The following is a 131,552-nucleotide window of genomic DNA, read 5'->3' as shown; positions in this document are numbered from 1 at the left end:
ATTTTATAGGGTTCAGGGAAAAAGTCTTCTTTTCCTGTTTGACAAATCAGGTCAAAATGCTACATTTTCAGCTCTCTATTTTAAATTGTTTGCCTGCAGCGCCATCTGCTGGACTGGTTAAAGAGTTATTCCAGTTACATATTCCAGTATATATATATATATATATATATATATATATATATATATATATATATATATATATATACACACACACACACACACACACACACACACAAATTGGAATACAAGATTTCTAAAAAGAACCTGGAGTTTGACTCTCTGGTGGGCTAAACTAACTACATTTTAGTGATTTACAATAAACATATATATATATATATATATATATATATATATATATATATATATATATGATAATTATTATATTTAATAATATATAACATATTATATATTGTGTATATTAATGTATATATTATGTATATATAATGTATATATTATATAACTAATATGACCAATACACCTGTTTTTGATAATGGTTAGTTAGAGTATAAACCTACACTAACATTTTACTCAGTTCCAGTTAGTCCTCTCACTTTAGAGGGGTTGCATTTTAGTTTAGACCAATAAAAGGTTTCGACTAAAATGCCCCAAAAGAAATGCGCTACTACACTTCTACACAGTTCTGACAGATGTATTTCACACAAGCATTAAACATATTATTTCAGGTTCAGGCTACTGTACCCACCTCTACAAACTACGCATCACCAGGCCTTGGTCAGAAGTCAGTGGGATCCACCTATCCATCTTCAGGACTCAGGAAAGAAGTCATTTGCTGTTTGTTTGTTTTTTACTGTGCACTGGCGCCCTCAGTTGGTGGACAAAGAGACATGCATTTTCCCCTTTAATCATCTCTCAGCAGTTTTTAATTAGACTTCTATTATAAAAAGCTTTGTGCTTGTACAACATCAGTGTGTCAGGCAGGACATTTTTTTTTTGCTGTTGACTTCACAAATAGTGAGAAGAAGACATGGAAGCACTAAACGACACAGCTTAGATCTTAGGAGGATAAAAGAGGAATCCGGTGCAGCATCCTGTGGTAATCCATGGTACCCATCTAGACTCACAAAACAATTCGCATTGGAATGCTGTCCAAATTCCTGTAATGCTACAGAATTGGCATATGGGTGGTGTTAGGAGTCCTGGTAAGAGCATCGTCACAGTTAACGGCTTTTAAAAGGTAGGCCTTTTCCAGCAGTGTGATTTAACAGGGAGCAGGTGTAAACTGGAAAAGACTAGGCCATTGCTCAGACTTTCATTTCCTGGTAAACCCACAGGCTGCCTCAAATGACTTAAAGGATAAACTGTCCTACAGGGTTGAACTAAGCTTCTTGACTTCTTGAGTTTTTAGTTGCACAGAAAAAAACCATGCAAATTTAGTGCCTGGTAGCAGTTTAGCAGGAAGAAATTCCTGGTCATCCAAGCTTTTATTTATTCTGAGTACCTGTGTCTGCAATGTGTTGGTCAACATTATGTTTGGAAGTGAGGTGACCCAGAGACTGTAAATATAGGGAGAGAAGTAAGGGCCCTAAAATTCATTTCAAAAAAGTCATTTCTCCATGTTACAGTTCAGTCAACAATTAGTTATTAGTTACTGATCTGTCAGTTAGCAGAACACAGGTTAGGTTGCTTATCTCTCTGTGAATTCCTGACACTATATTGATGTCTCCAGCTCCACCAGCAGCTTCCCTGATTTACTACAATGAAGGACTGATCAGATAAACTAGATGTTAGGTGGGAACTAGAATGCTCGACTTGTTCAAGGATTGATTATAATGATCCTGTGCGAATTCAATCCACATCCTGTGGAGAAAGAGTTTTTAGTTGTTTTACTCAACTAAGGAGGCACTCGAGGAGGCATTTACAGTGCCTTGCAAAAGTATTATAAACTTTTCGACTTTTTGCCACATTTCAGGCTTCAAACATAAAGATATGAAATTGTATTTTTTCAACAACAAGTAGGACACAATCGTGAAGTGGAACGAAATGTATTGGATATTTTAAACTTTTTTTTAGAAACATGCAATATTATTCAGCCCCTTTACTTTCAGTGCAGCAAACTCACTCCAGAAGTTCAGTGAGGATCTCTGAATGATCCAATGTTGACCTAAATTTTTGATGATAAATATAATCCACCTGTGTGTAATCAAGTCTCCGTATAAATGCACCTGCTCTGTGATAGTCTCAGAGTTCTGTTTAAAGCGCAGAGAGCATCATGAAGACCAAGGAACACACCAGGCAGGTCCGAGATACTGTTGTGGAGAAGTTTAAAGCCGGGTTTGGATACAAAAAGATTTCCCAAGCTTTAAACATCTAAAGAAGCACTGTGCAAGCAATCATATTGAAATGGAAGGAGTATCAGACCACTGCAAATCTACCAAGACCTGGCCGTCCCTCTAAACTTTCAGCTCAAACAAGGAGAAGACTGATCAGAGATGCAGCCAAGAGGCCCATGATCACTCTGGATGAACTACAGCAGAGATCTACAGCATGGCACAGATACCTTGGGTCGTTCAAGTCAGTGGCAAACCTCACTTTCAAATCCAGAAGACCAACCAAAGGAATCCTTAGAGGCGTGATGCTTCTGGCAGCTTTAGGCATGTCAGCCTACATACACGTTATGAACATGTAGCTGCACAGTTTACACTATTATTACTGCGTCAGAAGACTGTGACAGCAGTGCTAAATGAAGTAGCCACTCTTATCTCAGTCTTTAATGCTTTTTAGCATGAGTTTTAATCCCGTTAAATTTGGTGATACATTTTACGTCCTCTAGACCAATGACATTACTCCACCTCAACATTTAAAATGAATCCCATGCTAATAAGGCTGTAGTAAGGACTACTATGTATGAATTGTATTATTTTTAACATACAATAATCCAGGGTTGGAGTAATTTTAAGCACTGAGAATTTTTTAAGGCCTCATAGTCGACCTTTACTGTCAAGTTCTTTACTGTCAATCATCCACATATACAGGTCCACAGATAACAACAGAAAAGGTTGATGCACCAAAATCTTCATTTTCCAATCTCTTATAAATAAAAATGTTTACTGCACTGTGCCACTGTGCCTGTTCTGATTGGCAGCTAAAACGTTATGCATTGATTCTCATTCAAAAAGCAGTCCAGGCTTAAACATTCATTTTAGATACAGTGTGTAGGGACAGGTTAAACATCTGCAGGTGGAATAAGAGAATAAATGAGTTCATTATTCTGACTTAATATATATAAATGAGTTGGATATGTGACATCACAACTTACCACATCATATTCCTAAATAAAAAAAAACATGGTGTCCCCTCATACAGGGCATTTAACACATTTTCCATAGTGTCCATAGTGTAGAACTGGTCACAGTCTTGCCTGTACTGTGGAGCTGTGGGAAGTTGCTCATTCAACCTTAACAGAGACCTTTCTTTCACTTTTTCATATCTAACGTTCAGCTGCTCCACCTGCATGGCAAAATGGGCATGTACTTGTCATTGCTGCCCTCCCCTTTTGTTGCCACACCCTTGAGAGGTTTAGGAAATGTTCAAGATGCCAAGCATTCATTTACAGACAGGCTGATAGTCAGTATACAGCGCTTTTTAGCAGGGTCTCGGAACCAAAATGAGGAGCAAAATGAACAAGGATCACGAAACGGTACCAACAGCCCCTCCTCCAGATGAGACCCCAGACATGGATCTGCCTCCACCATACCAAGACTGCACCGCTGGTAACCATCTACCTCCACATATTCCTCCACCCAACCAACCTGGCTACACACTGGTCCAACCTTATGGAGCACAGTACATGCATTGTCCGTCACCTGAGGGACAGTTTCAGCCACAGGTTATCACCATGCAGCCTACAGGCTATGTGACCGTTATTAAACGCGAGCCTGATTACCTGTGGTGTTCTGTCTTCACCATGCTGTGCTGCTGCTGCCCACTGGGCTTATGTGCCCTTGTCTACTCTATTAAGGTAAGTAGGAGCACTACAGGCTCTGTGGATTGCTATGTGAATTTGCAATTGCCTTTAGATGTTCCATCTACAAGGGTTTAAAGAGGTACAGTGTTCTCAATGGCTTTCCCTAATCTTATTTACGCCTAATCTAGACTGGCCCATAGCAAGCCTGCATGTTTTATTGTGGTCCAGTCAGGAGAAAGTCAAATTTCTCAACATGATGAGCTTTCTATGTATGTAAACACTGTTGATGGTCATACCCCTCACAGTGTTCTTGACCTGGTCACCCTGATGCAAATGTCTTGGTACTTCAGTATAGTAGGACATGTGAAGCCTGAACTCTCTGAGAAAAGGTATGAAATTGTAGTCCTTCAGGACCTTTAGTTATCGATGTGCACCATAATCATTTGTAGTTGTTTTTTAAAGCTTGCATAGCATCCATACATTCTTTCATCTGGGCTTTTAAGCTTTCAATTTAACTACAGTTCATTTTTGAAAATGCTACATACATGCACCTTCAATCCAGGGAAAGTGAAAGTAGTGCACATGTAAGGTACACGTATGCAGTTGGGCCCTAAGGATCATGTTGTACCTTTGAGGATACGTTTACATTGTTTGTACCTTGGGGGGAAATGTTCTTGTACAGTACTTTTCTATCTGAAAGTGTCTATCTGAAAAAAAAAAAAAACTATGGACCGCCAGTGGGCTGAAAGTACTATTACAAACTTCTTTTACCAAAGAATCGCCCCACCAGTTTGTACGGACATCCCTGTAGTGACTGAATAATCACCTTAGCGTGTGATAAGTCTTTCTGTGTTAAGGGGTAAACAGGACGTTTCATATTTTGTTCTGAATTTCTGCTCAATTCAACCATTCAGATTTAAATAAACTTATTCAGAGGACTTAGATGTGAAAAGTGTCCTTTCAGGAAGTCAGTGGTGGTGAATGGAACCATACCATAGAGTTTAATGTCCCTAAAAGTTACATCCCAAAAACCAACTGCATAAAATGGTTATCTAATATCTGAGACATCTGACATCTGAGAGGTGCATGGAAGGCAGTGTAGGGCCAAAAAAACACCCAAATAAAAAATATTTATAATTTATATATAAGACTTCCATTATTTTACCATCATTTACTGAAATTGACTATTGGACAATTAATTAATTATTGTTATATCTAATAGTTCAAAGTTTTATTGGAATTACTAGAAGAATATCTAACATGACAATAGTAGAATATTTCAAATAAGATAAGGAAAGATGCAGCTTAATTAAATCAAGTGATTTAAAAATTATTTATTTACACAAATTTTATGGCAAAAACAAAAAAAGCAGGTCAGGGAGCTCAGTCCGAATGATGCGCTCAGCTGAACACACCACCCTCTGGAGAGCACGTCCGTTCTGCTCGGTGCTGTTTCCAGGCTGTGATATTCCCTGTCAGGATGCTTCAGATGAAGGTGAAGAAGTTCTGTTGAACCATGAAGGGCAGTCTGAAGTACCTAAGGCGTCTGAGGTGGTAGAGTGAGTTTGGAGTGGACGGTAGTATTAAATGCTAAGCTCAACAAACTGCATTTTCACATAATCACCCTTCCTAACGTCCAGGCGAGTCAGTGTTGTGTGGAGCAGATGTGTGAGAGGTTCTGGACAGTATGCAAACTGTAGTCGGTCCATAGAATTTTACAGTGAAGAGGTGATAAAGTCTCTGACCAGTCATCACAACTGATGTGAGGGCTACTGGGCGATAGTCATTGAGGCAGGCTGGCTGGGGTTTCTTTGGGATGATGACAGACTGTTTAAAGCACACACACACACACACACACACACACACACACACACACACACGTATGTTTATATATATATATATATATATATATATATATATATATATACAGTCATGCCCGAAAGTATTCATACCCCTGGCAAAGTTTGACTTAAATTTACTTTTATTTAACCAGAAATTATATTTTTGCCTGGAAATGACACAGGCATCTCCCAGGAGATAACACGATGATGTACAAGAGGCATCATTGTGGGAAAAAATATTTCTCAGCTTTTATACACATTTGAACAAAAAGTGGCATGTCCAAAATTATTCATACCCTTCTCAATAATTAATAGAAAAGCCTTTATTGGCTATTACAGCAATCAAACGCTTCCTGTAATTGCTGACCAGCTTTTTGCATGTCTCCACTGGTATTTTTGCCCATTCATCTTTAGTGATGAGCTCCAACTCTTTGAGGTTCGAGGGTCTCCTTGCCATCACCCTGATCTTTAGCTCCCTCCACAGATTCTCAATTGGATTCAAGTCAGGACTCTGGCTGGGCCACTGCAAAACATTAATGTTTTTGTCTGCTAACCATTTCTTCACCACTTTGGCTGTGTGTTTTGGGTCGTTGTCGTGCTGAAATGTCCACCGGTTCCCAAGGCCAAGTTTCTCTGCAGACTGCCTGATGTTGTTGTTGAGAATCTTGATGTATTGCTCTTTTTTCATGGTGCCATTTACTGCGATCAAGTTCCCTGGTCCATTGGCTGAAAAACACCCCCAAAACATTAGGTTCCCACCACCATGTTTGACAGTGGGGATGGTGTTCTTAGGGTTGAAGGCTTCTCCTTTTTTACGCCAAATGGTGCACACATCATTGTGGCCAAACAATTAAATTTTTGTTTCATCTGACCATAAAACAGAACACCAGAAGTCTTCTTCTTTGTCCAGATGAGCATTTGCAAAGGTCAAGCGGGCTTTTGTGTGCCTTTTCTGGAGAAGTGGTGTCCTCCTTGGCCTGCGTCCGTGGAACCCAGCAGTGTGCAGTGTCCGCACACTGAGATGTCGCCACCAGCAGAGTCCAGATTCACCAGGATGGCCTTGGTGGTGATCCTTGGATTTTTCTTCACCTCTCTCACTATTCTCCTGGCCAGCACAGGTGTCACTTTTGGCTTCCGACCACATCTTCTGAGATTTTCCACAGTGCGGAACTTCTTGTATTTTTTAATAATACTTTGCACTGTAGCCACTGGAACTTGAAAACATTTTGATATGGCTTTATAGCCCTTTCCTGACTTGTGAGCGGCCACAATGCACAGCCGCAGGTCCTTAGTGAGCTCCTTTGTCTTAGCCATGACTGTCCACAAACCAACTGCAGAGAGCTGCTGTTTTTCTCCTGTTGAGTTGATTAAAACAGCTGTTCCCAATGAATCAGGGTAATTAGGATGCTTTAAAACAGCTTGGACTATTTGGAATGGTATAGAACTTTGGATTTTCCCATATACTGTGACAGTTTTCAAAGGGTATGAATAATTTTGGACATGCCACTTTTTGTTCAAATGTGTATAAAAGCTGAGAAATACTTTTTCCCACAATGATGCCTCTTGTACATCATCGTGTTATCTCCTGGGAGATGCCTGTGTCGTTTCAAGGCAAAAATATAACTTCTGGTTAAATAAAAGTAAATTTAAGTCAAACTTTGCCAGGGGTATGAATACTTTCGGGCATGACTGTATATATATATATAATATTTATATATATTTATATATAAATAAAACAGTTGTTGTTTGTGCTTTAATAAAGGCTTTATAATGGCATCATTACAAAGAATTATAGAGCTTAGTAAGAAGTGTATTTTTGAAGTTTTAAGATTCAGTAGTTTGTTTTCTCCTTTTTTTTTCATTTGTCTCATTGTGAAAAAACAAACCCACATTCAAAAACATCCCAGAATTCCCTATGTCACATTTTCATATCATTGTTACCATCTGTCCACCTGTTACCACAGGTAGAGTACAAAATACTGGTACCTTGCTTCATAACAAGAACAGAACTATGGTATATGGCATATTTAGTCAATCTGCCTATCTGTTGTTGCACAATTCCAGGAGCACAATTTAGAAAAGTTGTGAAATATTTGGGTGGTTGCCTTGTGATCAATTCTGGGTCATTTATTTTCATTTCAGTTTGTAGGGTCATTTTACTAATGTCAGAAAGGGCTAAACTGAACCTAAACAGCATAAAAGGGGTTAACAGATGACAGTTGATCCACTGGTTCTGAGTTATGAGTGGTATGTAAAAATATGATGATTGCCCATTGAGTGCATTATTTATCTTTCTCCCTTCTAAAATAAACAGAAAGTGATTAAGGTTGGAGAGACTGTATTGCCTCATGTGAAATTCAGTTATTATGGGACCTGAAGAAAGTTACTGTAGCACCAAAGCCTTTAAGGGGGTAATTTGGTTAAATAAACTGAACACTGTGTAGGAAGTTGGCAGAATGGAGTGAAACCTGGTCTGGTTGTATGTTTGTATGTCATGGTTGTCTGCCAGTTTTTCAGGGTCATCCAGTATTTCAGCTTCGGTTACTGTAAATAATCAACCTTACAAAAACTTGATGAACACGAACAAGCATAACCTTAGTCTGACTAATTGTGTAGTCTGCCTTTAGGCCATGATGTCTTCTCATTCTCTTTAAAAGGGTGCTGTACAAAGCCCCTGAATAGACAGGGGTAGCAAAAGGGGGCCATCCTTCAAAAAAAAAATGATAGGATCATTATCTCAAGATATTTTTCTGGACAAAACTACACTTGAGTTTCAAGTCCAACTCAACATGGTTATGTAACAGCAATAAGCCATTCAGTCAGCAGAACATGCGTGTTCAATAGTGCTAGATTCCATCCATGACTGGAGGTATTTTGATGGAAACCTTACAGTATATAAACTTTAAGGATAAAAAGGTAAAGGTGCATGTATTTGTCACTGTACAGCGAAATGTGTCCTCCGCATTTAACCCATCTGTGGTAGTAAACACACACAGGTGGGCAGCCAACTCCAGCGCCTGGGGAGCAAAGAGGGTAAAGGGCCTTGCTGAAGGGCCCAACAGTGGCAGCTTGCCAAGCCCAGGAATCGAACCCACAACCCTGTTATCGATAGCCCAGAGTGCTAACCGCTGAGCCACCACTGTCCCAACCACTACCACTTTATATTAAACTCCTCAGAAAAGCGCCTCGACATACTATTCCTGAGAAAAGAACAAAACTCAAAATAATGATCTCAGGAAAGTTCATAAAGATGATCACACCAAAACTAGTATTGAGCTCCACAATAATTGCTACGCTTAACCCCCAAAATGTACCCACATTCACCAATTTGGGACTCTGAACTAGGGTCTATCCACTAGCCAGCTAACCTAAGACCAAAATCAGGACCATACTAGGAATGTCCGTCTTAAACAGGCTTGACATAGATCTTAAATTATATGTCTGTTAAACTCTGCTTCGTGAAAAGCCTCACAGATGTTAGCACAGCTCCAACCCGCTGGATTTTGCTCATCACTGGTCAAGTGTTTAATGAGTTGGATCAGATGTCGGTGCAATGACTGCATAAAACACCTGGAATTGTGTTTAAGTGCCATTATTGTATTCATGAAACACTGTTTGTAACACTTCTGACCAGTTCTTCAGAATCTACTAAAAAGTAGCATGTTGTCGTGGAATGTCAATTATAAAACTCAATATTGAAATATTGTAGTATGGTCTGCCAAAGCCAAGATGTGCTAATTTTGGGAGAGTTATGTTATGTTAACTTGAGTGATCCTGTCCTAACTGGTCTTGATTGCTTTATTCCACAGGTAGGTTAGTAGTTTGCTGTGTTGGTAGTTAACCTAACGTGTAAGGCCTTCAAACCACAGAAAACAAAATCCAGATTGGACATTTTCCATTGGGCATTTGAAGGTTTGAATGTTTCCAATCAAAAATGACAAGCAACACAATAAGAGTATCAAATAACACTGAAATGATAAATGCAGCTGAATCAACACAGTGACATGCAACGAGACAGCTCACAGGCTTATTGTGACATACTGCTACTTACCTCTACCTCTTAAGACATTTCACATCACATTCCGATGCATGTGAAAGTGAAGGTGTTTTGCAGGTGGTATCTGAAGCTCTTCTCTGAGATCAGGCTTTCCTCTGATTTCCTAATAACCCATCACAAGTATTATGACGAACCTGCTCCACCATGTAGGATCATGTTTGACATTTTGCTTTTCTCTGTTCTCTCAGGCTCGAGATGCCAACCATGCTGATGACCAACATCGCGCCAAAAAACACTCTAAGTGTGCAGGCTGGCTGAATAGTGCTGCAGTGGCCATTGGGATTATCATTTACCTTTTGAATGTATTAACAGTTGTACTGTACAGGAGATTTTAAATTGTAAATATTGTTTGTAAAATTTGTTCTTATGGGTCAAAATTACTGAAAGGTTTCCTTTGTTCTCCTGTGTTCTTTCTAAAATGAACCAAATTTGATTGAAAGTAAATGAACGCCATGTAAAAAAATACACAATACATGTAAATATACAGCACATGGCTAACAATATATTGTTTTTGAAATATATAAAATATATTTTTTGAATAAAGCTTTTCTATGGACAAGTCAAAATGGTAAATATGGGGGTGTTCTACGTTTTTCCTCACTAGAAATCTGAACTTCTATTAATTAGTTAAACTTTACAAATGTATCACTATGTCTCACAATACTGTTTACATGAAAATCAAATCTCCACATTTTCAAATATGTTAAATAAAACAAAAGTTTTCATGGGGTCCGAAACAGATGCCTTTTCTTTCACTTTCCCATATGCAGCATTCAGCTGCTCCAGCTCCATGGTAAAATGGGGGAGTACTTGTCATTGCTGCCGCTCCCCTTTTGAGGCCACACCCTTAAGGTTCAGGAAACTTATAGTGGCAGGGAAAACGCCAAGCATTTATTTACAGACAAGCTAATAGTCAGTATACAGTGCTTTAGGAGGGTGACGAGAAAAACTAACAAGGGCTCCGAAATGGTACCAACTGCCCCTCGTCCAGATGAGAACCCAGACATGGATCAGCGGCCTCCACCATACCAAAACTACACTGCTGACAGTCTACCTCCACATATACCTCCACCCAACCAATCTGGCTACCCTCAGGTCCAGTGTTATGGAGCACAATACATGCATGGTCTGCCATCTGAAGGACAGTTTCGGCCTTTATATGCCAACCCACATTTTGTCACCATGCAGCCCACATTCTATGTGACCGTTACTAAATGCGAGCCTGATTACCTGTGGTGTTCTGTCTGCACCATGCTGTGCTGCTGCTTCCCACTGGGCTTCTGTGGTCTTATCTTCTCTATTAAGGTAAGTAGCACTATACTCCTTACTGACTTGTGTTTAGCAGAGTCTAAACTTAGAGTCATCTTTGAATTTTTGGTCTTTTCAAACTAGCTGAGGTTTTTCATGGGTAAATAGCAAAGCACTTTTGTAGATTGCTCTGGATAAGAGTGTCTGCTAAATGCCGTAAATGTAAATGTAAATGAAACTGTTGATAGTGTTCTTGACCTGGTCCACCTGATAATGTGCAAAGCTTTGTCTTTAAATGAAAGCTATATATGCACATTGAACCTTTAATATCCACAATAATATAAACCATATAATATACACAATGAAATGGTTCAGATGTAAATAAAGTAATTCCAAAAAAAAAAAAAACAGTGGTGATGAGTGGAGCCAGACATCTGACAAGTTTAAAGCCCATAAAAACCTTTTTTTTAAGAATAGTACTGGTCTTAAACTGGTCTATTGTTCAGTTTAATGTACAGTAGCAAGGTGCTTGCAATGCACTGTAAGGCCAAAACACACTTTCCGCTTGTTTTATCTTCAATAAAAGATATTTACATCTTCAATGTCTTTCCCAAGGACTCTTATGTAGCACAGCATAGTCACCCAGACCGGGAATCAAACCCCAGTCTCCCATGTGGTGTGGTAGCTCACTGGCTGGTAGTGGTGTCACCTCTTTAACCTGAAATTGAGACAATAATGAGACCATTAATTAATGGAACTTTTTGGAGACTACCTTTTGGAAGAGATTTTAGTTTAGGGAGGGGTTTGCCTTTTATCAGTTGTGGGTTCTGCCTTTAAATATCAGAATGGGTCAAATTTAAACCAGACAGATGTTCCACTGGTTCTGAATTGTGAATTGTATTTGACATTACAGTGATTGTCCATTAAGTGTATTAATTCATTTCAGGAGAGACTGTATTGCCTCAGGAGAGGATCTGACATGTTCAGTTATCAACCCCTCAAAAGGCCTATGGCCCCCCCGGTGGGCCAAAAGTGTTATTACAAACTTCTATTATTAGAGAATAGCCCCACCAGGTTGTACAGAAGTCCCTGTAGTTACTGGATAATACCCCTAAGTGTATTAAGAGTTAAGGGGCCTGAAGGAGGTTGTTGTAGCAGTAAAGCCTTTAAGGAGGTGATTTGGTTAAATAAACTCAATTATGTAGGAAAAATGAAGTGAAATGAAGTGAAAACTGATTCTTTTGTACGGTGTATCACAAAAGTTAGCACACCCCTCACATTTCTGCAGATATTTAAGTATATCTTTTTATGGGACAACATGACACTTTGACACAATGAAAAGTAGTCTGTGTGCAGCTAATATAACAGTGTACATTTATTCTTCCCTCAAAATAACTCAATATACAGCCAATAAAAAATAAATTCACACTGTTATATAAGCTGCACACGGACTACTTTTCATTGTGTCAAAATTCTGTCATTTTGTCAGTGTTGTCCCATGAAAAGATATACTTAAATATCTGCAGAAATGTGAGGGGTGTGCTCACTTTTGTGATACACTGTATGTTTGTATGTCATATTTGTCTGACAGTTTTTTCCAGGATAATTATTAACCCTTTTGTTTACAATTTAACATGACAAACAATGCAATAGGAGCATTAAATAAGATGACGATTTTTTACTTCCCAGAAATCATTCAGTCTTCTCTGAAATGTGTGTCATGGGACTGTGATGAGATCATAGCAGTAATGACATACCGAACACATGCTAGCTAGGCAGAACCTTTTGCTTCTCTGACAAAGAAATGTCACGCGTCTCATTCTGACACATGTGAAAGTGAAGGTGTTTTGCAGGTGGCATCTGAGGCTCTTCTCTGAAATCAGGCCTTCCTCTGATTTCCTCACAACCCATCAAGTATTGTGACAAACCTGCTGCTTTTCTCTGTTCTCTCAGGCTCGATTGCCAACCATGATGATGACCAACCTCTTGCTAAGAAACACTCTCAGAGGGCATGCGTGCTGAGCAGCATTGCTGTTGTCATTGGGGTCATCATTACCCTTATGAATCTAATAATATATGTAATGCACAGGAGATCATGACATTTGTTCTTATGGGTAAAAATGTACTATAACAATATATTGTGTTTGAAATATACAAATGTATATTTGGAATAAAGCTTTTTGATTCACGTGTAACTGTCATTATGTGCTATTTTATACCATAAATCTGCAACAGAATAACCAGAGTACTATAATACTTTCTGACTGTCTGACTTTATGACTATACTGTGGTGAAACAGAAGAGTCAGTAACTTTCCTTTGAAAAAAAGATGCAATCTACAAACCAGAGAGCACAGACTAACCCCTTTGTATTAAACCCCAGATCTTATCCGGTTTGTGTGTCTAGGCCACAGTGACCATGAACCTACTCACACAGTCACTGTCCTGTGGCACATGGACCCACTAAATATTTTTAGGGGCAGTGGTGGCTCAGCGGTTACAGCTCTGGGCTATCGATTACAGGGTTATGAGTTTGAGACTTGGGCTCGGCAAGCTGCCACTGTTGGGCCCTGGGCCCAACAGTGCTCCCTGGGTGCTGGAGTTGGCTGCCCACTGCTCTGTGTGTGTTCACTAGCATATAGTACAGTGACAAAAACATGCACCTTTTTATAACACAACCACTATGTCTGTTTTACACTAACCCCAAAGACCCACAGTTAACCATTTTACACAAGGAGTGTACTGCATTTACACCACTGCTCATGAGAGCTGCAAACTGACCTTATACACACACCCCTTTTCAGTCAAGCCTGGGCCACATCGCCACAATACAATTATTGCAATAATTTTGGATGATCTGTAAGCTATATTCAGTGTTGTGCTGTCCGTAATGTGTTATATTTCGTCACATATTTCAACACTTTTTTCATCAGTAGCCATTAGCACCTCTAAACATCTGTGCAGCAGAAAATTAAAAACATCTATGCCCTAAAGCAGGAAAAGGAAGTTTTTTTTAGTTTGTAATGTTATTCAGAAATTGCAGTTAACAGGAAAGGTCAAGAGCGTGGATGAACATAAATACGTAAAATAATAATAATAAAAAACAACAATGACACTAATAAGTAAAAGGGAAAAACTGCAGTAAGTAATAGTACTAGACAAATGGCATAAGCAGCATTGATGCCTTCTCTAAACAGTCCAGCTCTGCAGAGTTCTGAGCAGACTAAACCCATCTACCTGAATACCAAGTCCTTCATAAGATGATTGACATGACAGCAACAGCATAGCTGAGACCCAACACAGCACTGATGTTGATGACTTCACTGAAAAAGTGAAAGTTACAGTTTTGCCCTTAGCGTAGATGCAGCCACTGAGCCTAAACACATGTGTCCCAATACTTTTGAGATGAGTTTGGGAGTTTGGGATGAGGTGTGGTGGTGAGCTAAAGCTCATGGTATTGAATGCTATCACATCCTCACAGCAGTGCTCAAAAATCTAGACAGTTATTCCAACAAAAGAATACCCTTTTTAATACCCTTGATTTCACAAGAAAAAATAAATGAGCAGGTGTCTCAATACTTTACAGGCATTAGCCCTGTAGTGCCAAACATGCCATTGAGAGACAAGAGAAAGTGAGTTCTCAGTGAAGCATTCTTTTAATATATGCTGATTTAAAAGAACTACACTGTTTTCCAACTATTTCAATGGTGCAACGCGTGGGTGTACGCACGTTGGACACGCGTCGGTGTTGACAATTCACTGCCAAGATAGCAATGACAGTTTACCTGAAATTTACCTGAACACACCTCATTTCGAGACCATCACATCTTTCAGCTTAGAAATATGTGCAAGCACCGTTTCTATTTTAATGACGCAGACGGCAGGCTTGAAAACAGACTGTTGGCGGAGTGTAAGATAGCAATTAGCATCGCGACGCTGGGTGTAAAATAGGACCCCTGGTCTTTGTCTTTATTTTTGTCCTGATGGCTTTCCCCATTTGAGATGGCCAGTTACACAACCTCCCCTATTTCATGCAATGCACCCAACACTGGGAGGACGAAGACTGACACATGCCTCCTCCGACAAAAACGGCAATGCAACATCACAGGGCAACCAACACACCTGGTAGACACCAGTGTAGCCTTGCATTGCACTAAAGGGATGTGGGGAGAGACAGAGAGAACCATCCACCCACCCTGGAGAGAGCAAGTGCAGCATGACTGGGACCAACGACCCTCTGCTCACTGTGGCAGTACCTTACTCTGCTGGACCAATCACTTTTCCTTGGCTTTTGACATCAAGGATTTCCTCCCTACTTACTTACAAGATAGGGTTCTTCTCCCCACCAGTTTCTACAGTGTAATCACTAAGTGCTCTACAAATGCCCTAATTTGGGGTTGTTTAACTGCTCTTATCCCAACTCAACAACACAAATCCTTGTTAACCCTATCTAACCATATCTATATATTACTTTAACTTCAAAATCGTATTGGGGCTTTTCCAGTTTTAAAGCTGAGAGGTTTTATGACAGCATACTGATGATGTTTATTCCAATTTTGTTTTAAACGTGATGCTCACTTATCCACTGGCCACACCCACAAGGAGGGTACTTAACGTATATTATAAAGAAAGGGCACGTATTAGGAAGTAAAACGGTTACACGTGGCCACCGACAAGGAACCAGTGTATGAAACCAAACAGAAAAGCAGAATTTAAATGGACCCCAGCAAGCCAGCAACTGCTCCTTATGCTGACTGGAATCCGGGTGAGAAGTCAGTCATGGACCCACAGCCTCCAAGGTACCAGGACTACAATGCTACTTACAACCCACCTCCAGGAGGCTACCCCAACTGGTCTGGCTTTCCTCAAGGCCAGCCTTATGGAGCTCTGTATGGCCAGCCATACCAGGGTTCTTATCAGTGTGGGCCCGCTGTCACCGTTCAGCCTGCAGTCTATGTGACCTCCAATCCCCAGTCAGAACCCTTGCCTGATTACTTGGGCTACTCCATCTTCACCATGCTGTGCTGCTGCTTCCCACTGGGCGTTGCTGCTCTCATCTACTCTATAAAGGTAAGTATGAATCATGCTGGCTCTCTGGAATGCCCATTCAAAGGTTCTCCCAGGTCAACTTGGCACAATTTGGGCAGCCCTACTCTAGAGTCATAGCAAGTGTTTGTTTTTTTATATGTACAGTTAGGTCCCTAAGTATTTTGACAGTGATGCAATTTTTGTAATGCTGCCTTTGCACACCACCTCAATGGGTTTCAAGTTTAGACCTTTAGCTTTAATTCAGGGGGGTTGACACATATTTATTGCATTAACCCTTTAGGAACAGTTCCAAACATAACTGGACAAACTAACACTATTATAAACATCAATTTTTTTTCAAAAACTTGGAGGCAAATGTCTGACTTTCAATGGCTGACTGAAGTCTGGAAGATTTGGACAGCAACACATGCTGAATTTTAGCCCTTGAGTCACTTTACCAGGCCTTTACTGCAGCCAGCTTCAGTTGCTGCTTGTTTGTGGGTCTTTCTGTTGTTAGTTTTGTCTTCAGTAAGTAAAAGAAGCTTCATCCCAGGCTAGCAGACAGTGACTAAACCACATCCCTTCTGTGTTACCTGTCACTGTCACTTTTGAGCTGGCATGCGAGATATGGATTTTTTAGTGGAAAAGGTCGACCATTTACCTTGTGATCTTTGTCCCTGATGTGCATTAGCTTGATGATGCATGTTCAAAACTAGGTTTTAGTGTAAATTCAGGCATCAGCATGTTCTATGTGCCAACTTCCGAGTCATTAAGCTCTCTCATTGCCTAGTTCCCTTCACTGTGAGTGACTTTTTTCACATCCCGATGAATTATGCAAAAAAAAACTAGTTTCAAACACTACTTCTCTACTTCCACTTCTTTACCAGCTTCCTATTGCCACTAAATTACAAGAGTGTTTCAACGTCTGCAGCTGCACAGTGCACAACATTCATGTTACCTGTTCCTTAAAACCTGAACCAAACAGGACCTGAAACAAACCTTCGGTGAATGAATCGTTTGGTGGTTCTTCTAAATAGCTTTTTTCAACTCTCTGGGAAGCTGTGAAATGTGAATGTGCACCACCAAGGTGGAGGATGGTGACACAGTGGCAGGGGACCAAATTTGTGACCCACAGAGAAACCTTCAGGGGAGTCCACAGTGCCGAGTGCCCCAACAAGCCACCAGGGCCATTCTGTGCCCTGGAAGCTAGCAAGGGAGTCCACGCTAAGTCTACGGCCAAGCCAAAACAGAAAATGGGAGTGGGTTCTCTCCCTAGACTCTCCACCAGACCAAACACTGGACACTGTATATAGTTAGTATGAACTAGTATGGATTTATTGTTCATCGTGGTGGAAAAACTGCGTCAGGGCTGAGCATACACCAAAAAACAAAAAAAAACAAAACATAACTAACAGCTGTTTTGAACAGTGGGTAACCAAGGGTCTAGAAGGATACATCATTACAGGACACATCACATTCTGCTCCGAATGTAGGCTGCATTTCTAGTCTGTATACAAAGGTTCCTAAACTTTGGAACAGCTTTCCATGCTGTAGTGGTCGAGAAACGCAGCCCACCTGGGCTTTGAAACGCATCTATTGGATGCTAGGTCAGTCTGAACAGGACGTTCTTCCAGGTCAACAAAGAGGAGGAGCCCTCAACATCTCTCTCCTGGGTCACACTTCCTGAGACTCCTTTATGATGGAGCATGCCCCCTGGTGGCCAACAAGATTACACACTCCGACATAAAGCACCAGGAACTTAAACAGAACATTACACCTCCTGGAGGTTGTAATACCGACACCCATAAGAACAAATGTCCAACGTTTACGGTGCAAGAAATTGTTAAGGAGAAATATCTGGGATATTTTACTGCTGCCAGTTTTATGTCTCTTTCTTTATCTCCTCAGACTCAAGACGCCAACAGGGCCGGTCACAGAGCTGAAGCTGAGAAATTCTCTGCACTGGCGCACAACTTGAACTACATAGGTCTAAGGATTGGAGTTGTTGTCATTGGCTTCTCTATCTTTTTAACCATGTATTTTACCTTATCTGTCAGGTCTTAAAACTGCCTTGCATAACAATCTTCTTAAATAAAGCATCCAGAATTCAAATGTTGTTCAAATGACTAGCCAAATGACAAAATCCCACTACAGGAACCACAGATACAGATATGATATTGGACCACACCCATCCCTATAATTCTCTATCCACCTTGGCGTATCTATAGCATATTTCTTAGCATAGTTCTTTATTGTCATTACAATACCTATGGCTTCATCTTTAATTGAATCCCCTCCCTATTGTCCCTCTGAACGATACACTCATAATGTTCCACAGACAGCAGGGCAGAGCAATCACATTCTCTTGATCTAGTCAGATGACTTAGCTCACCCTGAACTAACTCAGGTAGTGGCCAGTTCAGTAAGCTACACTGTATATAGAGGTACAAAAAGCAATGTAATGCCAAGCTAAATACATTTTTAATAACCTGAATATATTCCCACAAGATTATTGCTCCTATGAAACTCCCCCAAATCAAGCATCTGTCATTCCATTAGCACCTCCTTCCAACATTTGGTCCAAATCAGCACCATTGGCTTCACTCTCTTAAAAAAAAAGGTACCAAAAAAGTTTGTTGTGATGATGCCATTACAGAACCACTTTTAGTGTCCTGAAGACGCTTTCAGCTCATTTACATATTTGTAAGTGAGATGTGCGAGTGTAAGGTTCCACATCTGTATACGGTCTTCCTTTGAAATGTACATCCAAGCCAATAACCATTTCTTTAATTCTAACAGTATAGGTACAGGAGGTGCCATTCCTAAAACACTAATATAACCCAATCAGCCAAAGTTGTACCACCTATAATCGCAGTGTCGCATCAGCTGCAATACACAAAACGTGGAGTTATAACACATAACTGAATTTTGGGAGAAGGACCACACCCCCAATTTCCTCCTCTTGACCCTCAAGCCCCTTATATAACCTCTATCCTGTCTCCTTCCTTTCTTCCATCATTCACCACACCAGCTGTGGTCCGGCTTCTCACACAGACCAAAGGAAAGTCAACCAGGACTCCAAGCGGTTCTATCTTGGCGCGTTGTCCTAACTAGCAAATACACACTTTTCTCACTTTCTAAATCATTTGAATCTTTCAGCTCTGGCCAGTAGGGGGTGTCTTACAACTCCTGTTGGACCAGCAAACTTTGCCAGTGCAAGCAAGGACACAGAAAGGGTTAAGTGTGTGGAGAGCGATCAGAGTTCAGAGTGCTGAATAAACAAGTGCATGAAAAGTAAATGGAGTGGGGAAATGACTAAAGCTTGGAAGGAGAACTGGGCCTCCTACACTCCTACACTCATGCAGAGTTCCTCCTGTCTTTTGCTGTCTCACACAGCAACCATACACTTTAAGGGAAAATGGTTTTGTGTGCCACTGAAAAAGACTTGGGTCAAAAGTATAACCTCACCTCTAGGTGCTGTATAATGAACGGCTAAAAGGTTTGAAAACTGGGTGGCATGAATGTGCAGCAGGTACTGTGTGTGCTACACAGCTCCTAAAGCTTCTGTGAAACACGCCTGTGGTTGTGGGTTTGATCCTTGCTTTGGTCATTGTCTCTGAGGAGTTACATGACAAATGATGGAGATAAAAGATTTGGGTTTGATTCCAAGTGTTGAATTTGGATTTGGTAGCCATTCATCTGGACTTTCAATATGCAGGCCAAAGAAGTGTTGATGGGTGGGTGGATAAGTGAATGAGGCCCCAATAAGGCTAAAAACACACACAAAACAACCCTATCAAAAAGAGAGCAGAAACCTTGGCCAAATCAGCAATTTGGTTCATTCTGATTAAGGGGAAATACACTGATAAGCTCATCAGCACCAACAATACTGGAAGACGGAGTAAGCTATAGAATATTTTCTTTGGTAAAGAAACTCCTGTTTACAACATCAAGTCAGGTCAAGAACACTCCCGAGGAGCTAGGCATATCACTGTGAAAGTCTACAGTCAAGGGTTGCCTTCATGAATTTTAGGTTTATTCAGGATGCTGTTAACTTGAGCATGGAGGGGAAAAAAGAAGGGTTCATGACCTGAGGCATGCCACAGCTTCATTTACATTTAAGGCATTTAGCAGACGCTCTTATCCAGAGCGACTTACAAAAGTTCTTTGCTATTTACCCAAGAAAAAAAACTCTGAATAGACTAATAATTCAAAGATACCTTAAGTTCAGACACTAAACACAAGTCAGTAAGGTTAACACTCTATTATTCGCCCAAGTCCTCTCGGAAGAGGTGGGTCTTCAGTCTGGGTTTGAAGACAGCGAGCGACTCTGCCGTTCGGACACCCAGGGGAAGCTCGTTCCACCACTTTGGTGCCAGGACAGAAAAGCCGAGTCGTACTTGAAGCTGGAAGAGCTCTTGGTGCGTATCGGTTTTTGACCATTGCCATCAAGTACGGAGGGGCTGCATCATATGCTGCAAAACCGTTGGATGGAACTTCCCTGTACAGGTGGATAATAGCCCACAACATACCGCAAAAGCAACCCAAGAGCTTCTTAGGACAAAAAAAAGTCAGTCACCTGACCTCAAACCAACTGAGCATCGGCTGCAGTAAAAGCCCAGCAAAGCATCTTAAGGGAGAAAAATTCAGCGTGTGATGATGCCCATGGGCTCTAGATTTAAGGCAATCATTGACTGCAAAGGATTTGCATCCAGGTATTAAAATAATCCATATATTTAAAGTTATATTAGTTTGTTCAATTACTTTTAAGCAGTGGAAATTTAGGAAATATCCTTAAATTTCTAAACAGTGCATTTCTTAAACTCTCTGAATTAAGCTGAAAGCCTGAGCTTCACTCTTCACTGTCTGAGAAGATGCCAGCAGTGCGCCCATGGTCCTGTGAAGTACCAGATAGGTCCAGAATGGGGAGCCATTGGACTAACACACACAGAACTAAGAATATATATATTCAATAACACTTTATCTGGACATTCAGGACAAATAGATCAAAATCCTTCACCAAAGAGAAAGAGTTCAAGCCAGGGTGGTCTTCTAATGTCAATTGGAGAGAGTCCTAAGTATATAAACAAACTTGAAAATACCAAAACATGACATTTTTTTCTAATTCAAATGACCACTTGCTTCTTACCCTAAATAAGATTAACTAAAATAGATAAGATGCCCCTTCTCAGGTAAGACCATTGATGCGACATGGATCTCCTGGTATTTACAATCAGGCCCAGAAATCGCAAAGACTGAGGGCTCAGAACCTCTTTGTTATCTTAATGAATGCACTCCTGTTAAATAACCAAACTTTATACACCTAAAACATACAATTAAACACATAACAACAAATAGTCTTTACTTTTATCATTGTTGCAATGTTGTATTTAGTAATACGGCCTGTTACAGCTGTGAGCGGGCATCATCTTAACCATCTCTGAAGACCCCAAATCACTGAATTTGCCTTTTGACCTTCCACAGCCAGAACTGACCTACAATTCAGCCACTTTTTATCACTAGATTTAAGGTGCATCCCAATTGAGTAAAGAGTTAGGATTACTAATTGGTATGCAGTTGGTTTGCACACCTAGCAAAATTCAAAGTGTGGGCCAAACATAAATACCAGATGTGTCTAGCGTTAGAAGCAGGAGGGGGTTTTAAGATTGAGCTATACCACAATTTTGCACATTGCACCTTATGCTCTCTCTTAACCACATCCTCAGCATCTTCTTCTATTTTATATGTATTTTTATCCTTATTTCAATGTTTCTAATGTTTTATATATTATATATTTTATTTAATAATTTCCAATCTCCAAAAGTTCATAATCATAATATATTATAACTTCATTTTAATTTTTTATGTATTTTGTCTATATATCATTGTACCTTATCTCTCATCCTTATATCTTTTGAATCTTTTTTTTTTGTGATCAGACAGCAATCAAAGTGTTTCACTGCTAGTTGTACAGTGTATGACTGTGTATGTAACAAATTTGATTAGATTTGGAACTAACATTGTCTGCTGATCCAGTTTATCTTCAATACTCTGTAAAGATTAATTAAATAAATGTGTTGGCTCAAAAAAGCAGTTAATTGAACCTAAAATAGGCAATATAACACATAATAAGTTCTCACTTATTGCCTCTTATATGCCTACATTTTTATTTTCTATATATTGTATATGTACACATTTGTATCTCTACACATGTTATTTGACCTTCTTTATATATATATATATATATATATATATATATATATATATATATATATATATATATATATATATATGGCTGTAACAATCATCTGCCTATACAGTTTATCTCAAATATACTGTACACAATCTGTACAGTATACTGTACAAAACTGTACAAAAACAAATAAACAAATAAATAGTTGTTTTTAAAAGTTAAAAAGGTAGTTAGTGTATTGTATTAAACAAATAGGCGTCTTAAAATAGATAAATAAAAATAATGTAAAATATTAAGATCAATTACCTATTATATATCTCTATATATACACACTTTATTTACATGTATATATATATATACACTGTACAAAATAAATAAACAGCAAAATAAATAAATATATAGGTGCTTTCGTTTTAAAATGTAGTTCATTGATTGTATTAATGCAATAACTTGACCAAATGCACCATTTGACTCTCTGTAGGTTTTACGCATCAGCTTAGCTTTACGGTAAACAGACGCTGGTTTCCTCCCCTTCCCCTCAATGGAATCACGTTGGATGAGCACGTGTCTACAAACGCTTGGATAGGTCTACACAGTGTCCCAGACGCACGTGATGAAATGCCTGTTTTTTACTGTTAAAAGGGCCATTCATGGGGGCTGATGCTCACATTCCTCTATCCTCCCACCTCTTTCTTCAGTGTGCGCGCTCAGTGCTGTGCAAAGGTGCCAAAAACAGGCTGGCTGGTGTTGCGTAACTGCGCGTATCCAGCTGGGCAGCTCTAATACATCCTCTCAGGACAGTGTTTATTCCTGAACCGTAGTATAGAGTGAACTCTAGACTAGACAGCGTTGGGGGTGAGCTTTGCATTACTTGTTTTACCCGCTGGAGAAAAGTCTCCACTTGTTGTTTATGGGCACACCAATGACATTTCTATCACAATGTGTGAAATGTGAGACCAACTGGCTGCTCCTGGCCCTCCTATCCACTGGCCACGCCCTCGAGGAGGGAATGTGGCACATAATATAAAGGGGAGGGGGGTGGCACGTATGAGATAGTCTGAGAAACAGTGAGGGACCACCGTTTGAATCAAAGGAGACAGGCAGAAATGGACCCCAACAAGCCACCAACTGCTCCTCCTGACTGGAATTCAGGTGAGAAGTCAGGCATGGGTTCACAGCCTCCGCCATACCAGGACTACGCAGCTGGGTATAACCCTCCTCCAGGAGGCTACCCCAATCAGTCTGGCTATCCTCAGCCTCAGCCCCAGCCTTATGGAGCTCCGTATGGCCAGCCATACCCGGGACAGTTCCAGGCTCCTTATGGTGATCACCCCACTGTCGTCGTTCAGCCTGCGGTCTACGTTACGCAGGCTCCCCTGGCTCAACCCTTGCCTGATTACTTGGGCTACTCCATCTTCACCATGCTGTGCTGCTGCTTACCACTGGGCATTGCTGCTCTCATCTACTCTGTGAACGTAAGTGTGAATCGCTGTGGTTCTCTGCATCCCTTTTCTTTAGAGAGAGAGAGAAGGTAGAAAAACATATTAATATAGGAAAATAAAATAAAAACACATACAGTGTATATAATACATTGTATGTATGTATGTATGTATATATGTGTATATGTGTGTGTGTGTGTGTGTGTGGAGATATGGTAGTAAAAAAACATAATATATGATAAATATAAGATAAATATAAGAAAATAAAATGAAAACAGAAATGCATGTATACACAATATATACAAATTTTAATATGTGTATATATATATATATATATATATATATATATATAATATGAATATCTAATATATATACATAGTTTATTAAAAATAAAAATTTAATATAAGAGATACGAGATAAGAGATTATGTCAAAGTTTCTTTAGTTTCTTTTGTGGAAAGGTTCTATGTGGTACAATGACTAATAGGTTAAGTTTATACTACTAAGAATGAAATCATTTTTTTTAGAAAAAGGAAATACGTCAACTACCTTTTTTCGAATGTCTAGCCTGTGAGTATCTAACTTCCACTAGAATCATGTCATAAATAATATCCTTTGTCTGCAGTGACTCCATTTCCGAGTAATACACCAGTAAAATGAATGCTGAATGACAGTAAGGGTGATCAGACAAATAATTAAAAAAAGAACATTAGCATTTATGACATCTATTTTTAATCACATTTGATAAATCAGGGATGTATCACTAACTGCATTTTTAAAAAACATCTTTTTTTTAAATATATATTTTTTAAATATATATTATTTATATATTTTTTAGATATATATTCTTTTGTGTTCAACCCTTTATACTATTGAGTTTCTTTTAAAAGTTTACTTAAGTAATTTCACATTTAGAAACCTGTGTATTTTTATTGCGCATACAGTGCACAGATAATCCATCTGATTTTATATTCTAATTTATATAATATATTCATATAATATATATTAATTCATTATCTATTATTAATAATATTTAAGAAGTCCTTATATAATTATCGCATTTATGTTGCAGAGGTCTCAAACTCAAAATATTTATTCAATTGTCTTTGAAGGTTTAAACACATCGTATCTAAATATTATTGAATTATATTATCGTGTTCATACTGAAGATTAGAGCTGAATAGATCTACATACAGAACACAGGATACATTGTATGTAAATGTAATGTAGAGTATACTAAAACAAACATTGAGACAGGTGGGTTTTGGCATCAAAGAATTGGGAACAGCTGCCTTAAGGTTAGCGCCTTGCTGTGCTAAGTTTAGCTCAAGCTAATTGATGTCTGAAATGAGAATAAACGATAAAGAACATAGATCTAGTCTCATGCATTTGGTTGAATTCGTTACTTTTTTCCCCCACTGCACCAAACCGCAAGGTCCAGTGTGAACAGAACCGTAACGTCTGAGTACCGTTACAGCCCTACTAATAAGCAGTACAAAAGTACAATCATCCAGCTACCGTCCACCCCTGGTAGTTGACAGTGATGAGAATGTGCACATATTTTTCCATTGCTGCAGTTCTCTGGGCAAGTGCATGTTTTCTGCTCAACTGTCTCACCGTCTTTTGCTAAACCACATCCCGTGTGGGTTACAGATACTTTGAGACTGGCAGGTCAGACGTGGAACTTTCAGTGGCCAAGATAGGCCGCTGATTGATGTTGTAACCTTTCTACTACAATTCACATTTCAGAGACTGGCAAGCGGTCTCTGGTGTGTATTTGAAGACTAGCTTGAGGAGTAAGGAGAGTTTTATTTGCATATTCAAAATTAGGTTTCAGTGTTATTTGAGTCCCTGTTACATGACACTGACATAGTTAACGATATTCTAAACATTGTGACAGACATGCCATGACAGATGTCCAGTAAAATACTGGTATCATGTTACCATAACTAGTGTTGTAGTGAAGACTGCTATGGCTGAGTCTGAGTCAAGACCAAGACGTTGAACCTGGCGTTTATCGGCACTGTTACAGCGACGCATTTGTGTGTAGCGTAGGATTGCCTTGTTTCGTATCTGCTGTGCTGTGCTATGTAATGCTAAATGACATTGTTCTTTAATGAAGACTGTAGAGAGTTGTTCAGCAGTTCAGCACATTGATTTGTCAACCCTTAAACGTGACTATTATTCAATAATGATAGAAAGAAGTTCAGCATTTTTGAATGAAATCGTGTCATTTCTAGTTGTTTTCTAAAGAATATATAGGACTGATATTATGAACAGTGTATTCTTCCATTAGAAGAACTAAAAACATGCACTATATTAGGACAGAAGTACTATGTTAGGAAGTCCTTTATTGATCGTGAAGGAAATTGCAGAACAGTTTGCTTGATCACCCAAACAGGGGCTTGGACTTTGGACTCTCTAACCTTTGTTAGTCCGATGCTCTACTAACTGACCTATCCAGGCCCTAAAACCCCACACCAGGGCTCGCTTTGCTCTCAAAACAGCCTCAGTGGCATGGATTCCACAGGAAGTTGGAAAATGTCTTTGAAGGTCTGCCTCATGCAGTTCTTTCAAGTGTTTCAGGAGCAACTTCCATGGTTCTTTATGGAGCTAGAAGTGACTTCACTCAAAGATTTATCTTGCATTAAATAGGAGTAGAGCAAAAATGTGGACTGTCAAGCATCTTCATGTGCTTTTATGGAAATGATAGTTGTCTTTCTGTCTCTCTGTCTGTCTATCTGCACTCTAAGCTCTAGTTCTACACTCACGCACTGCGGTTCTAAATAATACTGCTAAGGTTTTTGACCTTTTGGTGCTTTATTAAACCAGTTTAAAAGGTTTTGGGTCTATGTAGAAACCACTTCTCCATAAACTCTTTGTTGCTCTATACACCAGTCTCTAACATAGACTTCCTGAAACCCTGTAGTTTCCAACACAAAGTTGGACAGCTCAGAGTGCGAAAAGGCCAGTAAATCCCAACCGCATTGTTCTGCTGGAGAGCCACTTCATAGCTCGTCCCCTATTCCTGCCACAGCTGTGAGTAATTACAGAGGGGCAGCAGCACGGCACAGAACCCATCATAATCTTCCCAGTGATTCATGTACGCTTTCAAGATCCCCTGAACTCTTTCAGAATGACTTGCTTTCGAAATTGTTGATGACCAAAAAGTGGTAAAAATGTAATTCCGAAGATGACTTAATCAGTGAGTACAGTGCAGTTGTTATTCAGTTGTAAGTGGGAGGACTGGAAGTGTGGATCCTTGTGGATCCTTGAGTGTAGCCACATGATGCCTACACTCTTACATAGTCTTAAAAATACAGGTGCTACGAAGGGTTCTTTAAGTGATGCCACAGAACCACCATACACAAAACCATAATACACATTTTTCTCCCAATAATGCCAGTTAACCCACCCGTTTGTAACTCCCCACAATGCTCATGACAGTTGGAGGGTATGCCTTAACACGTCTCCTCTGATGCATTCGACGCCAGCCACCGCCACCTTTTGAACATCGCCAGGTAGCGGTCATCCTCAGACAAAAACGGAGCAAAAAACAGAGCCTCAGACAGACAGAGCACCATCTACCCAACTGAAGAGAGCACGGCCAGTTGTGCTCTCTTGGGCTCCGGCTGCTGATGGCAAAGCAGCATGGCTTGGGATTTGAACTTGCGAGGAAACGGTTAGCAAACAAGTGTATCAGATTGAATTTGAGATAGAGTTTTTTTTCTCCTGTATATCCCTACTCCGAAAGCCTGTCACAACCACTGTTATCGGCACCAGTGAAGGTTAATGTGTGAATCTAATTATTGATTTAATCTGACTATAAAAATTCAACTATGAGTTATGCCCAAATATTATCAATATTATTAATTAATATTATTGAAACATTATTAATATAGTATTATGCTCTTAATTACAGCTTAGAATAATAAACTGTGCATAAATAATAAAACTCTGGCTTCTGTTTTATAAAGTTTTGGGAACCTTTGGGAACAGTATTCCTTTATTCAGGCTGAATTTGGGAGGTTTAGGAGTCTTTTGCAGCAATGGAAGATACTTGAGTAATCGTACTTGGTTACTATGGTCATGATAATATTATTTTGGTGAGAAGGTTTGTTATTTACTTAAGTGTTGATGATTTAGCATTAACATTTAGACCATGAAAGTACTACAAATATCAAAGACCAGGACATTTTCTTTGTGTTTTTCCTGCTAATCTAGCCCCTCATAATGTAAAATGAAACTGCACCTTCATCATTGCATCAGGGACCAGTATTGCCAGTCTGGTGTGTTTTGTCATTTAACTAAGAGTACTTTCACAAGACCAGGTCATTGCACTCATGATCAAAATCAACAGGTACAGATTGTTGATCTTATGGGAAGGGGTGGGCTATTCTCAAAATTTGGAATAACCTGTTATACTCTGAGCTTTACAAGCGTTTATTTATTTACTGACTACATTTAGTAACTGAATACACACACACACACACACACACATACACATACACATACATATATATAGTCCCAAAGCATAGTGCGCAGCTGCCTATAGCAGCACTGACCAAATTCCAATTGTCGTAGGCAGCTTACCATGGATAGGATCTCCATGTATGAATGGGTGGAGCATCTGAGGCTAAAAGTAAGGTTACAGATTAAGAGTAAATTGCAGTCAGTTTGCACCCAGGGTTGAGCATGTCCTGACTCTTTCTAAACTCTTACTTTATCATTTTACATACTTTTTGCACTTCATACAAGTATACCCATTTTTAGCAGAGGCGGTTTTTGATCAAGTACCAATACTTTCGCTTAAAAGAGAATTCCACCAGTTTTAACATTTCTGCGTAAATCAGATGTTGAGATACAAACCACACTCATGAGCCTGAAAACATGTTCATTCAGAGTGATTTGGTGTGAAGTGGTTAACTGTAGAGGAACTTACCAGCTCTAATTTCTTTAAAAACAAATTATTTACTATCCAGATCCACCAGTAAACCACTGTATGTTTTCTTTAAGATAAAAAGATAAAATATTTACAAAAATAAAAACACATTTACAAGCTGTGAAACATTTTACCAGCCCAGAACACTTTAGCAAACTGACAAAACACTTTTACGAACGGCGAATCAGATGGTAAGGGTAGGTACAATACACAGGAAGTGCTGCTGACAAGTCAGTCAAACTGCTTCACAGTGGAGCGAATGGAGTTGGGAGGGTAATTTGAAACACATGAAAAAGAAAAGTGTGCCAACTGGAATTACCCTCATAACTCCATTTACTTCTTCCCTGCAAAGCAGTTAGACTGACACATCAGCAGGCCCTCCTCCTCCCCCATCAATCAGCATGGGTCTAGCCAGGTTGCAGGGCTGGGAATTAGAATTGACGTAATTGTGGAGAAAATAAGGGCAAAAACAGGGCAGTGGTTTTGCCACAATTCCAACAGTGGTGGGCCAAAATTTATTAGTCCTATAAAAACAGTGGCACACAGTGTCATTGATGCAAAGCACCAAAAGCTATTATACTAACAGCGCCCTTCCCACACTTGTGGAGAATCTTCAGCCTGCTTATGAGTGAGTGAGTGAGTGAGTGAGTTAGTTAGTTAAAAGCCAGGTATTTTAGGTGCTTCACATAAAAAAGGCTAAAGTATGCTGTTGAAACTATGACTGAATTCACTATTGTGTATGGCATGTTGACTGGGTTAGGCTCAGATTTAGCTTTTTGCCACCAAACCACAAGGGAATGTTTCAGCCTTTGCAGTTGCACTATGCACTATATATATATATATATAATCATGCAGGTGCTTAACTCAGACAGTTTTGAGGTGTGGCCTTTTGCACATACATATATATTTATACATAATACAGGTTCATATGGAAACTGTATTATTATGGCCACGTTTCTGTGCTCTATTGCAGCCACTAAGAAAGAGATTCAAATACCATGGGAGTACACAATTCAATTTTTAGTGACTCTTCAGAAATATATATCTGAATATGTTCAAAGTTTACTTATGACATTGCTGGAAGATTTTCAAAATGATCTCCTGTTCAAACTATTGTATTTAACTACGTGAAGGAATGTCTCTTACATCATTACCATGTTGGTTCATTTCCCACTCTCATTTCCTAGCAATGTGTTCTGCAGTTCGCTGGATGAAGTATTGTCTAATGTTTTGCATCCTGTTTCTTATCTCTTCAGACTCGAGATGCCAACAGGACTGGTCACAGACCGCTAGCTGAGAGATACTCCCGACTGGCACGCACCTTGAACAACACGGCCCTAGGGATCGGAATTGCCGTCATTGTATTGTACATCATCCTTATTGGCTTGCAGGTCGCTGCTAGGCATTAAACCCGCCATCTTTTTCAGAAATGAAGCCTGAAGATGCTAAATATCCTTACTTTTTACTCTCTTTTTTTGTCAGCATATGCATTTATTTTTCCACAAAACGCATGTAATTGCCTTAATTGTCACATTATTGTTTAACATGTAATTCAGATTCTTTATTTTTGCTAAAGGTTTCTATAGACATTTGTTTTTAAGCATGTAACATGTAAGTTGTGGGTCCTAAGCCATTCTGAGTTATCTATCTCCACAAATGGCAAGATGGCTCACATATTGACTGTGCATGTTCTGTCTGAGAGAGTTTGTGACTGTAATCCGATCGTTTGTCATAAGGGCTTATATTTGTTCTTTTGAATGAAATGATGTGTGAAGCATACGACTGTTCATGTGTTTAATGTTCCACTGCAGCATTTCAGAACATAAACACAATACAATTGCTGGTTTCTTTGCTTTTTTAAGATCATTTCACTGCAATAATTAGAACATATTAAAGCAGCATTATACAAGATTTGGTGTTTTTACTACTGGGATCACCCTGCAGTTAAAGAGCAAAAATCACGCTTTTAGCCCTCATGTAAAGCTGTACACATGCATTTGTTGACAAGCTTAAAGATACTTAATCAGCATCAGAAGTGAAGTGAGCATGTGGACTGAGGTGGTGGAGTAATACTACAGGAATTTACACAGTTCTGGCTGCAGTAGCAGCGTTCTGACCCGGAGTGGCAATGACCGAGAGACACCATGCTGAAGCAGCTACACAAAAAGAAATGCTTGTTTTCTTTGATCTTCAATATTACCTAAGTGAAACATTATTCACATGCCCTTTTCGTTCATATATGATCTTTCTATAGTGGATATAACCAAATATTAATATATTATTTGTAATGAACAGATACTACTTCCTTAACAGACACAAATGTGAAAAAAGCCACCGTTCGTTACTTTTCTCTGTACAGTTTTGAAATGATAGAAAACTGCTTGTAACTTACTTACTGTTTAAGTTGAACTCCTCCAGATTGACCAAAAACACACTCGAGTGCACCCATGGCTTTTTTGATCCTTCCTTTCCTGTCGGCTTTCCTTGATTATGCCTAATCTGGATATCCTGGCAGAGCTGACTACATAATGAATCCAGTACCAGATCAGACAGAATCTAAAAGAGGACTTTTCAGTAAAGAATTTGAACGTCAGTGGTCTGACCCAAACACTGTCTTACTGGGCTCCAAAATTAAAACAAATTTATATAAACTGACCCCAACCTGACACAAAAGAATTCAGATATTTACTGACCAAACTATGGTTTTAGTTTAACATTTACAATATTACAATAAATAATTGAATAAAATCTATTAACAAATAAATGCTTTTATCTATCTCTCTATCTCTGGCTATCAGCTGCATATTTACAGACGGTGGAAAACAACAATGAAAACAAAATCTATTTTTTTTTTATCAGAAAAAGTTCTTTGTCTATGTAAAGAACTTTTAAAAGGGTTGAATGCTTTTGCATCTGTGTGTGTGTATGCATGTATGTGTGTATATATAAATGTAATGGCCCGTATACCATGCTACTATACTATGTTAAATAAAGACTTTTTGTAACACATTAATTGTGATGTATTATGTCATAAAGCTTATGTAACTAACAGTGTTGTCTGCAGAGTCTGGCAAAATACTGTAGAAATCGATAGAGGTAATGTCTGATTACTTAATGCTAAATAACTTTTAAGTTCTCTTACATAGTTTCAAGTTACATAGGACCCATAATTTGCTGCCAATTTAGAAAATATTTAGAATACATCTAGAAAGTGTACTCTGCTTCAGCCACTGCTGCTCCCACAGACTAACTGAATGTCAATCATAGAGTTAGCTGACCTCTTTCTTTCCACAAGCATCATTGAAGGGCATTTTTGACAATAAATCAAGTTATGTGTTAACATGTCCACGAATTAGCCATAACATGATTTGGCCATTGTCTTCTACCTCTATTTTAAATTTACAGCACATAATAGCACATCACTGCTCTCACCTAAAAACCTTGTTTTCCACTTGTTGACATAATGTGAATCTGGCAGATGTTCTTTACAATGTATTAGAGTTGTATAATGAATGGACCAATAGAAATGCTACCCAATCTTTTTACACTGACTGTCCATTGAAAGTTAAGAAGATTTTTTCCTTCTCTTGTAAAGCTGCTGATTTGGAGATACATAGATATTTTGTCTGACAATATTTTTATGAATTATTAAAGTGATTAGAGTGATTAGATGGACCTTAAATTAGTTTTTTTTTAGAAGATAAACAATATAAACAACGATTTGAAATATCTGAAGGGTCAAAATGATGAAATATGAGTATCTTTCAGTATGGGGTGTTAATGCATTTTGTATTACCCATAAAATTAAATCAAAAAGTAATGTAAAGAGGCTTAACCTGTGCAGCAACAGTGATATCAGTGGGGTTTGGCATTATTAAGAAGAATCAGCAGTGCTTTCAAGTGTGCTTAGATCAGGGAGGCAGTTTCTGACCAACTAATAGCCAGTGTTAATAATAAGCTTTGGGTATGTTTTTAGCCTTAGTTGCAAACTGAGACAACATGCCACAGTGACTATGCAGCACTATGTTAAGAAATAAGCTAACACTGTACTTGAACTCTGCTATGCTAACATGAGTCATGAGCATGTTATGGTGGTTTAATCCGTACAGTGTACAGTGTCATTGGTTACCTATAGTTTACCTCGCATAATGTCTGTATGTATGTTTGAATCTGAGGGAGACTTTTAGGACTTTCAGGACTTTTCTTGAGAACAAATGTAAGACATTTAAGAAGAAACTGGTGTATGAGGCCCAATGTGATGGAGCATCTCTGTAATGTACAGGATAAACAAGTCCAATCCATGGAGGCCCCGCATTGCAATTTACAAGATTCACCATAGTCCATGCCTTGATGGATTAGAGCTGTTTTGGTGGCAATAGGAGGACCTACACAACGTTAGGCAGGTGCTTCAATATCACAGATGATCCTTTTCTACTTTTGCATGTTAGGATCATCACCCCACTGCCCCCGAACCGCTAGTTAGACATGTTTGTTTTGTTTTCTTCGCTACACCTTAGTGTACCATGATGCTCTTATTTCTGATATAACTGTGGAGGACAAAAGTATTGGGACATCAGCTCATTCATTGTTTCTTCTAAAATCAAGTATATTAAAAAGGTTTACCCTGCTTCTGTTGGAGTAGCTGTCTCTACTGTCCAGGGAGGAAGGTGTTCTACTAGATTTCTACCTGCTATGAGGATTTGATTGCATTAGGCGACAAGAGTGTTAGTATGGTTAGGATGTTGGATGAGCACTAGGCCACCTCATAACTCCACAGCTCCCCAACTCATCCCACACAGTATCGGATGGAGCACCAACCGTCATTCCAGAGAGTGCTCCACAGCTCAATGCGAGGCCTGTTAGGTTTGTCTTCTTCCAGTAGATAGGAGATGGATTTTACAATCAGAAATGTAAAGTCTAGACACAAAAGGGCTGGTTTTCTATGCAGGGATTAAGCACAGCATTCTGCTCAGTTCTCTTGTGAGCATTCTAGCTTCTGCTTTTTGAATGAGCCGCAGCTGTCTATTGGTGTTTTGGGGAAGGACATGGAGCAGGCCGATGGCTAAATGACAATATAGGTTTATATCAGTGATATATTTGCTTTTGTTAATGAGATATAAGAGATGAGAGAAGAGATCAATTAGAAATGCAAAGTTTAGAAACAAAGGGCTGGTTTCCTATACAGGGATTAAGCCGAGTGCAGGACTGCACAGCATTCTGAGTGGAGATTTTCCGTTAAAAGTAAAATATAGTCCAGCACTTGGCCTAATCTCTGTCTGGGAAACCAGTCCAAAGTGTTTAAGTGTCAAGGACTTATAAATTAAAATAGTACCTTTACTCTGGAATTAAAACTGACCAAATTTGAGGGCATCTCTGAGATCATTTGATGGCTGATTTCAGTTTTGGGCTAGCAAATAAATTAAATGTAGGCTCACTATGCTTGGTCTTAATTCTAGGCACCACTAACTGACCAGTCTACGGAGATCTGAGGCCCGTTAGGTTTGTCTTCGTCTAGCAGGTAAGAGATGTATTTTGGTCATTTAGTTATTCATAGACCATCAGAAAAGGTTTAGAATCACGGGTATTCAGTTTGGGGATGCTGGGGAAATATGCTTAGTTCCCTTGTGAGCGTTCTAGCTTCTGCTTTTTGAATAAGCTGCAGCTGTCTGATGGTGTTTTGGGGAAGAACATGGAGCAGGCTGTTGCTGTGGTCCAACCTGTTGGTCTGCTATATGCCTATACAGGGTTATATCTAAAGGACTGAGGTCCTTTGGAGTGCAGGGAGCACTCCTGAGGACTTTCTTTGACACAGTGGTGGCATCTGCCATCTTTTATGGAGTGGTCTGCTGGGGCAGTAGCATCTCGACGGCAGATAAGAAGAGACTGAATACGTTCATAAAGAGGGCCGGCTCTGTCCTGGGGTGCTTCTTAGACCCAGTGCAGGTGGTGGGAGACAGGAGGATGACAGCCAAGCTGGCATCCATGCTGGAGAACAGCTCCCACCCCATGCTTGAGACTCTGGCAGCAGTGGGCAGCTCCTTTAGTCACAGGCTGCTTCACCCCAAGTGTGTGAAGGAGCGATATCGCAGGTCCTTCCTTCCTGCTGCCGTCAGACTGCACAACCAACACTGCTCCCAACGGACCACATACACACACACTTAACTACTATAGTACCTTCTATGAGGATTTGATTGCATTAGGCGACAAGAGTGTTAGTATGGTTAGGATGTTGGATGAGCACTAGGCCACCTCATAACTCCACAGCTCCCCAACTCATCCCACACAGTATCGGATGGAGCACCAACCGTCATTCCAGAGAGTGCTCCACAGCTCAATGCGAGGCCTGTTAGGTTTGTCTTCTTCCAGTAGATAGGAGATGGATTTTACAATCAGAAATGTAAAGTCTAGACACAAAAGGGCTGGTTTTCTATGCAGGGATTAAGCACAGCATTCTGCTCAGTTCTCTTGTGAGCATTCTAGCTTCTGCTTTTTGAATGAGCCGCAGCTGTCTATTGGTGTTTTGGGGAAGGACTTGGAGCTGGCCGATGGCTAAATGACAATATAGGTTTATATCAGTGATATATTTGCTTTTGTTTATGAGATATAAGAGACGAGAGAAGAGATCAATTAGAAATGCAAAGCCGAGTGCAGGACTGCACAGCATTCTGAGTGGAGATTTTCCGTTAAAAGTAAAATATAGTCCAGCACTTGGCCTAATCTGTAAATAAATGACAGCCAAGCTGGCATCCATGCTGGAGAACAGCTCCCACCCCATGCATGAGACTCTGGCAGCAGTGGGCAGCTCCTTTAGTCACAGGCTGCTTCACCCCAAGTGTGTGAAGGAGCGATATCGCAGGTCCTTCCTTCCTGCTGCCGTCAGACTGCACAACCAACACTGCTATCAACGGACCACATACACATTAACTACACACACATGTTCATGTTCAGAGAACAGAGATCCCTCAATGCAAAAATACTATGTGCAATACCCCCCCCCCATGTGCAATTAAGAGTCATTTGCTGTAAATAATATTGTTATTGCTTTTTAAATTCTTATTTTTACTGTGTATATAGTGTAAATTATTTATCTACATTTTTGTAACTGAGTGTCTTGCTAGCCCTTTTTGCTGTGACACTGAGAATTTCCCCACTGCGGGACTAATAAAGGATCATCTTATCTTATCTTATATCATTAAAATGTTAACATTAATAATAATATGATAATAATATGAGCATGTATAACATCACATAAGTAATGTGTCCATGTGTGAAATTGACTAAATGAAGTAAATAAAATTTTATGTCATCACATAATAAATACATACATACATATTATGTGAGACGTGTCCCTAATTGTGGTTAGTTTTAAGGCGGTGTCACATACGGTCGCCTTAAAACTAACCATAATTAGGGACACGTCTCACATAATATGTATGTATGTATTTATTAGGTATGAATCTGAAGTAGACTTTTAAGACGGGTAGGACTTTTCTCGAGAACAAATTTAAGACAATTAGGACGATATGGGCATGAGGCCCAATGTAAAGGAGCATCTCTGGAATGTGCTGGGCAAACAAGTCTGGAGGCCCCACATCGCAATTTACACAATTTACCACAGCTTTGACACAGAAGTCCATGCCTTGGTGGAACAGAGCAGTTTTGGTGGCATGAGGGGCATGTCTGAGATCATCTGATAGCTGATTCCAGTTCTGGACTAGCAAAAGAGCTAAAGCCTCACTATGCTTGGTTCCAATGCTCCAGTGATCTGAGGCCTGTTAGGTTTGTCTTCTTCCAGCAGATAAGAGCTGTATTTTGGTAATCTAATTATTCATAGACATACAGAAAAGGTTTAGAATCACTAACTGGTGTTCAGTTTGGGGATGTTGAGGAAATATGCTTAGTTCCCTTGTGAGCGTTCAAGCTTCTGCTTTTCTGCTGTCCACTGATGTTTTGGGGAAGAACATGGAGCAGGCCTTCACTGTAGTTCAACCTGTTGGTCAGCTATATGCCTATACAGGTTTATATCAGTTATCATTAAAATGTTAACATTTGATCCTGTCAATAATATACGTATGATATGTATGACATCATGTAATGTGATCATTTGTGACATAATGTAAAATCTGTGACCGTGTGTGACATGTATTTTACATATTTGTTCATGCTACATTGAAGAAGTATATGTTAGATGTGGTTGTTCGGATTAGACACAATGCTTTTCTACACAATAATAATAATAATAATAATAATAATAGTATATTATTATTACTATAATATTATATTACTATAATAATAGGTCCAGACAACTCTGGCATTTACAACAACAACAAAAAAACTAAGAAAGTCATGCAGAATACATAATTAATATCTAATAACAAATGTTGCATTCTTTATTTTAATTAATTTAAATGTTCTAATTAACTAACTGTCCTTTGTATCTTCAGTCTCATAATGGTATGTCAGTCTGGTCTGTACTTTATTGCATGGAAGTAATAATTATATAATATAATATTATTATATTATATTATTTTAATATATTATATTATATAATAATAATATTTTTTTTTAATCCTAAAAATCTCCTGAAACCATCTGGTCTATCCACAGCTTGCATGTTTTCTCTCCAGGACTTTACTCCTCCTCCTCCTGCAACAGCCAGCAAAGGAAGAAGTCAAGGGTGACACCTGCAGGCGAGGTACAGATGCTTGCACCACCTGAGTCCTTCTCATACAAGGCTTCATTTCAGAGAAAAGACGTTATGCTAGAAGAGACGATATAACTCAGTTTTAAGGTGGAACCATTTAAGGTGGAACTAAAGCTTCAAATAAAGCCCTGACAGCACCAAGAAGCCCCCTTCGACCTGGTGGCCATATGCCGTTTATCTGCTTATTAGAAGAAAGTCTTCATTGAGAACAACGAACAACACAAAAAGAGTCATTTTGCAGCCACAAGAGTCGACTCTTTTGAGCCAATGGATCTGACTCACTGAAAAGAGACGAACAGCATACCAGTGATCTCCACCAGAGGTCGACCCTTTTCCTTTGCATGCTGTGACCACGCCCACGTGGTGGGGGCGTGCCGATGACGTGACAGGGCACATTTTTCACCTATTTACAAGCAGAGCCCCAACCAGAGTCACAGCAGAGAGCAAAGAGGGTGAAAGGGAAATAATAGAGTCTATTTAAAACCAAAAAGCAGAATTAAAATGGATCCCAGCAAGCCAGCAACTGCCCCTCCTGCTGGCTGGAATCCAGGCGAGAAGACCTCAGGCATAGGTCCACAGCCTCCAGCTTACCAGGACTACAATGCTGCTTACAACCCACCTCCAGGAGGCTACCCCAACCAGTCTTATGGAGCTCCGTATGGCCAGCCATACCAGGGTCCTTACCAGGGTGGGCCTGCTGTCACAGTTCAGCCTGCGGTCTACGTTACGCAGGCTCCCCTGGCTCAACCCTTGCCTGATTACTTGGGCTACTCCATCTTCACCATGCTGTGCTGCTGCTTACCACTGGGCATTGCTGCTCTCATCTTCTCTATAAATGTAAGTATGACTTGCAGAGCTTGTAGAGCTGGCACAGACCATTAGACACTGTACGGATTCAAAGTGGCCTGGGACGGTCCTGTTTCCACACTGACAAAACATTGATTCTTTTGTTCATATTATGTTATATTATATATATATTATTTATTTAAACTGATTATAGAAATGACAGGCTGAGTGGTGAGTTGCTTTGCAACCTAGAGACCTACAGGAAGTCAAAGCTGATAACAGAACTTCTCCCTTTTTAATGCTGAGTTTCATCTGGATGAGGGTTATAAGTTCAAAATGCAGAGCAATGATTTGTTCCAGCAGGTCAGGTCATAACAGGTCATAACAACATGGCCCACCTCTTGTTACATTGTCTGGTGTCTGAGTATGATGACCCGTCTCTTGCAAACCAAATTTACATGGGGGTACAAATAAAGCACCCTAGCCTAAAGTGGTCTTTTCAGAAATTACAAAACTTTTAAAGAGTAAAAAGGACTAAATTTGCAAGGAAACAAATATTTGTACCATTTTAGCAGCTTGTAATAACACAACCTCCAACCACTAGAGGGCCATTGTGTAAAAAAGCTAATCAGCTAGCTTACTTGTGTAGCGCTACTCTACTTAAGTAGCCCTTTCAAGTATTTGAGTATTTCGAGTATTGGTGAGCATCACTTAATACTTATTACTTCAACTCCCCACACTCCCCACTTTTTACTCACTACCTTTTCAAAACAGGCTCGCAATTTTAAATATTTAATGTAACTGTTTTTAATCGCACATTTTCTGATCGGACCCTCAATCGAGCGCCTTACTGTTAGTGAATCTGAATCTGTGAACGATTCGAATCGTGTAAAGGAGCAGAGAACAGATTCGGATCTGTGAGCTGTCTCCAATCTAATTCTTATGAAAGTATTGACCTATTTAATGTAATAAACCGTTCTGACAGAAAACCAACACCAACGTCACAGTGGTCTTAGGCAGGAGATGTTCCAGTTTAAAGACTAGGAAACCACCTTCTGATCTTCTGAATGCTGAAAGTGGGATGACCTGTGGTCAAAAAATACAACTGCTTTGGGGGTGTGGTGGGATTATAGTGGTGAAATTTAAGAACCCCTTAACGCAGAAAGACTTATTACACTAAGGTGTATTACTCAGTAACTACAGGGACTTCTGTAGGCTATTCTCTGGTAATAGAAGTGTGTAATAACATTTTCACACTCGCTGGTGGGACATAGGCTTTTTGAGGGGTTAGGCCTCTACATGGTTGGCTGTAGTATTTTCTCCCAATTTCCAGTGGCTGTTTGTAGAATCTGCACAAATTCATGCTTGGTATTGTAGCAAGTAAGCATTGAAACAATGTAAAAATATGAATTCCAGAATAAAGACTAGGCTCAAGTATGTGAATGCTGTGCTAGAGTACTGCTTAAAAAACGAATAACACGTTAGCCGCTAGTTGTAGGCCAGACTGCCCCTTTAACACTGCTGCTTTGTTGCTGTGTGTTTGTAAAGGTAAGGTGACTAATGCCTCATTATATTGGGCATGGGGGTGCAAGCTTATGGCCACAGGGGGCTAATTCTGGTCACATTGCCCCCCCCCCCCAGAATCGCCCCTGTCTACATAAAAGCAAGTGGCTAACTGTGTAGTACTGTATGTATACATGTGGGAGTAGATGGGGTACACTGTACACTGTAAATGATCAATTTTCTGTTGCCCTTAATTTAAGTAGTTGTTCTACATATAATTTCAAGTCACGGCTTAATTTCAAAATCAGCTGGAAAATGCTAGAGTCTGCTAGGCCATGCTATTTGCATCAATAAAATCGATTGGCTGGAATGATATTTAATGCTTAACAGATCGATATTTCTGAGAATGTTTGCGCACGCAGATCCCCTGTCAGTGCTAATGCTTGTGGCCGCGGTGCATCAAGGCATTCCATTGTTCAGGGATTAGCTCAGGGAGGGGCTCCTCGCTGCCATGAATGGTAGATTGTGCTTGCTTGACGGGTCAGTTTACATCATGTTGGATCATCATTCTGTGCCTGTCACATGATTTTTTTTTACATAAAGCTGACTCAGTCTCTGCTCAGGCCACTTTATAGATTTATAGATATGTTCATAAAAAACACCTCAGTCTAGGTTGGTGTGGTTGGTGTGTCGCAACCTGCCACTGAGCTGCCACACCATGTGGGAGACTAGGGTTTGATTCCCGGTCTGGGTGACTATGCTGTGCTACACCAATAAGAGTCCTTGGGCAAGACTCCTAACACTACACTGACCCACCTCTGTAATATGAGTAACCCTGGAAGTCACTCTGGATAAGAGCTTCAGCTAAATGCTGTAAAAGTAAAGTAAAGAAGACTCCTATCCACTGTGCCTTGTTCAAGGTTCACACACATCAGAATAGAACAAGATATCCTACTTCATTTAAATTCAGATTAATTTAGTAAACAGGGCCTGACAAACACTCTCTAGACAACACTTCTTATAAATATAAAGAAAACTAGAGAAAGCACACATTTCTCAAAGTTATACATATGTGCAAGTTATTTTTTCCTTTAAGGCAGGAGTAGCTGCTATATCCTGAAGTTAACAAGTCATGAAAATCTGGTTAACTACTTGCTCAGCCTTGTCAGTGAGACATTACATGTTAAATTATATATTTTTTTTTACATGAAATTCCCAGATAGACTCAGAAGGATACAGTAAATCATATAGACCTATTTATGTCTGAAATGTAATTTAGCATTTATGCCAGGATCTTAAATTTTGTAACAGTGGTCATATGAGGGATATACCAGTTTTAAAGGTCAACCTCCATAAATCTGCATAATTCAGTGTTTTGATATTTAATGCACCATTTTAGGGAAGCTTTCCAATTTCGATTTCTTTACTATTGTGATAATAGGAACCAGATATCTCATAATCGGCCACACAAATGTATGTTATTTATTATTTAAATCAACCTAAGAGCCTTCAAGTGTCTTCTGAGTTGTATATGTAATGCTGATGATGGTAAAATATTGGTAAATTTGACTAAATACTTTTTTATTTGGGATATAATGACTTTGGGTTTCAACGCCCTGTGTTGCATCATGAATGGATTTCAGAAAGTACGTTTAAGGCAAAACCTCTCAAAACATCATAACACAATGCCTATTTGAAGGCATTTAATGTCATTTAATGAGCTTTTAAAACAATGAACTCTTTAGATGTCTGATTCCCTTCATCACCACTGTAAACAATTGACTGACTTGGTAGGTTTCTCTGGGATATGGGCTCTTAAAAGTTTAATAGATGCCACTCAGAGATAGTTAATGTACTGATGCAGCACTGTGAATTTTTTATTGCTAAATGATCTCCTTAGTTCTGTCAGCTCGGGCCAGACGGGTGGGTACATATGAACTTTCGATTTGTGAACAGTTAGAGTGTTTTATAGTTGAAAGGAAAGCCTGGGAGTGGAGATCGTTTCTGATCGTTTCTCTGGCCATGACTTTACTTGACTCATCTTGTCTTACGATTCTCACATAATTGTCAAATGCTATTTAATATCATTTATGTATCATGCCTAAACGGCAGTGCTCCATTATAGAACAAGTTTTGCAGATGGATTCTTGGTTGCTTTCATTGGGACACTGGATTTCACCTATTTCCTGTCCCAGATACACACCTAATAAAGCTCAAGAAAGGCCAGTATTTCCTAACCCTGGTCATTAAACGCCCCTGTTTTGCACTTCTAAATATTTTTGCTTGCTTAAATCCAGTAACCCATGTTTCCGGACATGGTGGGGAGGGGGGTTTAGGATTGAGAATTGTTGATCTAAGCATTGGTATATATGTTTAGTCAATGTATCTTTAGTGAAACTTTAGTGAAATGAGGGACGTTTATGGCTGTTTTAGTTCCTGATAGGTACAATTAGGATCAAAGTACATGACAAGGATGTTGGAAATTACATTAACTCGCGACTGAGGGAGGACCCAATTCCAGGCCCTTTAAGGACATTAGGTGAACATAAAGTGAAAACAGAATACATTTTAAGAAGTGTTGCATTCCTTTTTTATGAAATAGACTCAAAAATAATAAAGGTTTTCAGACTTTTATTTCATGAAGGGGTCTGTACAGGGATCCATTCTGGTTACGCATACTATATCAGCTACCCTTTAAAGGCTAAAGTGGTAAATGACTCATCATACAGCACTCCGTTGTGATTACACCACTAAAGCTAACTCATTCAGAGGATACACATCCTAGTTAAACAGATGGAACATCGAGTAGGAAGTTGGAAAATCAGTGAACAGTGTCAAGTGCTTGTCAGCAAAAAGATTTTCCAGTTTTTCTGCCCTGCTCATAGGCCACACATGCCTGTATGCTAATGTTCTCCTAATCCCTTCAAAGAGATACTAGTATTATGTTAGCATACTAACAGCAATGCACTATATATATATATATATATATATATATATATATATATATATATGTATATATATATATATATATATATATATATATATATATATATATATATATATGTATATATATATATATATGGCTTATATATGACTTATAAGCGGCATCCCATGTTTTTTGTCTTATAGAGATAAATATTAGCTCATCTTTTACATTGTATGTAGTTTTGCCTCAACAGTTTTGCTTTAAGTAAACAGCCCTGGCACTGTTCTGCTACAATGTTTTCCAAAAACCGACTAAATCCTGGTTAGACTACCAGGACTACCATATTTATAGCCAGTGGTGTATCTGTGACATCCAGAAGGTAATTTTTCAAGCTGACCACATTACACAGCATTCACGTGTGATTCCACCACTAAAACCAAGTAATTTAAAGGACACACATCTTAGTAGAACCTCGAGGAGGAAGTGTGCAAATTTAGAAAACGGTGTCATGTGATTGCCCGTCAATGGACTTTCCTGTTTCTCAGCCCCAGTCACCCTAAAGGTTTATCATCCTTGTTGACAAAATATTAATTATCATTGCAGCTTTGTGTCAGGGATCTTTTTTGTATGTTTATCTTACCTTTATCGTAACAACAGTGCATTACGCACTGGCCAGGTACCCAACCTCAACCCACCCATCCATTCAGTCTATTTACATTAAAACAGCAGAGTAAATAGACTTTTGTTTGGTTTAAACTAAAGCATCATAACTGAAGCGAAGAAACGGCGTGAGGAACACGTAGACGATTTTCGTGGTCAAACATCATTCAGCAAATATTTGAACGCCAGTAAGTTCCTTATTAGTTGATTTTAGACATTAGCTTGTTGTACACTGTTAAAAGTATAAGATCCTTGAGGAACCTTAGTTTGAAACTGTGGAACCTCGTATGGTGCTTCGAGGAACCATCAAGGAACCTTTTTCTTACCTTAAGAGGTTCCTTGACAGTTTTAAGGACTCCACAAATGTACTTCTAAAGGTTCCTCAAGGATCTTATACTTTTAACAATGTACTTTTTCATCATTAGCCAAATTACCAAATATTTAGGAGAATGAAGCATGATGCCAAAGTTACACATTCTACTAAGGGATGTATAATTTCTTGAATGTAGGTGGTAATTTTATTAAACTTATTTTTTTCCCTGGGGCTGACTTCTGCAAATCATGTTTGTGTGGTTTTCTGTACCAAACCCGATCCTAATTCATTTCTACGTGACCTTTTTATATACCTTAGTAACAAAAACAGCCTATGCTTTTAACCCTTCAAAAAGCCTGTGAACCGCCTTTGGGCCAATGTATGTAAATTACCTCTATTCGGATTGGCTGTTCTGTTTTGTACCTTATTGTAAAAGGCAGGCCTTGCTGGAATACTCCTGAAACCTTCAGCTCAACATAATTGAGGCTTAGTTGCTTTGTGCAGCATAGGTAGATAAACAGTATGAAAATTGTCATGATAAAAGCATTAAATTCAAAGTGGACTGTTTTTACAGAAGCATTTCCGCAACTATAGACTGAATTATATTGTTCAGAATAATGTTTGCATATGTCTTAAAGCTCTTTTACGATAGAAAATGTGCTTTCCGTTCTATTGGCCCTTTAATATTAGACTTAAGGCTTGATTTTTATGAGTCAAGATTAGGAATTTCAGATGTGAAGATGGGCAGCACGATCAAGTCAGATTTTCACTCTCAGAATTTTACTGTATGCACATATGTTGAATGACCCATGCCATGGGGAGACTTTTGACTTCATCATATGTCATGTGCACTGCTTAATCTACATTTCAGTTCCTGACTTGGGCCTAACAAACCTACTTCCTTTTTACCCTTGTCTAAGCCGGGGGTTCTGAAACTCACAAGTCGGGGGACCCCTTCCTGTGTGAAAGAAGTCAACGCTTTAGAAATTGGACCAATGAAACATAAAAAATAAAAGAAGACTAGAACTGTGATATTATAGAGTTTAAAAACGTCTTGGTTATACTGAAAAATAGCCTTAACCTTTTTAAATTCCCAGAAATAACCATTCTCTAAAAGTCTAGAAGACAGTGAGAGTCCCCACTGACCTTTTCCATTTTTAAATCCCATAAAAACACAAAATGTTGACACATTCTTTGTCCCACCATTTAGCCATAGAAAGTATTGTTTGTGTCTTTATTAATGCTATTTATGTCTGCTGAAGCACTTCGGTTCAATTTGAAAGATATGTAAACAGATTTAAATCAGCCTCCCCAGCCATGAGAATGGCGACACAGTGTTTGAGCTCCTGCATTCTTTGTTTATAGTGTGGTCAGTTCATGAAGAGGATGTTTAAACTGGGAAATTAAGGATGATGTACTTTGTCTATCGTATAGAGCAGAATGCAAAGGGCAACATGCTTGTCACACATATCCTTTTACTTGACAGAAACTGTAACAAGTATAGTTGCAGGTGGCAATTCAAGGGGTCCAAGCACTAATCAGCACAGCAAAGCTCTGTGTTCCAGCCTGTTTCAGTCAGTAACATTTAGCTCTTTATTTGGGTTTAAATGAATGTATGTTGTGTTGGAAACTAAACTGCTTTGTGATAGGTCCAAAAAAAAAGTTGCAATGGAAAGCTCAAATTGAAAAATAAACCCCCACCCAAATACTGAAAAAGGGTCGAGGTGGAAAAGCTAGAATATTGCTAAAGCCAAAAATGCAAGTGAGAAAAGTGCTGGAATAGACTTTTTTCCAAAAAACAATGGCGTATCAATGTGTAAATCACGCGATCCTCTTATTAGTTGTCACGGCTGGTCCTACGGGTGGTCCAATCAGGACGCAAAGCTTTTCAAAAGTTGCTTTCAACATTCTGAAAAGCCAAATCCAAAGTTCGTCTAAAAAATGGCTTTGCACTGTGCTCTTCCAGAACAGTCTGGTGCATGTGTGCCTTCCCAGTTGTATGGTGGACATTATTGAAGTGGCACAGAGATTTCCACCCTTGTTAGGTGAGCCACTGCTCGTCCTGCCTGGCATCTCTGAACTGAAAAATGACTGTAAAAAGAACTGTAAAAAAGACTGTAAAAAGAACTGTAAAAAGTACTGTAAAAAGACTCATGGCTGTAAAGATGATTCTTCTAAAAGCAAAGTTCTTCTTGTTCTGATGCCGCTCCTAATCACAGCAGTCTACATCGTCTTACGTTTCTTCGCAATATCTGCAGTGGAAAATGTTGTAATTGCGCAAAACATTTGTGAAACGTTTGGAAGTAAACCTGGATTATGTTGAAAAAGATGCTGGATGTACTAAAAAGTTTCTCTGCAGCTCTACATTTTGCACTCCACCCCTTTAAAGTAGGTACTCCCAGCTGTGTTTTTGGAAAGATACTTTTACTCCTACTTAAGCCATTATTTCACCAAAGTAGCAACAGCAGTTTAGACTGCTCTACCCACGTGTGATGATAATACCACCCTACAAATATCCAGTCGCTAGATAGTGAAGGTGTCAGCTGCCTTATCCTGCCACTGATCCTCTGCCCATTCAGCAAGAGTCAGGGGTCATTATGGGGATATGCTGAACTGGCAAGGCAGTGACCCGAAGCCTGGTGCCTTGGTGCTGCATCAATTTACTACTGCAAATACCATGTGACAGCCACTTTAGCAGCTGGAATACCCAGTCCACAGTTGGGGACGGGACAGTTTAAAAACAATACAATAACAATAATGAACTAACATGTTAGCTGTGGGTTAGTGTGTAACTTTGTGGTAAGCTTGAGCTTAGTGTTGGATCAGCTTAAGAAAAGTTCAGCTTTTCTTTCAGATGTTGTGCTTCCATAATTCTGAATGCTTTGATAAACAGAACTAGAAATATTAACATATTATGGCACATTTTTAGTCACTGCTTATTTGTACTGGGTCAAAAAGTAGTGTTTGCAAAAAGTCCTAACAAAAAAGACAATGATGGATCCCATTGTGCTTATAAACATAACAAATACCAAATCAGAAAACACTGGTGAATGTCAGAATCTTCAAGAAATGTACTCTTAAGAAAGATGGGTGACTAAGGCCCATTGTTCTTGGGGATTCAGTAAGTGGAGTAATAGATCTACATTCCTTCTTGACCCTATTGTGAAACTGTAAGGTCACCTGAGTCCTAAAATAATTGAGAAGGCGAGGTTTTATGGTAAGGCAGGCGATACTTCCTGAAGCTGAAGGCAAACAATGGTGGGAAAAGGAATGACTTTTTATTGGCAGGAATCTAAAGTGATGTACTGAACTAACTATCTAATTGCACAAGTCATGAGATGTCGCAACAATGGATGCTTTTACACATCATCCCCAAATGCTCTTATGTTGTAAATGGAATTGTTAAATGGGCTGATCACAGTGTGTGTCATGCTGTATAAATTGGGTGCACTGCTGTAATAATGGATGTTCTAGGTCTCCTCAGCTCCTTACATCAGCTTATTGACTATGAAATCATCTCAGTGCCAGTGTTACTTGCTGTTACCCTGAAGGTTAGAGTACATCGATAGGACAAACACACACAAACCTGTCACAGGCGTCAACAGGGCCTCTAGATTGTCTTTGTCATTTCCTTGTCACCATATCAGTGATTTTTCTTACTAACTGGAGCTCTGTCTATAGTGGAAGCTGAAATTCAATATTACATAATATTCAGGAACAAAGGGAAACGCACATGTACCCACCTTTTGCTTACATTGGTGGCTGGGCTCCCGTCCCACTGCTAATGAGGTGCCTCCCTGTTAGGGGCCTCTGGCAGGTAGCTGGACACCCTCAAACTAATGTTTTGTTCAAGTTGTTTTTTAGCTGCTTTTATCCATATAAAGATTTGTTAATGAGGTCTATCTAAAACAACTGCAACTATCTGTCTCTCTATCTATCTAACTAACTGTCTATTTGTCTGTCTCTTCATCTGTTTATCTGTCGGTCTATCCCTTTATTGATCGCAGATAGGTAGGTGAAGAGAAAGACAGACAGACAGACAGATATTATAGGATCTATCTTCAAGTAGCCATAAAACCATTACTAGTTAGGCCTTCAGATACATATTTAAACCTAGTTAAAAAACAAGGCTTGCCACCCACTTCAAATCCAAACAGGACTGGTTGATTTAGCTGTTTCTCTCAAACTATGCTGGTGGCCCTCAGTCCAGCTTTTCAAGACTTTACCAATGAGACAGATTGTATAGCTGTGTCTGACTAGATACCACAGAGAAAAATAATAAAGTTACTTAACAATTAGGTATTTCTAGCATTGAAGGTGCCTCTGCTAAACCCAAACATCATGAACTATAATAATAAATACATTAATAAATACATAGAAAAAAATACAATGTAAAATAAAAAATATATAAAATAATAAAAATACATAGAAAATACACTCTCATATGTCAAAATGAGTGTCATTCTATAACAATGAGAGTTCTAGTTCTGCATACATTACATCTAAATCCAGTATTACTTGTATTTAATGCCTTATCTCTTCCCCAGTCATTAATGAACAGAAATGAGACCTCAGTATCATGCAGGATCAAATTCAGAATTTCCGCTTTACCCCTGAGTACTGGTCAGAGACATTAAAGAAATATTAAAGAATTGTAGTTTAAGGATTTTCATGTTTTTGTGATATAACTTGTGGTTTATTGTGTATATTAATACATTCACTATAATTAATATGTACACACTTCTTTATAGCTGCCATTCTGGCCATACTAGCTATAGTTAGGGAGGAAAATGTAACGTAGTGCTTGTATAAAAATTCAAGCCAAGCCAGTTAAAGATTACATTGGTTACTTATCAGGTCTGTTTAGAAGATGGACATTAGCACAGCTGTCGGAAAATATTGCACCATCATATGACAGGTATATTAATGTTTGTAAAAGCAGGTTTTCCCCGACTTTCCCATACAAAAAAAAAACATTACCAAATCCAAAGCCAAGTTCTTTTTGCAATATATTATATATATTTCCAGTATGCTAGATAGCTTTGGCCTGTGTGACACAGACTTCCAAAGAGATGTTTAAGCCAGACAGGGAATCCCGAAGTGGGAAATGATTGATGAACAGAACTTAAGGCGTGACTCTGAATTGCACCTGTTATCTCTCAGCAGAGCTTACATAATTACTATAATAAAGATAATAGTCATATTTATATATATCTGTTCATGATCTTCAACTATGTTTTTCTTCAATTATGTTCTTGCAAAACACGTACAAGTTCTTAAAAATAAGTTTAAACCTGTGAGTTTGTGGGGAGGTGGTTACTATATGCATTGCTGTAGGCTACTAAAACCCTTGAATGGCGAACAAGCCCATTCAGTCCAAAGCCCATTCCCAATCTCGTGTTTCTCAGTGGGAACACTTTCCAGGCAGTAGCCTGCCTAGCTCCAACCAGAATCACGGCGCCCATTCAGATGTTTAAGAAGTTTAATTGACCCACATGATGGCATGATGATATCAGTTGCGTGATGTGCAAATATCGCCATTCCAAATGATTTCATGTGGGCACTTGATGCCACTCTAGTTGGCTGCCCATTGTACCCCGTTTACAATGTTTTGGTATTTCTGTGCAAATTTGACCTTAAATATGATCAGACCTTCATGCAATCCCAACATCTAGATAAAGATAATCTGCTGGAACAAATTACACAGAACATTAAAATTTTTGCATTTATTTATTGAGCAAATTTATCCAACATTAAATATCCAACATTAATTAAAGTATGTGACCCTCCAGCAGTATGGGTTCATTTAAAGAGTATGGGTTCATTTAAAGTGAGTTTAACAAGCCTTCTCATGTCTCAAGAACATAAACCTGGGTAATAACTGTATAGTTCTAGTTTTCATTACTCATGCTTATAAAAGTGTACAATGGATTAAACAAAGGAACAAGGGCCTCAGAAAAAGAGCTCAAAGCTCTCCAGGCAGGAAAAAAGATAAAATCATTTCTAAAGAGTTTGGCCTCCACCAGTCTACTGTAAGATGATAAACAAATGGAGGAAATTAAGCAGCACGCTGTTCCTTGGGGTGGTCGTCCTTCAAAGGTTTAGTGAATAATATTATGTGAAGTCACAGTGAACTGAGAACATCTGAGAAAATGATATGTAAAGCTATTCATCTGGGCAGTTAGCATTTATTTGTTAAACTAATACTAATCTTTGCCTTGAAGCTAACACACTTACACCCACAGCGAAATGTGTCCTCCGCATTTGGGTTATCTGGTGTGTTCACTACCAGATGGGTTAAATGCGGAGGACACATTTCGCTGTACATTGTACACTGTACAGTGACAAATACGTGCACCTTTACCTTTACCTTTACCCAACAAATCACAATGTATTGATTATTTGTCTTTTTTGTGTGTTGGAGTATTACTCTAACCATTTCCAAACCTTACCTCCAGGTTTACAGTTACCACTCAATGTCTGATATGTAATTGAAGTACAAAATGAAGTCAGTAAAGTTGTAATGCCATGGAAAATGGCTAAAATGTAAGCTTTTCTTACGTATAGTAATCTGTGACTTTAGTTTCAAAGTCCCATTGAATGTAGTGTAGCATGTGTCTCAATATTTTTGTCCATATAGCGTATCTTAAGGATTACATAAGCCTAAATATTCTCAAACCTGCATATAACAGGATGCAGAATCAGGCAGAATAAATATTTCTATAAGATTAATAAGTATAAGAATAAGTATTGCCTCAAATCAGTAGCCATTCAGGACTCCCTTGCGATAAGACCATTATCTCTTTATTTTCCATGATTTGATCATCTGGAATGATTTTATTGTTTACTGAAGAGTTAAAGTGCATTTGGCATGAAAATATATATAATGACGTTTGAACTAGGCGGATCATGCTCCACTTTATGGTGGCTAAAGTTGTTCTGCTATCCTGATGATAAATCACATTGTGCATGAAAAACTGCAATGACTTCCCTGTTTTGTTTTTTTTTAAACAATAAGTCTGATGCTTGTTTGTGAGTTTAAATTGTAAAAAGGATTAAATATAGTGGGTTTTACAGAAAGTTGTGTGTTTACTGTCAAACAAATTAAAAAACAGGAAACTCATTTCGAAGGACTGCTTAAATGCATATGTCAACAGAGGAATGCTTATAGTTACTGAAATATACTAATATTTCTGGAAAAGTTGACAAAATATCATTTTGTGGCTTTCTGTACCACAATAAGACTGTATCAGCAGTGTCGGTTATGAAACACTAAGGTATTTAAAAAATCTACTTTTAAAAAATGACAGTACTGCAATTAGTGTTTGCCTCTTAAAATACATGCTATTAATGATGTTCAGCCACTTTTTGGGATATAATCTGTCTGTGTTCTAATGTGTACAGACAGGATTTTCAATTGCTTCAAATGTCCAGGTTTTTTGTATTGATTTTAGGTCTTTACATATTCTGTATACAGTTTTTTACAGCGTTAAACACGTCTCTCACTGCCACACCTGGTCTGTATGTACCTGCAGCTACATGCAGACATTGGTCAAACTATATACAGCCATTGGTGAAAAAAGAGAGAGTGAGAGAGAGAGAGAGAGAGAGAGAGAGAGAGATAAGATTTTAATAAAAGGGTTTCGTTTTGGTTGAAACAAGTACACTAAATATTCTGAAAGGTCCAAAAGCAGTAAGTTTCAAATTAATAATCAAATCAATCACACACACACACACAGTTATAGCCTGTTGGAAACACCAGGAGGACTAAACATTGTCCAATGAAATAGTGGTAAGATTTTTTTATTTATGTATTTTTTCTAGATTTTTTTAATATTCATAAAAAAATGATGTAAAAAGTGATAAAAGTAAAACTCTGCTTTTAAAATTTATTTTATTTGTATGACACGTGTTGATATTAAAATCATTATTTGTTTGTTCAGCTATTACACTGTTGTGTTGATAATGAGTAAATGTATTTGTATTAATGTTCATTAACATAGCTGCATGGTTTTGGAGTTATTTAACTCCATCACACACATACAGCAGGCATAAAGCAGGCCTACACACACACACCCGGCCACAACATCATAACCCCTGTCATCTTTTTTCAAAAGTAGAATATGATTAAATATTTACATGCACTGAACTGACGTCTCACGCTCCTGCCTTCATTCTGTAATCAGTTGTTCAGTGGATCTGTCTCAGTCATCAAATAACACAGTGTCAGTTACTACAGCTACTCATTGGAGCCTGCCATATGCTAGGCAAGAACAAGCAACAACAAAAGCCTAGTGGTGGTACTCGTGTTTGCTCATGGCTGAGCTGACAAAGCATCCAGTTTCAGCCTGCTTTGCGTCAGTTATTCCCAGTGGTCAACATTTACAGTACAGATACAGTATCCAGAACCACCAGTGGACTTGTATGTTCTTCTGAGGTTTTTAGATTTAAAGTTAATAATTGTAAATTAGTGGTAAATCAAGCACTTGGGTGCTATTTTGCCTCACAGCCACCTACATGTATACTAAATGTCCAAATGTTTGTGGACATCCCTTCTAATGAATACATTCAGCTACCTTAGGTTGTACCAATTCTTGACCCAGATGTGCAAATGAACACGCATACGCAGCATGTCTAGTCCCTGTAGAGAAGTACTGCCAGCAGAATAGGACTCTATGGAGCAGATAAACATTAACCTATTGACACCATGCCTTATGTCACGCGTGGGCCAGAGGTGTATAAAGCCTCTCAGCATTGAGCTGTGGAGCATTGGAGCTGTGTTCTCTGGAATCATGATGCTCCATTAAATACTTACATCCAGTCCAATCAAATTTCACAGCAGTGCTCCTCAAAGATATAGTAGAAAGCCTTCCCTGGACAGTAGAGACAGTTACTTCACCAAAAGCAGGATAAACTCTCTTTTAATACCCTTGATTTCAGAAGAAACGATGAATGAGCAGGGGTCCCAATACTTTGTCCGTATTGCGTATCTTAAGGATGAAATAGTACAGTTTAAGGCTAAATATTCTCAAACCTACATATAACAGGAGGTACAATCAGGCCTATGAGATTACAGAAATGCTCATCAGGTATCTGGGTTTCTATTGCCACCACTGTGAAAAGTTCAGTGGTGGGTTTCTCTAGAATGGAGCGTTTCACAACACAGATTGTTATTCTGGAAATTGGACATGAGACACGATCTCAGACCTAACAAAGAGCTTGTAGGTTCTTCTAAGAGCTTATAATGGAATGTTTGGAGCTTTTGACGGGAGTTAGCAGGAACGCCTTAACCAAACACTTACAGACACCATATCATAACTCCTGAATGCCATTCAGGAATGACTCTGCTTTCCATTTGTTTAAACATGGGGATGGCTGCGTTCCTGTACTGTAGGTGTGGATTTGGCTGATGGGAAATGTATATATCCAAAGCTTAATGATAGGAACATTGAGACTGTGAGCTCAGAATAGCAGTGGTCTGTGATGCTGATGCCATTTTGCTCAAAACAGTACTAGGCTTTTCTACTAGGGTTTACTGCAGTTCTTAACCTCTGACACATCAGACATGCTGGTGTGTGTAGGCTTCTCAGTGCTTATGGAAATGCTTTAAAGGTGTTGTTTGGCTCGTGGCTCTGAGGTCAGAACTTCCTTTGGTTTTAAGCAGTGTGAAGAAGCTTTTCATGTGTTATTTTTGACATTTTGAATCACCATATTCTTTCAGACCCGAGATGCCAACACAACCGGCAACAGAGAACAGGCAGAGAAAAGCTCTCGACTGGCGCGCATCCTGAACAACACAGCTCTGGGGATTGGAATTGTCTTCATCATTGTGTACATCGTGCTTGTTGTCATTTCAGTGAGCAGCGCTCATTAAGTCACCAAGCAGAATCATCTTCACCTATATCAAATCCAGTTAGAGATGAGGAGTCTCTGAAGACCATATGGGTTGTTTATTCTGATAAGCATTCTGCATGTCGCTGCTGTCCAATGAAAAACCTGTATCTCCATTTTTGTCTGTTTATAGTTCTCTTCATGGTGTGAACCCTGTAGTTGCTCTGTACCCTCTGTGAATCTCTATGTCCATGAACCCTCAGATCTGCACTGTTTATCTAATGGGAAAACTAATTACCAAAGATTTAACTAAACTGAGTTTGCTCTTGCTCTGTACCCTGTGTGAGTAATTCTGCATGAATGGACCAATAGAAATGCTCCAAAATGACTTTTTACACTGACTTCCATTAAAAGTCAATGAATGGGCTGCTGTCTCCTGTAAAGTCGCCCTTTTGGAGATTTTTCCACATTTTCCAATGGACAGCGACAATATAAACAGATGAAATTAATACATACATACATATTTTAGTAATAATCCGTCTTTTAAAATTATTCCTCATCACTGACTTCCTTTTTATGTTTTTTAAAAGATTTTTATATGTTCATTATCATTTATTCAGACCAGATATTTGAACTGAATAATACATGAAAATTAAATGCTTGTTTACTTTGTTCTTGTGTGCAATTTTTTAAATGAACCATGTTTAAAGAGAAAGCAATGAGTATTTCTTTAACATTAAAACCAATGGAAACCTCTGTAGTGAATTAACAGGCTTTGCTTTTTTTTCTTGTGCAATACAGAACATAAATGTTGAACAAAGGATTTTTGTAACAAATTATTATTATTTTTAAACTACATTAAACCAGACATTTGTGTCACTCCATTTGGCTTTCTGTATGGTGAAATCAAGTTTATTTACAGTGGGTGTTGTTACAAAGCAGTTGTACAGAGATCCGGGTCTGAGCCTTTAGTGAGCAAGCTAGAGGCAACAGTGGCAGGAAAAAAAAAGTCCTTCAGATCAAGAGGAAGTATCATTAAGTATCGAAAGCAGAACAAATTCTCCTGTGGATGACCCCAAATAGCAAACAACAAAATCATAAAATGGTGACATAACTGAAGGACACACAGTAATGAAAAATTAATGAAGTGAGTCTAATTCCACACAGCGCTCAGGTTTCACCACTCAGAGATTTTAACGCCCCTTACAGAGTCAATGTTGATCGTACACCATCTTAAAACCAGACAGGATGACGGTTTAGCTGAATAGAAAGAAAAACACATACATTAGATTGTGTTTAAGGTGACTGGACACAATATGTCAGGTACAATAGAGACAATGACTCCAGCTGGCTTTCGGCAGCTATAACAGCCTAGCTAAAAAGAAAGAGCCAGGCGGAAGCACAGACATGAGTCATCATGTGAGACATCAACACCCCTCTGCCCTACAATCAACAAGCCTAAATGACCATGTGAGAGAAGAAGGACGGCAGCATGTCCATGTCTCTATGTCCATGAACCCTCAGATCTGCATCTAATAGGGAAACTAATTATCAAAGACTTAACTAAACTTACTTAACTAAACTAAACTAACTTGCTCTTGCTGAGCTTCTTAAAGCTGCATTTTAAGACCATTGACGAGCATTATAACATGTCAATATCAAGGTTACAATAACAGGGATGAGCACATTTCAGCAGTGACCAACTGTTTGCTGGGTATATGTCGTTTGGTTGCCAGCTGTTATTAACTGCTATCAGCAGTACACTCCTAAGATAAATTTTTTTTTCACGCCCTCATGATGAAAACAGTGCAGTTTTTCTAGTTGCTGAAGTTTTTTTTTTTATCCTAAGCCTTTAATACAGAAAGGGTTGTTCCACACTAAGGTGTATTATTCAGTAACTACAAGGACTTCTGTAGAAACTGGTGGGGCTATTTTCTGGTAGTAGACATTTGTAATAGCACTTTTGTCACGCTGCCGGGTCATAGGCTGTTTAAGGGGTTAAAACCTTTACATTTACTGGTCAAATCAAATCAAATCAAATCAAATTTTATTTGTCACATACACAGTCATACACAGTATAACTTGCAGTGAAATGCTTTTATGACAGTCTGCCCACATCAAAGCTATACAATAAAGATCTACATTTAAACTTAACTAAACCTTAACTTAATGAAGTAAAGTGCAAAAGTGCAAAAGAAAAATAAAATAAAAAAAATAAAAATAGAATAAGTTACATTTAAGTTAAAAAATAAAATATAAAAATTTGAAAATATAGAAATATTAGCAAAAAAAAGAAAAATACAAATATATATATACACAGATGAAATAGTGCGTGTCTGTGTATGTGTGTGTGTATATATATATATATATATATATATATATATATGTATACATATGTACATATGTACTGGTGTTCAACTCTTACTGCTACAGTGTCATTATCTCTACTGTTTTCACATTGTTTTAGCAGCTTCTCCACCATGTTTTTGTAAGCTTGGGGCTAGGATTGCATGGGCATTGTCCCTTTCCTCAGTTTAGTTTTAGAATAGTGTCAGCAACCCAATGCCTTTTGGGAGTTGGTGCCTTTGTACAACCATGTAGGTCACTTCAACTTCAGTGTAGGTGATCTCAGCTAATAAAATGTAATGGAAAAAAATTAATATATAATAATTAATATATGGTAATATATTCAAATAAAAGCAAAAGGAGGGTAACCTTATTACATTAGAATATAGAAAAATATATTAAAAGATGATGAACATGTAAGAGGCAATATGAGATGATAAGCAGGTCATTTGCCTATGAGGAATGAGGTCAAAGCATTCAGTGTAATCTGGTTTCCACACAATGTTCTACTGTTTGTCTTTTAATCACTGGCAAAAGTTCATTTGCCTCCGTATCGCCCAAAGGTGCATGTGGTAGGAAGATTTATTGGCTAATTTAGAAATGTGTTCATCAAGTTGAAACCACGAAAGCAGGTAAATTATTAACCCACATCCTGCGGGTAGGGTGCCATCCTTTTTAGTTCCATGCGGAGTCAATTTTTATCACTGTAGCCAGGCCAGAAAGAGGTGTGGATGTCCCAGTTTTTCTATTTCTACTGTAAATGATGTCAGAGCAGTATACTATGTTCCGTTTAGAGGTACACTGTACACAAAAAAAATAATGCTGTGAATTCATTTGGTTCAGATGAGTCTAACTGTTTCCCTTTTGTACTTACCTAAAACACAGCAACGTAATTCATTAATCAATGCAAGTCAAGATTAATCAAAACACATTTGCACGTCACATTACACAGGTTTAAAGGTGAGTGAAAAATGTAGGTGCATCGTCCCTCAGAGTAGTAAAAAAGAACATATTTACAAAACAGAAATACTGAGTATTTACACATGACCGTAAAGCTACTATACATATACTGTACTATACACACGTTATACATACAATATACACACTCTCTATTTACAATATTTTATTAAATTATTGAATTAATGTTTACATAATTTACAATAGACACCAGATAGTTTAAGATGTGTGTGCTAGATTAAGCATTGTGTATAGGGGCAGTGGTGGCTCAGCGGTTAGAGCGCCGGGATATCGATAACAGGGTTGTGGATTCGATTCCCGGGCTCGGCAAGCTGCCACTGTTGGGCCCTTGAGCAAGGCCCTTTACCCTCTCTGCTCCCCGGGCGCTGGAGTTGGCTGCCCACCGCTCTGGGTGTGTGTGTGTACTCACTGCCCCTAACACATGTGTGTGTGTGAGTGTGTGTTCACTACCAGATGGGTTAAATGCGGAGGACACATTTCGCTGTACAGTCCACGCTGTACAGTGACGAATACGTGCACCTTTATCCTTTAGATTAAGCTCTGTGTTCTAGTTTAAGATGTGTGTGCTAGATTAAGCATTGTGTACTAGATTAAGCTTTGTGTTCTAGTTTAAGATGTGTGTGCTAGATTAAGCTTTGTGTACTAGATTAAGCTTTGTGTTCTAGTTTAAGATGTGTGTGCTAGATTAAGCACTGTGTACTAGTTTAAGATGTGTGTGCTAGATTAAGCTCTGTGTACTAGATTAAGCTTTGTGTTCTAGTTTAAGATGTGTGTGCTAGATTAAGCTTTGTGTTCTAGTTTAAGATGTGTGTGCTAGATTAAGCTTTGTGTTCTAGTTTAAGATGTGTGTGCTAGAGTAAGCTCTGTGTACTAGATTAAGCTTTGTGTTGTAGTTTAAGATGTGTGTGCTAGATTACGCTCTGTGTACTAGATTAAGCTTTGTGTTCTAGTTTAAGATGTGTGTGCTAGATTAAGCACTGTGTGCTAGTTTAAAATGTGTGTGCTAGATTAAGCTCTGTGTACTAGATTAAGCTTTGTGTTCTAGTTTAAGATGTGTGTGCTAGATTAAGCGTTGTGTTCTAGTTTAAGATGTGTGTGCTAGATTAAGCTCTGTGTACTAGATATAAGCACTGTGTGCTAGTTTAAGATGTGTGTGCTAGATTAAGCGTTGTGCTCTAGTTTAAGATGTGTGTGCTAGATTAAGCATTGTGTTCTAGTTTAAGACCTGTGTACTAGATTAAGCGTTGTGTTCTAGTTTCAGAGCGACTTACAAGGTTACCTGTATTACAGAGGTGGGTCAGTGCAGTGTTAGGAGTCTTGCCCAAGGACTCTTATTGGTGTAGCCCAGCATAGTCACCCAGACCGGGAATCGAACCCCAGTCTCCCACATGGTGTGGCAGCTCAGTGGCAGGTAGTGGTGTTATCTGTTGCGCCACACCAACCACATGTACTAGATTAAGCTTTGTGTGCTATATTAAGCTTTTGTTCTAGATTAAGCTTTGTGTACTAGATTAAGCTTTATGTACTAGTTTAAGATGTGTGCTAGTTTTAGCTGTGTGTGCTAGAAAGCTAGGTTTGTTAGCTAGCTAGCTAGTGAAATCAGCTTGTTAGAACAAGGCTGGTATTCGTCTAGGAGCATTACTGTGTCTTTACAGGTCATCTAGTTTGCTAGCATTAACTTGTTCAGTAGAAATGTTAGCTGTATCCATTATTATCAACAGTAGATCAACAGCTCCAACCACTGAGCCACCACCACCCCGCTACTAGCTACATGGTTTCTTTCTAAACCTAAAATGATGTATTTAACGGGTTAAGGTTAACGTAGTTATAAAGCCAAACAAACAGCTCATATGACAAAATGTAATAAAACTTTATTTTCGCTAGTTGGTAAAGGTGGGAGACTCCACTTGCTCCTTGTCTCCTTATCCGATTCCTGAGTCAAGACTATCTAGAATTCAGCTCGGTTCTGCTTAATTAAGAAAAATCATCAGACCAAAATGTTGTCAGAAACAACATGTTGTAACAGCAACTTTAGGTGCACTGTATTTTGTCCAGTGTATGTAAAGTTAGTATCTCAGATTATCTCTGTACAAGTGTTCAGCAGGTTACCGTAAGTCCTCTGATTTATGACTAGGTTGTTGTAAAAATGTCCTGCTGAAAGGCAGAATTTACAAGATAATAAATCAAAGGTCAAAGCATGTGTCCTAAAGGGCCTGCCAGGTTACTCAGAAGCCTATCCATATATATAAATAAACTTCACTATGAAAAAACATCAGTTTAAAAAATACTGCCATATAAATTCAGATATGGGCGTAGAGATCATGATGTGAGAGTGCATGTGTATGGGAGTGAACGTGTCTGTAAGGGGCGTTAAAAGGGTTGTAAATCTTATTTAGCGTGTGACACTGGCAAGATGAGTCCACGCATTTACCACAATTGCAAATGAAACTTAGCATTTTCTTTAACCCTTTAAGAACAAGGCATAGCAGTGGCTGCCTGGGCACTTCCTTACCTGTAAAATAGTGATATAATACACTATCTGCTAAGTGTTTTAGGATAGTGATTTAGGATAGCCCAGTTTTTAGTGCTATAGGACACATACTTGATAGTTATTAAGCTGTAAAGCCAAATGTATGTAAAGGCAAAAAACAACAAAATGAAATAAGCCGAAAAATGAACTAATGATCCAAACAGTGATTTTTTTAAAACTTTATTTTAAGGTTTATTTTAAGGTTATTTTAAGTCTATGTCTTATGTGTTTTAACAATGTTTTCCCAGCACTTTCAGTAGACATTTTCATTTTATCCTCTTACTGGGTATATGTATATGTATGTGTATTTTGAATTCTATGTTTTTATATTTCAGGGCATAATAAAAAATCTGGTCCCTTGCAGGTCTTAAAATTAGGTAAATACAATAACACAAGTTTTATTTGTCACATTCATAGTTATACACAGTACAACTAGCAGTGAAATGCTATCCACTCCATCATGTCATTATTTATTTAACAAAAATACAGAAGTAGTGTGTGATAAATTAAGGACACCCATACTGCTTCCACAGAAAATGAATGCCCTTGATTAATTGATTTAAAAAAGCAGATGTAGTTCGCTGGTCTGGAGCATCCGGGTGTGTGTTCGAACAAAGATATCAGCAATGATCTAAGAGAAGAAATTGTTGCCATTTCCAAAAAAAAAAAGACATCTACAGTGAGAAAGATTATTCACATGGAAAACATTCAGTACAACTGCCAGTCTTCCTAGGAGTGGATGTTCCAGCAAATACTTCCCAAGGTCAAAATGTGCATGCTCAGAAAAACTGAAAACCAAACAGCATACCAGCACAAACACCTCATACCAGCTGTCTGGCGATGGAGGGATGATGATTTGAGCATTGTAGCCACAGGTCCGGGGCACCTTGCAGTCATTAAGTCAGATCCTGAACTCCTCTGTATACCACAGTATTTTAGCCTACAGCTAAAGCTTGACTGAAATTGGGTCATGCAACAGGACAATGATCCCAAACACCAGCAAATCTGTATACAAATAGATGTATATAAACAAATGGCCACAAACCTCAATGAACTGGGGCAAAGTTGTAAAGAAGAGTGATGGGACTGATAGTCATATAGAAAACAATTGATTCATGGGGTGTACTTCACACATCGCTTTTTGGTTTTATTTTTGTTAAATAAAGTCATGGTTAAATCTGCTGTTTTGTTCATCTAAGGTTCTATTTACATAATATTATCTGCTAAAAGAGATTTTTTATTATGTCCTGATATGTTGCCTCCAAATCTTTGAGCTTGATTTCACACAGACTGTAAAAAAGTTATTCGTATGGACATATTCTGCTGTCACTGACTAACATCTTTAAAAAAAATCACACCCTTCAACAACATATACTGTACGTCAGTAGTCTGGGTGAGAGCATGCAGGCCTCTGTCTGTGACTGCAGCTTCTCCTCATGTCTGTTTTGTGTGCTTCTAGACTTTACTCGGCTGCTGTGCTGCCGTGGCTTTCATTTTCCAACTCCGCTGAGTCCAGCTGTTAGCATTGTGGCTAGCCTGCTCCAACCCTGATGAGCCCGGCTTCTCTGTCTCTTAGTATCATGGCTCCAATGCTGCTGAGCCTGACTCTTAGCATTGTGGCTAGCCTGCTCCAACCCTGCTGAGCCCGACTGTGTCTGTTAGCATCGCAGCTCCGACCATGCTGAGCCCAGTTATTATTACTCTTACAATCAAACAGTATCTCCAATGGAGTCAAATATGGTCAAAATAGTTAAACTGACATTTTAAAATTAAATAACATCATCTCTGGATTTAGCCCGATCTACTTTTCTTGTCTTGTGTTTTTTTTTTGTTTGTTTTTTTTTTTGTTTTGGAATTGAAGAAAAAATACATTTGACTAAAATATATGTTGTAGCAGTAGTTGAACAGTCGCTTCCCATAGCCGTTGTGTTTGATGGAGGAGAAAGTTAACCACTGTAACAAGGACCAAATCAGTATGACCAATGGCCCTCTTGACACACTCTGCCAAGTTCATAAAACTCCATTAATTTTTGTCCCCGTATTAAATATACGTCCCATTGCAAAGGTTCAGTAGTTCAGTGGCATTTTTAGCCCTGCTGTATTTTCACTAGCAGCATCAATCTATTAAAAAGTTTAATAACATTAATCACAACAATATTCTGTGATTAATTATTCTGATTAATCACAAGTTAAAATGCTAGCTAGAACATTCTTGAATTTATGGGTGGGAGAACAAATAAATGTTTATAACAATAAATATTTAAATAAACTGTCTAAAGGAGTTATTATTCAGTTTTTATTTTATTTTCTAAAAATATCCCAGTGTAGTTTTGAGAACTTTAGCCTCGAACACAAAGAAGCTTGGACACAGCTTCAAGAACTTTTTAAGAGATAAATGGATGACCAGTCACTGGGCTGGATTAAGCTAAGAGCTAAGAGAAGAGCAGCTGTGAATCCTGTTTTCACTTTGGGTTTAACACAATGCACATTTAGCAGCCAAAAGAGGAATGATGCCACCTCCTGGCATCTAGCAAAGCTATTACTCTTTATACCAAACTCTCTCTCCCCATCTCATGGTTTGACCGATAACACAGACCATGGGGTAAGAACTGTTTCCCATGTAAAGCTCTTGGCTAGCGTTTGCTTACAGTGTCCGGTGTGTGCTTCAGCAAATGACAGTGGAAAGTAACCGCAGTCTTCACCATGACTTTTTAAAGGGGAATTCTACTTTTGTCACGTCTGAAGACAGCTCATATGTTTGAGTAATGTGGTTTAAAATAATTGGTTTAATTTTCCAGGAAAGTAACAACTTTTCTAACACAGGCACTACACTCTTAAAATTGGCAACAAAAAAAAAATTATGAAAAGAACTGTAATGTATAACCCCATGCACTCCCATTGCAAACAAAGCTAACTTCATCCGCTGGTTGAGGTAGCTGTCTTTCACCAGAACAAACTTACACTTCCCAAAAACAGACAAAAGAGGTGAGGGTGAGAGCAGGGAGCAGTACGACCCTTCCTCAGAGTTTTGTGTCTTTATTGTTTCAAATGTTGATTAATATCAAGACAAGAACTATGATATAATCATACTAATACAGTCAACATTGTGCAATACCAATATATCTTGACACTGATGTGCAGATCTACTCAGTCATTGGAGTCTCATGATATAGCACTCTCTCTCATGTATACTATGTATTACTATGTATCTTGTGTCCCTTGTCACAAAAAAATCAGATTGACAAACCTGCAAAGCTTTACATGAGAAAGAAAACATCTCAGTCTTTACTGGAAGACCATGTAAAAAGATTGTATTCATTTTAGAGCATTTCTGTTGGTCCGTTCATTATGATGTTCAGACACAGTGCTTTAAAAACTGCCAAAATTCAAAATCATTGCATGTTATAAACTATGTAGCTTTCCAGTTTCAGCAGAAACTATGCTACAGATATCATGACAGGTATGTGTATATGTGTTTGTGTTATGTAGCATTACTGTTCCACAGTGCTACTCAGTATTCCTGGATCAGGTTCAAGACATGTACCATATGCTGTCAAGAATAACAACCAGAATTTGCATGGAATGCAGTAGTTTATGCTTTACATATATAAATATTTGCATGACCTGCATTTACAGTCTTTGTAAACACATATAAAAGCATCAAGCACAACGCTGACCTTTGGCCAAGCTGTGGTCACTTACAAAAGACTGCATCAAAACCTGACATTCTGAATACAACAGTGTGCACTATTAGGCCTAGTCTAATAAGTGGTCACTGGATTCTGGCCTTGTAATGATTGTAGCTGTATATAATCTGTGTAAACAGTAGCAAATCTGTAGGAATGTCTGAACTGTGTTAGCAGGGACTGATGACGTGGGTGTGATGTCAGCTTGTACTTGGCCAACTCCATCCAGCAGCCAAATAAACACTGAATGTGAGACATTTTGTGGCACTATTTCTTAAAGTCAGCAAAGAATGATAAAAAAACGCATTAAGTTAGTGGACATTTACTACATTTGTGGATGTAGCTATAGCTGTATGTGCAACAACAACAAGATTTAAATTTACACATAGCAGTGGTGGTTCAGTGATTAGAACACTGGGTTCCTGACCATATGGTTGTGGGTTCAATACCCCTATCTCCTAAGATGCCACCGTTGGGCCCTTAAGCAAGGTCTTTAACCCTCTCCACTGCTCCATGAGTGCAGTAGCATGGGTTACCCTGCGCTCTGATTGATACAAAGAGAAAACTTTCACTGTACTGTATACGCTGATCAGCCCTAACATTAGCACCACTGAGAGGTGAAGTGAAAAACATTGATCATTTTCATCTACAGTGGCATCCGTCAAGGGGTGGATATATTAGGCAGCAAATGAACAGTCTCCAAAACACCAGACAGAACTTTTTTCTGGTATGCAGTGGTCAGGACATACCATAAGTGTCCAAGAAAGGACGACTGGTGAACCAGTGACAGGGTCATGGGCACCTAAGGCTCACTGATGCTATCCATAGAGATCCCACCTCACAACTTACAGGACTTACAGGATCTGTTGCTAACGTCCTGGTGGAGTCCATACCTCGAATGAGCAGAGTTGTTAGTGGCGTGAGGGGGACCTACTGATAGAGATGTATAATTATAATAATGCTACCTAATGTACCTGTATGATTTTCAATGTACAATCTACAAAAGATGAAGAAGAATGAATCATTTTAACATTAACACTAATTTTATAGTCTTAAAACTGAAGATGGCAGGCAAAGCCAAAAATGTACCTTCCAATAACCTATTTTGGTTCCATAAAAAGATTATTTTTGGACCAAGAACTTGGTCCAGACTCGCTGTCTTCAAACCCAGACTGAAGACCCACCTCTTCTGAGAATACTTGGGCAAAGAGTAGAGTACTATGGCCTCCTTATTTACTTGTGTTTAGTAGTGTCTAAGCTTAGAGGTATCTTTGAATTTTTAGTCTATATAAACTAGTGGAGGTTATTCTTGAAAAAACAGTGAAGCACTTTGGTAAGTCACTCTGGATAAGAGTGTCTGCTAAATGGCGTAAATGTAAATGTACATAGGATGTATAAAGGATTTTGAATAGTTTTTTTGTTGTCTCCTTAAAAGTTTATTTGTTTTCTCATTCTTACTGGCTGATATAATGGATTATTTTAATGAAACCTAAATAACCAGAATTTTGTAAATATGAATAACCGTTGGTTTCAAGAACTTTCACATCATTTAAAGGTTCTGTACTTACCTAGAACATTTACATAATGTGGAGGCACACATCTTATTTACACACTCTTTGGGTTCCACTTTGTTTTGTTTGTTTGTTTTGTAGAACCTCACTCACAAGACTCTGTAAGGATCCCAGACTGATCCCAAAGAGGTTCTTTGCTAAGAGAGACAGAGGGTGGGGTACGTAACATAGTGCATGATTTATTTCAGTCTACAAAAGGTTGACATAAATGTTATAGTAATAGTAATAGTGTTAGTAATAGTAAATTAAACATTAAACACATTAAAACCTATTTTATTTGCTCAAAGATGGCAAGGGGAACCAACAAGGGATCATGCTAAGAAACAAAGAATTCCAATAAATAACTATTTTTAGTTCCCTAAAGAACTTTAAAGAACCGTCTTTGGACGGTGCCTTAAAGAACCGTTTTTCTTCCATGAAGAACTCTTAATGTTTTTAGAAAATGGTTCTTTTGCAGCAGAGGTACTTCGCAGAACCTGGAGAAGAAAGAGAGAGATTATTGGATAATAGGTCTATATCCCAGATTTGTTTAGGTGTAATAGAGATGTATGGGTATGAAGACTCTTCTCAAGGACTAAAGCACCTCCTGTCTACCGCGAGATGCTAATATGTATGGTTTTAAACTTACAGTCCAGTACAGTCCAGTCCTTACAAACCAGTATTCAGGGACCCCAGACATAATTTAAAGGTTCTATACCAATCAAAAGTTTTAAAGAACTTGCCAAGAACCTTTTAGTGGCACCATTGAACAGTTTCCAGTGACCTTCTCATGACGTCAGTTGAAAGTTAAAAGCGTGCTTACACTTCAGGCAACGTGTTCTTAAACAAAAGAGAAATCTTTCAGTATCAAAAGTGTCAACAGTGATAAAAGAGAGACAAGCAGCATGTACTTACGTTTGGAGGGGTGACATTGGAAACGCAGGCCGTGTTTCAACCTTATGCTTGTTCGTTGGGAAAGGGCATTACAGCGGTGGTATATAAACCTGCCTCATATGATAAGCCCACTCCTGTGCGGCCTGAGTTCCCTGAGGGGTAAGGATTAGCTGTCTCTGCAAGGATACCACAACGATTTCAAGATTTCAGGGGAAAAGAACCTAGGCGTTTGGACTTCCATTGACTTGGGCAGCGAGGCAGGATCCAGGACAGGCATCATGAGTAAATCAGTAAGTTGTCAAATGAAAGTCTTATTTAAAGACATTATAAACTGAGATCTTTTAGTGTCTCTTGAAGAACATGCATGCTTCTTCTTCTTTACAGGATTCCTACGAGATGTTTGTGGAGATGGACAATGTGGATGGGGATGTGAAGATCAAGAAGAAGAAAAAGATAAAGAAAAAGGAGAAATTGGAAAGCATGAAGAAGGAGATGGACATTGTGAGTGGCATGATTAGCTTGTAAAGATGACAACAGGTCAAATGCAATGCATCTGTAACCTGATTACAGCCTTTCCCTTCTAACTGTAATATAATACTGTATTCCATTACTGCCTGGTAACTCTGATTACTGTCATTCTTATGTATGTTTGTCCATCCATTTGAACAGGATGACCATGAGATAACACTCGAGGAACTGGAGATGAGATACTCAACGAATATTACTAAAGTAAGATTCACTTCTATTTTCAACGAAAATAGCAGAGTCCAATACAAATAGAGCAATGATGCATGTAGACAGCTGAACAGCAGTCGAAGAAATTTCATTTACAAATACAAATAGCTCTTGGCATGGACATATGGTTCTGGACATGTACAGTCTGATTAATTGGTGTAGAATCTATACATCATTTCTCTTCTTTTAACCACTGGTCCTTATGGACCTCCAGAATGTCAAGATTTTGCTCCAACCCAACCTGTAACTTGTATAACTACAATAATTGGGCAGGAGTTGGGCAGAAATGTGGGCCATCTGGGGTCCCTGGGGACAGATTTGAGAAGGACCACTGCTTTAAAGGACTATGAGTTGAAACCATTCATGTGCTCTTCAGGTTACCAAATGTGATTTGAATTATTTTAGGGTAGTAGTCACCAACCCTGCTCCTGGAGGTCTACCTTTCTTTTAAAACTTTAGCTCCAACCCTAATTGACACAACTTCATCTAGTGCTTGATTATGTGAATGTGGTGTGTTAGATGTTGTTTGGAGGTGAACTCTGCAGGGAGGTGGATCTTTTGGAGGGGGTTGGTGACCACTGTTAATTGGGAATCTTTACATGGCAGCTATGAAGAATGCTCTCAACATGAACATATGCTTTACTGTAGTCAGTCTGTCTTGTTAGATTGGACAAAATGCGGCAGTGTGGCCATTTAATAGTCTGATGTAGAGATGTAATCCAGTCCAGAACCTTAATAATGATCATATATCTTCTTAAAATTTTCTAGTTTTCTAGTCCATAGTCATTCAGTCTATTGATTCTGCGGTAAATGCCTCACAGATGAGAGCAGTGGCCCTTTTCTCCATTCCGTCCTCTTTTTGTCTTCTTACTACTTAGACCTTTTCTACTCAGCTCCATTTGTGTTCTTTTGTGCCCAGATGGACTTAGATAACATCTGTAATTATAGCGCTGGGGCTCAATTGTTTTGTGTTGCAAATCTAAGGATTCATAGAATATAGGAAGGATGTATTCCCAGTCATTTTGGAGAGTGGGTACTGGTCCATTCTTTAAGGGGAACTAATATAAATGTTGCCTGATAATTGTGCTAATCTTCTTAGTCTTCAACAAAAATGTCCAAATGTCATTGATTCAGGTCCAAACTCTTCTTCTTTTTTACCTGTTTTATTCAGGGTATGAGCTCAACCTTCGCTCAGGAGGTACTGGAGCGCGATGGCCCCAACGAGCTCAAGCCGCCCAAGGGCACACCTGAGTATGTGAAGTTCGCCAGGCAGCTGGCTGGTGGGCTGCAGTGTCTGATGTGGGTGGCAGCCGTCATCTGCTTCATCGCCTTCGGCATCGAGATTGCAAAGGGAGAAATCTCCGGCTACGATGATGTGAGTATGGGGGGGCAGGAAAGAGTCAACTTTATAATTAATTATTAATTATCTACTATTGTATTAATGTTGTTATAAATCTTGATCAATTCGAACATTTCAAAATAGATTTATTTATATGTAACAATAATACTTAGTTAATATATATGTAACAATATTATATAGGTAACAATAATAATTAGGTTTTTCCACACCCATATTGTTGTCCACAGTTTTTCCACACCCATATTGTTGTCTTGGACATTATAATATCTTCCCCGCATTTGAGTCAAATAAGTTACAGCTTCACCAGAAAGCTGTAAGACTGTAACATACAGCAGCTCTGGTTTCACAGGCTCTCATTATGCTAGTCACACTCTGATCTCAGGCTTTATTTGATGTTAGTACAGCTGTTTTAGCGTGTCATTGTTTTAGGCACCTTCACAGCTCTTGGTAAAGGTTGCACCTCTGTCCTTTCACACTTACTGTGCTATCTAGAATACCAAGGGCACCCAGGGATTTACCTTCAGATCACCTTCAGATAAAAAAAATATCATGCGTTGACTTGAGTTTGTTCTCTGATCTAGCACACAAGATATTAACATTTTTGAAAATGAGAAAGTCTTGTATTTATGATTATTTGCATCTTTTTCCAGTAACATATGGTGTAAATAAATGACCATGACTGTAAATAAATTACATGACTGTAATTACCATGATATTAATATTTGCATTAACAGTCAAATTGCACTACTTTGCATTCAATATCAGTTTTCCTTTAAAGAGTGGACCACTTTATACTGTCCAAAATGTCTGGTAATTGGTAACTGTATGCTAAAGTTACAAAAACTTTTAATGTACTTCTAGCAAAAATATCTTTGTAGGATTTGAAGAACTATGTAATGATATATTAATTAATGTAACATTTAATACAGATCTAGCTGAGAAGGTATGGAAATGTTTAGTTTTAGCTTTAGCTCAGACACTGGTTGCAATGTTAGTTTCATGATAAACTCTTTTTGTGTCTTGTGCAGCTCTATCTGGCCATTACCCTTATTGCAGTGGTCGTAGTGACAGGCTGTTTTGGCTACTACCAAGAATTCAAGAGCACCAACATTATTGCCAGTTTCAAAAATCTGGTTCCACAGGTGAGACTGCATGCTATAAAACTAGCAAATGCAGAATAATAATCAAGATGTAACCAAATGTCATGCTAATATAATCGTCTTTACCATGCTTTTGTATTGAAGGAGTCTTTAACAGTTAGGAAATCTGCACTTACAGTGTCTAACACTGTAGCCATCCCAGTCTTGAGTTTAAAAACTTTACCAAGCACTAAATGACAGAATGATAAAAAAAATTCAACGTTGTGTTTTCTTGCCTGTAGCAAGCCATGGTCATCAGGGATGGCCGAAAGGACCAAATCAATGCCAACTTGCTGGTGGTGGGAGACCTTGTAGAAATTAAAGGAGGTGACCGAGTTCCTGCCGACATCCGTATCATCACCTCACAGGGCTGCAAGGTGCGTAACACTCAGGATGAACTCCAGCCTCTAGAATTATGTTGCACTGTAACAGTACCGTACTCCATACAAAAAAACATCCAGCAAAAACACAGTGAAGGGATATGTTTACTTTTATCAGTATCAGTGTGCTCTTAGCTTCACTTTTTATGTAAAAGGATCTAGTTCAGTTCAAGGAGATTAAACTAAACTAATCCTAGACACTAATTCTAGTTAGTTTAGCAGTTTGACTAAGTGGTGCTACAGAAATGTAGATTATAGGGAAAATATGGAAATATAAAACATATATATATATATATATATATATATATATATATATATATATATATATATATATACATTTTTTAGCTGGTTTGTAACACTGTACACTTTTGAGGATGCTTGATATTACATTACACTACATAACATATAATACACTGTATATGTACAATAAATAAATCTATGTTAATAATTAATGTATTTTTTAATTATAATATATTTCACACAATTAACATTACATTTCTGAGCCAAGATGAACTATTTTCCCAAAAAGATTGGAAATGAATCAAGGCATGGATCTATAAAACATGGAGCTAATCTGATCTGGTCTTATTTGCTGCTTTGCAGGTAGATAATTCCTCTCTAACTGGTGAGTCAGAGCCTCAGACCAGGAGCCCAGAGTGCACCCATGAGAATCCACTGGAGACCCGTAACATCGCATTCTTCTCCACCACCTGCTTAGAGGGTAGGATAACACAAGCATATCCATAGCTGCTTACATTTGGTGTAAGAGGAAAATGTGTAAATATGACTTTTCATTTTTTACAGTAAGCATTTCAGAAGGCTATATCAGCTACTAGTAAAACAAAGCTAAATGCTAATATCCTCAGAAGGCTTCTCTATGGTATAATCCTACAGTAAGTCTTATCCCTGCTTATTGTTGTCTCCTGTATCCTGAAAAGGTGTAGCCACAGGGATAATCATCAACACAGGTGACCGCACCATCATCGGCCGCATTGCCAGCCTCGCCTCTGGAGTGGGCAATGAGAAGACCCCCATCGCCATCGAGATTGAGCACTTTGTGGACATCATCGCCGGCCTGGCCATTTTCTTTGGCTTCACCTTCTTTGTGGTTGCCATGTTCATTGGTTACGCCTTTCTGGAGGCCATGATCTTCTTCATGGCTATCGTGGTGGCCTACGTGCCTGAAGGACTTTTGGCTACTGTCACTGTGAGTATTTTAATTTTTATTTTAATTTTAATTTAAAAGGAATTTGTTTATCTGCAGAAAATGATTCAGTGTATTGACATTGATATGTTTTATAAGAGTAATACAACACTGGATTGGAATGGATAAGCTATTTCACACGACAGAAAACATATATAAACATGTTGGTGTATAATAAAGGGTAACAACACCATCTTCCCTGTGGCAGACTATAGGGTTTGATTCTACAGCTAGGGAAGTGCACCACCCTACACCATTAAGAGTTGCATTCTTCTTTGATGTCAGATGCAATAAAAGCATCAGCCAAATGATGTTAAATGTAAATGTATAAACGAGTCTATATACTTACATAACCACATAATCATTTGATCTTGATCTCAAGTATGTACAGTGTCCATAAAATGTATTTGTACTTCGATGTTTTCCTCGTTTATCTCTTTTATACATTTTGACAAGAATTCACAAAACAAACTCTTTAAAGTCAAAGTGAAAACAAATTAATGTCAATTAAATAAATCACTCTGTGTGGAGAAGTCTCAGTCAGGCTTGCATATCTGGACACTGCAGTTTTACTCCATTAATCTTTGCAAAACTGCTAAAGCTCTGTCAGGTTGCACAGTGACTGGACATGAACAGTCTTTTTCAAGTCCAGCCACACATTCTGAATTGGACTGACCTTTAAGGCATTTCAGAGTTTAAAAAATGTTTTTGTGCCTCATGACAGACAATAGAAAAAAGGCTTTCAGCACTTTTTTTTTAATGTAAAGGTCAAAAATATAAAAACATGACAAAATAAATGGTCATTTTGGTGGGTTATTTCACTGTCATGCAAAAATATTTCATATCTCCAAAAGGAGATAAAATTTTGCAGGAGAAAGAAAATACCTTAACTTTCAATAGAAAGTAAAAATGATGTAAAGAATAAAAGTATAGAATAAAAAGTTTCACTCTACATTACAAAACGTTTTACACATCGGGCATGCATGGAATTGTGCAGACACTGTATACGGTCTGTACTGTGTATACACTATTTTGATACACTGAAAATGAATTCATATAAAGCAGGGGTGGAAACACTTGATTGAACTCATCTGTTAATTGTGAGATTTAGTGGGTGTGTTAAAGCAGGGAAATCAGCAAACTGTGCTGAACTTTGAACCCTTAATTCCCCACCCTGACATAAAAGGAATGTATTGTGTGTCTGAGAGTGTATTTCATGTTTCCTTGCAGTAAGTACACAAAGAAACTCTACAAACTGTATATTTTGACCCCCCGCAGGTATGTCTGTCCCTAACGGCCAAACGTTTGGCCCGAAAGAACTGTGTAGTGAAGAATCTAGAGGCTGTGGAGACGCTTGGTTCCACCTCAGTCATTTGTTCGGATAAGACCGGAACCCTGACGCAGAACCGCATGACTGTCGCTCACTTGTGGTTTGACAATATGATCCATGCTGCTGATACAACAGAAGACCAGTCAGGTGTGAAACTCCATTTCAGCCGATCAACTTCTTCATTTCTAATTCCAGATAATACACATCTGAGATTCGACATTCAGTTATGTATTATATATCATATATATATATATATATATGATATATAAATCTAATTCTGAGGAATTCTACCCTAATTCTCACAAGATGACCTTATCATGCCAGAAATTCAGTTTTATGCAGGTGTTTATTTCATTGGAACTGAAGGGAGAAAATAGCTTCAGCTATTACAGTACTTGTGGCATGAAAGGTCACAAAGCTATGATGAATTTCACTAATCTGTGATGAAGTTCACTTATCAAAGAGCTCTACAGTACAATACTGAGAGGGATGATGAAGAAACTGGTATGCTTACAATGGCTGCCAACATGCACATCTTTTTACACAATTTCTAAGCCATAATAATTATGCTGCAATAATAATTAGGAGAAGAATTGCAGCCTCTCGAAATTATGTCTGCCTGCTGTCAGATACAAATTCTAAATTATAAATGTTTACATAGCATAAACCCCATCCATCTCACTGCCCACTTCACCTCTTAAAATGTAGTGTGATGTATGTCTGCTTTCCAAACAACACATATGCTTACTTTTGGCTAGTTATCATTTTCAGTTATTGTTATCATTCACTTAGCAACGTTAGCCAGTCATGGTGGACGATTATCATTTGTAGCAAGAAATTCACCATCAGCAAAAAGGTGATGTAGCAGCATTTTCTCCTGGAAGATCTCATCAACACACCAAGCAGATGACAGCTAAGAAAGCCAAGACAGTTAGCTGATGTGTGAGACAGGCAAGATGCTTCCATTTCACCCTCGGCATCCACATCCTCATCTGTCCTAGTTGTGCAGGTAGGCAGTGGTCTTCACCGTCTCTCTCAAACACTCACATGTTGGTCAACTCAGTGACCTATTCATTAAATGAGCACAAGTAAAGCCCCTTAGATGTCATCCTCTTGGTGTTTCAATGAGACAGTGCTTGGTGTTGGTGGACTGAGAGTGAGAACTCATGGTGGAGAACTTGACTGACGATGAGCAAAGAGGTACAGCTGAACAAAACTCTGTTAAGCTGACTGGCTAACATCGCTAAGTGGAAAAAAACAACAACTGAACAAAAAACTGAAACAGTATAAAAACAACAGCAAACATCATGAGATACTCAAAGAGCACTGAGTACAAAATTGCAAAACAGAAGCCTCTGAACAGATGAGGAGATCAGATGTCTAGATTCAGTTGACAGGCAAACATACGTCACGCTACATTGTGCAAGAGGTTGACAGCCTTCAGCAGTCATGTCGCCAGTCATGTCTGTAGTCGGCATCCATAAAAGGAACTCAGGGTCTAAGCTGGATTCTCTATGACAGAAATGAATAAGATTTTCCCCACTGTTGAACCCTGTGGTAAACAGTAAGTAATACTACGACTCTACCGTCTCAGTCCACATGCTTCTTTCACTTTTAGATGCTGCTTCTGTATCTCTTAGCTTGTCCAGAAATAGATGTGTAAAGTGTGCGGATTACACATCTGTGCAGTGAAATGACATCACACTAAACTAACCCAACTACTAAACTATTAAACACTAGTACATAACACACAGCAAATACTGCCCAACAAACATTATGTAGCAATTTAGCTTAAAATGGCAGCTTCAGAATCATGTCGGTGCTCCACTGACTGTAATTGGGAGAAAGCCATCTCTGTCATTGCCACTCCAGGCTTGAACGTTGCTGCTGCACTATGGAACTTAGTGGAGCTTAGTGAAATGTGGTGTAGCTGCCAAGAAAGCTTCATAATGCTGTGTTATCCCCAGTCATATTTGTGTAAAATCCTCTAATATTACCCTATAATCTCAGACTCACTTCAGATGCCGATTCTGTATCTCTGAGCTTGTCAACAAATGCAGGTGTACAGCTGTCATAAGGGGGCGCTCAAGGCGTAGCTTATATGCTCCACAAACAACATTAGGTTGACTTTAAGCTCCAACATTAGACAGACATTGATTTTTTTCTTAATAAAACATTAGAATTGAACGTTATGTTAACATAATGGATTTCAGCATATGACATATGACTCTGAGTTTTGGTCTCCATACCACACAACTAAATGCTGGTATTTTACGTCAGTATGATGTGGCATGTGACGTTTGGAAGACCCTGGATGTTGGTTACATTGGTTTCTTAACATCACAACCTAGAACCAATGGAATTCAACATCAGCTGCCTTCATTATTCCATGGAAAATTGACATTGGCATTAGATGTTGTCCTGACATTGAATTTTGGTCACTTGATGTCACATCCTTCTTTCAACCAAATAATTTGATGGTGGTCAGCTTACGAACATGAGCTTCTCTCTTTCACTATATCTGCATTCACCTCTTTCTCTTTGCCTTTTACCTTTTTTACAGGCCAGAGTTTCGACCAGTCCTCAGAGACGTGGAGGGCGCTGGGACGAGTGGCTAGTCTGTGCAATCGAGCCATTTTCAGACCCAATCAGGAAACTGTTCCTATTCCTAAGGTGATAGGATGGCAGCCAAATCAGATAAACCCTGTTCTCTGCTGTTTCCTGTTTTTCACTGGATCAGTTTCTCTTTCTCTGCTAGTGCATTCTAGAAACGGCTGCCTTATGCTGTTCTTTATGTCTTTTTATAAATAAATAGATTGTAGCCATTTCGGTAAAACTTTTTTTAAGGAATTTTCTTTTTAGGACCATTCAATTCAGGAATGGTATTTAGGACCATTGGTAGGGCTCCCAACTCTCACACAGCGACAGTGAAACACCTGCAAATGGCACTAACCCTACGCTCTCGCATCACACTTGCAATTTCTGAGGTTGCCAGTTATTTAAAAAAGGTTTAGGTTCTAGGTAGTGTCTAGTGACTTCCGTAGTTAAGTATGGCCAAATATAGTCAAGTAACATCTGTAAAATAAGTATATAGAAAATAAAATTGGCTTGAATACTTCTAATTAATCCCCAGTGCCTTAAAGTGGCAGCAAATTTGTAAATAATGAACTACTACAGCCCCTAAAATGCCTCCTAGAACATGTTCTATGGCATGGTTCCTATCTATATTTGCACCATTGCAGTTTGCACTATACATAGTATGTCAGTGGTGCTGGGAAGGGACCACAGAGCTATGACTTTTACTGTACAGTAAAATCCACTTCTCCGACAATAAAGAACTTATGTCTGTAACTGTCCACAGAGGATAGTGGTTGGAGATGCCTCTGAAACAGCCCTGCTGAAGTTCACAGAGCTGACCATTGGAAACATTATAGACTACAGGGCACGATTCAAAAAGATCTGTGAAGTGCCCTTCAACTCCACCAACAAATTTCAGGTAAGATCCAGTGGAGACAGTGGATCATGCTATCCTCTTCCTTCATGCTGTGCCTGGTTTAGCTACCTTTTCCCCAGCTGATGGTCCTCTGTCTCCCTCTTGTGTGCGTAGTTGTCAATACATGAGCTAGAGGATCCGTTGGACCTGCGTTACCTGCTGGTGATGAAGGGAGCTCCAGAGAGGATTTTGGAACGCTGCACCACCATCCTGATAAAGGGCCAGGAGCTGCCACTGGATGAGCAATGGAAGGAGGCCTTCCAGACTGCATACATGGACCTGGGAGGTCTGGGAGAGCGAGTGCTGGGTAAGAGGTTATTAGAGGTCAGCGTGAACAGGATTAAAAAGGGAGGAAGGGAAAACAAAGGCTGTTTGAGCTTAGATGGCAAAACTTCACCCAGGCTGTTGATATCAAAACAGGTCACATGCACTGTTGGCAGATTAAGTGTTTTGGGCATGAATGGTGCCTATTTTAGTAGTGAGTGACCATGGCATGGGATAATGGCTTCTCAAGTATCTACCAGTGAACACTAAAATGAGGTCTATTAAATTACAGTCAGTTATTTAATGCACAATGAATTGATCTCGGGTTAATATGAAACCAGTATATGTGTTTTGTGGGACTCCAGATGTACTACATTTCTTTGGAAATGTAATTTGCTGTGGTCCTCTTATAGGCTAGTAACTGGTTCTGGCCCACTACCCCTCTCCTATTTGCACCCCCCCCCCCCCCCCCCCCAATCAAACCCATATTAGTACATAATCGGTGGTCTGTTATGTCATTATTGTTGTAATGCATTTTAAAACTTTAAGACTTTCTTATGCAACATATTGTGCATGAACTGGGAACTGGTTACTGGTTTTGTGTCGGGTCAGTTAACCCCTTAACACTTAACACATTACTCAGTAACTACAGGGACTACTGTACAAACTGGTGGGGCTGTACTTTGGTAATAGACCAAATTTTGACCCACCAGCCGGCCATAACTTCTGGAGTTTATTACTGTAGAGCTAATCTTTGTAATACTGTCATTTCCATTATGAATTATCTAGTGACATTTTAAGCATACAGGAGAATATACAATGCAAATTGTCTGAATTCCTCTATACTACTAAACACGAGTACATTTTAACATCTAACTAGTGAAACTACAAAACACTACCTACTAAAAATACACTCCTACTTGACATATTAGTGACTTATTAAACTCTTATTTTCTATTAATAACTACTTTTTAACTTGACACATAAAAGATGTCCAAAACAAGAAGATCTTTTAGCTTGCCCAACATCCGGATACGGCTAAGAGGAGCTGCTCAATTACACAGTTTTACTTTTCTCTACACAAATGATTTGACCAAAATTGCTGACGTAATTAATCAATTAATAAAATAACAATATTAGGACATAAAAAAATTAAGAAGTAGGCCATTATAACATAAATATTAAAATGAAATTTTATTTTTGTTACTGAAGGAGTATTGCACAGATTCTTCCTAATTTCAGTATTTTTCTTTGTTGTTGACATAAACAAAATATTATGTATAGAGTTTTATGTATGTATGGTGATGATAGTAAAATGGTTTTAGAGGTACCTCTCTCTGATGAATGAATTTTTAAAAAACAGGCACCAGACTGTATCTGTAATCATTTTATGTAATACATTTTTTATTTTTTATAAATTTGTTTAACCGACCTGTTTGTAGCTCCTCCTAGCACTAGCAATGCTCTGAAAACTAGGAGGGTAAGAATTTAACACATCTCCTCCAATACTTGTGAAGCCAGCCACTGCCTCTTTTCAAACTGCCACCGAAGCGGCATTGCCAGGCTGCCAACAGGCACCTGTACCGGCCAACATCGCTTAACAAAGATGAGAGGAGAGAGCGCTGTCTACCCACCCAGAGAGAGCACGGACAAATTGTGCTTTTTTGAACTCTGGCCGCTGATGGCAAAATGGCATACCTCAGTATTCGAACTTCCAACGACCATTAGATCACAGAGCCCCTCTGAGTCCTTTGTAATGTAGTTTTAAGCCCTATTAACCAATTCAACTCAACGTTGCATGTACTTCTGCTGTGAACTACTCTGGCTTAGCACTTTTTTTGGAATAGAGCATTTCACACTAAACCACTAGACTAATGATTTCATTTAATGCAGAAAAATGTTTTATTGTGTATATTAGTACTTTTGTTTAAGTAGAAATATGATTAGAACCCTTTTACATCGTGAAAATAATGTGTTATTATTATTTATTATTTTTACCCAATCAGTAAAAATTCACTGCATCATGTGTACATTCTCATCAGGTTTCTGCCACATATACCTCAATGAGAAGGAATTCCCCCGTGGCTATGCCTTCGACACTGATGAAATGAACTTCACCACATCTGGTCTGTGCTTCGCTGGACTCATCTCCATGATTGACCCTCCCCGTGCCACAGTGCCTGACGCCGTCATGAAATGTCGTACAGCTGGCATTCGTGTAAGTCCAGTCCAGTATTGCAGATATGAGGCCAAGTCGTTGGGTCATGAATTTACAATAAATAGCAGGGCAACTCAAACTGTGGTGGTCATGCTTGGCATTGCGATTGCCACAGTAACCTCAGATGTCCCACAGCAGCAGTCATTTCAACTCAGTTTGTACTGTCTTTATTTTTATATTGATTTATAGGTAGTCATGGTCACTGGGGACCACCCCATCACGGCCAAGGCCATTGCTGCAAATGTTGGCATCATATCAGAGGGCAGTGAGACTGTGGAGGACATTGCCACCAGGCTACGAATCCCTGTGGAGCAGGTTAAGAAAAGGTGAGACTCAGCTCACTCTTTCCATTGATGCTTATTTACTTACCCAATGAAAATTAACCACGCTTTTAGCATTCATGCTTGCAGGTTTGTCATCAGGTTTCGATACAACTACTTTCTACTATTACAGAGCTGCAATGCCTGAATCTAATATGGATTAATGAAAATATTCAGACATTACTCAGGACCTTGATTTAACATGGGTCATTGGCTTATCTCATACTACTGTAAATATGTACTAACTGTATGATAACCTCACTATCTACAGTAGTGCTCTTGGAGAGTTCTGTCGACATTGGCTTCGGCCTTGGCGCCATTATGGGCCTCAGATTTAAGGAACGCTGCTGGGAAAAATGCTAACTGAATTGAATAGCTCCACAGGCAGCCTTGGTGATACCTGCCTGGGCTCCAGTTATCTAGGTAGCAACAATAATATTTATTGTGGTTCTGTAACCAACAGTGATGCCCGTGCATGTGTTATAAACGGAGGTCAGCTAAAGGATATGACCAGTGAGGAGCTGGACGAAGCTTTGCGGAATCACCCGGAAATGGTGTTTGCCCGCACCTCTCCCCAGCAGAAGCTCATCATTGTCGAGAGCTGCCAGCGCCTGGTAAGCTCAGTTACAATGCCAAATATCTTATCAGAATAAAGGAATGACTGGAGAACATGATGGAATCTAATGGAGTACAGTGGTGTTATGCAGTACATTTATGAGTAAGGTCATGCTAGCAACTCGTCCTCTGTAGTTAATATTCCATGATAAATAAACACCTGTTAAGGAGCTCTTGTACTAATACTGGACCTCTTTTATAGGTGCCCTACGAGGGATTTACTGTATTTAACTTGACATTGTTGAGCAAAAGCTGCAGAACAAAGCTGTAAAACAGGCAGATTACACCCCCCCCCCCCCCAAACTGTTATGTAACAGTCTTTACTCATTATACTGTATTGACACCCCCAAAATGTTGTGCAAGCCCAGCCAGGGCTTAACACAATGGCTACTTCAGGAGAATATGGAAGCTAGGCTAAAAAGACTAAAAGCTAATGCTAGGTGGCATGGTGAAGCATCACTTGGTGGTGAGCCCATCAACCGGAAAAACAATGACACAAGTCAGATTCTATGCAAATGCAAACCCCACCAGACCCTACTATAACCTCATCATCTAGCTAAAATAATTACAAGAACCCTTATGCTATACTATGCTAGGCTGGGCTGGGCTGGGCTATGCCATGCTGCCGTGAACCGTTGCAGTGCCATATACCAGCCAATAATTAGAATTCATAATTTTTTCACAAGCCCAGCATAAAAGAAGAGTCAGTTTGTTTCATTTTGAGGTAAGATAACAGGGTTGTAAATAGGCTTGTACACAAATCTGAGCATAGTTTTTTACCCCACAGTCACATACTTACTATTAATTATACATTAAAGAGCAGCTTACAATAGTCAGTAAATGCCTTATTTGGCACCTTTAGGTTCTTCCCTGACCTAGAGATCTCAACTGCAACTGCTTGTTAAAATTAGCAAAACCTTACATCAGCAATTTTGCAGAAAATCAAATTTGGACAAAGTTTGACTTCATGATATCTGGTACTACTGCGTTTAGCAGTGTGGCACAGACATCACAGAAAACTGTACCTTAAAGATACCATTGTGTCATGCAGTGTAACATCAAACAAGCAAATAACAAGCGTTTTACTGGAACCCCACGATATAACATTGGCATTATCATACCGTAAACATGTAATGGCATTTTTCCTAGTGCTGTAACTGTGTCATCTTACCACTACTGGTAATGTTTGATGTCATAACAAATGTGGTCATGACTTTAAACATAAAACTATCTGGGCTAATCAGTCCTGACACCACACTTAACAACTTCACCAGTTTTCATAATGCTAATTGGTGGGAACACAATTCCATAGCTCAATTAAAAACATTGTGTTCATCCAACAAACTTTTGCTTAAAACTTTTCATGAATCTACCCTTAACAGTGGTGTAGCGGTAGCTCAGCGGTTAGATCACAGGGTTATGGGTCCACTAAGCTGTCTACCCTTGAGCAAGGTTCTTAACCCTCTCTGCTCCAGAGGTGCTGTAGCATGCTGCCCTCTGACCGCGAATGTCTAAGCTGGGATATGGGATATGACATGTACTGTACAAGTGTATAAGGATAATGACACATAACTGTGTATAATAAAGATGCTTAACTTAAGATACCAATCTCCTCCCAGGGCTCAATTGTGGCAGTGACCGGAGATGGAGTGAATGATTCCCCTGCTCTAAAAAAGGCAGACATTGGTATTGCTATGGGCATCGCTGGCTCTGATGCTGCTAAGAATGCTGCAGACATGATCCTGCTGGACGACAACTTCGCCTCCATCGTAACAGGAGTAGAACAGGGTAGGTAAAGGCAAAGAAAATCATAACCACATGCTGTCAATCTTTATTATAATGCTGCTTTTTTTGCCACCTTTCTGATTTCCTAATAGTTGCTGTTTAACAGTATAATTACTTTTGGGAATTGTCTTAATACATTGTTGAGAAAACTGTATTTTTTAAACATTACAAGAGAGAGATACAACATAATTGTTGTGTATATTCATGTTAAGAGATTTTGATCATGAAATATTGACATCGCATCTCATGTTGGCATTTGAAAACAGTATTAAACCAGGAAATTTGATTTAATAGGTTTTTAATTGCATATTGTAATAAACCATACTGTTGCTGCCAGTTTAAAACCACTACAAAACAGTGGCCTTACAGCAATAGCTAAAAAACAATGGAAATTAAGGTAAAATAATTTTATTCCAAATCATTGTAGATGTCATGGCATCCTAGGCCAGACACAGAGGGACGAACACTCGCAGAGATGGAGTCAAAGCAAGCAGATTTATTAACACAATGAGAAACAAAAGGGGGCAAGTGAGGCAAAAAAGCAGCAAACCATGAACAACAGTGATCAACAAAAACATGAATGTAGAAAACAAGAGGGCGAACCAAAAACCAACTTGGGACTGGGGGTTCAGCTGGGGGACCAGGTACTGAGCAAGAGTAGCTGAGACGTGGGTTGCCAGTAAATCCTGGCTGTGAGCGAGGGAGCCTCGCTGATGACTTGATTGGCAGGGTGACCTGCTCCTGAAAGTGAACACTGAGCAGAAGCTGGCCTCAACACACTGCTACAGTAGGGGAACCTCTAATGAAACCTTGAGGTCCCAAACGATACAATTCTCGACACCGAATGGCAGTGTTGAGTCTCCTAAAATACGCCCAATCCCAGGTGAAACTCATAAACATGAAACGAGACACTAATTCAAACACATGAACCAAGGTGGAACCGAGGTGGAAGTCCTTATTTGGGGCTGTGGCCGACGGCTCGGAATTGCTCCGGGGAGGGTGCGATACCGAGGGGCTGACAGTAGAGCATTTCTGTTGGTCAGTTCATCCTGGAAGAAGTAACAATGTAAAGAACAATTCACATTATTTCAAAAAGTAAAAAATGACAAAAATGGAGATACAAGGTTCTATACATGACAGCATAAAATAATGCACATTTACACACTATTTAAAATAAACTAAATTTTAGGCATAAAGGGAATTACCATCATGTAGAACACCTGAGCTTTATTTAGTGTAGGTCTTTCTTAAATTAATTAAATTTAATTAAGTCAATAAAACTGCGGGTTCGGTTTATAAATTAGGGAGAAAGCACCCCAGGGCAAAAATGTCCCACACTAGGCTAATGCACCCTATTGTTTAAGTATTATCATTCATATGAAAATTAACCTGGGCAGTGGTGGCTCAGCAGTTGTGATGGCAAGCTACCACTGTTGGGCCCTTGAGCAAGGCCCTCAACTCTCTCTGCTCCCTGGGTGGTGCAGTGATGACCACTCTGCTGTTTGCTGTGTGTTTGGTCACTGCATGGACGGGTTAAAGGCGGAGGTCAAATTTCATCTGTGTCCAACACAAATAGTGAATATGGTTGTCCTGTCTCGTCTTGTTATAAATGTCAATATTATGTGATTCTCGATGTTGGCAGTGGTTCACCTGTATTGCATTTGCTCTGGACTATAGGCCGTCTCATCTTTGACAACCTAAAGAAGTCCATTGCCTACACTCTGACAAAGAACATTCCAGAGCTGACCCCCTACCTGATCTACATCACTGTGAGCGTACCGCTGCCACTGGGCTGCATCACCATCCTCTTCATCGAGCTTGCCACTGATATTGTGAGTATAGTGCCACGACTGCAGGCCAGTGTCATTGTACCTACGCAGACACCAAATAGCCTGCAACTTTAACTACTGTATCTGTGACATCTTCATGAGAAGCTGCTTGTTTCGTCTGCTCACTAGTCTCTTTCTGATCTTCATGGTCAGTCTACTTTATACTGTATACTATAAACTATTAGTGTACAATACCGACTGTTGCCTGTCACAGTTTTTCAGCCACCGTCTAACCCATTGATCAATGACCACAGGCCCACTGTTGACCAGATATTATTTGAATGGTGGATCATTTGTAATACAGCACTGCAGCACTGACAATGACATGGTAGTGTGTGTGTGGTATGGGCGTTCTGGTATCAGGCAAAGCAGTTTCACACACATCTATGCCAAGGCTAGGTTCAGAGGTTTAGGTCCACCCAAAAATACCCAGTACCCTGATGACTGACAGATATATACAGTACATTATACAGGTGTAATGTACACCAGCAAAGTGAAGCTACAAAAAAGATGTTTCTACTAAAGCGTCCAGTGAGTGTAGATTAATACTTAATCATTTTTAAACTGACACCAGACTCTGCTCACTCTCTCTCTCTCTTACAGTTCCCCTCAGTGTCTTTGGCCTATGAGAAAGCTGAGAGCGACATCATGCATCTAAAGCCCAGGAACCCACGCAGGGACAGGCTGGTGAATGAAGCCCTTGCCGTCTACTCTTACTTCCAGATAGGTATGATGTCCATGCATTGTATCAATAATCTTCTTGATGTTTGACCTTCCTGACCATATAGCTTGTTCCAGCAGTGTCCAAAGTGTTGATTCCTTCCAACTCTCCATCTCATGTTCTCCAGGAGCCATCCAGTCATTTGCAGGCTTCACAGATTACTTCACAGCAATGGCTCAGGAGGGTTGGTTCCCCCTGCTGTGTGTGGGCCTTCGTTCTCACTGGGAGAACGTCCACCTGCAGGACCTACAGGACAGCTATGGACAGGAATGGGTCAGTAATACAGCATTAGCATTAGCTTACCTTAAAGGGCAGATGCCATAACAGCTGCAATACGAGCTTATTTTGAAGGATGTGATGTCACAGCCATGAGTGCTTGTCCATACAACTGCACATTCAGCCCACTTACATACGGTCCACTCATTTACTTGATAATAGCGCTAAAACCAGGTTGTTTAGCTCAGGCTGCCATTCTAACAAGACACATTATGGGGTAACCAATCAGCATAGATGCCATTTACATACAGTACATCAGTTTTGAGTAAATGGATCATATGTAATGTCTTTTGTTTCCTCCTCGTGGCAGACCTTCAGTCAGCGGCTGTACCAGGAGTACACATGCTACACAGTGTTCTTCGTCAGTATTGAGGTCTGTCAGATTGCTGATGTCTTAATCAGAAAAACCCGCCGTCTGTCTGCCTTCCAGCAAGGCTTCTTCAGGTTAGTGTGCCCACACCTTTACTCTCAAACCAGCCAAAAAAATGAGGTCTATATAAATAGATGTTTTTGCATTTGTCCAGGGTTGCAGACAGAAACAGAAATCCTGAAGTTGTTAATCTGGTACTTTTATTAAATCCACAGAAATGCCTCTATCTGCTTTGTGAGGCTTATTAAATTAGCTAAGTAGTTTAGCTGGTTTGCTCTGGCTCATAAAATGTAAGGTATTCTGAGCTGCAAGCAAGTAAGAGCAGCAACAATCATAGGCTGTCGAAAACTGATTATGTGTGGGATTTCTCCAGACTGCAGCTGTCTGTGGAATTACAGCCAGCTCAGCTGCTGCCTGGGGTATTTTTCTGATTAGAGCAGTGACTTTATGAAAGAAGACACACACATATTTAATTTACACACAAATGAATGTATTTTATTTGTGTGTTTACATAAAGAAGACTACGAAAATCTCAAGGATTAAAAATTCTTAAGGCCAGGCCTTATTAGGACTTCTATGCTGGAACTTCAGATACATTAGCATCTGCAGTTTGGTGATATTTAACCTCTTGAACTTTCTGGAACTTTCTCTCCATGATCAGTCTACTTTATACTGTATACTATAAACTATTAGTGTACAGTACAGACTGTTGCCTGTCACAGCTTTTCAGCCACCCTCTAACCCACTGATCAATGATGACAGGCCCACTGTTGACCAAATATTATTTGAGTGGTGGATCATTTGTAATACAGCACTGCAGCACTGACAATGGCATGTTAGTGTGTGTGTGGTATGATCATTCTGGTATCAAGCAAAGCAGTTTCACTGGGGTTTTAACACACATCTATGCCAAGGCTAGGTTTAGAGGTTTAGGTCCACCCAAAAATACCCAGTACTCTGATGATTGATGGATGTAATATACAGGTGTTTGATATTTCAAGGCCAGGACTTGTGGATTTGTCTTCAGAAATTAGGACTTCCATGCTGTAACTTCAGATACATTAGCATGTGCAGTTTGGTGATATTTAACCTCTTAAACTTTCTGGAACCACCAGTGGCACCAGGCTAATAATGTCATTCTAGCATTACAATGACAGAATGTAGATATCACCAATTTGGGCGCTCCTGCGTGGTCCAGTTGTCTGAGCAATGGCGGTCGCCAGTTTGACCCCTGGTGATGCCACAGCCATTCATGGCTGAGTGTGGCCAGGCTGGCTTCATATGACTTGAAAAGGCATTGCAGCATTGTGTGATATCGGGAGTCCTAGTTGGTGGTTGGGAACTGACAATGACTAAATGATTTATGGTGTTTGGTTGACGTTCTTATACAGAGTGACTTGCTTTGGAATCATGTAGAGTACTTGGGAGAATGTAGAGTCAGGAGTCTTACTCAAGGACTCTTGTTGGTGTAGTGTGATGTGCTGGTCTAGCTGAGGAATAAACCCTTGCCTGCCATGGGAAGATGACACTGTTACTCTCTATGCCAAACTAACCACCAACGAATGGTTCTTCAGAATGAGAACACAGGAGTTTCAGTTTTCCGAATATTCAGATTTCCATGTTAAACTCTATCACACCCTTTAGAAACCTTTATGCACCTCACAGGTTAATGCATGTATGGCTGTAATGCCAGAGGAAGAGCATAAAAATGAATTAATTATTCTTATAATGGCTTTTTTTTAAACGGGTATGCCCACTAACTGTCAATCACAAAATGGCACTGATTAAAATGACAGACCCAAAGGTGCATAGTGACCTCAAAGAGGAAAATGAAAGTCTGGCTTGAAAAAAAACTAAATACATGGAAACAGGAGAAATATATATATATAACTTTAAGTAGGCTCAGATTTGGACTGCTGTAATTAGATTACATATAATATTCCATACTAGCAATTTCTGCTGGTTCAAGACTAAAGTGTACCATCTATTATTAACTAAATACATGGAAACAGGAGAAATATATATATATAATTTTGAGTAGGCTCAGATTTGGACTGCTGTAATTAGATTACATATAATATTCCATACTAGCAATTTCTGCTGGTTCAAGACTAAAGTGTACCATCTATTATTAAATCAGTTCTTTAATTACAATGATTTAATAATAGACAGTATTGTCAATTCAATTCGCTTACATTGTCCTGCAGATCTGCTGTCCTGCAACTGAACACTTCAGATATGATCATCCTGACTGAGATATTGTTCTAACAGCATGAACCCATTCTTCTCTGTGCAGAAACCGGGTGCTTGTGACTGCCATAGTGTTCCAGCTATGTCTCGGTAACCTGCTGTGCTACTGCCCAGGGATGCCAAACATCTTTAACTTCATGCCTATTAGGTAATGTGCCCTCCATATTTGCTCTCTAGGGTGAGGCCTCCTTATCACAGGTTTACACTGTACAGTTCATACTTTTATTATACTCTGTCGTAGTTATTTGAAGGGCAGCTACATTAGGTAGACTTCATAACCCATGCATACGTGTTGAATAATGCATTTATAAAAGTGACACAAGTTTTTAAATGAACAGTTTACGTTACAGTTACAGGATAGTGTAACATGATTATAAGTAAATGATGTAAATGACATTAGTGACCCTAAACCAAAGTGATAAATCTTTGTTTTTTATTTATAACATTGTTACAAGGCATTCAATTCATGTAATTGAACCTAAGGTGGAAGCTTAGTTATGATAACCATATACTGTGTATCGGTTCTATAAATGATGCACTCAGGACATTTTTGTTAGGAAAATATGTATGAAAAGTAGCACCTAATAATAGTTTAAAGGCACCATACGATGATATATATGCACCATATATGATATATGGTGCTTTAACAAGGCCTCCACTGCCCATGAGTTCATGAGCTCTACTACATGGATGTGATGCTTTATAAATGCAAAAAGGCTCTTATGTCAACCCAGTGTCCTTGATTGCATTCTTATTATTTCTGTCTTAATGGCATTAATTACTTTAGTGTTACATTTTAAATACCCTATTCAGTGCTGATGGATGTGTTATGAAGTCCCTATGTAGGTAGCTTTCAAATAAAGACACAGTCCAGCTCTATGTAAATGACACATTGGCCTAAGAAGTGCTTCATCTTTGACTGCTATCTGGTTGTTTACTTTTTTCCAGGGTGCAATGGTGGTTTGTGCCGTTACCATATGGTATCCTGATCTTTGTTTATGATGAGATAAGGAAACTAGGAGTAAGGAGACATCCAGGCAGTAAGTATCATACTTCACAGGTTGTTAAAGGAAGAGTGTGATGAAAACCTGCATTCATACTCCTCTCTCACCCCAAATGTATTCAACTGAAAAAGATATGTCGGGTATGCAGACTTTCCTCCCTTAGCTACAAGGCTAATGTGGCCACGACTAGAGATATACTTGCTGTTTGCTAAACTATCATGTATGGAGGATGACTGCCGCGAGTATCCTGTGTACGATTGCTGCATCGCTTGTGTGAAGTCCTCACAAATGAACTTTGACCTTAGGCAAGGTGCAGTACACACAAATAATGATAGGGGCAGTGCAGGGTTTTAAACAAAGGCCGGCTGCATCCCAATTGTGTGCAACACGCTAATACTATAGGTATAGACTATATACTAATCTAAATAGTGAGGGTTTGGCAGGTAAGTACACAAAATATTAACATGCTAACAGGAAGTGATGAAGCGTTGCTATGTCAACAGACATCACTGCAAGTTCTCCAGCCACTGTTGCCACTGCACTTGCAACATCATCTGCCTTTTTTTCTAATAACTGTTCCAGATGTGAGTAGGTCCTCCCAGTTCGTTTCGCACTGCATCATGGGATAATAGTGTACCTATATGATGTGTCCTTGCCGCTGCCCAGACGGCGTGGAAACCTGGTCAGTGTTCTCAGGTCTGCCCTCTAGTGAAAGCGCAGCACATTTACGCTAGGACGGTTGTCTACGTGAACGCATTGGCCAAACAGCAAGTATATTTCCAGCCTATGACGTCATAAGCAAACAGCATGCCTGAGTCACCACTTAGCTCTTTCAAGGTGTACAAATCATAGCCGAACTAAAAGGTCTGCTCACATTAGTTGCACTGGCTCCTGGTTTCAGTTTTTATGCAGTTCAAGGTCATGCTCTTGACATACAGGCCTCACAGCAGGTCTCACATTTCCCTCTTCTGTGTTTTCCAATAGGTTGGTGGGATCAGGAGTTGTATTACTGAGCAAGCATGGTCATTTCACACTGGAGAATGGCGATGATTTTTCCTGCCTTCTTTAAATGACCGTGAATTATTTTTATATTGTGCCCTAAATGTCTTTAACTGTCCTGATATTGCTATTTCTTATTATATAATCACAGAGTGATCAACTGCCTAGGCCTACATACCTTTTTGCTGAAAGGGAAAGTACTGGAGAAAAATGAATGTACTAAGCAATATAATAATATTGGCAACTGATGTGGAAGGTGGGTGAGACGTGAGACATAAGATGCATGTACATTATTTTAATCAATTGTTTTTATTAATAAAATGTTATATTACACTCTTAATCTTCCCTGTGAGGCTTATTTACTAATTATTTTTATCACTCTATATTCCATAGATTTTAATAGGCTGCTGTATGTGTATGGATCTGTTTTGCCTCAAGATTAATGGGCAAGACTAAAATATATATATATGTACCCTACCGGTCAAAAGTTTTAGAACACTCCCATTTTTCCATTGTATTTATTAACATTTAAGTCTATAGAATAATTTGCAATGGCACAAAGTCCTGTAAACTTAAATAGTACAATATTAGGCAGCAAACTGCCAGGGCTTTAAAAATGGACTAAAAACTGAAAGTTTATGTAGATTCTGGGAAAGAAGGGGCCTTTTTAGTGGGCCTTTTTAGGGAACCATTGTAGGGACGTTATTGGTTAACAACTTAAAGCTAGTCTGTTGCAATATAAGTAAATTAGGCTTTGACGTTTAATTTACCACCCTGTTGTCTACATAAAATCAGTGTAGGAACTGTGTTACTGCACTGCACCACAGTATTTTGAGGCCATTGCACATTCTGATTCCTATTATAATGTCTGGAAGAAGACACTTAATAAATAAAGGCATATTGATCTCCCAAAATTGTTGCTCTGTCCTGAAAAATACAAATGAAGACAGAATGTTGTGAGGACAGTTTCCTACACCCAAAATCTCTTTAAAACTAGAGAAAACTAAAGACGTCTGGTACATATATATATACTATTTATTATAATAATAATAGTTAGCAATAGCCACTGACAGGTAAGTAAATATAACAATATCTGATTTTACTGTCAAGCCGTCAAGCATTGGGATATACATACACTCACTGTTTACTATATATCCAAATGTTTGTGGACACCCCTTCTAATGAATGCATTCAGCTATTTCAATTTGCACCCATTGCTGACACAGATGTGCAAATGTTTAAACAACAGCAGAACCTATTGGCACCATGCCTAAAGCTAGACACTGGAGTATAAGAACCAGTGGAACTGTGTTGGAATGATGGATGGTGCCCCATCTACAACTTTTGATGAGTTGAGATGTTGAGTTTGAGGTGGGATGATGATCATCTAACATATCATCCATCAAAACCTCACAGCAATTGAATGAAGTAGTAGAAAGCCTTCCCTGGACAGTTGCTCCAACAAAGGCTGGATACACTCTTTTTTTAATACTTTGGATTTCAGAAGAAACAATGAATAAGCTATGAATGAGGTGTCCCAATACTTTTGTCCATATTGTGTATTAGGCAGCAAGTGGGCAGTCAGTTCACGAAGGTGATGTTTTTAAAAGCAGGAAAAATGGCCAAGCCTAAAAATCTGAGCCACTTTGACAAGAGCCAAATGGGTCAGAACATCTCCTACCAAAAGTGGTCCAAAAAATGACAGCCAGTAAACCTGAGGTTTGATGTGATTCATGGAGGCAAGAAGATCCACCTCACAACTTGCAGGGATGGAAAGGATCTGCTGGATCTACTAACATCTTGGTGCAAGTTTGATGGTTTTGCTGGTCTTTCAAGCTAATCAACCAGTATGACTAAGCCAGTTGACCAATAGAATGACCTGCTTGACCAAACTGGTCAACCAACTTAACCAAGGCTTATGTCCAGGCAGTATGTCCAGCTTGACGACCAGCTTTGTCGTCCATCTACTCAAATAAAAACATACACCAGTTAACCAGTAGGTTTACCAGTAGCTATAGGGTATATATGTTGTCGCCTGGACAACCAGCTTTTTTCAACCACCTTGATCTGCTTAAACCATCTGAAACCAGCTACCAGCACAAGCTGGCCTGGAGCTGGCGTTTTCAGCAGGGATGGGCCCTTTAATCAATACTGTGGTCGTGTTGGGTGCTGCCACACGGGGGCGCGCTGTTGCAGGACGCCAGCGGATGCTCTTCCTGAAAAGTGTAGGTTTCCACTGCTGTTGCTCATAGTGGGTTAAACCGCAGTGACCCGCCCTCTCTTCCTCTTTCTGCTCATCAGAGGAGGGTCTGAGAGTGTGCGCAGAGGCGCGCGCGCTGTCTCGCACGTAGCTCAGTTGCCTGCAAGTGCGACACGCCTCCGTTCGTCACGTGCTCCTGCGCGTGGAGCTTCCGTTTCCACCAGCAGTGTAATAAGGTCTGGGCTGGGCTGGTTCATGGATATCTGGGAAATGCATGGAACTGTGCATGCAGCTATGTAGATTATCCACAGAGTAATCGGCCAAAGTAGCAGCCCCTCGGCATCATACCCTCTCCTGTGTTGCCATATGACAGACAGACAGATATATAGAGATATAGATAGACAGACAGATAGATATATGGAGATATAGATAGATAGGTAGACAGACAGATAGATATATGGAGATATAGATAGATAGATAGACAGACAGATAGATATATGGAGATATAGATAGATAGGTAGACAGACAGATAGATATATAGAGATATAGATAGATAGATAGACAGACATGCATAGATAGATAGATAGACAGACAGATAGATATATGGAGATATACATAGATAGATAGATAGACAGACATGCATAGATAGATAGATAGACAGACAGATAGATATATAGAGATATAGATAGATAGGTAGACAGACAGATATATAGAGATATAGATAGATAGATAGACAGACAGATAGATAGATAGATAGATAGATAGATAGACAGACAGATATATAGAGATATAGATAGATAGACAGACAGATAGATATATGGAGATATAGATAGATAGGTAGACAGACAGATAGATATATAGAGATATAGATAGATAGATAGACAGACAGATAGATAGATAGATAGATAGATAGATAGATAGATAGATAGATAGACAGAGATATAGATAGATAGACAGACATGCATAGATAGATAGATAGACAGACAGACAGATATATAGAGATATAGATAGATAGACAGACATGCATAGATAGATAGACAGACAGACATGCAGATAGATAGATAGACAGACATGCAGATAGATAGATAGATAGATAGATAGATAGATAGATAGATAGACAGACATGCAGATAGATAGATAGATAGATAGATAGATAGATAAGATGTGTGTGTGTGTATTTACATATGCATACACCGATCCGCCATAACATTAGTACCTAATATTGTACCGCCACAACAGATCTGTCCATTTGATGCACAAGGCCTCTGAATACGTGTGGCATATGGCACCAAGATGTTAGCAGCAGATGCTTTAAGTCCTGTAGGTGGTCAGGTGGGGCCTCTATGGACTGCATCAGTGAGCCTTAGATGTGCATGACCTTGTCACTGGCCATTTTCACTGGACCACTTGCATACCAGAAAACCCCACGAGACCTGCCTGATGTTTTGGAGATGCTCTGACGCATCTTGGTCCTTGACAAAGATTCAGATACACACACACACACACACACACACACACACACACACACATATATATATATATATATATATGAGAGAGAGAATTTGCATACACATTAGGAAAATATATGGGGAAGTACAAATCTTTAATAAATGAAAGGGCATGCATTAGGTGTAATTTTGACTCAATTCAGATAATAGATAACTACAATTGATTTTGTTCAGGCGAACCGATTCAGTGCGTGATTCAATGATTCGTGATTCAGCTAGCACTGAATGAAAACAAATCTACTAACAACATGACTATAACATGACTATAACATGACTATAACATGACTATAACTGAAATCATATGTCAGATAAAGTAAATTCAGTGAGGCTGGATGTAAGTGTAACCCTCTGTCCACCGTATGAACCCGCTGTATTGCTCTCCTCCTTCTGCTGCCCTTCATAACCACCCTCAGTCTCCTCACACTGTTTCCATGGCAGCCGTGCCCGTCCTCTCGTGTCCGCACGTTCCGATATACAGCGAATCCTTTAGCGCGGTGACGTCACGTCGCCAGGGAGACCAGACCCGTGCACGTGTCTGCTATATAAGGAGGAAGCCCACGGCCGGCAGGGTGCAGTGGCTGCAGCATCACTCAGAAAGAGGTAGGTCTGAACTCGTCGCTCGCAATCTGCCAATATTCACACACCTAAATCTTCATTTCCGTACGTTTTCAAATAGCCAACCTTTTAATTCAGTTTAATTCAAATGTTTAAAAAAAATAAGTGTTTTTGGAAGGATGGGAGAAGGAAGGGAGGAAGGGATGTATCCCTCCGCTGCCTCACTTCAGGCCTCGCCGTCAAGGACGCAGCTTTAGCCAGCTCGGTTATATAACCGCTTTCTGCACAGTAAGCCAGACACAAGCTGACTGGACTGCCGTTACAGACTCAGATAGGACAGTCTTGCACTGAAAAGGGTTGCCAAATGGATGCTTAGCACCCCAGTTATCTATAAGTGCGGTGCTAGTTTTTTTGGCGTAGGAATAATAATGCGTCCGCATCTCTCTTTTTTTCTCGTTTTTGCGTGCAACTAGGATGAAATTCGAGATTTTGTCGCAGAAAAACGTCGTCTTTTAATAATCACGTGAACATTTACGCATTATATTTTTACGTAAATTAGATATTATTTACGTAAACCTTGTTTTAGCCTCCTATAGCCCCTTAATATGAAGCCATATTACGTCACGTCGTTCAAGAGCGTGTCATCCGGGTACTTTTTCTTCTTTTTTTAAATTTAGCTACTTTTTATTATTTAACTTAATATTTTTATTCTTAATTTTTTCGCGAGTTTTACACGATTAGTTGCAGTTTTAACGCATTTTTGTGACATTTTGAGACCTTGTGGTTGAGTCCGTGAACGCTGCATCACTCGGGGCCTGGCTGAGGGTCGTCTGTAGGCTCGTCTGCAATCAAGCAACAAGTAACGTGAACGTAAGGCCGCCCCCCTGTCTGTCCGGCCGATCCTCTCGTGCTGTAAACCGTCGGCTGTGCGTCGGCATATCGTCGGGGAGATGTCGGCTGTTCTCTTTATTCATGCTGAAGGTCGTATCCAGCGTCAAGGTCAGACCAGGGTTGTTTCACATCTTTGCCCTTCTGAAAACATCGTCTATAGTCTATAGTTGAATAGTGAATAGTGGGAGTGACTAAACAGCTTTAGGTTCATGGGGTTTTGGCAGAGATGTGAGATGCCTCACTTGTTCCCCTGCATGGGCCTTACATGGTCTACGTGCCGAGTGCCAGGTACCTCATGTGGTTGGTGGTGCTGATGCAACCAGGACCAGTCTGAGTCAGATCCGCCGAGGGTGGGGGACTGAAGTGTGCCTCTATTAAAACATTCCTCTATTCTTTAAATATTGTTTTTTTAATAAACCACTTACTTATGATCTATTTATTGCTACTCATGAGTATTATTACATGTTGTCACTTTCTTGCATAACCATGCATCTCTATTTTGACAGTGCAAATCGTGCCGTTCTTCACATTTTTAGGAAGAACTGACCAATAGAAATGATCCAAAATGGCTTAATAATAATATAATAAAATATCTATACATTAACTTTCATTAATATTTAAAACTGTAGAAAAATTCTACTGTAAAGTTGCAATCAGGCTGGCTTTTACAAAAGGGAGCAGATCGGATGTCCATGATGGCACAGCAGGCAGATTTCATGAAGGCCTTCCTCATGAAAGCCTTCCCCCTAATGACCCCACTGCAGCTGGAGACCACAGGATGTCCTCTGGTGTCCACTGACATCGAGTCTGCCTGTCTTGACATTAGCTTTACATTCATTCACATTCAGAGCATTGGGTATTTAGCCGTGCACTGTACGGCTCAATTTGTGCAACAGCAGAATAAATGGATTAAAATGTTGCTGTGTATCTGTGTGTATATTACAGTTATATTATATACATATTAAAGATGCCGAGGTTTCTCTCAGTGGCTCTTGAAGGAGTCTATTGCAGTGTTGGGCCTCCACCTCGTGTTCAGAGGTGGCTGGTGGAAAATTACTGAGGAAAAAAGAGTGAGTGAGAGGAGGTAAATTAAGGGGGGGGGTGAGGTGACACATTTTACTAGTTATAGCCCCTCTTTTCTTTTACTACACGTGTAATTCATTGCTAATTACATGCCAGAGCACTACGGTGCACAGAGCAACCTGAAACTGTGCAACTTTTCTGAGTCAACATGACCACACAGAGGTATGTAGTGAGTTATGAAGGAATGTCCGTGAGTAATTTCCTTATCTGCAGCCTCTGATGCGGCCTTTGTGTGTCGCCCACACCAGCCTGTGTAAATGGCCATGGTATGACACAGCACTTCCTCAAAATGGCTTCCAGTCACCTCCCCAGACTCGAATGGATTCCCCCTCCAGTCATTTACAGAAGCCATGAACTGTCTCAGTTTGTTAATCACCTCGTCACAAGCTGCACCTACTGAACCGTGATGTGTCCCAAATGCGCAGCGGAAAGCTCAGTATAGCCTGAAATGGGCGTGCGTTCTCACCCAAATGCAGAGGATTTGCTGATAAGTTCACTTTGTCTGGACTCATTTGTGATGAATATGCTACGGTAAAGGACGTTTTCCACTGAAATTGATGTGCGATTGTCCCCAGGGGAGGTTGACCCAGTTAGTCCTGTTTTTTAGAGGGGGAAACGGCTCGTAACTGGGTTGATGCGGCTGTGTGCTTGTCTCTGGCCCTGCGACTGTGAAAGGGGGGGTGTGGCACTCTGTTGCCTCAGCCAAGGGCAACTTCCTCCAGTCCTGTGTGATTGGGTCATTCTGGCAGGAGACAACCTCACCAGGGGTAAACTCCAGCATATGTGATATTTTATTTTTTGATGTTTATAATAGCATGATATTAAATAGCAATTAAATGTCATTAAGTTGATATTAAAAAGCAATTAATAGGTATTTTCCTTGTGTTTCAGTGCTGCACAAAGATTAATTTACCATTATGAACCACAAAAATAAAATATTTAATTAAATATTATTTATATATATTAGTTAAATATATATATAGTAATAGTATACATATATGTGGAGTTGTTTTCTGGTATCGCTCTTCTAGAGTGGCGCTACTGTAGAACAGTGTAGCGAGTGAATTTGGGCCAGCGCAGAGGTGGGCCTCTGAAACACAGTGGTCATTTGATTCTCCTCCATTGTAATTAGAGTCACCAGCCTACTGCCAGCAGACTGTTATTTGACCCATTCACCTTATGAGTTTTTTATTTGAAGCCATAGGATCTTTTTAATTGGTGCCATCATGTGGGACCTGCATTGACTGCCTTTTCTGCCATCAGTTTTCCAAGAATATCACAGCTGTTAGGCCTTGTTGTCTGTATACTTTATACCTTATGTACTGTTCGAGCTCAGCAGGATATGGCCTGCCTGCAGATATGGTTAGACACTGACATGCTTACTATTAACAGTCGTTAGTACCATATCTACTCATATATTATGATATTGTATTTTTTAAATGTTTTCTATTATTATTATTTTATTTTCTATTTACATTGAAACTCACTAGTTTATAATCACTCTAATATAAGTTTAGTTTAATGTTTGTACAGTGTAATAGGTCATATTTAAGTACAGGCTTTGTCCACTAATGAACTACACAAATACCTAGCCTAAACACCACCACTAAAAACCATGTAAATGAAACAAAGAAGCTTGTGAACGTAAGATCTGCTCTCCACTAGAGAGCAAAATAGACAAACCTGTCCGTAAAAACAGTGTAAGTGTGCTAGGTTTGGGTTTTCAAGCAATGACTCGTCAAGAACCACTGGATGTGGTTCTTCTTATCCGGTAAAATGATAAAATACAGCATAAAACATTAGATTAAAAATAATAATTGGACAATAATATTAGAAGCTAGCCTAGTTGGTAAGTATATGGTAATTATATTGCCATCAGGGAAAATGTAACCTATACACTCTCATAAAGTGGTTCTTCTATGGCACTGCTTATAGAGAACTTTACTTATAAGTGTAGTGTAGTGGTCTGGAGAGCACCCTCCTGCAGATACTGGATGCAACCCTAATCCATCCCACCTAAACCAACTAATTACTGCCTTCAGAGGTCCTCGATTGGCTGGCTGAATGGGGTGTAATAGCTTTGGGTTTGAGCTGAAACCTGCAGTTAGTAGCTCTTTTAAGAGGCAAAGCAGGCCAAGTGCACAAAGCTAGGAAGGAAAAGGAAGGGAAACTCAACACTGAGCAGCCCTGAGATGCATTCTTCTCGTCCCACCTCTTGCGGTGACCTTGGCTGTTGTCATGTGATCTACCCCTGCAATTTCAGACCACTCCTTTACAGCCTCTGCAGAGGCTGGAGGAGAAGTATGCTGCATTTCTACAGCTGTTTACTGACAGTCTGTATACTGTTGCATTCAAATAAAGCCTCAATCCATTTTACTAAGCTTTATACAACAGTGCATGGCAGTGATGCAGCCCAGCAGGAATCTCACAGCTGCGTGCGTATATGACTGAATGTGCTGGGCAGGTTCAACTAGGCCAGTCAGTCAATCAGAGCTGGCGCAGTGCATGTTGGTACCCTGTATAAAACAGCACGGGGTAAGAGAGGGCTAGGAGAGATTAGGATAATCCAGCCGGGTTAGGTTCGCCAGACTCTTTGCATGCATGCACACACACAAACACACACACACAGCTCCAGATTAGAAGATTAGTAGAATGTCTTCTGTTACAGTGAGCCAGATGCAAGGGCAGTCTTGAATTAGACTATCCAGTGATAGGCAGACCTGCTTCTGACTCCTGGATTTAGTTCATTAGCTTGTTTTGAAGGGGACAGCAGTGCAGAACCTTGTTTTTTTACAGTAAGTCCATGCTTGTTTTTTTCCAGTGTAAAGTATGAGTGGAATATGCACTTGCTTTTACTGGTCATGGATTTGCAGCCGACTAATTTACATTTAAAGGATCCATATTATGAAAAATTAGATTTTTCTCAAATTTAGGATGTATGTAAGCTCTATATATGGAAACCAAGCTACAGCAATAGCCTTAAATTTAAATTTCATCCTGCTAGAGTTTAGCCATGCCTGTTCACCCTATAGTTACAAAGAGCGTTTCAGCTCAGCTGCTTTTTAAATGAGGCACAATAAAGGGCAGCCAATCAGAGCAAAGATAATTTGCATGCATAAGTCTGTTTAAAAGGGATAAAATAAGGTTGGAAAATAACAGAACAGTAACAGAAAAAAATTGCATGTGAAACCACAGAAGACTCCAGAAGAAAATACAATGTGAATATGGGCTCTTTAAATTAGCTAGGCCTAGTATCTTGCATTCAGAGGTCATGCAGGGTTATGTTCAGGTCAGCTTCAGCTAATTCAGCTCTCTCAAAGAGCCAGACATTGAACCTGCCGCTCAAAGGGCGATCCAATAGGCAACCCGTTTGGATCAATTTCGAGTTGATTGGTTAAAGGCTTTGATTGGACAATCCATTCAGAGCCTGAAGGTGATTTCCCTCATTACCATGAGGCTCAGAGCCTTTCCACTGTGGTACGGATCGTTTCGGCTCTCTTCCAATGGAAAGAGGCATAGCCCGTTAATGGAGAGCCCTTTATTCTGTATCCATCTCTGTGTCATTATCTCATGTACGGTTGTGTGTCCCTGTATTAACCGAAAGGCCAGTGCATCGCTCAGTGATTTGACATGTGTGAAGCGGCAATAGCTCTTGGGGCTTTTGTACTAGCGAGTGAGTCGGTTAGACACGCTTCTGTTACTGGCAGGCTCTGACCAATAACTTGCTCTACTCTTCTAGGAAGGCTGTCCACTAGATTTGAAACATTGCAGTGAGGATTTGATTGCATTCCGCCATACGACCATTGGCAAGGTCAGGTACTAATTTAGATTTCTAATTTAGATGGTCAGTTATGGCACTCCAACTCATCCCAGAGGTACTGGATGGATGTCCATCACTCCAGAAAACACAGTCCCACTGCTCCACAGCTCAATGCTGGGTGGCTTATACCCACCTAGCCAGTCCTTGGCATTGTGCATGGTGGCCTTAGGCTCATGTCTGGCTGCTCCAGCTCCAGTTTCCCATTCTTTTTTCCGTGCTTAACTTTAGAGATTATACAAGCTGTGTGTGCAGCTGAATTCATTAAAAAGAAGGGGTGTCCACAAACATTTGGACATAGAGTGCATCACATGCCTGTATTATGTAATTACAGACAAAATGTGAGCTCTCTGCCCTGACAGATGTTACCATAGTACGGCATAAACACATACACTGTTATAATGCTGTAATACTAAGCCTGATGTATGTTCTCTCTTCTGCAGTGGGTGAAACACTGCAGTAAACTAAGCCACTCTGAGATTGCTTCACTCGAGAGAACGTTAGGTCTTACTACTTCTTCATTTTGTAACGACACAGTGCATTGATTTCTTACATCAATTACTTCTGGATGTAAATTCTTAGTCAGTACTGCTGCAATTATTCACGTCTTTCTAAACAGAACTGGGGCACCATAGTGTGATCTGTGTCCTGGATGAAACTCCACCCACTTCCTGTCTCTTTCTGCTTTCTTCACAAGTTGACTCTCCCCGCTGAGTAAACCTTATACGGCAATATGGAAGCATTCTTTGGCTCCAACCCAAGTATACCAACTGTCCATTTTTTGCTCAGTGGATTCAGGTTGCATAACCTAGCATGTTTTTTCCCCCTCTGTGGGGGTGGGTGGTAGTTATACACATTATAGAGGTTCACTTGTGAAGATACCATGCATGTAGCAACTTGCTTCAGCAGTGTGCCTGGCAACGTGTGCATACACCCCTTTTTCTGCTTGTTCCACTCACTTTCAGTAAGCTTGGTATGAAATCTAAGAAGCGTATTATGTTTTAACAAGGCTTGGAAACTGCTGTAAAGAAGTCAGAAGTATCATCCAGGAAGCTGTTTGGTAGCCGAATGTTGAGCAAAGTGTAAAGGAGAAGTTAAGAGGGACGAAAGGAGGCTTTTGCAGTTCCTGTGGCTTATTTTGCTATAGTTACTGGCTGCTCTTTGGCTGAAGGCAACGCAATAGATCTGACTGGCAAAAGTATGTGGGTCCGGGCAAGCGCTTAAAACTCCCTGAACAGCATTCTAATGGAGGCCAAAACAATGGTATCTGTTTTTCTGCAACAGCGTCCAAGATCACTCCCACTTTTCAGAGCACTGGACTGGCTAAGAGCTAGTTTAACAGTTCTAAAGTGCCTGCAGACACAAGCTTGCTGTAGGTTGCTGTTAGTAGGCAGCCTGTGCATTACAGTTGGTACTGTCTTTAAGCAAATTGCTAATGAGGACAATTAAGAGTACCTGAGAGTTGAACAGTATTTCTAGCACAAAAATAAGTGCTTCACAAGTGTAGGCTGCATGTTTGACTAATATGTTGCTTTTCTCTGTCTCTAATTGCAGGTTCTAACCCACAACCCACCTAACTGTAAAAATGTCAGACCTTTGCGTTGGAATCAACGGGTAAGTAGCTGCATATCCGTGTGTGTATTCTTGTATGGCTTGGTAACATAGTTTTTTGGCATAGTCAGAAGAGAATTACAAGTTATGTTTCATTATACTGTGGAAGTAAATCACTTTCATGATCAATAGTGACTTATTTAAGTCAGGAATATCATACAGCCTATAATGACTGTAATACATTTGAAACATTATCTTTCTCTTGTCAGATTTGGCCGCATTGGCCGTCTGGTCCTCAGGGCCTGCCTGCAGAAGGGAATTAAAGTCACAGCCATCAATGACCCTTTCATCGATCTGCAGTACATGGTAAGTCCAGGCTAGTTGAACCATAAATCCTGGCTCATTCATAGACCTGTCAGCACTCTACAGCTGCTATAGAAACACTCTAGTGTTGCTCAGTTCCGGTCCTATTTATAGCCCTATGATTTTTACACTGTTAACGCAGACTTGAGAACACAGAATTGAGGCATAAAGACTGATTTCAGATATAGCTTTAATGTGGAAATGCACAAAATATGGAGATTTTAGGGGTGTAACAGTACACAAATAGTGCGGCTCGTGCCATGGTTTGGACCTCACAATTTGGACAAGCAGAAAAGCAAAGTCATAAAACAAATTGTGATGATTCAGTACGAATACACATTTAAACCCCTAGGAGATTTTATTATTATTACAAAACTGAAATTTGTGTTTCTGCTATCCAGATATTGTGCACAGCATCCAGCCCCCAAATATTAAGTGGTTCCATTCAGTCTAGCTGAATGATCGTTCCTCCTCATCACTTCTCATAAACATAAACAGCATATCAAATGTCTGTACTGGTATCAGGGGCAGCAACACTGAATACTGTAGGCTGTGTTCTGGGTCTTTTACTTCATACACTTTCAAATGACAGTGAAATGGTCTGAAAACATGCACATTTGTAAGTGCTAATAGTGCCCTCTAGTGGAGAATCTTTATCCTGCTGTAGCATTTAGCAAGTTCTGTGCAGTGCTCAGGCCCCCAGAACTGGAGTCAGGACTTAATATTGTAGTGCATCAGTGCAGATGCCCATGACACAAATACATCTAATATTCTAATTTATCTGATAGGTCTACATGTTCAAATATGACTCCACCCACGGGCGTTACAACGGAGAGGTGCGCCATGAGGATGGCAAGCTTATCGTCGATGACCACACTATCTCCGTTTTCCAGTGGTGAGTTTCACAAAAATGTTGGTGAGCATGTTGGGTCACCACACTTGTACAAGGCTTTTCTTCTAGCACACAGATTTAGCAGTATTTCAGCTTTCCAGTACCAGAGTAAAATCCACATACTATAGGAGCTTTCCTTTGTTGCTTCATGCACAAAGCTCTGGCTCTAAGGTGCTAATCCCCATCTGTTATTGTAGGCCTATGAGGTCTGGCGCCAGTGAAGAACAGGCGCAGTCACCTAGTGATAACACAGGCAGTGGGTTAGACCAAGTGAAAGCTAAAGGCATCTACAGACGAGTCACAGCTCATCTCTTCATTCAAGAAATGCTTCTCCTAGAGTGTTAACCTTGCATTCTTCTGAAGGAGAGGGTCAGCGGGAATAATGCACATCAGATCATGCAAACTAATCTCACTAGTTTTAATGCATTGTTAAGGTCTTGGAAAAAAGAATTCTTCCAAGTCTATGATTTTACTTTTTGTCCAGAGTGCACTGGAGTGAGTGATTTGCTCTGGAGCACGCTCTAGTGGTAGGGGCTATCCACTAGGATGGAACCCAGGTTGAGCTTTAGTCAAGCTCTCATACTGTTCAGCTCTCAGCAGGTCCCACCATCCTTTTATGGAATTCTTGTGCTAAACAGTTTCTCATCTCTTTCTTCTCAGTATGAAGCCTGCTGAGATCCCATGGGGTGATGCTGGTGCCGCATATGTTGTTGAGTCCACTGGAGTCTTCCTCAGCATTGAGAAGGCCTCTGTAAGTTTCTTCTGAAACCCAGACACAGTCAGTCGAACAACAAATTGCAGCTGTCACGCAAAAAGCATTTGCCAAGACAGATTGTGAATCTGGCAGTTATTCGTAATAATCAGTTAGACATTCATGATGGAAGGGCCAATAGAAATGCTCCAAAATAAAAAGATAAAAAAAAAAGATTTTACATTGACTTTCTTTAGAAGTTGCCATTGTGGAGATACGCTACATGGACAAAAATATGGGGTCACCTTAAAAAAAGAGTCCATCATGCTTTTGTATGACGAGTAACTGTCTCTACTGTCCAGAGAGGGCTTTCTACTAGATTTATGAGCACTACTCTGATGATTTTATTACATTTAGCTACAGAAGTGTTAGTGAGGTCAGGACATTGGAGGATCACCACCTCCAACTTATCCCCACCTCCAAAAAATATTGGATGGAGCTCCATCATTCCAGAGAAAACTTGGAGGCTTTACACTCCTCTAGCCTATGCCTGGCATTAGACATGGTGCTAATAGGTTAATGTTTATCTGCTCTGGAGAGTCCTATTGGCAGTACTTCACTATAGGGACTTAACAAGCTGTGTGTGTGTGCATTTACACATCTGTATCAGCAATGCGTGCAGTTAAAGTAGCTGAATACATTATTAAAAGGGGCCTCCACAAACATTTGGACATATAGCGTACAAGGCTTTTGTGTGAGAGCAAATGAAATGCTGTTGCTGTCTGGTTGAGTTTCTAATCTACGCTTGTTTGTGTTTTCTCTAAAGTCTCACCTCCAGGGTGGTGCTAAGCGTGTGGTTGTTTCTGCCCCCTCCCCTGATGCCCCCATGTTCGTTATGGGAGTAAATGAGGACAAGTATGACCCCTCCAGCATGACCATCGTCAGGTGAGTTTACTGTTCTTTGCAAGTAGCATTTATAACCACCATTAATTTAACCTCCGCAAGATTGCATGTGTTTTAATAACTTACTGGGTTTTTCCAAAAATGACATCATGACATGTCAGCATTTCTTTACTACTACTTTAACTAATCTCAATAACTTTGAATTTTGTTGTGTACCTCACAGCAATGCATCCTGCACAACTAACTGCTTAGCTCCCTTGGCCAAGGTCATCCATGACAACTTCGGCATTGAGGAGGCCCTCATGGTAAGTCAAGGCATGGCGTGACTGACCATGTGCAAGTAGCCCTTTTCTGTTCATTTCCTTTGCTTCAGGTGTAAGATTAATTCCTTCAGATTTTAAGGTTTTTGTTGTCTTGTTCTGACAGACTACAGTGCATGCATACACTGCCACCCAGAAGACAGTGGACGGACCCTCAGCTAAGGCCTGGCGCGATGGTCGTGGTGCACACCAGAACATCATCCCTGCCTCCACCGGCGCTGCCAAGGCTGTGGGCAAAGTCATCCCCGAGCTTAACGGGTGAGCATGAGATGCACCCAACACCTAAAAATAATATACATTATATGTCCAAATGTTTGTGGACACACCTTCTAATGACTGCATTACCATTAACAGCTACTTTAAGTTGCACACACACACGTCTAGTGCCTGTAGAGAAGTATTGCCAATAGAATAGGACTCTCTGGAGAAGATAAATATTAACCTATTGGCACAATGCCTAATGCTAGATGTGGATTAGAGAGGTATAAAGCAGTAAGCTGTGAAGCAGTGAAACTGTATTTTCTGGAATGATGGTGCTCTATCCAATATTTTGGAATGAGCTGTGGAGTTAAGCTGGGGATGAGGTGGGCTGTAGAAAATCAAGTAGAAAGAGGCAGTTATTTCAACAAAACCAAGAAACTTTTTAATGCCCTTGATTTCCGACGAAACAATGAATAAGCAGGTGTCCCTATACATTTACCATATCATACCATATAGTGAACCTATAATTCTTGACATTGCTCAAGTAGAACAAAACTAAGCTGACACTTTCCCTGTCCTGTGGTGTTACAGCAAGCTGACCGGCATGGCCTTCCGTGTGCCTGTGGCTGATGTGTCAGTGGTGGATCTTACCTGCCGTCTCTCAAGGCCCGCCAGCTACGCTGACATCAAGGAGTCTGTCAAGAAGGCCTCACATGGACCCCTGAAGGGAATTCTGGGATACACAGAGGACTCTGTAAGTGTAAAACAAAGAAACAGATACTCAACTAGTATTAAATGCTTACAAGTTAGCATGTAGTGAAATACTGTGTCCTATGAATACCATAAATGTCTGCAAAAGAGCTTAGGTTTGTTTATTTGTTGTTTAGGTTGTGTCCTCTGACTTCATTGGTGATACCCACTCCTCCATCTTTGATGCTGGTGCCGGCATTTCCTTAAACGACAACTTTGTCAAACTAATCTCCTGGTAAGTTAATCATACACTCTTAAAAAAACAAAATGGGTTCCACCATTGCTATGAGAATAATTGAGAATAATGGTTTGGTGTGGTGCAACAGATAACACCACTACCTGCCACTGAGCTACCAAACTATGTGGGAGACTAGGGTTCGATTCCTGGTCTGGGTGACTATGCTGCGCTACACCAATAAGAGTCCTTGGGCAAGACTCCTAACACTGCACTGGCCAACCTCTGTAATATGAGTAACCATGTAAGTCACTCTGGAATAGAGCATCAGGTAAATGTAAATGTAAATTTTCTTTGGCAGTCCATATTGAGACTTCGGCAATGACCCTTTCAACTTGCCAGAGGATTACAGTGTTTGTTTATTGTCGCTGTGATGCCAAAGACTTGGATCTCCATTTTTAATTTTTTACGTATTGTGATTCTGGCAGTTGCTCTTTACATTGAGTAAAGATTGCAAGATCAATTGACCAATAGGAATTCTCCAAATTGACTTAAATAATAAAGAATTTAAAGAATAAATGAATAAATTCTTTTTGCATTGACTTCCAATTGAAAGTTAAGAAGGTTTTTTCCTTCCTGTGTAAAGTTAGAGTGTGTTTCATAACAACAAGATCCATGTTGGCCGTAGTATTATCAGCATGTAGAATCAGTGCTACTGTGTTTTTTGTTATTGGATAAAACATGCACATGGCTTCATTCATTGGATGCACAGTTACTAAGTAACAGTAACTAAATAAAAGTGTAAAACTAATTAAAACACTAAATAAAAGTTTGAAGACTTTTCACTTGGCTTTTCACATTTGGTAGATCACATTTACATATTAAATTATTGCAACAATGTTAAAAAATCCTGTTATTAACTTAGTAGATTAAACTGTAGAAATAACTATTTAATAGTTTTAACCCTAAACATTCTTCCATAGGAGTTGCTGTAGTACATCTGATTTTACAATGCTCCTTCCAGTTTTTTTTCCCAAATTTTCCTTATTATTGTTAGTAATGCTGTATTCTAACAGGGTGCCTCCCATCTTTTTTTCTTTTTCTTTTTTTTACAGGTATGACAATGAGTTTGGCTACAGCCACCGTGTTGCTGACCTCTTACTGTACATGCACTCCAAGGAGTAAATGTCTGCGTCTCCGGACACGCCGAGAAGCCCAGTTGGGACCACCATTCCTTCTTTTACATGCACTTAATTAATGTCATAGCTCAAGCCATAGTAACACGCCCTATCATCCTCCCACCCCTCTCTACAAGACGAGCTAGTCTCTGTAGTAGTCTGTGTGCGAGTGTTAGTTTTTTCCTTTATGAAAACAAGTCCCACTTGGAGGCGGTTTTGACTTTGACAGTATCTGTGTCTGTGTCGCCCCACAAGCATTGCTGTAGATGTTACCATACTGGATGTTACCATGTTATATTGGTGTTATGAATTGAAAAGTGCAGAGATAAAGGCTATTGTAACACAGATTAAGAGATAATAAATATAAAATAAAAAAATATATTTCCATTTCTTCTCTCTTGCCATGCAGACTGTAGAGCTTGTTCTCACTGAAATCTGAAGTACGCTTATAAGTACAACTCAGAAGCAGTGGCTTTATTGTTACTTCTGGACTCCTGAATTTGAAGAAACCATACTGATTTAATAAAGAAGTAGAATTAATGTGTCTAAATGTGCTGTAAGGGAACCACTAACTACCTTCCCAACAATGTACTTTGCGATATGGACAAAAATATTGGGACACTTTGATTGCATTCACTGATGAGAGTTTTAAGGAGGTCACGATGTTGCAGGACCACCATCTCACTTCATTCCCAACTCCCCAACTTATCCCAAAAGTATTCGATGGAGCACCAACCATCATTCCAAAGAACACCGTTCCAGAGCTTAATGCTGGGGGTGGGCTTTGTGCTACCCAAGCCTACAACTAGACATTAGGAATGTTCACAACAGGTTCTGCACGGTTATCTGCTCCAGAGAGTCCTTTTCTATTGGCAGTGCTTCTCTACAAGGACTAGACAAGCTGTGTGTGCGCATTTGCATGTTTGTTTCAGCAATGGGTGCAACTTAAAGTAGCTGAATCCATTCTTTAGAAGGAGTGTCCACAAACATTTGGACATATAGTGTATCATGTCTGTAATCAGCCACTGGGCAGTGGTGGCTCAGCGGTTAGAGCTCCGGCTATTGTGGACTGGGTTGTGGATCCGATACCCGGGCCGGCAAGCTGCCACTGGCCTTTAACCTCCTCTATAACCTGGAGATGTTACCTATGGATGATTATGGTTATGGTTAATAATTGCTTAAATGATAATTGGGTGACACCTAGTGGATGCATTAATCAGCTTCACCAAAGTTGTCCTGCAACTGCACAGCACTGGATAACTGCACTCACTTTAATCCTTTAATAGGAACACTATTCTGGGTAGGGCCTCCCTTCACTCTCAAAACAGACTTGGCAAATTGGCTGCTTTGGCCTGTATATTCCATCCTCTGAGATTCGGGTGTATAGTGAGATGATTGCATCATTTAGGCAAATCCAACAAATCCAACTTAAGCAAATCCATAACTCAGGTCCAATTACAAGGCAGAGGGTCAAAAGCAAAATACTCTCCAAGACACCACGAACCAATCAGCAATAAGTAAGAGCACCCAAACTGAGGTGTTAAGAGAAATCCTAATCAGTCCAATTATGAACAGCACCTGTGTGCTGGAGACAAGCCTAAGGTGAAGGGCGGAGCTTAGCCCTGGAAGACTGGAGCACAAGACCTATGCATGAACTCCACACAGAGGTCAGCAGTGGAGTGGTGAGCTCTACTAGAGCTCTACTGTAAATGTTACATGGATCCTGTGATGGAAAGTGGTTGTGCTGGTTGGTCTGCTGGAACTGCTTGACTGCACTGAACCACGACATACACAGACATGGATGACTTCGACTCAGTTTAGCCTAAATAGAGACCATAAGCTTACATCTAAGGAGATGATGATGATGATGATGATTATTATTATTATTATTATTATTATTGATGTTGTTGCTTTGAAGTGGAACCTTTTAATTTTAAGTGAATTGAGCAAGATATATATCCCATTTTTATATAATATGCCATTTTTGGAGATATGTATCTTGCTCAATTCACTTCTTATCAAGTTCAATGATGAATGGCAGATTTTGGCATCTCCAAAAGAAGGAAAATACCTTCTGACCTTTTGTTAATGATATTCTGGAACATTTCCTATGGTCCATTGATATTGAAATCTCACATAATGTAAAGAATAACAATTTAACTGATGGCAAAAAATGGAAAATGGCCAAAATCGACAGGTTTAAAGGTGATGGTGTGTGTTCCCACATGTTGATTTTCTGGAAGCTTCTGTTGGATTTAATCAGTGTGAACAGTAGATGGCAGCATTTGATTGTCTAACCAAATGGACAACCTCAGAAATGGTTGTAATGTAACACTGTACTTTACATGACATTGTCTTTGTTTGTTTGTTTGTGAATATTTCTATTCTTTTTCATATTTTTCACATCGCTGCAGACTGAAGCACATGACCTATGCATGAACTCCACACTGAGGTCAGCAGTGGAGTGATGAGCTCTACTAGAGCTCTACTGATGTCTTACAGCCATATTGACTAAAACAGTGAACATTAGTTTTAGGAAGTGTAGTTTGAATTTCGAAAAAGTGCAAAGATAAAATGAAAGACCTGTGAGTATCATCACCAGGTGTCTTTACCCGGTGTCATAAATGACTTTTCCAGACATTAAAATATCACTCTTCTCTCATGGCTGACATGTGCTCCCCTATCAGTCTTTGTTTCTATGATTACAACATAAACACATGTTACCTTTAAAAGTTCTTTACAGAAATATGTTGCACAATTATATATTTATATATATTTATATATGTTGCACTATATACACAAAGGAAGTCAGGTTTTGGAAAATCCCAAGATGGTAAAGTACTTGTATTTAAAGCAAATTTGTGTTGTGTTAATTATGATATTGGTGCAGATTTCTGGGGGGGTGTAATAAACAATATGTGTAATACCTAAGCTATTTCTTTTGTAGTAAAGTATTTCTATTATGCATTTATAACCTGAGGATAAAAAAGTATTTGAATAATCACCCACCTACCATGGTTCATTTCCTACCACCTCGAAATCCTACATTATTAAGCTGACTGTCTCACTGTATGTAATGGGGGAGTAATGATCCACACATTTCTGGGGTATGTAAGCACTGTACTGTACTGTACTGTACTGAGCAGTAGTAATTGTAATGGTTTGTTTTAGTAATTGATTTGTATTTGTATGTATTTTTTTATTTTTGCTGAAATGCTCACTCAGACTGACTGCATAGGTCCAATAGGTAAACTAGTCCAGACGTCCAGACTTTCGGTTTGTCTCGCTCCCCTCCTCCTCCTCCTCCTCCTCCTCGGAAAACGAAAGTAAACGGTGGAGCCTCTTTCACAGCTCCTAATACATGGGAGTTTCTTCAGTAATACGTAAGTTCTTTTTTAAATGTCTGTATGAACAGTTTGGCATAGCTGGAGCTTTGGGACAGTGCTTCTGTTCAGCTGTTTTCAGCTGTCGTGTAAATGTTACATGGCTCCAGTGATGAAGAGTGGTTGTGCTGGTTGGTCTGCTGGAACTGCTTGACTGCACTGAACCACGACTTACACAGACATGTGACACAGATCATAGTCTGTCCTTAAACATGTAGATGTACATTTGCTTTATGCTCAGTTTAGCTTAAATACAGACCATAAGCTTACACCTATGGAGAATAATGATGTTAAATATTATTATTATTATTATTATTATTATTATTATTATTATTGAAGATACATATCTCCATAAATATATACAAGTATGTATGAATGGCAGATTTTGGCATCTCCAAAAGAAGGAAATACCTTCTAAACTTAGGAAATGTTAAAGATGTTATTCTGGAGCATTTCTGATGGTCCATTCATCTTAAAAGTTAACACAATGTAAAGAATAACTATTTAAATGATGGCAAAAAATGGCAAAAAATGGCTAAAATCGACAGGTTTAAAGGTGATGGTGTGTGTTCCTACATGTTGATTTTCTGGAAGCTTCTGTTGGATTTAATCAGTGTGAACAGTAGATGGCAGCATTTGATTGTCTAACCAAATGGACAACCTCAGAAATGGTTGTAATGTAACACTGTCCTTTACATGACATTGTCTTTGTTTGTTTGTTTGTGAATATTTCTACTTATTTTCATAATTTTCACATCGCTCACTTGCTTTATGAAACTCTTCATTGTCCTATCTAAAGATGACCAGAACACCTTTTGGTGTGTGTGTGTGTGTGTGTGTGTGTGTGTGTGTGTGTGTGTTTTATGAAGGTGGCTGAAGATCACAGGCATGTGCATAAAGGTGCCTGCCTGTGATACAGAGAGTAATGAAAAGGCAAGAGACGAAGTTGGAAAAAGAAGATAAAGAAGGTACAAAAGGCCCAGCTGGATTCGAGAGAGCCTGTGGTCGAGATGGTAAGTCGTTATTGTCTCTAGTCAACTGAGCTCAGTTCCAGTTCAAGTGAAATTTAACCCTTTCACTTCAACTCAACCTTATACTCAAATTACAAATGAAAGATGCTTTATTGACGCCACAGAATGCATTTATTGAGCCAGTGTGTTTGTGGCTTTGGTTGGGGTTAAAAATGCTCAGATGCAGTTTTCCAAGCCTATTTAAAACCTTGTTATTTTACCTCTGAATGGAACACACTGTTTTTTTATTTTACATAGGGCTTGTGGTAAAAAAGCTCTGCTTTTATCGGCTGGTTTATGCCATTCAGATGGCCCACATGTGGCCATGTAGCATAGTCTAGCTTAGCATTGTAACTATTGAAGCATATCAGTACCAACATGAAAATGAAAATGTAAAATGCAAAATGACAATGTTCCACTCATACATGCACATTTAAACTCAGAATTCAGTTTCAACTTCAGTAACTCCATTTACATTCACTATTTGGCAGATTTCTATTGATATTTCATTTACACAAAGATGTGAATGCTTTACAAGTGGCTTTATTAAATGAGAATGCATTTCCCAATTTGAATGAACAAATTTCATGTAATTTAATAAACTCAGGACCACACTAAAAAAATACTTTGTCAATATATATATAAAAAAATGCAAATCAAGCTGATTGGAAAGATGGGAACCTGATTGGCTGACTGAGATGAAAGACCTTGGAAAATTAAATGCATTCGACTCGGATTGCATTTTTTGAGACAGAGTGAGCGCAGCAGGGTTGATCATTTTATTGTAAAGCTGGAAGGAGCTCTTTACCCTTTAACATTTGAATTTTGGCATTATTCTACTGTGGTGTTGAGTTTGAAAATGATTTCAAACACATTGTCATTGAGTGTAAATGCATACTAGGCAAGTAACATTTTAATGATCATTTTGACACAGTTGTTGTCTGATGTTTAAGTTCATACATTTAAATAAAGCCACTCATAAAGCATTCAAATGAAGTCTACCAAATGGCAAATGTGTTGTATTTGAATTCTGAGCTTAAGTGTGCGTGCATGAGTGAAACATTTAAATTCAAACATAGGATAACATTGTTATTTTGGATCTTACATTTTCATCTTTATTTTGGCTCATATATACTTCCATATGTAATAGAAGGTGTAATGGTATGACTGTCCTCACAGTAGGTTATTGTGGTGAGTTTTATTATATTTGGACCTCATTCATGAGCAATGCTTCATTTTCATATGACAAAGGTTAACAGGCTGTTTGTTTCTGCTGTTTGTTTCTAGGCATATAGACCGGCTTCACCTGTTTCCAGCTGTGTGTCCATGGCAAGTGATACATCCATGGACTGGAAGAAGAATTTTTGCACTGAAAAAAGGTCTGTGATGCAGCAGTCTCTTACTGTACCTTTTGAACAGTTGAAGAGTTTGGAGGCTGTGACTGTGAATTGATCTATTAGTCATCTATAATACACTGCTTTGCTGACGGACATTAGGTTTTGTGGGTGGGGTTATATACAAGCCCCTTAAAAAGTATTTAGAAGCACAAAGGCCTACATCACACAGTGCTCCCCTTTTCAGTTTAGCTTCAGATTGCAGTCAAATCCTGACACTGTCTCTGCAGTGTTGCCCCAATACATTTGTTCAAACCGGGTGGTAGATGCTTGAAAGCTTGTGGCAATGGACTAGGAGTTCATTCAAAGTCAGTTTATTTAAATCAGAAGGATTAATGTAGGACTGATTGCTTTTCACTTCATACCTGGTCAAATAAAAATTGTGAGAGAGAGAGAGAGATAGAGAGAGAACCCAATATTCAAAACACCAAGACAACTTGTGTAAACTGCCTCTTAGAATGCAATAAGAAATAAAAATAAAAATAAAACAACTAAGTGGAAACATTAGGCATTAGATTCATCTCTATGACTGGATCATTTGCCACGCAATGCTGGATCACACTGCCACGTTAGTGATTGGCTCCACACTGGACCTGAGAAATAAATGGTCATGCATAATAAAGAGAGTAGGTATTATTTAAGCAGGACTTTGCTCATGGAATCTCAATATTGCCACTGTCCAGTAAAAACATGCATATTCAAAATTGTGACTTTACAGCAGAAGGCAATGTAAATGAATGTAAAGTTTATTCTGAAATGCGGTGTGCATCAGAAACTGAAAACAGGTCAACATGAATTTCTGAGATTATTTCATTTATGATTAGTGACTCTGGTAGTTCACTGGGTCTGTCTCTGTGTTCGGTTTTAGTGCTGACAATGAGAGACCTCGGTCACCCTCACCTAGCATCATCTCTATGAAGAGTAACAAGTCACTCAACCCACCGTTGAACTTCAACCAGGAAGAAAAGACCAGTGGTGAAAGTTGGCAGACCTCAGCAACAGCACCTCATGGATACACACCACCAGAGCTGAGTGCAGACCAGGAGCAGAAGCTCTGTCCAGAGCACAGCTTACCTGTGGAAATGCATTGCAAGACAGATCAGACGCTGATGTGGAACACAGAGAAACACCAAGGCCACAGTATAAGCTACACTATAAAGGCCGAGGTAAGAGATTTAGGAGAGACTTAGGAGAATATTTAATTTCCAGCAAGTCAATGCATGCATGTATATTTGAACCTCATTTCTTAGCAATGCTTCATTTTCATATGACAAAGGTTAAGAAGCTGTTTGTTTCTGCTGTTTGTTTCTAGGCAGATAGACCGGCTTCACCTGTTTCCAGCTGTGTGTCCATGGCAAGTGATACATCCATGGACTGGAAGAAGAATCTTTGCCAAGGTCAAATGAGCACTGAAAAAAGGTCTGTGGTGCAGCAGTCTGGAAATAAAATAATGAAGATTATTGCATACGACATGTTTATAGAAGTTACATTTTGGACAGTTGAAGAGTTTGGAGGCTGTGGCTGAATTGATCTATTAGTCATCTATAATACACTGCTTTGCTGATGGACATTAGTTTTTGTGGGTGGGGTTATATGCATGTGTCTACAAGCCCCTTCAAAAGTCTTTAGAAGCACAAAGAGTACAAAGGCCTACATCACACAGTGCTCCCCTTTTCAGTTTAGCTTCAGATTGCAGTCAAATCCTGACACTGTCTCTGCAGTGTTGCCCCAATACATTTGTTCAAACCAGGTGGTAGATGCTTGAAAGCTTGTGGCAATGGACTAGGAGTTCATTCAAAGTCAGTTCATTTAAATCAGAAGGATTCATGTAGGACTGATTGCTTTTCACTTCATACCTGGTCAAATAAAATTTCACAGTTTTCTATTAAATGTGTTGAAAACACAAGAGAGAGCGAGAGAGAGAGAGAGAGCGAGGGAAAGAGAGAGAGAGAACCCAATATCCATAACACCAAGACCACTTGTGTTAACTTTTTCGGCACATGTATTTCTGCATCCTGGGATTGTTTACACCTGGCCTTTCATGCGGTCAAGTGAAATCTTAATGTGATCCGATCTCCAAAAACGCTGTTAATGCAGAGGTGTAAACTGCCTCCTAGAATGCAATAAGAAATAAAAATAAAAATAAAACAACTAAGTGGAAACATTAGGCATTAGATTCATCTCTGTGACTGGATCATTTGCCACGCAATGCTGGATCACACTGCCACGTTAGTGATTGGGTCCACACTGGACCTGAGAAATAAATGGTCATGCATAATAAAGAGAGTAGGTATTATTTAAGCAGGACTTTGCTCATGGAATCTCAATATTGCCACTGTCCAGTAAAAACATGCATATTCAAAATTGTGACTTTACAGCAGAAGGCAATGTAAATGAATGTAAAGTTTATTCTGAAATGCGGTGTGCATCAGAAACTGAAAACAGGTCAACATGAATTTCTGAGATTATTTCATTTATGATTAGTGACTCTGGTAGTTCACTGGGTCTGTCTCTGTGTTCGGTTTTAGTGCTGACAATGAGAGACCTCAGTCACCCTCACCTAGCATCATCTCTATGAAGAGTAACAAGTCACTCAACCCACCGTTGAACTTCAACCAGGAAGAAAAGACCAGTGGTGAAAGTTGGCAGACCTCAGCAACAGCACCTCATGGATACACACCACCAGAGCTGAGTGCAGACCAGGAGCAGAAGCTCTGTCCAGAGCACAGCTTACCTGTGGAAATGCATTGCAAGACAGATCAGACGCTGATGTGGAACACAGAGAAACACCAAGGCCACAGTATAAGCTACACTATAAAGGCCGAGGTAAGAGATTTAGGAGAGACTTAGGAGAATATTTAATTTCCAGTAAGTCAATGCATGCATGTATATTTGAACCTCATTTCTTAGCAATGCTTCATTTTCATATGACAAAGGTTAAGAAGCTGTTTGTTTCTGCTGTTTGTTTCTAGGCAGATAGACCGGCTTCACCTGTTTCCAGCTGTGTGTCCATGGCAAGTGATACATCCATGGACTGGAAGAAGAATCTTTGCCAAGGTCAAATGAGCACTGAAAAAAGGTCTGTGGTGCAGCAGTCTGGAAATAAAATAATGAAGATTATTGCATACGACATGTTTATAGAAGTTACATTTTGAACAGTTGAAGAGTTTGGAGGCTGTGGCTGAATTGATCTATTAGTCATCTATAATACACTGCTTTGCTGACGGACATTAGTTTTTGTGGGTGGGGTTATATGCATGTGTCTACAAGCCCCTTCAAAAGTCTTTAGAAGCACAAAGAGTACAAAGGCCTACATCACACAGTGCTCCCCTTTTCAGTTTAGCTTCAGATTGCAGTCAAATCCTGACACTGTCTCTGCAGTGTTGCCCCAATACATTTGTTCAAACCGGGTGGTAGATGCTTGAAAGCTTGTGGCAATGGACTAGGAGTTCATTCAAAGTCAGTTCATTTAAATCAGAAGGATTAATGTAGGACTGATTGCTTTTCACTTCATACCTGATCAAATAAAATTCACAGTTTTCTATTAAACGTGTTGAAAACACAAGAGAGAGCGAGGGAAAGAGAGAGTGAGAGAACCCAATATCCATAACACCAAGGAACATGTATTTCTGCATCCTGGGATTGTTTACACCTGGCCTTTCATGCGGTCAAGTGAAATCTTAATGTGATCCGACCTCCAAAAACGCTGTTAATGCAGTGGTGTAAACTGCCTCCTAGAATGCAATAAGAAATAAAAATAAAATAACTAAGTGGAAACATTAGGCTTTAGATTCATCTCTGTGACTGGATCATTTGCCACGCAATGCTGGATCACACTGCCACGTTAGTGATTGGCTCCACACTGGACCTGAGAAATAAATGGTCATGCATAATAAAGAGAGTAGGTATTATTTAAGCAGGACTTTGCTCATGGAATCTCAATATTGCCACTGTCCAGTAAAAACATGCATATTCAAAATTGTGACTTTACAGCAGAAGGCAATGTAAATGAATGTAAAGTTTATTCTGAAATGCGGTGTGCATCAGAAACTGAAAACAGGTCAACATGAATTTCTGAGATTATTTCATTTATGATTAGTGACTCTGGTAGTTCACTGGGTCTGTCTCTGTTCGGTTTTAGTGCTGACAATGAGAGACCTCAGTCACCCTCACCTAGCATCATCTCTATGAAGAGTAACAAGTCACTCAACCCACCGTTGAACTTCAACCAGGAAGAAAAGACCAGTGGTGAAAGTTGGCAGACCTCAGCAACAGCACCTCATGGATACACACCACCAGAGCTGAGTGCAGACCAGGAGCAGAAGCTCTGTCCAGAGCACAGCTTACCTGTGGAAATGCATTGCAAGACAGATCAGACGCTGATGTGGAACACAGAGAAACACCAAGGCCACAGTATAAGCTACACTATAAAGGCTGAGGTAAGAGATTTAGGAGAGACTTAGGAGAATATTTAATTTCCAGCAAGTCAATGCATGCATGTATATTTGAACCTCATTTCTTAGCAATGCTTCATTTTCATATGACAAAAGTTAAGAAGCTGTTTGTTTCTAGGCAGATAGACCGGCTTCACCTGTTTCCAGCTGTGTGTCCATGGCAAGTGATACATCCATGGACTGGAAGAAGAATCTTTGCCAAGGTCAAATGAGCACTGAAAAAAGGTCTGTGGTGCAGCAGTCTGGAAATAAAATAATGAAGATTATTGCATACGACATGTTTATAGAAGTTACATTTTGAACAGTTGAAGAGTTTGGAGGCTGTGGCTGAATTGATCTATTAGTCATCTATAATACACTGTTTTGCTGACGGACATTAGTTTTTGTGGGTGGGGTGTTCTTAACTTTGAATGGATGTTAATGTAAATGAATGTAAAGTTTATTCTGAAATGCTGTGTGCATCAGAAACTGAAAACAGGTCAACATGAATTTCTGAGATTATTTCATTTATGATTAGTGACTCTGGTAGTTCACTGGGTCTGTCTCTGTGTTCGGTTTCAGTGCTGAAAATGAGAGACCTCAGTCACCCTCACCTAGCATCATCTCTATGAAGAGTAACAAGTCACTCAACCCACCGTTGAACTTCAACCAGGAAGAAAAGACCAGTGGGAAACATTGGCAGACCTCAGCAACAGCACCTCATGGATACACACCACCAGAGCTGAGTGCAGACCAGGAGCAGAAGCTCTGTCCAGAGCACTGCTTACCTGTGGATGTTTTTTGCAGGACAGACCAGACGCTGATCTGTAAACAGTGTGCAACTCTGGAACACAGAGGCCACAACAAAAGCTACACATTACGAGCCAGGGTAAGAGATCCGCTGCTTGGACAGGAAATGTTATGCAGTTTGAAAATGTTACAGAGATCTATTTATTTTATGCAGTTGAGAAGAGCAGGACACAACATGAATTTAAAAGTACTTCAGCAAGATTCATACTATTTTTACGGTAGTAACCTGTCAGTCTCTGCTTCAAATGTGAATGTAACATTTGTTATCAGCACCTACCATTAATGACAATTAAGGCAAAACTGGGGTGTGTGCAGATGTTACAATTACACATTTAACTGAGGGTTAATTAAAACAAGTTAAAGAGTATGTTGTAACAATAATTATAAAATAATGCAGAAATGCACCAAATAACTCATGGCACTTTGAGTGTTGAATGTCCCAATGTGAATACATTAAATATCTGCTCCCAAATAAATATGATTAGTAAAAAAGGGGCGTGTCAGACACCCCACATTTATTTTAGAATATTATATATTATAATATAATTAAAATGCATGTAGGGGTTATAGACTTAGATTTATAGACGTATAGATTTACCGTAACGTATATACAAAAAACATCAATTTTTGCCACTTCTCACTTGTTGAAATTATTTGAATCTGCGTCTGAATTTCAGGATGAACATAAATACTTTCAAAATAATTTCCATAAGAGTTAATATGTGTCCTTCTATTGTAAAGTTGCCATTTTTGCATGACATGACCCCACCAGAAGGAGAATAAATTAACGTGAAGGAATAAGGAATGAATTCGGTGACTTCCACACAATGCAGTACTCAAAACCACCTTAGGGTAAACATTGAGAAATTCACAGAGGATGCAGCTGTGTGAATATGAGAAGGTCACCAAATACAATCTTAAAACTGTTAATTGTTGATATTAGTTGAAATTGATTATAGTTAATATTACATTTTATTTTTGGCCAGGTAAACAAATTTGTTTAGGTCAGTTTACTTATTAATTTATTTGTTTTATACAATGCAGAACATGTTTTTATAGACCAATTTCAAAACGTACTCATTGGATTTAGATGACTGTCAGTTGTGCATCATTAGAAGTACTAGTTAATATTAGTTTCCGTTCTGACTGCTAGCTCTGGTCCAGTAAGTAATCGAAATGTGAAAATACAAATGCTGTAGAAAGTGTTGTTTTTCTTTTATAAAACTGCTGCTGTGGATGATTAATTGTGAATTACTGCTGTCTGGCTCAGAAACTATAAAGCTCTGAATCTAGTTTTTGTGTTTTCAATTCTGTGAAAAAAAAAAGCATGATGCTTTTTATCGAAGTGTGAATAATTGTGCAAAATGTTCTTGGTTAGTTTCAGCAGTTCTTTTTTCTCGATCACTGTGACAAAAAAGAGTGTTGTCCATCAGAGTGAGTATAATCAGCAGCTTTATTCTGTATTAATCATCCTTTTTGTTATCCTTCTTTTGCTTACAGGTGCTCCAGGAACTTGACACATTGTGTTTACTTGAGCAGACACTAAACAACATAGACAAAGATGAGTTTATGAGGTATCTATGTCAGAATTATCCAGAATGCTTTGAAGCTCGTAAGGAAACCCATGATGTCCATGAATTATCTAAGCATGTTCTGGATACATTTGGATCAGAGGGTGCCCTGAAAATAACTCTCAAAGTCATTTTGGAGAAAGGTAGGATTACATTTATTCCTGTGTCCCTGTGTTCAATGTGTAAAACATTACAAGCTGACTTTAGGTAAAATTAAGGTACTGTAATGCAGACCATTTGCACTACAGCTACAAATATCAGCCTCAAAGTAACATTTTTTCCTGCAGCCAGAATCAGAATCAGAAATGTCTAGAATGTGCATAATACATGTTGTACTTTTATTACTATTACTAAATTAGATGTTTCACATTCTGTAGGGAGTCTTCTTAAAGGTATCCAGGATCATCTTAAAATTAAACTACAGAGCCATCTTAAATCTAAATTTGAATGCATACGTGAGGGAAATTCTGAGCAAGGAAATCAAATCCTGTTAAATGATATTTTCACAAAGCTGTTGATCACAGAAGGAGGAAGTGGAGGTGTCAATGTAGAACACGAAGTCAGATTGATTGAGGAATCAACAAAGATCAAAGACATTCAAGAAAATGCAATACAATGTCATGATATCTTTAAACCTTTACCTGGACAAAGAAAACGGATCAGAACCGTGCTAACTAAGGGCATCGCTGGGATTGGAAAGACAGTCTCTGTGCATAAATTCATCTTGGACTGGGCAGAAGGAAAGGAAAATCAGGATATTCACTTCATGTTCCCGCTCCCTTTCCGTGATCTGAATTTGAAGAGAAACAGCAAATATAGTGCAATTGAGCTTCTTCATCAGTACTTTCCAGAGCTCAAAGAACTACAAACTATTAGCAGTGAGGAGGTAAAAACCGTGTTTATCTTCGATGGTCTGGATGAATGCCGTCTTCCTCTTGATTTCAAGAACAATGAAATGTGCTGTGACCTGACAAAGAAAGTCCCTGTGGATGTGCTGCTAACAAATCTCATTCGGGGGAATATACTTCCTTCTGCTCTCCTCTGGATAACCTCCCGACCAGCAGCCACTAGTCAAATCCCTCCTGAATGTGTTGACCAGGTTACGGAGGTCAGAGGATTTAATGACTCTGAGAAAGAGGAGTATTTTAGAAAGAGGTTTAGCAAATCAGGCCTTGCTGACAAAATTGTTGCACACATAAAATCCTCAAGAAGCCTCCACATTATGTGCCACATACCGGTCTTCTGTTGGATATCTGCAACAGTCCTGGAGAAGATGTTAGATCAATCTGACTGTGCAGAAGTGCCCAAAACTCTGACTCAGATGTACACCCACTTCCTCCTCATCCAAACACACTTGAAGAACAAGAAGTACCATGGAGTGCTTCAGAACAACATGGTCCTGACAGAGTCTGATGAGGAGATGATCACCAAACTTGGAAAACTAGCATTTCTACAGTTGGAGAAGGGAAATCTAATTTTCTATGAGAAAGATCTGACAGAATGTGGCATTGATGTCAGCAAAGCGACGGAGTACTCTGCAATTTGCACAGAAATCTTCAAAGAAGAGTTTGGACTGTACTGGGAGAGGGTCTTCTGCTTTGTACACCTGAGTATTCAGGAGCACCTTGCTGCAGTGTATGTGCAGCTCACCTTTGCGAACAGCAATGTGAACATTTTCAGTCAAGACGCAGAGAGTCAGAGCAGTGCAGTGACGATGTCACATGTGCACAAGAGTGCTGTGGACAGAGCCCTGCGGAGTGAGAACGGACACCTTGACCTTTTCCTTCGCTTTCTTCTTGGTCTCTCACTTGAATCCAATCAGGTTCTTTTGAGAGGTCTGTTTTCCAGAAGATGTGAGGAAAGATGTGAGGAAAGATGTGAGGAAAGCTCTGAGGAAACGGTGAACTACATAAAGGAGAAGATCAGAAATGAGTCGTCAGCAGAAAGGACCATTAATCTTTTCCACTGTCTGAATGAATTGAATTACAACTCTTTGGTGGAAGAAATACGTACTTTCTTGAGATCAGGCAGGCATTCAGAGACAGAGCTCAAACCTGACCAGTGTTCTGCTCTGGCTTATGTACTGCTAACATCAGAGGATGTGATGGATGAATTTGACTTGAAGATGTGCAACACATCTCCTGAAGGATATCAGAGGTTGTTGCCAGTGGTGAGAACTTCAAAAAGAGCCATGTAAGTTTCTGTTTTCTACTCAGCCTCATAGCATCAAATTAAAATATAGCATTTAATCATGTTTATTACACTGTGAAATGTAACTTCTGTCATCATTATATTGTAAATCAAGTGGAGATGCACCGATTGATCGGCTGGTAACAGGTACCATCGTTATTAGCATGATCAGACTTGATCGGTGATGGGTCCGATTCTGTGCCAGTCTGTTTTACATTTGTGTATCACATAAGGGCGCCAACAGCACCAGCACAGCCCCACACACTATAGCTGACCTCGATATGGATCCCTTTAGTGTCATCATATTCAGCTCTGAACAGTAGTATTATCAAAGTAAGTGTTAAACTACATGCGTCGTTTTAAAGAGTGCTCATTGGTTTTCAACCTCCCTCAAAAATCTAAAAATTTTGAAAAAAAACCCCAAAAAACATTAAATCAGAATTGGCCAGGAAAATTGCAATCAGTGCATCTCTAAAACCAAGTCTTTGGATGTGCATGTATGTTTAAGTGCTGTAAATGTTTAATCTCTGTGATCATTTAAACTAAATTCTGACCTTCCACAGTCTCGCTGGATCCAGTCTCACTGATGAATCATGTGAAACTCTTGCTTCAGTTCTCCAATCACCTAACTCACACCTGACAGAACTGGACCTCAGCTTCAATAATCTGGGAGATTTGGGGGTCAAGCTTCTCTGTGCTGGGCTCTCAGATACACACTGTAAACTAAAGAAACTGACTCTCAACCATAACAGACTAGAACATATAGGAGTGAAACTGCTTTGTGACAGTCTAATGAGTCCACACTGCAAACTTCAGATGCTTGGGTTTGTATTTAAGTATTTAAATTAATATTGATGTTGGAGTGGATTCCCATATTTGTTCTAAACAGTATATGCATTTCTGTGCTTTAGTACAATAATTTAAGCTTGTATGTGAAACCTGTGCTTCTAAAGTAAGATATAATGCAAGAATTCACTGTTATTACCTGTAAGTGTTCTGCCTGTACAAGCTTCAGTATAATCTGTCTCAACTGCGATGAGGCTAACGTATATAAATTAATAACTTTATCTTCATTACATGCTCTTGCTCTATTTGCCAAAAAATGTGAGTTTGTACCATATCATACTCTAGAAGCATTTCATATGAAAATCTTTGATTAAAAATACTGTGAACTGTGCACAACATATAGAAAAAATACTGAAAATGAATTGACCATGCACCAGGGAATATATATAATTATAAGGTTGCTGTATTGCTGTATAATTAATTGTGCAAAGGAAAAATGCTACAACAAAATCTTAATGAAAACTCCACAATATTAAGCTTCATATTAAATAATTGAAGATCATAGTGATTTTTTTAAAGTTGATTTTCATCTGTTTCCAGATTGTCTGGTGTCAACTTCTCTGAACAATCTTGCGAACAGATGGCCTCAGTATTCCAGTCTGTAAATTCACGCCTAAAAGAGCTGGATCTTGGCTGCAACAGCATGAAAGACTCAGGAGTGAAGCAGCTTTCTGCTGGATTGACAAGTATGCACTGTAAACTGGAGAGACTTAGGTAAGCTGAAGTCAGTGTGAAGTAGAAACCTGAGCACATTTTCTTCCGTAATGTGACATATTTCTGAACAAGACATTAGGGGATAAAATAATTATGGGTGGGGCATGATTACCTCAGTCCTCTTGCTGTGGTTTCAGCAGACTAAGAAAGCCAAGCTTTGCTGTATAATTCATCGTGCAGTTCATACACCACAATGAGTAAAAATGAAACTAAATGTTTGTCATTATCGCAATTGAGCGAGATAATGTTATGCTTATTAAACATCTCTACTAAGAATTAGTATTAGGTTGGCTTGCATGTACCTATACATACACCTAGTATATGCTCTTGTCTAAAGAGAGGAAAAAATCCTACAGGTAAAGTCTTGAAAACATCCAAAATATTAACATGTTGGCGCTGTGCATATTACATTTTTTGGTTTGGCTTTGAGCCCATCCCCACATTTGGCTTTCAGAAACGGCTGCAACATCAGCCTTTGGGAGCACAATTGGTAGATTGTAATTCACTATAGGTAGATTCTTCCATATATATATTCATTGCTTCCTGCTTAAACCCTTTGTGCCTGGCCACTGCTGTACTATTACCCCGAAGTATGCAAATTTGATGTTGGTCAAGCTTGGTCCTGCCAGGAGCAGAAATGAATATGTCAATAAACTGATATTGTAAGTTTTGGCACTTGGAGGTTACAGTGTTGGCTTTAATTCCACTGAAAACCTAGTTAAACTACTTGTAACATAAGTAAAGTAGGCAAAAGTGACCTTGGTTCAATTTACAGAAGTATTAATTTGGGGCTTTTTAAAGAATGCTGCATCTAGGATCTGGGATTTTGCCTCTGTCCTTTTTATGTTAAGATGCTGATTTTTCCAGCAGTGGTTGGTTGCACTGTCCTTGGGCCTGAATTTGCCCCTCTCTGTGGTACTAAATGGTTGCATTATTGTATTTTGGTGTGGCATGGATGAAGTAGTAAATATAGCACTATATACATAAAATATGTTTTTGAACATCAAGTGCTGAAAAGGAAATATACTATAAGAAAGCCTCTACAGCATGGCTGCCTAACCTTGATCCTGGCGAGCTGTCACCCAGGAGAGATGGTTCTGAGAATCTTTCGTTAACTGAATCAGGTGCGTTAAGATTAGGGTTAAACATAAACTCTGATGGGCACTAAATCATTCTACAGGAACAAACTGAACATCTGTGGTCATCTGTAGGCCTTTCTAGTATTTCATTTAGCAACAATAAAATGAATGCATTGTGGGGTCAAGCATATTATATCACTGAACTATATATGAACTAACACTTTACAGATTGGACAGATGTGACCTGACAAATGAATCTTGTGAAGCCTTAAGAGCTGCCCTGCAAACACCCAAATCTTCCTTGAGAGAGTTGGATCTGAGCTACAACAAGCTGGGAGACTCGGGCATTAAGCAGCTCTGTGATGGACTGACACATCCAAACTGCAAACTGGAAAAACTTGATCTCAGCTACAACAACCTTGACCATTCTGGAGTAGAACTTCTCTGTGCTGGACTGATGAATCCAGACTGCAAACTGAACACTATAAGGTTATACTTGTATTTAAATTATTTTAAAGTAGCAATGGTAACAACTTAAAGGGTGTCCACCAACATTTGGACATATTGTGTATTATTTGTTGTTATACAATGTCTGATGCTATTTGTTCCTTGTAGACTTGCCAGTGTTTGCATTCTGGAAGTGGCATGTGAAACTCTTGCCTCAGTTCTGGAATCAGCAAATCCACACCTGAGAGAGATGGATCTTAGTAATAATTACATTGGAGATTCAGGAGTGAAACTGCTATGTTCTGCATTGCAAAGCCCAAACTGCAAACTACAGAAACTGAGGTACATTAATGTGTTAATATTGTATGTTTTAGTATTTTTAATAAGTTAAAGTAAATTTTATTTGCTTTTAAAAACACACATAAGACAGATATATGGTATGTGGATGAAAACACATGTAAAAAAGAGTATACCTATAAATAATCTTCTCTATTGCAGTCTGTGCTGGTGCAATCTCACAGACAGTTGTTGCTCAGACCTAGCCTCAGTCTTGAGTTCCCAGTCTTGCTTGGTAGAATTAGAGCTGAGAGACAATGATCTGCAGGATTCAGGCGTGAAACTGCTTTGTGTGGGCCTTCAGGATCCACAGTGCAAACTGCAGAGACTAGGGTAAGTAGTGGCATGGAACGTAACACTAATGTGCTGAAAGAGTAAGGGACTTTCAGTTTAGTAAACAGACCCAACTGGTCATGTGGAGTGTAGCATTAGTACAGTTAGTCAGACAAGTCATTTTAGAAACTTTAAGCATAACATGATAATTCAGGCACCTCCAAAATGGATGCTGTTTTGGGTTTTTCACATCAAACTATTTCAAGAGTATAATTAAAGTACAGTAGTGTGAAAAGCAAAAAAGCAACAATGTATAGGCAGATTTGTAGATTATTAAGTCTTTTGGGAATCATACAGAATGTTAAATGTAACCAAAGATTTATAGATTTATTTTAGATGTATTACACTTTCTATATCTTAACTATCTTAATAACAAATATATTACTGGTCCTTGTGTTAATGAAGTAATTTTTTCATCAGTCTTTCAGGGTGTCGCATTACAGAAGAAGGCTGTTCTGCTCTTGGTTTAGCTCTGAGTTCAAACAATTCAGAGTTAAAAGAGCTTGACATCAGCTACAATCACCCAGGGGAATATGGTTTGAGACAGCTTTCAACTATACTGGATGATCCTTGCTGTAAATTGAAGAAACTGAGGTGAGAATAAAAATGGAATAAAAATGGAATGTGTTGTGTCTTCAAACTAAAACAGTTCATTATAGTTTATTTTCCGAAGCTATTCAGATTGGCCTAAAGCTTGAATAGTCTTGGTGCAGCCATTACAGTTTTTACTAGTTTTCTGTTTTCCTACAGAATGGAATATGGTGGCAAGTGCAGAAATAAACCAGGACTTCAGAAGTGTAAGTGTGATCTTTGTTTGTATATTAAATGGTAATTAATATTGTTTATTTAAAGAATCAGAGCTATTTGAACATGAAAGATCACATTTTAGGTTCTTACACATTTAGTGCCCCCTCTGAAAGTATTGGAATGACATTTTTTTTTGTTTTTGGTATACACTTCAGACATTTAAGATAAGATAAGATAAGATAATCCTTTATTAGTTTCCCGTATTAATATTATTACTAATAAAGGATTAATTAATATTGATCATTAGTAATCCTTTATTATTTGAGTTTCAGATCATAAGATGGCATTGTGACGCGCCTTGCGCAGGGTGTAAAATAGGGCCCATTGACTGCATTTATTGTTGAAAGGGATAAACCAAGACAAAGACTGCAGAGTTGTCTATGGAAGAAAAGCAATCCATTTTGAAGCCAGAAAAGAGGGGGACTCAATCAGAGCCATTGCACAAGCAAAGGCTATATTTAATACAACATATTGAAATTTCCTGAAAAAGAAAGAAATCAGTGATGCACTACTAAACATTGAACAGGTGGGCCAAAGACAAAATCAGTTGATGACAGAAATATTGTGGAAGCTGAAAAGACCCCCCAAAAACAACAGTTAGTGATATCAGCAATGACTCACAAAGCAAGGGTGAATTTATCATAATCATAATTTGTCATTTATCATAAGGAAACAAACAATGTCTCCTATATCCAGTATGTATGTTTAGTAGTTTCCATGGGACATGGCAAAAGTCTTGGGACTGTCCCATAATGTTTGGGTTTTCAGTGTTTAGAGGCTATATACCACAAGACGCAGACTATTTATCAGCAGTAATGTAGTAGAAGTAGTAGTAGTGCATCCAGTCATGGAGGAAAGTGGAAGGTTTTACCTTTCTGTCGTTTTTTCTTCAGATGCCTGTGAGATCACACTAGACCCGAACACAGCACACCGAACCCTGTCACTGACGGGGAGCAAAAAGGTGACAATGACGAAAGGGGAGCAGCCTTGCCCCGATCACCCAGATCGGTTTGAGTACTATGCTCAGGTTTTGTGCAGAGAAAGCTTGAGCAAGGCTCGGTTTTACTGGGAAGCAGAGTGGACAGGGGACGTTGTTTACATAGGAGTGACATACAAAGGCATCAACAGGAAAGGACGTGGGAGAGACTGCACACTAGGCACAAATAACAAATCTTGGATTCTGTTCTGTTCAGATGACTATGGGTATTATGTGTGTTACAATGGCAAGGAGACTGTCATTCCTACTCCCAACCCCTCCAAAAGAATGGGGATTTATGTAGACTGTCAGGCTGGCACACTCTCCTTTTATATTATTTCCCCTGACAGGGTATACCACACATATACCTTCCACACCACCTTCACTGAGCCCTTGTATCCAGGTATTAGGGTTTATAGCTATGATGATACAGTCACATTATGCATGCTAAATTAATAAACACAGGAAAACAGTGGAGTCAAAACATAGTCATACTTCACCTTCCAAGAAACATCGGGTAATTAGCACTCTATGATTATGTAGTATAGTTAGCTATAAGTCAATAATGTGGACAATCTGATGGCTCCCAAAGACTCACTCTAATAAAGCGAGAGATAATACTTGAAAGTTCCTGAGGAGTAAGTTGGTTGATTCAAATTATATTATTTTTAGGTTACGAATTGCTTTTATAAAAAATAATTTATCATAATAATTTATTGATTATTTCATATTAGTTACTGAATAATGCATAGGACAGAATATGATAATGTATGGCAGACAATGTAATCATTAATTTTATCTCATGTAAAATGTTAAGTGTCTGTTGGTGTATCTTATCTTGGTCTTCACTTGGTCCAGAATTTTTGGTCAACTTGCAATATGGCTGAATTGTATATATATGTGTAACTAACACACTTCTCACAAACGCATTAGCACATAGCTAATCGCCACTTATTTCCTAATAGTCAAGCAATCAGTGAACATTGCTTGATTGTTAGTGTATCACTGTTGTGTGATTCTGTATGATTGAGTGAACTGCTGCTAGTTTATTCAATAATTTGAAAACTTGAAAAAAGTTTTCCCGTTAATAATAAAAACCTTCATTTAAATTTATTTATACATTTATTTGTTTGATGATCTGAAACATTTAAATGTGACAAACATGCAAACAAATAAGATATCAGGAAGTGAGCAAACACTTCCACACCACTGTATTTGTTCAAATGAACAATGTAAATATGCTATTTAATTGCTGACCACAGTTGACCAAGAGAGTGTCCCAGGTAAATGTACTGTAACCATAAAATGAACTACATACATTTTACACTTGTTTTCTTCACTTACACACTAATTGAAATTAGCAGAAGTCACAAATAAAAAATACCTGTAGTACTGTTTTATGTATTTTTCCATGCCAATGCTGGATTTCACTTGGCAAATATTTTTTAAATTACATTTAATCATGTTATTCGGACATTTGGACACGCTATAGTTTTCAGGGACACATGCAACTGCATACAAATGAACATGGTGGTCAAATGTTAAGAGACTTAAGAGTTAAGAGTCTCACCTAGATTAATAAAACACCATGTTAATTTATGAATAGGAGGTTGGGCCTTTACCTTACAGACTTCTTAAGGAAGCCTTAATGGGGATGACACTTCGTAAATAAAAAGCCTACAAATGTATTGCAGAATGAATTTGCATATATTTTTCACTCCATTTATCCTCAATAACGAGTTAATTTTATTTGTTTTCATTATCACAGCATAATGACAGAGCTTACAATATAAACATTATACAATGATTATAACCTAAAAGTCATGCGGCTAAAGAATCTCTTCAAAAGGTTTTAGGGCATTAATCAATAATATTCATTTCCTTGGTTTTTCTGTTTCAATAAATTCTAAATTTAAATGACAATCAATACCGTCAATACAGTATTAGCTCTATTTTAAAAATACCACTGCTAAAGGTTGTGACAGCCGACCTTTGGTTAAAGCAGCATCCGTTGTGTAGTAACGAGAGACTAACAGTATACTAATTAAGCTGATGTAAGCAGTGATAGCTGCATCCAAATTGCATGCTTCTTTACTACATAGAAAGAAATACGCAAGAATTGCTAGTGTTAATCACAGGCAACATCAGACCCACAGCTAAATTATTATCAGCCCACATTATTATGTGCTCCCCCCCCCATGACAAATATATTATTAAAATTTTACCCTCTGATACTGGGATTTATAAAATATATCCTACCTACATTAGTGGTATTGAGTGATTACCTGAGCCTTACCATATGCATTTCAATGCATGAATGTTCCAACATGCAGATGAAAAATAAACCTTGACATGACTACAGATTGTCCTCTTCGCCTTTTGTTCGCTCATTAGTGACCTCTAATAGGTCTTTTGGAGAAAACAAGTGCTCATCAAATACTGCAAAAAAATAATTGACTAATTTGTGTCTTATTTCTTAGCAGTTTTAAGCTTATAAATGAATTAATATGCACTGACTGATTCCAGTATTTTCCAGGATGTTTCTGAAACCAAGCCTTGGTGGTATGCTTGGAATCATTGTCCTGTTGAAAGGTCCAATGATGCCGCATGTCCAGTCTTACTCAGAGAAGGCATGATGTTTTCTCTTAGGATTTCCGGGTTCCTACAGCTACCTCACCTAACATATGATAGCTCTCACAATCACTCTTCCCATCCCTGTGACATTAAAGCTCCTCTACTTAGGGTAGATTAATACCCTCTACCTAGAGTGAACATAACATCCTTCTACAGGACACTACCATGGCCTTAGATTTGGACATGCATTCTCATACTCATGCTTCACACTCAGCTTGACACAGCACTCAGGTGCATGCTGGACAGCCCTGCATGTAGAGGCCAGAAGGACGTCCTCTGCAAACGGCGGAGACACAACCAACTGGGTTCCTCGCCTTGCTATCCTGTCCATGAATATCTCAAACAAGAGTGGAAAGAAGACACAGCCCTGATGCAATCCATGCCAACACTGAACAAGCTTGATCTTGTGCCCAGAATACAGACAAAGCTCAAAGGGTACAAGGACTGCACGTCTCACATTCATGACCCCATACACCCCAAACACACATAGACTGGAGTGGCTCCTGTGCCCTCTCCACTATCTGTGAGAGTGTGAAGAGCATGTCCACCATACTACATCCAGGATGAAATCCACATTGAATCCTCCTCCTGCATCTGAAGTTCAAATCCGAGATGTGTGATGCCTTGAGAGCTTGCACAAACTCTCAGTCCCCTTAAAAAAAGGGACCACCGCCCCCGTTTGCCAGTCCAGAGGCACTGTTCCCAAGGTTCAGTCAACATTGCAGGGGTGTGTCAACCTCAATGGGTTTTATTGGGTTGAGAAGTGAGTTTTCTGAAATGAACAAGGGAGTTGTTTTCTGGTAAGTGATTGAAGCTATCAGAACATCCTACCTACTGTAGCATTTTCTAAAAAGGAGGCGATTCAGAACCTGATCCAGATGTGTGGTGAAGTCTGGGTGTCTACACTGAGCGGGATGGGAGGGAAGGGGTTACAGACACACACACAGGAGGAAAATATAATAATTATCAAATCAATGTACACTTTTGTAACATCGTGGTGATATGGACATGTTTTTTGCAGACTTGCTGATGTTGGTATTCTGGAGGAGACATGTAAAACTCTCACAGCAGTTCTAGAGTCAGTAAATCCACACCTGAGAGAGCTGGCCAACTAGAGAAACTGAGGTGGTGAATATAGTAGTAGTGAGGGCTTTCTTGTGTCTCAATATATCTGATGTTATACCACTAGATGTTTCATTAATAAAATTACCCATAGTTTCTTATTTATTTTAGTATATAGCTGATATTCCATATTAATGTTGATATAAATGTGTACATGGCATGAGTGAACTATATATAAAATATCTCTCTTCTCTATTGCAGTCTATGCTGGTGTAATCTGAGAGACAGATGTTGCTCAGATCTGGCCTCAGCACTGAGGTCCCCCTTTTGCTTAATTGAACTGGAGCTAAGAGACAATGACCTGGCAGATTCAGGTGTAAAGCACCTTTGTGTTGGTCTTCGGGATCCACAGTGTAAACTGCAGAGACTGAAGTAAGTAGTAATTATGCAGCTACGATGCTTAGAAATAAAGCAGTTGTCTGCCTTTCATGAATTTGATTAATTTAAATTGCAGCTGTGCAATGTTAAGTGTATGTCTGGCATAAAAATGTAAACCCAGGAAAACATAAAAAATATAGTAGCAAGTGGTGATTTAAGGGGTCCAAGCACATTATGGTACAATTTGGTAAAATGCAGGGAGAGAGAGCAGGGCTAAATAGACCAAATAGGGCATTGATATGAAATAATGTGAGGAATTAATAAACATATTTAGTAAAACGTGTGTTTTAAAACGTGTGTTTAAAAAAGTATGTTTCATGGTTAAGGAGATTTGCACCAAAATGTAAAACACTGCACTTTAGCACCACTATCAGGCCAGCTTAGGTATGTTTGCCTGGCAAGATGCACTCAAACTACACCTACTCTCCAAATTTAGTGCTTGGAGGACTTACCGCTTGGATGATGTTACTTGCTTTTTGGGATAAAAAGAACAAGAAGAAGGAAAAAGAAAAACTGGAGCAAACAAAATAGTGTTCCAACGCCAGTGGTGCTTGGACCCCTAATAAATAAAAAGTGCTATGCTAACCATACTATCATGGTGGTAGCTGCTTGGAAATAAAGGCAGTTGTCTGCCTTTCATGAATTTGATTAATTCCAATTTCCATTCATTCCAATGTCCATTCATTTCCATTCATTCCAATTTTCCATTCATTTTGACCATTGACCACCAGTTTTGAGCCTGGGGAGGGGCCAAGCCACATTGGCTGAGAGACTAAACATGAATCCATAAAATTCACAGACACCAACACAGGTGCTCAACATAGAGAAACATTTTAAATCACATGTTATTTTCTTATCAGTCTTTCAGGGTGTTGTGTGACAGAAGAAGGCTGCTCCATTTCTACCCCCCCAAGTCTTTCCAGAAGAATGGGGATCCATCTTGATTGGCAGGCTGGCACAATCTCCTTTTATATCATTTCTCCTGAGAGGGTGTATCACACATATACCTTCCACACAACATTCACCGAGCCTCTACATGCAGGCATCAGAGTTTATAACCGCAATGACGATGACACAGTCACGTTCTGTGATCTTGTGTAAGTCTAGTACACTACAAGGTCAGTTTTGAAGGTCATGGCTGAGATTAAACAGGGCAAGACTGGTTGCCATGCCTTGTAAAGGTTCTACTACATTATATATATAACATTACTCCTATAATAAATTACTTTACAGGGAAAGTAAAGTGCCAACAGATTTTGGATAGATGTATTGGTTCATTTATCACAAAATTTATTTGAGAAGGTTTTCATTAATCGAACTGAATATTTTAGATTTAGTTTACAAATGAATCATTCAGCAGTCAGCTAATCACACAGCAGTGCTAGCTCATCTACATGAATTCAACTGTGATTTTCTTACCTAGTCTTTTGAAGCTGAGAGAATATTTACTGCTGGAAGGGCTCATTGAAACTAGACAGTGATATTCTTTTCCTTTTTGCATTTTACAGCACACCACATAAGACTGGTTCATTTCTGTTCATGTGCTATTGGATTAATGCATCCATTAAAAGTTTTTTTTTTTTTGGCTTTGACATCTTTACTTTAGACCATTATCAGCACAGACATACATATATATTTTTATGCAAGAAGACTACATATGAAAATGCCATGACTCCCTAAAATATTTGCTGTTATGGTATTCACAGTGAACATACCATTATTATACATAAACTCATTTAATTTATTTTTACTGCAAATAAAGCTTTGTAGAAGCCAGACTTTAAGTTTCACTTTTAATTTGTTAATTGAGAGAAGCACAAATACTACATACATATTGTAATGTGCTACATACATATTATATATACATAAATATTATATAATACATTTGATAACACAAACACACAAAGATGACAGACATACATAATAAACAATGAGCAAATAGCACATAATGACTAATATACCCTCCTTCCCCGACTACCCCCAGCAGCCACCACTGTGCCTAAACAGAAGTACACCATTTATTGATTCTGTATCCAGTTAAAACAAAGAAGGTCGACATAAGTCTCTAAAAAGCCAAAATATCGGTTGATTCTGACAATCATCTATTAACCAACAAGGCCTTATTCCTCTTCCGGAAAAGAAGAACCACTTTTAACCACACTTCATTTACTTTTTTTTTAACAGTCAGAGCATGGTTCAGAAAGCCTGTAATTATCAGTATTGGGTCAGGATCTAATTTCAGATTAAAAATTATGGATAATACATTTGTTGCATGAGGGAGAGACATCTGAGAAAATTTAATGCAGTCTCATTTTCGAATAATGCATACAATGCATAACCT

General features: G+C 39.1%; 4 protein-coding genes across 5 annotated transcripts; all 4 read left to right on the top strand.

The window, feature by feature from the left end:
- Positions 1-15,786: 15,786 nt before the first annotated feature.
- On the top strand, positions 15,787-18,162 carry LOC140556641 (proline-rich transmembrane protein 1-like). The gene is made up of 2 exons (XM_072680742.1): positions 15,787-16,140; positions 18,007-18,162. Exons 1-2 carry the CDS (start codon positions 15,787-15,789, stop codon positions 18,160-18,162), a joined length of 510 nt encoding a protein of 169 aa, XP_072536843.1.
- Positions 18,163-65,245: 47,083 nt separating this feature from the next.
- LOC140567118 (potassium-transporting ATPase alpha chain 1) lies at positions 65,246-87,924 on the top strand. Its single transcript, XM_072692352.1, has 22 exons — positions 65,246-65,879; positions 66,048-66,107; positions 67,285-67,488; positions 68,502-68,615; positions 68,855-68,989; positions 69,596-69,713; positions 69,931-70,199; positions 71,475-71,673; positions 74,090-74,199; positions 74,888-75,022; positions 75,134-75,326; positions 77,326-77,501; positions 77,691-77,827; positions 78,285-78,435; positions 80,056-80,224; positions 81,899-82,053; positions 82,654-82,777; positions 82,899-83,044; positions 83,358-83,491; positions 85,714-85,815; positions 86,616-86,707; positions 87,656-87,924. The coding sequence occupies exons 1-22, from the start codon at positions 65,739-65,741 to the stop codon at positions 87,682-87,684; spliced, it is 3,093 nt and encodes a 1,030-aa protein (XP_072548453.1). The 5' UTR covers positions 65,246-65,738; the 3' UTR covers positions 87,685-87,924.
- Positions 87,925-91,913: 3,989 nt separating this feature from the next.
- On the top strand, positions 91,914-105,135 carry gapdhs (glyceraldehyde-3-phosphate dehydrogenase, spermatogenic). Its single transcript, XM_072692351.1, has 11 exons — positions 91,914-91,978; positions 99,279-99,338; positions 99,545-99,641; positions 100,427-100,533; positions 101,191-101,281; positions 102,048-102,166; positions 102,348-102,429; positions 102,551-102,702; positions 103,237-103,399; positions 103,533-103,630; positions 104,686-105,135. The coding sequence occupies exons 2-11, from the start codon at positions 99,310-99,312 to the stop codon at positions 104,753-104,755; spliced, it is 1,008 nt and encodes a 335-aa protein (XP_072548452.1). The 5' UTR covers positions 91,914-91,978; positions 99,279-99,309; the 3' UTR covers positions 104,756-105,135.
- A 3,885-nt stretch (positions 105,136-109,020) lies between these two features.
- Positions 109,021-126,186, top strand: LOC140567049 (uncharacterized). 2 transcript variants are annotated; one of them, XM_072692346.1, is made up of 19 exons: positions 109,021-109,144; positions 110,429-110,520; positions 111,404-111,701; positions 111,848-111,954; positions 113,064-113,361; positions 113,508-113,614; positions 114,677-114,974; positions 115,108-115,214; positions 115,551-115,857; positions 117,279-117,492; positions 117,727-119,542; positions 120,103-120,363; positions 120,926-121,099; positions 122,407-122,667; positions 122,794-122,967; positions 123,124-123,294; positions 123,715-123,888; positions 124,045-124,091; positions 124,995-126,186. In XM_072692346.1, the coding sequence occupies exons 1-19, from the start codon at positions 109,142-109,144 to the stop codon at positions 125,531-125,533; spliced, it is 5,448 nt and encodes a 1,815-aa protein (XP_072548447.1). In that variant the 5' UTR covers positions 109,021-109,141; the 3' UTR covers positions 125,534-126,186. The 2 variants fall into 2 exon arrangements, with proteins under 2 accessions (XP_072548447.1, XP_072548448.1); XM_072692347.1 differs by lacking the exons at positions 111,404-111,701; positions 111,848-111,954.
- Positions 126,187-131,552: the final 5,366 nt, after the last annotated feature.

The sequence above is a fragment of the Salminus brasiliensis genome, chromosome 1 (genome assembly GCF_030463535.1).
Source record: "Salminus brasiliensis chromosome 1, fSalBra1.hap2, whole genome shotgun sequence".
Classification (NCBI taxonomy): domain Eukaryota; kingdom Metazoa; phylum Chordata; class Actinopteri; order Characiformes; family Bryconidae; genus Salminus; species Salminus brasiliensis.
The sequence above is the reverse complement of the archived record's forward strand: the minus strand, read 5'-3'. Positions and strand labels throughout refer to the sequence as shown.

Coding starts and splice junctions, on each gene's coding strand:
- LOC140567118 (XM_072692352.1), top strand. CDS start 65,739: ATGCATGCTTCTTCTTCTTTACAGGATTCCTACGAGATGTTTGTGGAG. Junction 71,674..74,089: donor TACAACAGAAGACCAGTCAG/GTGTGAAACTCC, acceptor CCTTTTTTACAG/GCCAGAGTTTCGACCAGTCC. Junction 83,492..85,713: donor TTCCAGCAAGGCTTCTTCAG/GTTAGTGTGCCC, acceptor TTCTCTGTGCAG/AAACCGGGTGCTTGTGACTG.
- gapdhs (XM_072692351.1), top strand. CDS start 99,310: ATGTCAGACCTTTGCGTTGGAATCAACGG. Junction 101,282..102,047: donor TCAGCATTGAGAAGGCCTCT/GTAAGTTTCTTC, acceptor TTTTCTCTAAAG/TCTCACCTCCAGGGTGGTGC. Junction 102,430..102,550: donor GCATTGAGGAGGCCCTCATG/GTAAGTCAAGGC, acceptor TTGTTCTGACAG/ACTACAGTGCATGCATACAC.
- LOC140556641 (XM_072680742.1), top strand. CDS start 15,787: ATGGACCCCAGCAAGCCAGCAACTGCTCCTTATGCTGACTGGAATCCG. Junction 16,141..18,006: donor CTCTCATCTACTCTATAAAG/GTAAGTATGAAT, acceptor TTATCTCCTCAG/ACTCAAGACGCCAACAGGGC.
- LOC140567049 (XM_072692346.1), top strand. Junction 110,521..111,403: donor AATTTTTGCACTGAAAAAAG/GTCTGTGATGCA, acceptor GTTCGGTTTTAG/TGCTGACAATGAGAGACCTC. Junction 123,889..124,044: donor TGTAAATTGAAGAAACTGAG/GTGAGAATAAAA, acceptor GTTTTCCTACAG/AATGGAATATGGTGGCAAGT.